Raw genomic sequence first — 121,896 nt, 5'->3', positions numbered from 1 at the left:
GATACGTAGCGCTGCGATAGTTGAAAGTCGAAAACGCGCCAAGTAGTGACCGTGACGCGTTGTCGTTTCAGAATTGCATACAAACTGAATATTATTGAATTTTAAGTGACATTTTATAGTGATGTGTACAAGGAACAGTAACATAACAAAGAGCAGTAACGAAGGATCGAAGAAATCATCATTATGGAAAGTGACAGAAGCGAGGAAGACGAATCTACTCCGAAACGTTAGATGGTCGAATTCACGGTAAAGCGTGGAATCAATGGCGGTGCATGGTAGAATCGATATTGTTCGAAGAAAACTATTCCAACCCTTCAAGACAGTTACGTACTGCGGAAAGTATGGTTCTGAAAACACTTTGAAACGAAAAAGCGATACTTCGAAGAGATGGGGTTACGTTCGATCAACGATTCGTTCTGTAAGTATGGCGGATGAACGAACGAAAATAAGATAAGGGAAGGAACTCGTAGACAGATCATAAGAAGTAGTAAACACGTTGAATAGGAATATATGGGTAGATTCGACAAAAGGTGAACCCACAAAGTGGGTCTGGCCGTGTATAAAGCGGGAGGCAGCCGGCCGACTTCGTAGGTAGAGGAAATATATCGGAGCTCGGATGTATTCGGGCAGACTCGTGCGTTCTCGGTGGCTGGTGGTGGCCGCGCACCTCCGCCAAGAGTTTCACGCTGCGTGGAACGAAACTCGTACGACGTACGCGATCAGCTCGGCCGAGGCAATCCGGCATCCTTACGTATGCTCGTTGCGTTCTAACCGATATGGTGTTTTTTTCCCTTGTAATTGTGTCCCCGATCGAAATATCGAAATATCGTCGTGATCGCGTCGAGAACCGTTTTCGATCCCCTCTCGCTGTTTGTGATCGTGCGAGAGCGAGCATCGGTTGCCGTTCCACTCTCGGAGCCAGTGTACCGTAAAAAGTTCGCGGAAGACGGTGAAAACGCGACTCCGGTTGTTTCGCGTACGGTGTTTCACGCTCGACGGCGACTCATCGTTTCGAAACATCACATAGGAGAGGGAGAATAATCGTGGCGTCGCGTCGAGCCAGCTGGAAGTGACAACCCACTCTCTCTCTCTCTCTCTCTCTCTCTTCCTTGTTGTTCCCGCTCACGCGACTCGTCCTAGGGACAGTCGACGAATGACGAAAGTGGAAAGGGTGCCCGCTAGGGCCAGGTAACGATCCGACCGAAGGAAAATCGGAGTCGTAGGCGGGGCCTAAGGTCGGGGGACACGTGACACGGAAACTGTCACGCCGCCCTTGTGCTCCCCACCTTCACCCCCCTCCACTCGACCGAAAAGCATCGAGCTGGCTATACGAGCGCTGCTTCTACCAACCGACAGCGTGCCGCTCAACGCTTCTGTCCGCTTGCTCGCAATCACTGTTGCCTTCTCCCTCTCTCTTATTTCTTTTTTTACACCATGATGACGCCTATGAAGATGATCATGTAAGGATGCTTACCCTGCAAACGATGCTTCGTATTATAAAGACGAAGAAGAATTGATAATTTTTCAAACACGGATGTTCCTTGTTTATATTTCTCGATGAAATGAAGGAAGGAGAGTGACTTCTTACACCTGTACGATCTTCGGCCCTGAAAAGATTATGACTGTACACGCCTCGAGTTTGTGTACACCGCGCAGACTGTTTACCCAATATCCTCGTTCCTCAGTAAGGACCGATTCGTTCTCGGTGAATGATGCGCACCGGATAGCAGGTCCCTCGTTTTAACCGCGCGATGAGGTTGTCGAAGATACGCGGCGCGTGAATATCGCGAGGATGCAGCAGGCGAGCGTGGGTGGTTGCAAAGGGGACCCTGGACGGGTCAAGTCGCCGAAGAATTTTGCCATGAAGACCGACATCGCGGGCGACCCTGACACTCGCGTCACAGTCAAAGTCGAGGCTCCAGAGTCGACGGAGATGTTTGAGGTAAAGCGAGAGCCCCAGGACGAGTATCAGCACGACTATCGCTACGACAGGAAGTCAATCGCACCCTCGAAACTCGAAGTGAATCATGATATGGCTGGTCAAACGCAGCATCAAGGATACCGTCCTCCTACCAGTGCTTTTCCAAATTCCTATGGGTTCCCGCATTTTTACGGGCCAACGATGTTGCCTCCCGCGTTTCCTGGTCCAGGAGCTCGACAGGATAAAATGGAAGAACAAGAACGGGAACGGGAACGGGAACGGGAACGGGAACGGGAACGGGAACAGGAACGATACAGAGTGTCTAGTGTACCTGGTGACGGTGCTTTTCTTCATCACGAGCCTCATCGTTTCGAGATAAGTGATTATCATAGTAAACACACTGGATATCCTGCGATGCCTTACGCATCCTTTCGACCCTCGATGCAACCACGTTCCTCGTACGCTGGTCATCAGAATAATAGCAACTACAGGAGCACGCAGTATCAAAACAGGAAGCGCAAGTGGAGCGGGGCTGCGCTTCGTGGGATGCATCCGTCGATGTCGGTGAGTTTTTCCTTTTCATTCTTTCATTTTATTAAATAAACGTACAAATGCGTTTCGATATCTAATGTAAAAGTTCCAAAAAGGACGTAAACATTAGATCAAGACGGTATATTTGATTTATTGTGCGAAACCTAAAGGCAGCTTCTCGTTTCCCAGTTAAACTATTTCACTGCGACGTAGTTCCAAGTATAACTCGTTAATATCGACACAGAGGCGAAGAATAGCTTTTGTTCGAGACGCGGAAGCATCAGGCGTCGTGTCGATTTTACTCGCGAATCAGTTTTAATTGTATTCTAAGTTAATGATCCATTGATCATTTCTGCCTCATTGTGTAAACAGAAAAAAGATGGAGGGTTATATGTATTATGTAAGAGGGCTCACCAATAGAATTCACGATATTTTAGCAATATTTCACTTGTCCGTGGTGGCAAGCCCACTGCTTTGGCGCACGTCCAACATTTTCGTGGTTTGGTCAGACAAAGAGAAAAAGAGCATGAAGGCTTTGCGAAAAGTCGTGGTTTAAATCACAATGGTTAACGCGTTAAATCCCTCGATGGTCACCGGTGTAATTCGGGTACTGGAGTATCGTTGTCGGTCACGTCGCGTTATCGTCGCACGACCTGGGAATATTGCCTCGGGTACACTCGCGGCATTAATGAAATCGAATGAAAGTTCACGATCGTTGGAGTAAAAATGACGCCGGTCCGTGACCGAAATTACAGTGATTATGCGTGGCGTGTCGGTTTGGAGCCTGGGGGAAAGACTCCGTGCCTCGACAGAGTTGCACTGGCCCGATTATGAACAAGAAATGATCAACGATCATTCTGATATCGAATCATTAAAACAGCTCTCTGTATTGTCTCTGTGTTGTGCGTTCCTTTTCAAAAATGATTTCTCTGATAATTGCGAACTGTTAATGGGGGTAATAAACGGATATATTCGTAATAAACGCTCGGACGTGTTAGTTCGTTATAGGAAATACGTATGCAGAGTCGCGACAGGATGAAATAATCTGAAAAGGCAGGACGTTCACCAGGAAATAAATCGTCGTCAGGGTTTAATTGGCTACCGTATTTATTGCACGCGGTGCGGCTAGAGCTTCGCTCAGAGGAAGAGAAATTATCCGGTCAGGTTGAAACTGACGATGAGAATGAAACCGCGAAGCTTGGCGTTCGTTCACGCATTTCGCAATCCCTGTATCGTAGATCGCTCCAAAACGGGTCGCAGTCGCATCTCGGGAATAGAAGAAACGTTTCCGCGCCAAAAGTGTCGGTAATAGTTACTCTCATCTGCATACCGTTTCCTCTTTCTCCAAGGACCGTTCATCTTCCGCGGTAGGACGCACGCACCTGTATCGAGATAACACGGCGTAACGTACAACCGCAGCGAATAAGGGCATCGAATCGAAGCCGATCCCTTTACTCGGCTTTTCCCTCCACTCTCCAAACAAGAATCGTAGAAAATGGTCAATGGTTTATGATCCTTCCGACAAGCAATCACGATTTTCAGTGCTTTCTAAAGGTTTCAAAATTGGCTTGTGAAATTGGGCTTTCCAAAATTGGAGCTCGTGTCTTAAGGTGGTATCGTATCGTATCGTATCGTATCGTATCGTATCGTATCGTATCGTATTGTATCGTATGGTAATCGAAGTTCAATACATCATCGTGCAAGTAATTAATGTAAGCGTTAGTTAATTAAAGTAAAATCAATACGAATTAATTTAAATGATCAGGTTAACTTGAAACCTACTAGTCTTTCTACTAGTCTACAGATTTCACGCCTATTAATTTCACTTCTCTCGTTGATTAATCGTACTTTCCTCGGCGATCTTTACACGATGGATAGAAGAGAAAAAATAAAGGGGAGTAGGAAATGTCCCGGTTGCACGCCAGAGGCGTTCAAAAGCGACGAGCTTGAGATGCTAAACGGACTCGTATAAGTATAACCTGCCGACTGGGAGGCGCGTTACTTAACGTAAAACCTCGTCGATTTACAAATAACACCGTCGAAAGGAAGAAACGAGGAAAGAAAGGAACACGTTTGCACGCCTGCGGACGGGCCAGGGCCCGAAGCGATTCCGCTCGCCAGATGCGTTTACAAGCCGGGCCCCGATACGCGTTTTTCTACCTGAAGGGCGTCCAATTGAGCACAACACATGGCGTTGCGCCCTCGAAACACGGCAAGCGATTCGTCTTGTCTCGTCTCGTATCCACGTGAAAACAACTCGGCTCGTACAATGTGTTTTTCGACGGTCAACTCGAGGACCAGCCACTAATTGAGTGGACGCGGGAAGAAAAAGTTCCTGGTGCTTGAGGGGGGTCACGGTGATTCGGGCAGAATAAAGAGCAAATGAGAAAGTAGTTTTTGAACAGCAAAAAAGCTTGGAAATCGGTTACGCTTATGAATAATGTTTGTATAGGATGTTCAGAAATTGGATGCTCAAAATCGAGCTTTATTAGAAAATCGCTTGTAATTTGTAACTTGTAACTTGTAACGGTACTCGTGGCATTTCCATTGAAAAGCGACGAGTTAGCGACAAATAGCGCGTGCTCGGTGTTATTACCGCTAAACGAGAATACATTGACCTATGGATCCCTCTTTACGCTCGTCCACCCTTCGATACGGCGTGTAATCACGTGGCTTTACGTGTCACTTTCCACCGAATGAATAATTAATGGCCAGCGTTTCAGCCCAGTTTTTCATTTTCCTTTTTCACTCAACCACGTGCAATCGCTTTAGGTGTTTCCGCTTTTAAAAGGAAAAGCGCGTGTCACTGATCCTTTGAATTTCGAACTATGTGCATTTGAATTAAATTGAAATTTTTATCACAAGTATCCTATACGATTGGAACGATTGCTAGCTAGCCAGAATTAGCGCAGGACACGCGAAAAAAGGCCCAGCCAGGTAACAGCCCCCACGTTGTTATTAAAGGACAGCCGTCGACAGCCGCACGACAGGGCGCGTGCTCTGAAACCGCATCCCCAAAGCCGCACGCTAATTATTTATTCTTCGTTATGCCTTCCTTTTGACGTAGCGTGACGATTCGCTTTCTTTCTTTCTTTCCTCATCGCGTACGATCTATCCTGCCCTTTTTTTTCGTCGACTCGTCACTTTCTCGTCAATCGTTCCTCCTCGTTTCCTTTCAATTCAGATTACTTTCACCGCTAGCTGATTAGGTTGGTTTTATTAAATTTAAAGGAAGTCTGGAATCGTGACGAAATTTGTAATGGTAATACGTTTTCATACGACGCGACGCGACGCGACGCACGCTATGATATTACAGCAATTCAGGGGAATTTAATTAGCGCATCGAACGCTGTGGGGGTCGCTGATCATCGAGAAATGAGAAAGCTACGCGTTTGAAAAAATAAAAGGAAGAAAAATTTATCCTCTCATCAATTATTTCGCTTCCCTTCTGGTCACGTGAAACGTCTTGTTGCCGGATTACGAGGTAACATGCGTGCATTCCGCGGCAATCGAGCACGCACGCCAGCAAATATTTTCACACAATAATCGAAGCTTCGTGCTTGTCTGTCCATCCGCATGATATTGACGTCGCTAGACGCAATCTTCGACAAACTATGCGTTGTAAGCGATTATATAATCATGCGAACGCGTATTCCCCATTTTAGAGAACCCGTTTAGTTCTCTAAAGGGTTAGAGTCATCATGGGAAATTAAACTCGATACTTAAAGGATTAACTATTTTTGGCTTGACTTTTAAAGTAGGCTGTCGTTTAGAGGTGAACTTATGAGTTTCTATCCGGAACAAGCACTTCTTTTATCGAGGATAATTTAGATTATTAAAGCGTTCTTCTTAGGCAGGATACAGAGAAAACGATATGCTATTGTTAACAAGAGTTTCTTGCGGAACTTATCCTTCACGCAGATAAATGAGAGAAAATTGTACGTTTGCTACCAGGCTTACAGATGTTCAGCTTGTTAAACAGTGAGCACGGTACGTAACGATATCGGATCTTACGATTCATTGTATCGTATCCTCCAGTTTTCTATTCGTGGAAAGTAGCTTGACCCACTAATGAATTAGCATTTATGTCATTGTCATTGGATCTATTAATCCTTTAACTTCTCTTCATCGATGCCACTTTTGCCAAGAAAAGCTTTTACCATAAATGCTCGAACACTCTAATTATCTAGGTTTCGAAATGAAAAAAAAGAAAAGAAAAGTTGAACGGTTTTACGAGGATGCTCGTATCCCGTCTCGTGTTCAGCGGTTGGAAATACTAGTGGAAGGCCTGTATTATCGTCGTTATCGTCGCTAGCAATCGGTACTTTTCATCGGCTCCTTGGCTCTGCGGGCCTTCTTTAATAATAAAGCCTCTTATCCTCTTCCGCAACAGGCTTTTCGACTAGATGCGAAAGGGTTTACGCGTCGAGGCACCGTGGACAATGGCACGATACATTGATTCTTTATGAGGCCACTTAAATAGCGACGACGATGCCTGTAAGCGTGCAAGCAGCGTTATTGTAACGTGGACTAACGTTCCATGCTGTTAGCCGATTACGTTACAAAGACACGGAACGGCCGTTTACCGGCTGCCACTACGCTTTACGATCGCTGACACCTATACCGACCCGCCAGCGTTCCACCATACCCCGCCATTATGATCACGGCCATTAAAGTAATCGATGCTATTTACAGGGGATACGCTTCTGACCCCTACGTGACATCATTTCGATTTAAATCATTTCGCTGGTTAATGAATTATAGGTAGGTACTTACTTACCTATGCTCCGATCGCGTTTTGTCACGAATAGTCTGCAAATATTTTGCGTCTCTGGTTAACCAAGAAAGGCGGTATAGTAGAGTCCAGTATTTGTACAAGTGTAACTAAAGGATTAAGTGATTAATCTTTATCTTATTAAATTGAGAATACTGGATATTTGAGAAGGCACAAGCAGCTGCACCAAGTTCCCGCGAACGCTCACCTTCTCGCTATAACGAGCAGATATGGTGGCTGGTCAAACACGACCCGGTGATTCTTTATGGGGCCATTAAATGCCTGTGGAGTCCTAGTCGTATGGTAAACATTATTATAATCCGAAGAGCGCTGACACCTCGGTCATGCGGATTACGAGCTTGAGATATTAGAATAATTGATGCTACCATAAAACAGGCTGTCGTGCTCGATTTTCAACGCGAATATTTGTGAAAAAATTAGGTAGTTTTGTCGATTAAGTAATTTTCATATTAGCATATTTTGGTATACACTTTGGTATACGGAGTAGGTATAGAAGGACGGTGTCTACGGGTTGAAACGGTTCACGGGCGGCGTCCTTCGCGCTTCTCTGGCAGAATAATAATTTCTCATCGCCGCGCCGCGAGGGATCCGGAACGACTTCATCTGCCCGGGGCCGGTGTTGCACGCGCGCGACATTGTCTACCCTACAGAGGCTGAGGAGGATTTAAAGAGCGGGTGAATCGCGTAGGCGGTCTACCTCGCCGCGGCGGTGTAAACCAAGCTTTACGGTGCTCATCGTCCCGTCGATCCTGAGATCGTATTAGAGGGGCCGGGTTTGCCTTTGGTCGAGGGTGTTCAGGCATTCGAAGAAAACAAAGACAATTCATCGATATTATTATTATTATTATTAGTTTATTAATTCACAGAGAAATATGTATAATCCGAAGGAGAGTGTGTTGAAGAGAAATCAACGCGTTTGATGGTAGATTCGAAGAAATAGGTTGTAATGTAGTATAGAAAGAAAGAGTGGAAGGGCATATGGAAGGAACAGCGTGTAACGATGTATCAAGCTGTTGCGCCCCTGGCGTGTCCCGGCAATGGTGGATCGTCGCTTTGAGCTGGACCGCGCCGTGCCGCTTCGGCTCTGCATCATGCCTTTACACGCTCCCAATGCCCAAACGAGGGACGATAATGCCTCGCTCTCGTCTTGTTCCCGCGCATAGACACTATTAATTTCGTATCCCTTGCCGCAGTGCACGACCCATCTTGCGGGTGAACACACACGGCCGGCATTGCCCTTTCTCTCCATCTCTCTCTTATCGATTGACTCGTTCAACCTCCGCCTTTTTATGTCCTCTCATGATCTTGCTCAGAGATTTTACGCTTCCCTACCGCGTTATTACCGCGAGAGCTCGATCTATCACCACCTGAAATTACGTATGAATTGCGCGGTGACGAAAAATCATAAATGCTCAGTTATTAGTAGACTGTTAATCGGAATGAGTAGTAAATAATTGATTTATCAAGCGGGGAGGATCGATTAGCGATCGAAAGATCAAGTGTTAAAATCAATTTCATATATTCCGGCTCCCTCCGCTGCGCTGACTCGTTAATATTGAATTAATGATAGATTAAGGCTCCATTCGGCAGCCTTTTGCCCGCTAATAAATTCCATTAATAACGTTGCATGATATATGCCAGCTAAAGCTCACCATATCGAGAACACTACATAATTACGCGTGGAAAGATTGCGGTGGTGTTGCGTTTGCGTGTGACGTTGTACCGATAATCTCTCAGCTTGGTCTTGTTCTTGGCCACAGGTGTTAATTAATTTCGTGTCCCTTAGCACGTTCACTTGGCCGTGTTTTACAATCGACTCGTTTATCTTGCATTCCGCTGATTTTGTTGCAATTAGAACCCCTGATGGAAATTAATTCATCGAATACCGCCACATTTAATAATTTAAATCATCTTGTTAACAAGTAACACTCGTTTTGGCTATTACAAGCTGTCATGTATGTTTCTGTCATTTCTAATCGACGACAACTCGATTAAACTCGGGAGGATCTTCTCGTAAACCTTGCCGAAGGTGTACGTCGTCGGGCACATATTTTTCCACCGCAAATGGTAAACGGTAGCTAGATTATTGCGGTGCTTGTGCGAAGCAACGAAGAAGCTCGTACATCAACGTGGCCCATTATTTCCGCAAATGTCAGGACGCGTGGAAGAAAAGTACCGGACGTATAATAGCACGTTGACAGGTGTGTTTGTGCACCGGCACACCATCGCGGGGATAAGACACGCACGTGAACGGTAGACGAATGCACGTTTCGCACGTGCCACGCACACCGCGGCGTTACGGTTGGTAAGCTTCTACCAACGGCCACCTTCGTCGCTCGATCGACCTCCTATACGTTTTGCCCTTGGACGGATCCCTCGTTCAGGATCAACCGGAAGTACGGACGATTGGCTGAACAGAGTCGAACAGCTTTCATGGTGAACGGTTGCAATTTAATCTTCCCTGAATTTGCTCGCCAGTCTTGCGATATTCGCGATCAAGTCGGACCTGTTGGAGTAGAGGTTTTTGGTGGGCGTTTAATGGACGGCTTTTCAGGCGTATAAGTGGTAGTTTTCTTCGTGAAATAAACGGATTTATTGTTTTCAATTGTAACTTAACGCTTTAAAGAATACTTACAGAATCTTTTTTTAATCGTTTCGTCCATAGCTCGCAATTTGTTAAATGCGAAATTTCTCGAATTTCTTCCGTAGTTGGGAATTATCTAGTGGAAACACCATGCGTGTTTTAACGCGTCCCACTGCTGCACGATAAGGTGCTTATCTTTTTTAAACACCCTTTTCGATGTTGGATAGCAACAGTATCGAGATGTTCACTATCGATGGGTCAAAGGGGATAGAATAGCCAGAATTTCTTGGGTAGATAGGCAAGGGTCGTGTATACGTAACACGAAGGGAGAATGCCGAGACTCGGATAGAAAGGCAAGCAACCCTTTTCGAAGAGTAGCGAGGCAGGAGGAAAAGGGTCCAGGAGACAGAGAGGACGGGAAAGGGTATCTGTTGTCATGGTCCCTGATGCTCCATTATTGATTAAAGATGGCTGGCTGGCTCGATGGATGGATGGATGGATGGGTGGTGGAGTCGTGACGCCATTTTAATATGCGCAATTATAATGTGTACCTAGAGCCCCGGGGGATGATACGGGCCCGAGTCAGGAGAGTTGTTGCCAGTGACCCTGCTTCTTGAAACCAGCTCCGCTTCTTTGTTTGCCCCGAAATCAGAGGGGAACCGCGTAATTGAGGAGTTAATTAGGACGCGTTCAGTGCTTTAATTGGCTTTTCTCCTGGACATCCGTTCTCGATCATCCCTCGTGCGTCAATTTTCGCGTTTTCTCAACAGGTTGCACAGCTTCGCGACCGAAATGAAGTTTATTTCGAGGGGAGGGGGGGTGGAATATAACGGTATTAGGGGGCTCGCTCGTGGAGAAGCGTAACGTCGACGACAGCTCGTTAGCGCGACGATGGGGTTGCAATGACGTTGCGACGTTCGATACCCGATCATGACATAGCTACATGCGAGCGATCCAATCCCTGAACGCCTCAGGGGTGAACTTGATTCAACATGATACGAAGTCGTACAATTTAAAGTAAAAACCTTGCAAACGTAACAAATATTTGAGGCATTACGAACAAGATACATACATAGAAAACACCGCTTTGTTTTCTCTAAAAGAGAAAAGTCATAATTATTCTAGTGTTGCGTGCAATATCGTCGATATATTTATTAAAGACATTTCCACTTGGACGGAAGCGTTCAATAGGAAGTAGTCTAGGGGTGATTCGTTGTTATTACCTCAAGGTGGTCATTATACTCGAAGAAGGCAAGTGACTTACATCAGCGACCCATCGGTCGAGGTGCATTTTGCGTTGCGTGGCGTCGCTCCCTAGACACGTTCACGCGTCCGCTTAAATAAAAAATGCGATAATTTCATAGAAGGAAGCGTTGATAGAAAGAAAAATAAGAACGGGGCAAAACCGATTCGATTGTCGACCATACAACCTCATGTTGTACGCGTTGATATTTACCATTTTATTCATTTTCCTTGCCACCAATAGTGAGAATTTTCTCTCTACTTCTTAAAGTGGATTAATATTACATTATACGCGCAGAACAAATGGTCAGACAATAGAAGGCTGTGGTATGAATTAGTGAAACTGTATTCACCCTTGCGTGTGAGACACTTTGATGCGTAAGGAGACTTTTATGGAATATCTAGGAATTAATAAAGATGGAAAATGGCGCGACGATGATGGTTTACTTAAAAGTACCTACATATTGAGTTAAAGCCGGTTAGGTGAAAAATTCCATATTAATATCTTTCTCATATAAACAGTCATTTATATGCTTAGAAGTCGTAATTGCTATAATATATCCGAGTGTTAATTAACCAACAACCGCAAGTTTCTTTTTCTCCTGGTCGAAGTAACAGAAAGTAATCGCAGCACGTACACCAGGTATGACTCAGAAACTAGTCGATTGATTACGTTCGCAGGTGACCAGACTTTTCCCACACGCCTCTGGAGAAAGATCATAATTACGTTTTGCCTACTAGGCTAGCTAGAATTTAACTCGTTGAATTATTGCGTTTTCTTGGAAAGCTTATTTACTCGCTCGTTTTCAATTTTTCACTATTAGGTACATTTATTTTGTTATCGCTCTTTGTTAGATTCTGCCTCGCAAGCTCGATTGTACACGGTTGAATAATTGATTGTTGAGATTTATTTATCAAGTATCTACATGAATCGTGCGAGCGTCACTCTCGTGAAAGAAATCTTTCTCTACCGTTATCGTTCGTTTTATGCAAATTAATTGGCTGTGTCAGGTTACGCGGATGGCCAGGTTGTTTTGTCGCTGGTAATTACGGGACACGAAGTGGGCGGCGCGTAGCGTGTCGCACGCGCGCGCCTGTCGACTCTGAAGCGGATTGCGCGAGCGTGGACACGCGGCGCGGTGCGGCGCAGTCACGAGAGTGTGACGCCTTGCGTTGATGTCACACCGGCTGCTTGAGTGTCTATCAGATAAAGTTAGTTAGCCGGTTGTTTAACCAGACTCCATTGAAAATTCTACCTAGAAACGCACTTTTGTACGCACACTTGCGTATGCTGTCTCTGGAACGTTCAAAAGAGACTTGTTCCTTTTTATTTTCATTAATTCCTTGTCTCTTGAATTTCATGCTCGTTTATCGAGTTTAACCTTCGTTGCATGAACTGAAAGGGTCGTTCGTAAAACTTCACTGGTGCACGCATTTGCAAAAACCATTTGTGGAAATATTTGCCTCTCCTCGAGGTTGTTTCCAAATTTCAACTCTTTTGTTGCGATGAATTTGAGCGGAATGTAACTTTATTTGTAACATTCCGTTTGTTACGAATACTTAACGTTATGCGAAAGTATTTTGAATAGAGAATAGAATAGAATTTGGATTATGGATAGTTAAAATATGCATCAGTTTGTATCGCGACGCCGCGCCGCTGCCGCGCCGCCGCCGCCGCGCCGCCGAGGTGCATCGAAAGTTACGGACGAGTCGGTCGATTGTTTTTCGTGGCAGACAAGATTAACTCTACCCGTCACCGGCAATGTATTAATGACGCCGATGATGGAGAGGCGCAATGATCGTCGATGTACGTTGTACACGTACCTCGCTCGGTTTCCTCTTCGTTGCATGTCGTACACGGCACTCAGACTAATTATCACAGCTGTCGGGATTGTTGCTTCCACATCTCGAAGATATCTCGACGATCAAGCGCAACAACCAACAGTTCAGTTATTTAATACACCACGCGTTTTGTCAAATCTTTAATGTCTTACCCAAAATTCATACGTATTAAGTCGTTAGAAATTCTTTCGTTTGATTACTTTGATTAAGCGTAGAAAGTGATTGCAAGCGTATTCACACTTGGAAATAGTGTGGATGAAGATCCGGGAGACGGGGTCGGTTAATGTGACAGAGTGTTCCTCGGAGCAAATGTTCCTCGGTGGAACGAGGAAATAAAACGAGGCAACGGAATCCAGCCTTTTTGTACGGTGGCACGCGTTTCTTCGTCGTGGTACGCGGAATCAGCTACGATTAGAGTAGAAAATCAGTCGAGACTTCTCATCTGGAGTCGAGCATGTGACGCGTCGTGATTGGTGACGTTTTTGCTCTCGAACAGCACCACGAAGATGTACGTACCGCGATCTTGACGTCCTGTGAAATCGAGCTCAATAAACGAATTCCATTCGTCTACTCGCGTTTTCCTATTTTCAAACGCGGCTAATGGTAAAAATATATGTCAAAATTACGAACAGTAATTTCGTTGGTTTCCACGTTGGTCCCACGAATTAATTTGGTCGATCGCGATCGATAACCGCGGCAATCTCGCAACGTGCAATCTGTCCAGCCGTGTAATTACGTTGAGCCCGTTTAATGATTCTTAAGCGACGACTATTGATTGTCTGAAAAAATTTTATTTTATTAAGTACAAAAGTTGAAGCATTTGAACGTTATAGCGAAAAGCAAAATATACCTAGCACGAGTTATCATTGAAAAACATCAAAGCGTTCGTTAATAAAGAAGAATACGCGTCTGACAGCAATTTAGTAAACGTTAATCGTGTTTCGGGAGAAGAATTACGTCGGTGAACGCTATTTTCAGAAGACTGGTACAACATCGTGCAGGGGGTGGAACATTGAAGCTGCTTCGTAGATCATGATTATAGTCGAGGCGAAGAGTTCTGTCGTAAGAGCGTCGCAGAGGGGTCCAGTGATTAATTATAACGCAAATATTTTTCCACGGCTCGATAAGATCCATGCGAAGCCTCTACTTTGGTTACAGCTGACTGGATCTCGGTGATTCGTGACGATGGAATCTGAACAATTCCGCCCCGCGTTTCCCCTAACTCGTACAAAAATAGGCTGCCGATATTACACGTGGCATGTTCGGATATCGCCGATGCAAGGATCTTTATCTCGATTCATTTAATCCTATAGGTATTAAACTTTGAAATATGTATGTACATATGTATCACTGCGGCATTCTGTTTGGATTTCAGAAAGGAATAATAGATGTTGTTATAATTCCTGTTACGAGCTATTTTTTAATTTGTTCTAATTGTTAAGTTTTACGGAGAAAGCAGGAAAGTGGGACATGGTGTTTCTGTGCAATCGAATCGCGTCAGCAGCGTTCGAGCCACGTTTCTAGCAAGGTCGGCAAAACGATTTCCTCTGTGCGGTATGTCTAAACTGTTCCTGTTCGGTGTACAGAATGGCCGGCGGTGAACAGAAAATAACAGAAGCGTCGAAACGTAGGACGAGGTAGCGTTAACTCACGTAGTTTAGGAGTTTGTTATTTCGGTTTTGCCGTTAACTCCCGCGAGCCAACGACAAGAGACATTCGCCAGACCACCCTGATACTCTTCTTCTCTCTCCAGCTCGCCTTCGCTGTTGATTTTCCACCGTTTTCTTGTCGTGACCAATCGACTCTTCTCTTTATTTTCGATCGCCGCGCCGTGATCGAAAATAACTGAAACATCCGATATTATCCCCCTATAATCTTTGACGTAACATCAGTTGATATTATTTCATCATTTTTCTGAAAAATCAATGGAAGACGAATTAAAATAAATCTTATGAAAGATTAAAAAGAATCGCTTGTTCACTGTAGGTGTAGTTTGTATCGTGCAATAGGGTCCGAGCACCACCAAAGCGAACGTTTTGTCCGGATGCATCAATGGAATAATCGCGAGGAATTCGTGTCGTCTGGTCCAGGTGCCCAGCAATGGCGATCAAAAGGTCTTTACGTACTACGGTGAACGGAACATCGTGGCTTCTTTTCATCCCGTCTACCTCGGGCCCCCTTTATAAGAACAGTTTACAATGGACCACACGCACAGTGACCTCGAAGCGAGTGCGCTTCTTACAGGGTCAGGGGCATGTGTCATCTATCTTAGAGAGCTTCATATTCACTCGGTGACACTAATGCCTGCTCTACGCTCGCGGTACGATCAGCTTTATCTGCGCGTTGGAACGCGGGGAGACTTCGAGACGGGTCCGTTTTTTTTCTTTTTTTCCCCTTTTTTCTTTTTTTCTTTTTTTCGCTTAAGAAATCGCCTCTTGATGACAGGCAAACGATCCAACCCTCTGGAAAAATTGTCTCGATTGTCTGAAAGGGTTCGATAAACCCGATCCTTATTTTCTTCGCGATGTTGTTCGACTTATCTTTGGGAGAAATTGTCTCGTGAAATATCTCGAGGACAGTGGCTTGAATTATGCTCCTTTTTTCTTCAGCGTGAAGAAGTCTGTTTAATAGCGATACGGAAAAAAGGACGGAATGGGCTCGATGATAGTTGACTCTTTAATGTGTAGAACCGTTTTGGTATCGACTTTTTTTTTTTTTTTTTTTTTTTTTTTGTGTTAACCACTTTAGGGATACTGACATATATTTTTTATCCGATTAAATTGATTGGTACTTAATTTCTTGACGTATTAAAGATGAATGATTTAATGTTTCAGTGGCCAACGTGGTTCTATCGACCAGATTTCCCTCTTGGTACACCACTGCCTCCAACAAACCATGTTTCAAACGCCAGCAGTGTTCCTACTTCGTCGCCTCTATCCTCCAGAACTTTGCACTTGGATGCGTCAAAGGGTCCAGAATTTCTCGACAGCAGTAAGATCCATGGGCAAACTCCAACGATATGCACGGTGAGTGAAACCTTTTCAGAGAACATTTATATTTAATAAGCAAGATAAGATTTAACAAGCAACGATGTTAGAGAAAAGTTGTTGCAATCGATATTCAATTTACATCTTTGCGACAATGAAACACTATCGGTTCTCACGATCGATAAGTGGGAAAAGGGTGTCGCGAATGCAGTCATTCGTCAATATCGAAACGATGCTTATCCTGAAACGATAAAATCGCGTGGGCGTGTTGTGGCTCGTTAGAAGGAACGCTCTCGCGGTGCCTCGTTAGCGGTAATCTGCCGTGCAACAAATGATTTAAATATAATACTTAATAATGCCACGCTAACGCACCTATACCGGCCATCGTATTCAATGCACTGACTTTTGTTTCTCGATTATCATTATCCAGCCGCGTAAATCGTGTCCCGCGATATTAATGGCACGTACTCGGGCCGAGCAGTCGCGGCAGCGATCAATCTCGTTGTCACAATTAAATGCGCCGCGCTGGCAAGCCGAAGAATAATTTATATCCAGCTACCCACGTGAAGAACGAAACCGAGGGAACAACTTTGGACGAGCTCGACTCGCTTCTCGTTGCGTTTTTGAAAATGCACCGATACGTTTTGTCAAATTTCCCCTTTAAAGTACAGCTACGCGTAATCTTTGATTATTTCACTTACGTTAGAATTCTACGTAGATCTAGACAAACGATTGTCTATCATAATTTTCTACCGAGATTCCTATTAAAAATCTGGCATTGAAGAGGAAGAACACGGTATCTTCTCTAACTTTGATTAATGTTAAGCTTCAAGACTGATCTCGTAAATAATTGGCTCCCAGATTAATCGTTTTCTGATGAACCACGCTTGTCCAGCTTTTATTTATGTTTATTCTCGAACGTAATTGAAAGTCTAAAGGGCTACTACAAACATTGAACCTTACGATTAGAATCGTGCGCGGATGCAATCGATAGCTCGGGCAATTTATTTTGAGAAGAAAAAAAGAATTGGTAGTCCCGATCGTTTCTAACGTAAGTTGAAACGTTGCAGCTGATCGATCGAAACGTTTCAACGAGGGCACGACACAGTATAGGAGCGTCTAATGGGCACGCATGATTTCTCCATGGGTTTACCATGCACTTGCACAGCCACTTTTAATCGACGCGTTTCTCCTTCGACTCTAATTCGCCATTGATTCATGAGAAATTGCTTCTTCTTCTTCTTCTTCTTCTTCTTCTTCTTCTTCTTCTATACCTCTATACTGTGCTGTTACAGCCACCAATAGGTTTGATGTATTGACTTCATTTGCTTTTCATTCACACGCTTTGTCTTCTGTATTTCATTCTCTTTTCATTCAAACTATTCAACTATCGGATGAAATAGTCAAATTTCACAAAGTATAATTACTCTGTTATAAGTAAAGCTGTTCAAAACTTTGCGATTTCGCACACACAATTAATACCCAATTTTCTAAATTAACAGTTTATATTAACCTGCTAGATGGCCAGCCATTTCTTCTTCGTCACGAATCGCTAAATTCTCTCGACTGGTAATATGTACTTATGTTATTCATTATCGTACGCTTAATCTTATGTAACGTGTAATACGTCGCTGCATCTCACGTTGATTTCCATGGAGATGGAAAATGGCAGTAGCAGTCGATTTGTTTTTTTATCAGGCATTTTATAAACGTCAATTGTATATCGAAAATGAGTCAGACGTTGAGCAATATGAAATTTATGCGATGACACCTTTCGTAATAAGCTGTTCATAGTTTCGTAGCAGCAAGTCGAGCAAACGCGTGGGCGTTACTCGTGAATTGAGAGAAAAGCGTGAAATTGGTCGCGAGCCAATTATTCAATTTCTGTCCAACGATCAACTACCATCAGCTGCGTAGCTTGAATTTTCTTAATTTCGATTTGTCGATTCAACTTTCAGTTTAATTTGCAAAATGAAACGATCGTGTTCGAAATAATTACAATTATAAGGAGACAATGAAAGACGAGAAACAATAGCGACGATGCATGACTGAAATTCAAAAACCTTCTGAACGATATTTATCGTTCGTTACTTTTGACCCGTGTCGCTTAATTGCCGCTTAAATTCGCGTTACACGATGTCAATTACGATTTCATGGGGAGCGGAACTCGACGGCGGTACAGTGTGGCATGCATCGAAAGGAATCCTGCTACCGGTCGCCGAGATGTCGGCTAATAAAGGATGAAAAGAAAAAAAAAAAAAAATCATTAACTAATCATTAAGTGTAACCATTTACCGAGCAACGACAGAGAAAGGGAGGTAAAGAAAGAGAAAAAAGATTCAAAGAGAGACCGACGCGGTGACGAGGCAACGACGACCGGTGACCAACGGCTAATGACGATGACTTTTTTGTTGAATATATTCGTTTTCTTTTTTCTTTTTGTCGACCAACCACTTTTCACCGCTCACGGGAACACCATCGTCCCCCGAACGTAATCTCTAATTACTGTTATTACGAAAATATTCCCTCGGTCGGTCGGTACTTCCGTATTTTTTACGCGTAGATTGCGAACGTCCGCTGTGTCTCGCCGCGGCGCTTTACGTTTCGTTTCATTAACCATGGAAAATTGAATCAAGATCAAGGAATTATTTATTTCATTGAAAGACTCATCCCGAATTCAAAGAGTAGAATTGGCGCATTCTGATTCAAAGAGGAGTAATTTTAATTGGGTTTCTCGTAATGTCTCAGGAAATAGCTAAAATTCCAAATACTATGGTAAATTATCTGATACTTGCATGAAATTCAGTTTGATGAATCAGTCGCGAAGAAGGGTTAAAAACATTCTGGTAGGTTCGTGCAGTGCGGTGAAATCGCACGGGTCCGACAGATCGACGTTAAAATCGCGAAACGATGCGAGGGGACTGCAGTTGGGGGCTTGGTATTCTTCCGCGTTCGAAAACGGCTAAAGTAGGAACGAAGTAATTAGCGTTTCGAAAGTTTCGTCGGACTGTCGTATCGCGGTTGAAGGTAGAAATGTAATTGCACCAACGTTTAATTAGATCGTTTGCACTCGCGTTGCCCTTCGGTATCAAACTTGGCCTGTCCTTACGATACGGATCAGCCTTAATTCACTGGCTGGTCTGCGCTATTAATCTCGTTTCCCTGGCTCCCTGCTAAATTTAGCGTGTCTGTTAATTCAACGTGCGTGGATACACGCATCCGTTCCTATCGATTCTTACTTTCAATCTTCTTTTATTCTTGTATCTACATATATACCTATGTAGATAGGTAGAGTTCCATTGTAATAGTTTCTTTTCATTTTTTTAAATATAAAGAAATAGCGTGTTTAACACTTGTTATACGGACACGGAATGACCCTTCCTTGAGTCGATGTTAAACACCTCGGGATTCCTAGAGTTAACAACTCAATCGATCGTCCATTTAGCAAACGTTCGATGATCGTTCATTCATTCGCAGTTGGCTGAAAGTTTGAATCAACGTCGAGTAGTCGCATCAGTCAATGCAAGTCGCGAACGGTTCAACGTCCTTCTTGAACCGTTCATCAACCGCACAATCAGGCTAGACTCGACGATCAGCGTCATCATCGTTTGAAAGACGCGCGTACGTATGTACGTAAGTACGTACAATCGTTGACTGATAGCCTGCCGATCTTGTTGTCCTCTTTCTCGCCAAGCCTGAAACACGACTAGGCTAATCAGTCATTTCTTAGCTAGCGTTCGATGTCGCCGACTAAACTTATGAACGCGTTCCTTCATCCAACCTACAGAATTACGTTTTATCGCGGTTCGTTAATTATTTCTTGGAAGTTGGAAGCCGATACCCGGAGATGCTTCGCGATACGATTCAACTTTATTTTCTTAGCAAAAATAAGAAAATTGGTCTAATCCCGAGGATGAGAAGCAAATTTATGAGCAGCCGGACATTAAGATGTGGTAGTCAGGAATCGTTAGCCATCTTGTTTTTGCAATTCGTCCTTGTCCGCTTGGTGTTGGTCCTTCCGCGGTTCGTCAGCGCAGAGCGAAGAAACACGCTGATTGCGATGTTTGCCTCTTTTACGAGGCTCGCGGCGCGGCGTGTGGTCGTCCTTAGCTAATTCCTCTTGGAAAAATCGAGATTCTCCACGACCGCCACGATCTCGACAATGCTCCATTCTAGCTGAAAACTCGCCAAGAGATTCTTACGTTTCGTTGCTTGAATAATATAGGATCGTATAAAGAAGAAAGTATAAACTGAAGTTCAAGATCAAAATATGATATCACCAGTGTTCTTAAGATTGGAAAGTATGCGATTCATTTAGCAGTGAAAAAAAAAACGAATCGAACAGTTGAGTTTATGGTAATAGTGAATTTGCAAGTTCAGTAACCTACATTCCTTTGCGACCAGTTTTGTGGCGAAAGTAACACAGTTGCGATAACGTAGTTACGCTGGAAACTTGATCAAAGCGTAACACACTTTGCTATTCTAGCCGTCGACGATCATTCTTAAGCATTCCTGATAAAATCGAGTTACTAATTTGAATAATGGAATCGTTCCAGTTACTGCTATCTACCATTTATGGCATGGTGTAATTGAAAATCGTTCACTACATATACGTATACGGGCATATTCGAACCATTACCGCTAACGTATGCGTTTAAATAAAAAGTTTCTGAAAATGACATTATATTCCATAGTGGGGAGGGGACGCGTTCATCTGATCAGGTGGATGCATCTGCATGTCGGTCACGCGCTGCCATGTTTATGCACCGATAAGGTTTCGAATTAATGCTGGCCGCTTTTAACTAATAACCTTTTCGCGCTTGTCGATCGGGGTCGTGTGGGTAATAACACAGGGATATTGCGTAATTGTGCAGGGAACGATGCCGTTCCATCCATCCCCCGTGGTTTCGGCAGAGAAAGCGGATCGAACGAACGGACGGCGCGGCCGACCGACCGACCGGCTCGTACAGGAAAACGTTCTTAGGCCTAACAGCCGATCCATTAATTCGGGCTTTATTAAATTTGCCGCGACCCCCGTAATTTCCCCGTGGCCCCCAGACCTGCCGCGTATCCTCGTTTCTTATCAGCGGAAAGAATGCTACTCCCGCGGAATCTCGCCATCTACCTGTGCCTTGGGTTACTGTCCATGATGAGACGGTGTGCTCGCACCGGGCATATACGTGACACCATTAATAATACGCCGGGTGCTTGCGAAAAAATCGACCGGCAACCGACCTGCTCGTCCTCCTCTTCGACGCGACGCGACGTGGAAAAGATCGGTAAGCGGCGATACGCAACCTTTCGGATCGACATGGATCATCCACGTAAGGGCTAAATCGTTAATTTCACCGGAAATCGAAGCCAATCGAAGGTGTCTATGTAAAAGATTAGTACGATCGGCAAGGTATAACGATCGAACGCGTTTGAAAGGGTAAAGCCGATTTTGTACTTACTTGTAGTAGGCGTGCATGGTGGAGGAGGATACGTTAGCCGGTGTTCCGGCTTGGAACATCTGCGCCCTTAATTATTTTACAGATTTAGTAGATCGTTATGGCTTGTAAAATTACTGCCAATTTCACGGCCCTAAACTTATTTTATCCGGGCGTTAGCTGCCTATCGGTGCATCGCCGCAGAAAGCTTTCGGAGGATATTGGGCATTCTTCGTGGCTAAATTAATGGCCCCTTGTTTATGACTGCATCGGCACCGGACACGCAACGATTCCGTCGCGAATTCCCGTAAATACCCTCGATAATAATTCTCTCTCCTTTCGCTTCTCTTCTTCTATCGTTATCTACTTTTTACTTTTCAACACGAACCGTTCAACGCGTAAAAGTATCGAAAGCTGGAATCGGCATCGAATCCGTGAATCGATTAAAATTCGGTAGGTGGGAACCGATTCCCTGGAGTTGCGTTTGTAATCGAGCACGATCTCGTAATCGAAATGGAAAAGCGACGAGCAGGACGCGCGCGACTACCGGATGCCCAGAGCCCCGCTACGAATCACTGTAATTTAATAAATTACCAGAGCTGCCGTCCCGGGGCAAATTGTAGCATAATCGTTCATTAGTAGGTCGTGACTTTCGCGTCCGTATGGACCAGACTTCGATGCGCATACTCGGCTATTACCTGCAGCTTCGTTGACTCGCCGAACGCTAACACGATCAACCTGCTACTCTTATTCTATACTATTGTAGAATAGTTTTACAACTTTCAAGTGACTGACGTGAGAGTGTCGAATCTCTGTCGAATACGCGTGGCCAATTCCCAACGATCCACCGTTTTTCGACCCCTCGATTTATTTACTTGAAACTCGCCGATATTTCCGACAGCGGGTAAAATGTTGCCAGCTTTATAGAAATGGATCCGCGCTTGTAACGGTACTTAATACGCGTCAAGGGTGGCCGTACTCGGTTACGCGATTGATTTGCTTTCGAAAATTGAACACGGAAAACAACGGTTCCCAGTGTATTGCAGAAATCGTAGACAATCACGTTCTCGATGGAAAAATATTTTCCTATCGTTCGCTGAAGCTATAAAATGTTTCTCTTTGTTACAAAATAACAGTGTTTCTTTATTTTTTTTTATTTTTTTTTATTTTTTTTATTTTTTTTATTTTTTTTTTTATTTGATCAACGAGTAGATCAATTTGATCTTTTGATTACCTACCGCTATGCATCACAGGTGTTCTAAATGATACCAAGAAATTCTTTCTATTAATGTCCCAACAATGAAACTCTTTCGAATCGTGGTGCAATTTTAGCGTAAATCGTTGATCGCTCAATTTTGTGCCGATCGAGGAGGAAGCTTTTGTACCCGAGAGAAAAACTGGAAGCCTAGGGCAGTATGGTGGCGCGTGAAAAGAGACCCGGGGAACGTCGTCGTTGGAGAAAATTACAGAGTCCATTGTTTCGTGCTGGCCCTCGGGATGAGCCGGGATGAACAACACGGCTTGTTTCATGTTTCCCTTTTTTTAGCTGTTTTGCAAAACTGACGATCCATGCAGATCCATCGATGATACTTCTAGATATCGTTACACCATAGAATTAGAAAAAAAAATTGAGAAAGAAAATATTTGCTCTCGAGCTAATTAACAGGTGATCAACGCAAAGGGAAAACGAAGCATTGATATCGATACTTATTCGAATCGCGAGTTGGAGAAGTTGGTATTCGACTCTTTCGAGAAGGTCTCGATCGACCCTCGATACTACTCGTAACCTCTTTTCCTTCGCCCCTTGAAGGAATTTAAAAGGATTTCCATCGGGTATCGATGATACTCAACGAAACTGGTAGATGGGAGTTTGTAAACTTTTATCGGGCTATCGAAACGTTTGCGCTTTCAGGACATTGCCTGTCGTGTGGAAACTGAAGGGTATCGATGGGGACCGTTTCTTTCTTTACCTTCTTCTTCTTCTTCTTCTTCAAGATTGTTACATTCCAGAAGCAAGTAGAACTTAATCGGAATTCTCGTGGTGTAAAGACATTAACATCTTTTCGATTATACATGTTCAGTTTAGATTTATCATCAGATAGCAGATTTATCTTTCAACACCCCACGTGTATCGAAACAGTTTTTGACCAATCATCAGTACACTCTGATACTTTAAATCGTCCGAATTCTTAAAGTTCTTTGGATGCTTCGTATCTATAGAAAGCTCCAAATTTATTTGAACGAGGGTGAATTTGGTTTACTAACTTGGACACTATTATTAGCAAACTCCCAGTCGTTATCTCAGCAGAGAGGTATAAAGAAATTTTTGTGATATCCCGTAGCTCATCAGAGTCGATCAATTTTCTATTTCTGTTTAACGATAGCACCCGAAAGGTTAACCAGCGTGGTAGAAAGAAAGACACAGGTGTACAAAGAGCGCGGATGCTGGGCGTGGTTCTTCTATTAGTTAGATTTGACGAAGGAGGTTGCACGTACGCAAAAGACGACCTTTATTTAGTTGGATAATCGGCTCGTGGGATCGAAAACATCGTACGTATGTACAATACATTGTAACGCAGATTTCTAATTTCCGCCCGTACGCCCTTAAACGATCCCGCACAATGCCGTCATTGTTCCCTCGTCACTGGTACGGTGAGAATATTACCTTTTCCTTTTCGAGCCGATTCGATTCGTTTGCCTAGTATGTAGTAGATCTTGGAACGATGGAAACTCGAGCGAGCCATCCTACTTCTGAATATTGATTTTACCTTTAAGAAAAGGTTTGTGTGTCGTTGTAATTGTGAAACTTGGACAGGTTTGGAACTAATCTAAAGAGCGGCTATTCTAGCTACTACATAAATGGATCATCCAAAAACTCGAGACTTCTAGTAGCGTGTTAAATCACAGAGTAAAAGAGAGAAAAAGAAAGAAGACGCAGAGTAAAACGTACACGCAAAAAAGCAGCAACTGCTTAAAAATTCCGTCGACCTCGATCCAGCAGGTGATCGAAACGGAGCGAAGAAGAAGGCGAGAATCCTCGTGGGAAACGCAGCCTCGTCGCGTAGAGACGCTCGGCGTCGAAGAAGCACCGAAGGATCCTTTGAAGGCCCCTGGGGCTAGAGATACTGGCGGGATGCTTAACGAGCAACGTCAAATTTTTTTTCCCTACACAGCTCGACGCAATTAGACTCTGTCCCGTTCGACGAAGGGACGCGCGAGAAGAGTAATGGCGCCGTGCTAAATTGCACGTGCTCCGACCTGTCCATCGAGGACGAGTCCAGGATCGTCCAGGATCGTCCAGGATCGTCCTGGACGAGTCGAACCTCGTGTAAACGGCCACTACCGACCAGCCCGTCTCCTGTCCGATCTCCTTTTTTCCTCCCGCTTCGTCTCGTTGACAAATGTCCTTTCCCTTCCTCTACCCACGGTGGTGTATCCTTTATTTCCTCGTTTCTGCCTCGCTAACGACGAGTCGTTACGCATTCATCCTGTAAATACTCTTACGACTTATTTCGCGCCGCTTTAAGAGTAGCCCCGAGCAATTACGTCGACTAACTGTATACATATATCGTGATCTGCTACTGTGTAATTTCGAGAAACAAGGATTTTTTCATCGCTTCTCCGGCAAAATGGTGATCGAATTCCATCTTGAGCAAGATCCGCACGAGCATACTTCAACGCCAGTTTCTCGCGGTTCGTGATTTTTCACTAGTAATTCTTTAATTTAATCGCGCAGCAAGCCCGCGCGTTACGCCAGTCACGGACGGTTTAATAGATCTCCGAGCATTAGCCGTGCCGACTTAACAGCCGGACAGATCGTTCGGCTCTTTCGAAAAGATTAAGGTGCGAAAGGACTGCACGGTAACGACGTTTTGTCGGCCATTCAGAGGGACGAGCGATTATTTCGAGTCGCAGAGACACGCGTCCAAGCCTAAGTATCATCGGCTTAACAACCATAACGTGTTGCCACTGTTGCCGCAAGAATTGCTCTTACGAAATAGGATGCCGAGGAGGATGAGCTGATGGGTAGTGGGTGATCGTTCCTCAGCTCCAATCTTATTGTCAGATGATCTTTAATAGCTGCACCTTGATACCTATAATTTAAGATAAATGACACATTTTTAATCGCTCGATCTAGGATTCGCCTATGATTTCATCCGTTCATTTCGCCGCGCCGCGCAGCGCCGGATCGCGTACACATTGCTATTCGAGAAAGTGAAAAAAGAAAAAAAAAAAAAAACGGTGGCTCGGCTTTGTTTTATTCCTTCGATCGATCAATCAAGCCGAGGACTGACACCTCTCGTGGGAACCATTAACTTAAACACGGTTTAATAGTCGCTGCGCTCGACTCGCGGCCGTCGCGTTGGAATTTCTGCGGGATTTTGATGCGTGGAGCTAATGTTTCCTTCGACCCGATCGACCAGATAAATTTCTGACGGAGGAGGCAAAGCGAGGCGGTGAATAATATTTTAGAATTTATGACGGCCCCCTCTGCTGGGAGTTAACGCTCGTTTCGAAACTCGACGAAGAATTACAGCCACGGCAACGACGGTGTTAATTGCAGAGTAATTAAAACTGCGCGGAAACAAGGTGTTTAGCATCATGCAATGATTTTGTAACGACTTTACTAACTTTTTTTTTCTATTTTTCTCTTTTTCTCATTTTTTGCTCCGTTTCGGGTAAGTTTGAAGCTCGATGAGAACGTTTTCTCGCACGATTCGCGAGTATAATAATTTCGCGATTATATTTTCTGCATGCACACTATCGTTTCAAAGTCTTGGGACATTTGTCATACTTACCTACATTGCTCACGTTGACTGACGCAGTGAAAACGGATGTGTGTGGCACGACACGTTATAATTACAGTTAATAAGAATACCAGCATTTAACGTTTTAATTTGCGGCTACAATTTGATACCCTGCGTTATAAATGAGCCAGTAATGATTTATCTCTTTAGTTTTCTAGAAAACTGTTAATTATATTAGGTAGAACATTTGTTTTTCTCTACTTAAACTAATCCACTTTCTAGATTAGGGCTAATTCACGTTCGAATCGAAACGTTTATCGAAACGCGATCTCTAGTTGTTATGACAGTCTAGTTCTTGAGGATGCATAGAATCGTAGTGGATAAGTTAGCATTGTTTAACATTTTTCTAGTTGGATTGGATAAATTGGCTGCGAAACAAGCCGCCTGATAGGCAAATATGTATTTCTCTAACAGTCAGGGAGAAAGGATGGAAAGTAGCTAGAATCTGATGGTGGAGTAACATAGAGAGAAACGGTACCACCCGGCTTTTAATGAGCACTGTACCGTGCGTTCGACCTTAGGTCATTGTTTGAATCCGTGGGTGGAAATTAATGCGGTCTTACGTTACCCGATTTCCCTCTGTACGAGTATGTATAATAAGATGTTTAAATATGCGGCTTCACACCTGCGCCACCCTGGCCGTATATTAGCATTTTTCACTTTTGCCCGCGAACAATGGGCCTATCGTGACTTACCTTTTTTGCCGTGGACGCGGAAAGAAACGCGTTATTCCTTGTTATCAGAATTTCTGTCTTAACTGTTGCGTTCTCTTGATTTCCTGTTCTCTTTCCATCGTATCCGAAGGGTGAGCCATCGATCCAACAGGCACGTTCAGGGAGCCGCTAAAAAGAAAGACGGAGGTAGGACGCGTCGAGCAATAAGACAAAATACCGTGGTCAGGGAGGCTTGTTAATTGCAGTTTAGTGTTCTTGCTCGTAATTAGGTGCAGTCGAGCAGCTGGTCGAGCCGGCTAAACGAGAGACGAGGACGTGCTTCTCGCACGACTCGACTTCTCTTCTCCGGGGATAATTACCGCATCGGGATCGGTCGTCATACCTTCTTTCGCCAGTTGATTTCTGCTACCTAGGTACACCCCTTTCCACCCCGCTCACCGCTTAGATCGCGTTTAGATGCGTGATTCGCGTGTTCGCTCCTCCTTTTGGAGGTAATCGAGCCGCGATGCGGTGCGGCGTTACACTCGCGAATCAATTTTAGCTACGAGACCGTTGCGACGTGAAATTTCCTGTTTCGTACGTTTCTGATCCGAAGAAAAGGTACACTTTCGTTCGTCTCTTCTAATTAGGTATAGGCCAGGATCTATGTATTTGATTTATCGCATCGTTCGCGTGTTTCCATCGCGCGGAACAGGAGGTTGCAGGGTAACGAGACAAGTTTCTGGAATCGCTTCTAATGAAGGATATTTCGATTTGAATTATCTATCTTGTAGGTACACTGAAACGCTGCTATTTATCTACAGGCGAGAGGTAGATTGGATTTTTAGAAAATAATTAATAATTAGATTATCCTGAGTGGTTCGTACGATCGCTTTTCGATCGAACTTTACCGTAGCGAAAGAGTTAATCATCGTTCAGCTTCGCAACCAAAGCCAGACCGTGTACCTTCTCTTCCTGTCAAAAAACTAACGCAACGACCATCGATTACCCGAGTATCTACAGTAAAAAAGAAAAAAAATGACTGCAACCTCCAGCTACGTATCTCGGTACACCTCTGACTCTCGATCATTTTTCACGTCCGTCCTTCCGTCAGACGCGTCACGCTTGCATAACGCTTAGGCCTAAACACGTACGATCTCGTCGCGTCGTGGTGTCACGCTTTAGAAATCACTCCTTCCACTTCTCCATCTGATATGTTGGCATTTAATTCGATAATTAACCGTTCGGGATCAAAGGTCCGTCAAACATCTAACCAACCCGGTAACGAGGAGTCGGGCATTAATTTAGGCGTCGCGTCGCTTCCACTCGATTACGCGTCCTTTCCAGACCCGTCGCGTCGCGTCGCGTCGATCCGTGAGAAAGTCGGTGCACAGTGCGCACCGATCGTTCGAGCCGATAATGTTTGACGATCGAAATGCATCGGTATGCAAGCGTATTTCCGCGTTAAGGAAACGTCGCGTCGTCCAACGATTCCCGATCGAACGTAGCCGAAATTGCCCGTTTTCAAATTCCTTTGGATTTCAAAGCCGCTTACTTTTATAACGGATTGCTCCGTTATAATTAGCCAGCTTGGATCGCTGAGGTTGCATGAACCTGTAATTAACGTTGAAAAATAATTTGCAACATTCTGCTCTGTCGGCTATAAAGAAGATCTTTCTGAGTAATAATTATGTCAAAAGTAAAATGAAATTTTTCTCCTCTGAGCAGATCGTTTAATTGTTAACATTTATCGCTATTACGCAATAGAAACTAACATAATAACACTTGATCGAGCGTGCGAACCGTGCGAACCGTTTTGAAAATAAAATGATACTTTTCTATATTTTTTCCGCACTTTGCTCTGCTACCTTCTTCTCTGGCGTACTCGAAAGCCCATACCGTTACGCCAGGTAAACTAATAAGTTTATGGCGTTAGCACCGCGAACTGGCAGATCGCGAAAACGTAAGCACAGGAAACGAAAGAAACGATCGAGATTAGAATCGGATCGGTGATCTCGGCCAGTCATAATACTGCAAATAGGCAAACGGTACGATGCTTATATATTACATAGGTGTGTCACGCGAGCGATTACAGCCGGCCATGCCAGCGCGAACGAAGCGTAAGCCGCAACGCGAATTATTTTCTTTTTGGTCCCGTTTTTCCTCTTTCCTTGAACTTCAGCCTGTTGCGTTTTCATTTCCTGGAACTCCTCTTCCTCTTTCTCTTTCTTTTGCACCGATAGTCTCCTGCAATGAGTATTCGATACTCGTGCAGATTCTCTGATACAACTTTGAATTACTTCGTCGATGATTCAAAGTCTTGGAATTCTTGAGAAACTCGATAATTTTAATGAACGATAATTACCCGGTACTTGTGAAAGACCTGAACGATATTGAAATGTTATATCTCATTTTAATAAAATTAACGCTACTGCAATTGCATAAATTTTCAAAGACTTCTTAAAGATAGATCGATATTGATTTTATACCTTGATCGCGATCGTGCAAATGAATTAATTACAGTTATCGCTGACACTATAATCTTCTTTATTAAGATCAAACTCGATAGCAAGAAGACAGGAGGTGTTTAAAAACCTCTAACTAGCTCGAACAACATCAATCTTGAAAAATTCTCTACATACACCATCGAACTTGATTTTTTCTCCGGCAGTACTTTGGATTTTCAAGTGTATTTTTGTTTAGGCTACTTGTTTATCGTTTCCTTGGCTATCGAGAGTACAAAGATGTATTCAGATAGAGTCGGTAATTATGCGAGCAGCATGAATAAAACTCTTTCCCCGTGTTGTTTTAATAAATGCAAAATTCTCTTTGAATATTCATGATAGAGTCTGAGTTTCCTTTTGTCGTTTGAGCACGTTGCTCGGTCCTTAGCATCTGGAAAAATGGAAAACAAGCTAAGGAAAAGCTGCCATGAACTTTCTTAAAGTTTCTTCAAATTCTGACAGATCCAGAGCTCTTTGAATGTTCTTAAGCTTCCTGTTACCTGCTACTTTTATCTATAACTTACACGGATAGTAAAGAAAAAAGTTCGTGACTTACTTTTAAGGCTGAGTGAAAAGTTACTTGGTAGAAGCATAGTGAAAAATTAATTATTTCAGAATTTTAAGCAATTTATTTTATCTTAATAAAAAAAAAAAAAAGGACAATACAAGAATGCTTTTTCTGTAAAAACTATGTCCTCCTTGAGCACTGTTCCTTTGTTTCACAACGATACACACACATAGTCATACAAAATGGGTAGATAATTTCCATTATTATGTAAGTTCTGGGTAAGTGTTCCGTTAAGTAGCGAACAAAGTTCTGAAACGATCGAGTTCGTTAACGTTACTTTCTATCCGTGAACAGTCGCAATCGAGCATCGTGCAGCTTTTATTGATGGTATCGCTACTATTTCTGGCCTGGACGAATGTATGGTTAACCGTTTATCTCTTTCGTTGGTCGGTTACGCGGTCGGTCATTAAGCGGAAGATTAATTAAGTTAAAATCACACGTAACGGGCACGGCGCGGTGGCGCGGCGGCGCGGCGGCGCGGCGGCGCGGCGTGGTGGCGCGGTGTAGCGGAGTGGCGTGTTTGTTGCACAGCTTCGCTTTGTCGAAGCTGCTTTAATTTGACGGAGAAACGAAGCGGAAAGGTAGTTGTGCTCCCCTTCGTGGATTAATGCCTGATTAATGGACGTAATAATTCAGCGGAGCAATCGTTTAATAATAATTAATAAAGCACGCTTTGTCAGTCAAGAGTATAGGGCGTATTCTGACAAAAGGGTTGCAAATCTCTTAAGGTAATCTTGCTTATGGATCTAGATGAGCTTTTGATTTTCATCCTCGGCTGAGAAATGGAAAATTCAGTTCATTTTCGAGAAGCTCCTTCTACTGATCACCAGGAGGATTACCGCAGTTATTTTTATTACCTATTTGCCTTTATTAGAAATCAGAATTGTTCGTTTCCAAACGTTTCGTCGATGGGTTCACGAAACGTATCCATCCCGAGTGTTCATTAAAGGGTGAACGTTAAGAGTTTTCCCTTTTAGGTGGCAGCCAGAAGGTCCGCGGGTTCCCGACTGTTTGGCCAACTGTTTAGCTCGGTTGTCCCCGAATCCCATCGTCGAGAAACGACGGAGCCTTGGCTCGCCGCCACCGCAATTAGCACCTACAGGGTCGTTAACGTGTCTCGAGCTCCCGGGCTTTGCCTTTTTCGGCCGCGTTTCACTCGTCTCCTCTTCTTTCCTCGAACATGACTTTTTACTGAAAAAAGGCCGAAAAACCTTTCGTTGTTGCTCGTCCACCGGCATTGGTTGTTTGATCGAACCGGTAGCTGTCCCGAACACGCTAAACGAATCTCTGTTTACTCAGAAACGTCCTTTTTTCAGGGCTGATTATGCGGCCAACTTTTCCAACCTGCATCCGTGGAACGTCCTTCTTATCTATCATTAATTATCGAGATTTTTAGCCGACGTTTACACGAGTAATCTTCCACGGTAGCTTCTTTGCCTTCAACGTGGCTTCTTTTCTTCACTCACTACGGAGAAAAATTTATTTCAACGCCTCGTTCCGAAATAGCAAAAGAATAAAGCAGCAACGGAACGAAACGAAATTATCTTAATTGTTAAATTGATGGGAATTGGTCGTTTTTAAGCTACACCCACAATTCTCAGGCGAGTTCGCAACACACGGATGCATCTACCCAATACATGGATTTTCCGAAGCCCGCGAATCCCGAACCTCGGACGTTCTTAATTTCTTATTGTGTATTAACATGCCACACGTGTGATCACGCGAGCCAGTATCGCAGTTTCGAGTTTTCCGTGTTTTTGCCCATTGCAAAGAGGACCCGTGTGAGAGACGGCAGCTGTGCATTTCAGATAATGCTGGCTCGCGATGCTCGCATTACGCTTGGTCACGTTATCGATAAGCACGAGCGTGCACCTCCCTCTCTATGGTGCACACACGAGTTTTCGTCATTTCCCCATGCTTTTTCTATCGGCAGATTCATTTGAGGGTAAATGTTCATTTCCAAACACTCCTAGATGACGTTTAATGCAAATCTACGTTCAGGTTGGCGGTCGGTCTCACACTTAAACGAGCTGTCATCGAACGAACGCGTACACAGAAGGGTTCAAACGCAGCCGACCGTACGACTGTCAACGAAACTGACTGTCACGCTGACTGCCGCGCCGCGCCGCGCCGCGCCGCCGCGCCGAGCCTGTGGGGAAATTTGCATTGGTGCAGCCGCTTCTCCTTTCACGCCTTATACGAGGAATGACAGCCTCGTAATCTGCGTCCTCCCACACTACTACGCTCTTATTCTCGGCCCTCAACCCTTCCACCGACGCGACGCCCTTTTTGTTCCTTTTTCCCTGCCGTCATTTATCCTCGCCTGCATCAGCTCCAACGTGCTCTTCCTGGCCCGCGGCTTACCTACTACGATCTCTGCTTAATAAAAAGCCAGTCTAAACAAAACCAGTCTCTCTAAACGGACTTGTACTTACGTTTTTCAAAATTAATTTTACCGATAAAACGAAAAAATAACTTCGACTATAACTTCAAAGAAGAAGATTTAAAAATTCTATTCGGCACGCAATCGCGAATAAAGAGAGAGGAAAAAAGAATTGGAAGAGCGTGGTTTATGAAGGCTCGTATACCTTATAGGGCTACAATGTCGTGTTCGCGTATAAACCGACTCGTGAATGTGACCGAAGCGGCAATAATAATTAATCAAGCTGAATGCCTTGGTGACGCCCTTCGTAATAACAACGCGACGCGAGCTGTGTGGTCCAGCCCTGTTCTTCCTGTCCCCTTATGCAACACTTTGAACACGGAATCGCGCTGTCATCCGGTTGTTGCTCGTCTACGGAACAATCGTACTTGCTGTTCAACTATTAAGAAATAACCTGATTTATCGATAAAAAAAGAAATTCACCCTCCGTGCATTACACGGTATCGCACCCACGCGGATCGTCGATGTGAAAAGCAGGCAAATCAGAGCCGATTGTTGGCAGTCGAGCGTTCGATGGATTCAATTTGCCAAGCGAAAGGTACCGTTCGACGCTGCAGGTGGAAAGGAGGCTGAGGAGGTGGGAGGGAGAACGGGTTACTCGTAAAATTCCTCGGGACTAATTACCTGCACGAGTTGAACGCGGACACGGCGGCGCGTCATCGGTGTTAATCGCGAGGTAATTAATAGACGATCGTCGCTAATTGCGCGCGATCGAATCTCAAGGATCTTAATGGCGCGTGACGATGGTCGATTCGCATTGCCCCGCGGGTTCGTGCGTGAAACCCAAGCATAATTTTCGAGCATAAATTTGTCCGTGTAAGAATCATCGCTGCGAACACGCTGTCGCGCGTTGCGTTTTCTCGCTTTCGCCATGCCGGTCTCGCTTTGTACGCCGCTGGAATTTCGATTGCACACGAGCATCGGTGCATCGGTGCACCAGTGCAACCAGCCGTCAACCTGTAATCGCTATAAGACCATCGGGTTTGCTTAAAACTTGGTATTTTAATTTAGATTTTTCATCCTACGCGTTGAGTTGTGAAGATTATATTATATGTATATTCGAGTTCAACGTCTGTGCTATCTCTAGTGAAACTTGAGGTATTAGAAGCAAGTCTCGTATTACAAACGTCGGTCATCGAGAGAAAGGAGATTCCGACTTTCACGGGTTCCATCGTTAACAAACCCATTCGCACCTGCAGCATCACCGTTCATTGTGCACCTGTCATGTTTCGTACCCTTAAAACAACAATCGTCGTCTGGTCGTTGACGGGACGGGATTCTCGGCCAGTGTCTTCTTCCTGCTCATTGCCATTCGAGAAATCGCCGATTTATTTATTTATTTACATAGGAACGGACCAGCTAAGCCATAGCTGGAAACGCCAGAAAGCCACGAGTCGTTTAGGTGTCTTGTTTATTCTGCCAACCCTAAATAAAGATCATCCGTGTCGTTCGAAGTCGCGTCCTTTTTTAAGCCACAGGGCTAATCGTGAAGGAAACACTTGGAAAAGTATCGCTGTTGAGAGGAATACACTATTATTCTAAAGTCGTTTAGCCAGAATTGTTCGCTGCTGCGTTTACCTGTGGAAAGATTCCGAAAGAATCGAGGGTCCTCGATTTTGACAAGTCCGTGCTTTCGGTTTCAATGGTTGAGGCGTTGGTGCGTAACAAAGGACCGTTGAAAAGTGTCGAGCTCTTATCCAACGTGTACATAATGTAATGATTAAAAGGGTTGAAAAATCAAAACGATACAAGAAGGTGGCGTATAACGAGAAAAAGAAAGAGAGAAGAGAAATAGCCTGTGAGGTTCTAAAGAAGGAGGCGAAGGAGGCGTAGGTTTCGAAGCATCGCATCGCCCGAAGACAGAGGCGCACGCTGGTTCGTACAGGTGCGGCCGCGAGAACACGCAGCTAGCTCGTAAACATGCAAATACTGCGAACCCTGATGGACTCGTCAGCAACTGTCAAAGCTGCGATTGCGAAGAGGGAAGGTCGGGCGCCCGGTGCGGTACGGCGCGGCGCGGCGCGGCGCGGCGCGGCGTGCTTCTCTTCTACCGAAAGAATATTCTGTTGCGGCTGCAAGATAAACAATCGAACCGAACCAGCCCTTCCTTCCACTCCTTCAGAAGGATCCAACCTACTCTCCTCTTCCTTCGTCTTTCTACCCTTTCTACCCTTTCTACCCTTTCCACCTCGACCAACGCCTCGTTCGCATTTTCTGTTTGTTCGACAAATAAACCCTCCTCGAGCAACCTCGCTGTCTTCTCGATTTCCAGCCTCCCATCTTCCTATGGGATTCCTTACGGCAATCACAGGACCATTGTCACGCTATCCGGAGGCTAAACTCGCTAAACTCGACATCGTGGACCGTGGACTGTGGCACTTTGCCTTTAATAGCCACGATCGCATTTGCTTAGGGCCAGAAGGACAAACAATGACCGCGAGGATCACTCTGGCTGCGAAGATGCCTTGTGTGAACAAGACAGCACCCTTCGAATTTCCTCCTAAACGATGAGAAATATCAGAAGGAAATGAGAACAATACGAATTCATATCATATGTGTCATTATCTATATTATTACCATGCTGTAACACACGCGATGCATTGAGAGATGTCAGCGTCGAGAAGAACAGGTGTCACCCATCGTTGGTGATCCGTGGGAAAGGCTCGATGATGAAAATGCATGCTTTTAATATCGAGTCGGTGATGTCACGCAGGAATGAAGTAAAAGACGTTTAATATGTCAAGACATATTCTGCCTTTCCCTTTTGATATTAATCTACTTGCGAAGCGCGTTTTGCTCAACGATTGATTCGTCGTAGTTAATGGTTTTCAGGATTCAACGATAGATAGTAAACGCAGAATTTCTTTCAGTTTATTGATCTTTATATCCATCAACCTGTTTGATGATTTAACTTTCGTAGTCTTAAGTCAACCACCCATGAATCAAACTGTCCATCATTTACAGTCAAATTAATATGTCTTGTTAATCTTAGAATGTGATAGAGAATTCAATTGATTTACTCCTATAGTGGGAGGGTCAATTCTGATAGAGGCAAGTGAAGTATCGTTGACTCGTTTGGAAAATCAGTCGATTCTCGTTGATTGCCGATCAATGATTTGCTGCCATTCAGGATTGACCAGTGCATTAGCCATCCGATTGGCACGATGTCACTGTTCCGGTGTCGAGAGACGGACGAAGAGAGGAACGGAGACACGCAGGGTGTGTAAGGGGGGTAGAGAAGGAGGAGAGAGGTTACCAAGTACCCTCGAGTATCCACTCCAAAGAGCTGGGTGGGCTAATTAGCGCGTTGCCTGGCAACCGGACGACGAGTACGATCTGCACTTTGCTTCGTTCCGTTTCCTCTCTCTCTCTCTGCCTCTCTTCTCCCTCTCTGTCCACCTTTTTCTCTAGTTTGCTAGGAGAACGAGTATTTTCTCTTTATCCTCTCCTTCAGATTTCGTTGTTTCATTTTCTCCTTGTGGGATAACGAGGGGTCGGTTTATGCGACTTACCAGTCAGCCCGAGACCACCTTTTCTTCGTTCCATTTTCAAAATTGAATTTTCATTTTTTTTACCTACCGTTCTGGTAAAGTTTCGTCGATCGAAGTAGATCGACGGACGGTGCCTTTGCTCGTCTTTAGAGCTGGAAATGGGCTTTCCAATTAAACGACGAGAATTCAACACGGCTCTTCTCGCGTATTAATGATCCCTGCGAGCAATCTTTGTTGCGTGTCTCGTTAATGCTCGTTATTCCAGCGCAGACGGTTCGATCTCCGCCTATCGAGGCTCCGATTTAAATGGACACGCTCGCCATCGGCCATTTAAATGCCAGAACACTTAGAAAGCTCGCGCTTGCGGAGAATTATGGTTGATCGTGAAAACGGCTGCTCGATCCGAACCGCACCGCACCGCAACGAAGTTGAATCAGCTTCTAATTATGGTTCTGATACTTGAAATGTCATTATTATTTTTGATTAATTTCAAAATCATCCAACATTACGTTTCGACATACGTGTATCCTTCTCATTGTCAGTCTCCTAGTCAGTCGGGACATTTGGCAGTCAGGACACGAAATCCCGGATCAAGGTTCCACCTTTCGCAACGCGAATTAATCTCGCGAATTCGTCGAATTGCGCAAGGATTCCAATCTGTAGGATTACCTGTTCAAGGATCTCGCGTGTCTGATCGTGAATTCAAAAAATCATCATCGTGTTTCGATTCTCGTGAAACGGAGAAGGATAACTCGGAGTTTTCATCGATTGGCAGGACAAAAAATCAGTTCTGATTAATCGCGTTTCATCAGACGCGCCGTGCCGTGCCGCGCCGCGCCGGTTCCACGTGTAAAGTGGCCGTCCAATCGACACCTCGATTTCGACTGGAACGGTGGCAAAGAATAACGTTTCAGAAGGAATCTCTCTGTCGAGTCTGTGCCTTAGTGGCTTGTAGCTCGGCCGTTTTGTCGGCGCTTCAAGCTGTGAAATTGCTCCGACTTATCATTCGGGCTAACGAGTCCCTAACCGTCTTCACACTTCACACTCCTCTCCTTCTTTTCTATTCTCTGTACCTTTCTCGCAGTGGCGTAGGCTCTCGTCGACTTTCAACGTTTCTACATTCCATCATTTGTAGAAGATTCTGAAAAAAATAGGAAAACACTTGTTACTTTATCGAAAATTTATACACCCTTTCTACAGTTTAATCGTTTCCACTCTAAAACCTTAATCAAATTTTTGCTCCCAATGCGATTATACTCATTCCGAACGATTTTTCAGCTGGCACAAGAGCAAGTTACAATTAATTTTGAAACCAATCAATCAGAACGATATCAGAACTGTAATCATTTTTAGAAAGTTTCAAGTAAATGGTAGAAAATGAATCCATAGGTTCCTACGCCATTGCTTCTGGCCGATCAAGAAAGAATCCTCGAGCTGGCTTGTCACCCTCTGGAACGTCGATTTCGAGGGATGCCAGCAATCGCCTGTAATTTGTGCCTCCACCGACATCGATGGCGTTCATTGTTGTTTCATCCCGTGTGTTTCCGACGCGCACGCATACGCGCTGAAACCAAAAGCGATTTCCGAGCCGCGTTCCACGGTAGAAACAGAACTAGATATTTCCTTTCTTTATTTTCTATTTCATCGGAACGTTGGAACGTTGTCATCGCGGAAATGCCAACTTGTGAAAATCAAAGTCTCGTCTCTATCCATCGAGACACTAGGGAATGGCAGTTTCGAAGGCAGCTGCGCGTCTCGAAATAACGCGCGAGAAGTTAATAAATGCCATCTGCGAAATATCGGCTTGGGAAACGTCAAAGCGGCTTCATAAACGTCGATCCAACCGAGTCTTCCACGTCAAGCCTGTTTTCCTCGAAATCTTGGGCCGCGTCGCGTCTCTGATTAGCGACCAAACTATCGGGGACATGTACGCCCGGTTGCAGGAACGGTTATTAAGCGTCATCCCACAGCTTGATTTTGTCGCGTTTGCAAACGTTCGTAATCATTAATCATCGATTCCTCCGCGTTGTCGACGCTCGCTGCATCCTGGTGACACGTTCGACGCTTTCTTTGATAGATACAGGACGATTCAAGGATAGTCGACCAGTTATATAAGAAATATTTTAACGCAATTATAAGCAGATATTATTTGAATATTAATGCGATCTCACTACAATACATCATTTCCATGAATTTCACCAATAGTTTTACGAATTCGTAATTTTGAACGAGCCTGTAGACGCACGGTCGGGTTTCGAACGTTCGCATAAGAAGATTTCGTCGGAGTCTGTTACATTAAAAGCTCATTCATCGCACGTCGACATTGTCAACCGTTTTCATCGTGACGACCAGTGAAACTTCAAGGGGTTTTAATTGCGCGAAGGTCGCGGCACACCGCGCCGCGCCGTTCAATCGTCCCCGATGACTGTCGACAATCGATGTTAGTTGACGCGTCCTCGTGGAAGCGACAAGGGTGACGTAACGACCGGACAATGAAATCGACGAAGAGGATGCGGTTTTCGATCTCGTGGATTGTGGTTTCGCGCACGTCTCCCAGCTGTCGGCTGCCTCCTTTCGAAACTTACCGATCGCTCAACCATTTCTTATTCTCATTCTTATTATTAGGTGTATGCGAAAGGTAACGACCGTTTTATTATCAGAAATTTTTATTTATTCAACGCTCTTGATACGTCCTTGTTCCATTCAAATAACTTTTAGTCCGTTGGAGTGAAATATTTTAAAATTAGCATCGAAACGGGGGACGCATCTTTGCTAAACTCACAATTTTGCGTAATGGATCGCGCTGATCGGTCCTCCGTCTAGGATGGACCCCGAGGACGACGATTAGGAGCTTGCCGAGCTTGCCGAGCTTGCTGGCGGAGAGGAGGGGCGTTTTAAAGACAGTCACTCGTTTTTTGTTTTTTTTTCTGGAAGCGATTTTCTGGATGAGAGGGAGACAAGATCGAAATAATAATCGTTGGTCGTTTGAAGCCGCTTAGAGAGAATAGTTTAAACTGTTTAACATAATAGCGCGACGGACATCGGGTCCGATTTGGAGACCCAACAATTTTGCCGGACTGTTCTCTAATGTCAACAGATTAGCCGTAATAGTGAAATTACATGGTCGTGTAATATCTCACATATGGAGTCACGTCGTCTTTCGGTAATTCTCCTGATCCTGTCGTCTTTCTTCCTCCTTCCTCGTCGTTGCACTTGTCCTTGTCTCGTTTCATCTCGTCTCTTGTCCCCTCGTTCGAAACCACCTTGAATCGTGGACCAGCAGATTTTGGTAATGCTAGGGTTAGACGTTTATACCCCGAGACGAGAGGTCAAACGGTTTTGCGGAGCAGATTACATGCATTATTTTTGCGCTCGACTCGGCCCTGTTCCTCCAGCAGACCACGAAATGGCCCGTAATTCGAGCGAGACTGCGCTTCTCTCGCCTACCCATCGATAGCGATTCAAGGAGTCGGGGGACATTTTTCGGATACGATATAACATAATAATTTCAGTGTGTTTCAGGGAATAGTTAGCAATGGAATGATAATGTTGCTTGAAGTCTTGAAGAATGATGAAACTTATAAAAATACAAGTCATAGGTAATCGCGATTATGGTGCAAATTGGTCGAGTTACTGAATCCTTTTCATGAAATCATCGTCGCTTTCACTAGAATCAGAATGTAACCGAAAGTATGAATACCTTTGTTCGAGCGTATCAGTGCATTAAGACGCAGCGAGATTAAGTAACTGTTTGGGACAGTGTTCGTGAAATAAGTACGAATGATTTGCTGGTCAGCCGATTAAATTGACGAACTCCCTCGAAAAAGATTTCTAAACGAATTAATAGGAAGTTTGTAATTGAAGCCGTGATCGTCAGACATCCAAAGTGTTTCGTAAAACTCACGTTTCCCTGTCAATCGAAACTGGAACAGCTCTACAGGGTCGATCAAAAGCTCGAAACGGATCGCGAAACGTGACATGCGTTTTCGATCGCGATGAAACGCGAAGAGGAAGGAAGGAAGGAAGGAAGGAAGGAAGGAAGCAGTGTACTCCCTGGATAATAATGATCTCAGGATCGACGGATGACGTACGACGGAGTCCCCGAGGGGGCCAGCAGCGGTTGATCCATTGTTACGCTATCTCTCCTATTCTGTCTGCCGTTTAATGCATAATCTATTACGGGCTTTTAACAATGCGAACCAGCTCCGTCGATGCCCGACCAAGCACTCGCCTTTTCATCCAACGGTCCCTCGACGAATCGATCTTCCGGCTGCCGCACCCTCATATTTCACCAATGTTTTGACGTCTGCTTCGTAAGCATCCGTCCTAAGGGTGAATCGTCGCGAAACCATACTCGTCTTCGCGAACATCCAGCGAAGGGTCGTCCACGAGATGCCCTGTACCTACCAGGAAAATTGTCAACAGGAAAACCGCTATCCTGGAAAAGTAAGTCGTTGATCGAAGAGCCGCGATAGAAAGAGCAGTTTTAGACGCGACCGGGTCATTGAATATGGATATCGAGAAGTGCATTGCTCTTGGATGCCTGCCAATAGATTAATAGCCGCGGAGTGATGCTCGAGATTTCGTTGGTATATATCGCATTACGGGAAATGACGAGCCAAAATCTTCGAATGACTTCGCGAAGGGACGAAAGAACGAGTAGAAAGGATAATAAAGGGAAGAGAAAGAGAGGGAGAGGAGATCGTATAATCACCCTTTCTTTCATCGGTGATTCGCCCCTTTTTACGTCTCTTCTTTTCAACGCCGGCCCATTAAATGGTCCCGAGACAACGATTGCTGCCTCTTTCCAAGGAAATTTCTCGATGAATATGTATCTTCAAAAATAACAATCACACGGATGGTCGAAATTAAGTTGGCCAATTAGTCCAAACGAACGGGTCTACCGCAAAAACCTGCGTTACTTGAAACTAACGAAACCGTATAACACAGTTGGCCGATTTCAATGAACGCAACGATCGAGCTTGAAGACACGAACGATTCGTAAATTCCGAACAATCTTTGCATTCCACTTTCAGTTGATTCGCGCAATCGTGGCTAAAATCGGTTGCGTTTCCGGAATCCTCGACGAAGAACGTGCACTCATTCGAAATCGTTAACAAGCGTGCACGTGGAAAATTAAGGCCGCCGCCGCCGCCGCCGCCGCCGCCGTTTAACAGACCAGGTTTTCAAGCTTATGAATCAAAATTTTAACCGTTCATTCCGTAAGCTCTCTTATAACTCTTTTGGAATCTCTTCTATCCGCTCAACGAGTAGACTTCAATTCAATTTGGAGTTTTAATTAATTTCCCTTTGAAAAGAATCTTTATCTTTGAATAAACAGTAGCTAACTTTATATATAGGTATGGGTGAAATTGTTGAAAATGGAGAATAGGTTTGGTTCCCATCGAGCCGTATCAATCTCTTCCGTGTATCCGTGGAGGGATCGACGCGGCTGGCTGTTGGGATTATCGCGGCTCTTCGTCATTAGAGAAGCGAGGAGGTCACACCTGGCGCCCCCAGCTACGGGGCCTGGGTTAGGTTAATGGCGCGGCAGATGCGGATCACCGTTCGTTCTTCCCGAATCTTCATAAATATCCGATCGATATATAAATATGTCTACGCCCTGCCCCGGGACCAAGAGCAGAGCTACATAAAGCTCTTCTCGTTTTTCGAGATCCTATTGCTGATCGGACTGAGTCGACTGGCCTGCAGCTTTCGATCGATTCTTTCCGATCGGCCAAATAACCGGGGCCACAATTTCGTTCGATGCAACGATTAGAAGCCGCTCGTCTTCGAATCCCCAGACCGAGACAATCGATCGTTTAGTAGAATCATTTTTTTTTTTTTTTTCTTCTCCCCTATGGAATGTTAAGGACACTCACTGGACTGGATCTCGTTTGCGAGATCGACACGAAAAAATCTTTTCTCACAGCGACGTTACGGGTAGGTTCGGCTGGCTAGCATCGAAGAGGAATTTCACCTACAACCTTTCGACGCGGAGGCTGCGCGCCAAGGTTTGGAGAGGACCTTGTTATTAATCACGACGCTGCCATCTCCCAGAGCAGCGTTCGCTCGTTAGCCAGGGGTTTGTCGGGACGGAGGGGTGGCCATCTCTTAATTACTTCCGCGCCAATTAACACCGCCTCGAATAAAGAAGGGGCTACTCGAGCCGCCAATGGGAGCTCGCTTCTGAAAAAGCCAGTTGCCTCGGAAGCACTCGCTTTCGATTTAATATAGTGGCAGCGTACTCGCGCTCGCCTGTGTACGCCTTTCTGTTGTGTGTGGGTGTACACAGGAGTGGCCTGCCACTCTCGCGAAATCGATGATCACCGGTGACGTCGTTTCCTCCTCGACGCGGCTTCTCGCGTCTAATGGTCGATTAAACCACCGACCCGCGCTTGCCCTCTTCGACCAGACCTCTGCTGGATCGAGCGGATCGATCGATGATTTCGCGTTTGACCATTCGAACCGACTACACAGCAACAGCTAAATGCTTTTTTAGAACGCTTCAATGGAACCTTACAAGGTAACCTCTAGTGGTTTGTTTCATTGGCTATTCGTGGATTGTTTTATCGTTAGTTGTAAACCGGTGACGCTGTATATTTTAAGAAAATTTTGACAACACGGTCAATTCAGCGATCTGGAATCGATGACGCAGAAGCTATCGACACGTTTAACGAAACGGAATTTTTGCGGGATCGAAATCGCGAGTCACGAAGAAAGGTCGGTTGATTGACTTCCCATGGGACTTTGCTTTCGGAAGAACTCAGCTGATCCCTTCTGGCTATCCCGTTTTTTTCTCTCCCATTCTCCCTCGATTTCTTTCGAGTCCACCAAACTCCATTCGGACGTGACCGGCTTACTTGGTTCGCTGTGCGAAAAGTACTCGAGTAAATCACGAGGAGACGAGAAAGCTTGTATCTACTAAAGATCCTTACTTCGCTTGTCCACCCTATAAATTCTTTTAATTTAATCGCCAAATTTTACAAAATCAACCCAACGCAACGATTGTGGTTGAAATGGACGCGACGCGAGGGCCAGTTATTAACAAAGGGGTTAAAATCGTAAAACACCATGCTCGGTCAGCAAATCACAAAGAATCAGTAGCTACGCAGAGAATAACAGGATGGGGTGCAGGGAGTATAATAAAGGTTAGCCAGGTCGCATACCAGGATCGTGGAGGATGAAACGAGGCGACGCGACGTGTGCGTTTGCGAGAAGCGAGAAGCGAGAAGCGAGAAGCGAGGGTTGGGCTGAGGATATGGCGATATCACAGAGGATATGGCGATGGTGCGTGGGTTCAAAGGGGACGGGTTCGTTGGAGACCCGACGTGCGGAGCAAGTAGAGGGTGAATTGAGTGGAGAAAGGGTGGGAGATGGCTGTTGGATAAAGGAAGGGGTGGCATAGTGGGGATGAGACGACGGCAGGGGAAGTTGACGGGGATGAGGTTGGCGATTGGCATTTAATTAGCGGTCGGATGACCGCCGCCGCCTCCGGATCAATACACCGCCCCCGGGGGCCAGCGTGCAGGAGGCAGCGATCCCCTTTCCAATCCTCTCCATCTCCTCTTTCTCTTCTAACCTCTTCTCCGCCGTTTATTCCTCTGCTTTACTCTCCACGCACTCTTTCTCTCACTCTTTCCTCGTCCTCCTACTTTCTCTCATCATCCTACCCCTTCCATCTTGTTCCGTGAAACCGACTAGACCGAACAGAAGCGAGCTCGTCGGTCTGCGAACTGAGAACCCCTTTCCAACCCCCGTTTACCATGGACCCGAGCTGAATAAGGAAACGAATTTTCAATTTTCGCGTCACAAAATTAATCTTTACGAGGGATTTTGTTCTTGCGTTTTGAGTTTGTTCGATAAAAAAAAAATTTTTTGGCGGATTTTCCACACCACGTGCAAAGTGAAACGGTTCAATGAATCATCCGGTCGGTGAAGTGTAAATCGATGGCCGCGCTCGTCTTTTCGCTCTCGTTCGAAGGAGTTAATCACGGTAAACAGTCTTCATTGTTCCGTGACGCGGTCTGGGTTAAAAAAGAACGCGGCTTCAAGTCGAACGCTCGTGCCAAATCAGTGTTTATGCTTGAAATTATGGCCGGTCGAGTAACACCCTTTGAAAATATCGTCGCCGTCCACCATCGAGGAGGTTCTCAAATCTCGCGACATTGTTTCTCCATTTATTTTCGATCGCGTGTTGCGTTATTGAACGAAATATTTATTTAAAAAAAGAAGAGAAAGGAACGCCTCGAAACGAGAATAAATTGATTTATCCGTCGGTTATCGACGTAATAATTTACATTGACAGCGCTATCTATATGTAAATGCGCGATCATCCTATGGTGTCTCGGCAATTGATATCTGATCGATCAGAAATTATTTACATTATCTGCCCGAGAAATATGAATATGTTTCAGTAGTTTAACGTCATCTTAAAGCGTGATAATGGACGTTGGAAATCAATCAGGTGGCGCCTTTATCTGGCTTAATTTTATTTAGAAAAACAAATATGATCGTTAATGTGATCGTTAAGGTGGAAAGAGAATACCTATAACGGAGCACCTCTGGTTCGGATGATCCCCTTGTCAGCAGCCGACTGGTTGTTTCTGCAGGAGTGTATAAAATACGGGACTTGTTAACAATGTTCGCACCTACGGGTACGTGTGCGAGGGCCGTTGAGTACGTGTACCTGGTCACCCATAAACGCGTTGCGCCGCGGCAAGGGGCCCTTTCGGCGACGCCGACCTTCGCCCTCGGATCCTACCAAGATATTTTATTCTCGGCGATTTTTACGAGCCGATATATCATTCATCGACCGGGCCCAACGGGGTTGGCGTTACATTGCTTCGATATCTGCTGGTGAAAGAGTAGGGGTGCGACTCGCCTCGATCTTCTGACCTCTGTGTTCCTGGCCCACGGAATCGTGGAAAAGAAAGTTTGGTCTTTTCTCTTATTTTTCTTTTCTGAACTAAACGAATACGTAGATTCGAGAAAAACGCAGTCGCATCTATTACGCATAGACAGTATGTAGACGTGTTTATTATTCGTTTAGCGTGATGCACGCGCAGTCGGCGTGGCGCGGCGCGAAGCTGAGTTCGTGAACGTGCAATACTCGCGCGAGAAACACAAGACCGCGAAGCGTTCATAATTCATCGGAGGGGACGAGGGCGGTCGACGCGGCGAACACGAGCACTGAAACTTATTGGTCGTGTCGCATCCTTAATATCCTTTGAAAATTCCTCGCGCCTCTTACTCTGAATGCGAAAAAGAAAAGCAAAAGTCACAAACTAAAAATTCAATTCCTTCTAATAAAAGACGCCCTTTATTTTAATCTCTGATTCTCGTGCTGTGAGCGAGTGAAAAATGATGTTATTAAATCCTATAATAGAATGAGGGACACGAGAAATCGCGTCATTGTTCTTCTTATCGCATTAAAAAAGAAATCCAGGGCGCGTGGCCGGGCGGAATGCACGCACGATCGTCGTTTCATGGTTAAGCCGGGCTGGATTAAGCTGCCCACCCTGTTCGGTGGTAGCTGCTCCCAAGACCCGCTTATTTTTCGCGTTGCCCACCAGCTGTAATAATGAGATTTAAAAAGCACCCTTACCCGCCTTTCCGCTACCTGTCGACACGGTCGAGTCTGGAACAAAAGAGGAAAAAGAAGAGGGATCGAGTAATTTTCTGGACCCGGCTCTCTGGCTCTCATGATTTTTCCTAAATAATTGAGACTTACGACTAACCACGAGAAAGATTTTCTGAGCAATTGCACCTCTTTCACCTGGCGTTCAAAGGATCGCAAGGAAAAATCCGTTGCAATGTTGGTACATTTCAAGGTAGACGGAGCAAAGCCAGCAATCGGGGTGATATTATTTCATCGGTCGTAAATAGCGAAGGGTGGTCAGACCGAAAGTTAGCATAGGCGTTGACTTAGTGCTCCTCTGGGTGCCGTCTGTCAACCCAGCTCGTAAAGCCTTTCTTATTTCGCGATATTTTGTCCTCGCCACCACGATATTTATCGTCCACGCAGGACCCACGACCCGACTACTTCTTCTGCGTCGCGGAATAATCTTTGCGCCCCCTTTTCTCTCGAAGGGAGTAATCGACCTGCCGCAAATTTTTCATTTTCCTTTCGAACCACCTATCGACCCACTATCGTTGCTTTTCCTTAATTTATGGCCAATTTTTCTTCTCGTACGAAATTTTCGTGATCGCGAAATTGTGTAGAAAAGAAAAAAAAGGTTTTATCGTTCGAGATTTCACAAGGCCCATAGGATTATTTATTCTTGTGGTTTTTGGCAAACGTCCGTTCTGCAACGAAATACGCGTCTCTTCCGCAGCCGTTTGGCCACTTAATTCCGCTACATTTGAACGCGACCCGAGAAAACGGCCAGATATATCACGCAAATTGCCATTGTGGCCGCGACAATATTAGCATTTCATTATTCCGCCACACATAAAACGCACGAGGATGAGGAACGACCCCGTGGATCGTGTGCCTTCTATTTTATTCCGCTGCGTTTACCCGACATAGACACGCGTTCACCAAGATTTCTAATCGAGGGGTGCGGAACATCGGTTATAGATTCTTTGGTTAGATTAAAAGCGTACAATGTATCTAATATTGGAGACTGGAGCTTAGCTGCCAGCGGCATCATCTCTGCCGACGACGCGACGAGAGCGGGAAAAAGCAAATTTAATAGAGCGAGTTTTCGTCTATCGTGTCTATCCATCGGCAATTTCCGATTGAGTCGCCATCCCCGAGGAATCGATCGTCATTTTCTCCAGTCTCGTCGCCGCGCGCCGCGCCGCGCCGTAACGTCGCGTTTCACTCCGCTTTTCATCCTGACGGCCACACCTTGTGCCGTGCCACGATCGAAAATGAAGCATAATAGCGTAATGGTCGATGGATGGCAGCCCCTTCGAGACAAGAATCGTTCGCAAAACGCTGCTGTTACACGCGACACGTGACACTTTAATCCATTTCAACCGATTTCAACCCATCATCTTCCATTGAGAATACCTTTTCTTTTTATCGTATTATACTACGCGCACAATGCAGAGAGATTAACGTTTACTTCACTCGATGATTATACATGATGAATCGCAGCACGGAAGTAATAAATTGATGATGCGACAAGATATAATAATGGGATAATTTTTGTATGGTCAGCAAGCGTTTAGCGAGCCATCGCAATTCGATTTTCATCGATGAAAATGGTGTAATGCGGTAATCCATGCGGATCGTCGAATGTAACCATGGCTTAGATGGCAGGGAATCGGATCAGCGCAGTGGCAGTTTAGCCCGCGAGGAAAAGGGTAGGTGGGAGGATCGTATAGGGCGCGAAAGGGAAACGAATGGATTCGATCAGCGAAACACAGCGGGCCAGCTTAAATCCTCGAACTCATTAATGGGCTTCAGAGTCGAGGCACGAACGTTAGCCAGGCTTTATACTTGAGCTTTAATTCGCGCTCTGGTCAAATTAATTTGCAACGATGAACGAGATAGTTGCTGCTGCACTCTCGTCGGCTGTGTTAGCAACCGGCCAGATTAGCCGCCGTTCATTAAACACGAACCTACACTATACATACATAGATATACATATAGGTACGGTCGGATTTGGCATCGGTGCAAACCTGCATACCGCATCCACGTGATCGTCGTCCTCCGAACACTACTTTCTCCTTCTATCCTGATCTCTGATCTGTCTGTTTCTCTTTGAATCGTGGCCGGTGTTGAAATCAACGAGCAGATCGGCAGCAATTCAACGAACGTTATGTCGAATTTTAGGTAGATCGAGCACGAGGCGCCGCGCCGCGCCGCGCCGCCCCGCCGGAAAATACCGTGTTTGTCGGCTAACGTTGTTATTCAAGTCGGCAAAAGGATTTTATTAAAAAGAGTGCTGGAAGCTGGCTTGGGAAATTGGCTCGTATACCTATAGCAGATACCTGTGCGCGCCGAGTGGCCATCGAGTTTTCGGTTTCGAAATTTAGCTTACGTAGCGTCGAGTAGGTTACTGCTACGTTTCAAGTGCGAAACCTTTCGATACTACCTCTTTTTTATCTTTCGAGCGGAGAAAGCAGGAAATTGCCACGCGATTTCTTCCTAGACGAATTGTTCCACAGAGTTTGCCTTAACTCGATCCACGTTTCGTAGTACAATACCGTTTACCTCGTTAACAAATTACAAACAAAATTCATCCTTCCCATTGATATATTTAACAATACGCTCGCATATCGTGGAGAACTGTGCCACCACACGGATTATAATGATGATGATCATCATTGCTGCCACAATCGTCGGCACTATTGATTGGAAATATACGTTTGCGTGGTTCGTGTAATCCATATCCGCGCAATTAATTATCGTTCTCTGATATGTTGTAATATCCATTGTTGGCTGGCCAAACGCATGCTTGTTGCTCGTTCGGATTACATGCCGGCAACTGTGCACCAGGCATGTTTCATTTCGTTGTCGAGATATTACGATGTGAAATTTAGACGCTTCTACTCTTTATTCGATCGTACATGATGAAAGTCGTTGGGATCGATTTTGCGAACATCGCAATGAATAGTAAATCTATCAAAATTTCAACGAAACATTATTGGCTGTAAGTGATTTTGTTGGTAAACGCATTCTTCCGTGGTGTTTCAAAGAAATTTCAATGTGTACGCGTCCAATTAAGAAGACGCAAGGTGCGAAGATTGTTCGCTTTTCAGCCACGTGGCGTTACACGCAGCTTTCATTGTGTCGCGGGACTGAAAAAACGGTGGAACGGGCGTCGAAATTAGCGGTTGAACATCTTTTTTGTTCGGACACATTAACTGCAGCCGCCAGTTTCGAAACAGCCCTCTCAGCGATCGATTCCGCCTGTCGTTGATCATGATCGATCGACACCCTCGACTCAACGAGGCTCGAAAACTCTATTCTCCTAACGAGTTAGAAAATGGAAATATCAAACGAAAGAATTTCAACAAGACTGGTTGCAAAATTTTTTAGAAGCTCATTAAAGTGCAAAGCAGGTATAAAGCAGAGGGTTAAAGCTCTGCCTTAAGGTTCATTCGTCCGACATCTGAAAAAGCGAGTTTCAAAGCTTAAAATCGCTCAGCTCCGTCTATCAATTCTATTTTTCTTTCCTCGTTACATCCTTCTCTAACGATCATTCGATCGAACGGTAACACGAGCGCAGAAACGCGAACGTGTTTCATTAGTTCGCGAAACGAGTCGATTAATCAGCTGCTTCGAGTATGGCTCGACTTTTATTTTTATTTTAAACAGTAAATTGATGAACTCGTCTTTGCCAGTCTAATCGGAAGATATACAACTGCGAAAAATATACAGAAGCTACTCGTGGCGTCCTTAAACGGGGAGTATTAAGCGAAGAAACAAGATGATAAAACGGCAGAGCGCGGCGGAGAGCCAGCAATAAATGTTTCGTGGCTCGTAAAAACGTTATTGCCTTCCGTACACACCGATAGCTGAAGACAGTGCAGCAGAACCCTGAAGAATATGCAAAGAAACCAGGGACAAATGTGTCCTCGCGGTAGAAAAAGCACCCCTATGCGCTGAAACTGTAGTTTGCAACGAGAAGTTGAAGTGAAATTGTTCAGACCCTAGTTACCATTTTGATCAGAAAACAGAGCGAATTAACTGGAGGGGTTGAATGTAAAAAGCGTGACAGGAATTTTGTTTTATGCGAACGCAGTCTCCCTTCCGCCTTAGCAAGCAACCGCTAATATCGCCATATAATCTGTCGCCGTTCCGAATAAATAACCCGCTGCGAAGCTAATAAAACTCGTCGACTGCGAACATTTTGTCGAGCGTCACGTGTTACCAGCTTCCGTTTACCCACGACAGAAGATTTCCCGCGAACGTGGTTCCATAGTGGCACTGGGATGCTGTCTCTATAAAGACACATGGCCGATGAAGGTGGTTCGCACGTCGCTTCATTTGTCTTTATATTAGCGGCACACGCCGCTATAACGCTATAACACCAACCAGTTTCACCCTTGTTACTCCTCCACCACGACACATCGAGACGCAATAGCGTTTTCTCAGGTGTTGATGCTCTGGAAGGGATGGTGCTATATCGAAAAACTTGGATCCTTCGTTAAAGGGGCGAGTTTTATTTTATCGAGCGGGACAAAATATCTCGGACAGTTTGGTGCGGATTAAAGGATCGATGCCGCAGGCGAGTAAAGGAAAGAAAGAAAAAGGGGGTGTGGTATTTTGAGTGACCGTTTGGCATAACGCCACCCCTGAGGGAGCTCGCAAAAGAGACGAAGCTCGTCGGATTTTAAGGAACCGTGAATATTTTCCGCCCTTCGGCACGAAATTAACCCCTTGGGAGCCACCATCCAATCCTGTGCCCCCGGCTGAAAGGAGGCAACCGCTTGGATCGGGTATTACTTTATGTTCGCGGCAGAAAAGTTTATTTTCCTTCGTGGCAGAGTTAGCTGCAGCCAACGCTTGGCCAGCCGTTGCTTCGTTGCTTCGTTGCTTCGTTGCAACCGAAACAAGAGCGGAGAAAGAAAAAAAGGAAATGAAGAAGAAACCTACCGATTCCTCCTCTTTCATCTTCCGTAAAAGTTTTCCAGTAACCGACACGGATCTGCACTAAGGCAAACTTCCGATCCTTATTAAATGGACGCCCTTTTACCGTCTAACATCATCTTCATCGTGCTCACTTTTTTTTTAATAAATACATGTAACCCTTGCTTATGTACTTACGATAATTGTGGTTTTGGTTTGATTGCAGTCCATACGATGCACTGTCAACGGATGTTCCTGCGACTCGTTCACCCCTGGAAAGCGGCACATCCGGTACTGCGACAGGTGTCATCACGGCTGGGTACTCCACGGTGAGTACCTGAAATTTTCATTATTATTATCCTACTATTTTGAATCCCTTATCAAAGGGACGAAGGCGGCTGATAAAATCGAATAGAGGGTAAAGTAGCCTCGATTTAAGAATCCATGTCGAAGATTTTTACCGTGCACACGGTTAAACGCAAATTTTCCAACTGTCAGCATACTTCATCCGACCGGCCCTCAGGGACGAAATTCAATTTTCCGAGGATGACCAGTGCCGTACCTTCGCTCCACCCTTCTCTGTGGCCGCGCACGCGATCCGCTTGCTGGGCACACGCGCGTCTATGCATACGTATCGGCCATATATACGTGGGCACTTTATGTCCTCGTAAGTTTTCGAATGTATGGAAGAACCGACCTCGTAGCTGCAACGATCTCAAGAAATATACAGGGTGTAGTATTTTTTTAAGTAATCGTTTCCACTATAGGTCGTCGCGTTTCAAATAACGACTATAGTTTGCGCTAATAGGAAAGGGATTAAATGAGAACTCTGCTTAAATTCTTGTAACTAACTTTTATTTCGTTCAACTTAAATTTCACCAAGACACCCCTTATATTACTCGTACAGAATACCCTTCTATCGATGTCTGGAGGGAGATGTCGATGTACGATGGTGTGTATCGTGCTTAAAATTCCGACTGCTTGACCCGCGATAGATTGGACCTGGTACGGCGTGGAATACATATCAATTTCGGGCTTCGACTACGTCCCATGGGAACGCAGTTGCATTTTCCTCTAGATATCTTCTTCTTCTTTTTGTTCTTTTTATGACGTAAGATAGATGGACGATTCTTCTGTGTCGCGTTGAAAAAAATAAAAGAAAATTCTAAACGATTTTTGACGTTAGAACAGTCTGTATATGAGTACTTACATCTGTCTACGATAGAGCAACCCAACAAAGTTGACCCAATTTACAAGACTTGAAACGTAAACACGAGGCTGTTTTAGTTCGTCATTCGCGGACCACACACGTTCCACTTACGATTCAAATGAAAACCATTCGTTTTTAATCCATTCTACTTCGATAATTAAAGGACTATAGTATTCCAAGAACAGCGAAATCGTTGAAATAGGTATCGAAAATGGAGAAGATTGGTCGTTCGAATCGTTCCGTGACCCGATTTCGAAGCAATCCGGCATTTTAGTAAGACGACTCTGCCTGTCGACACGAATCGAGCCGGGCCATTCATCAAAATCGCCCGTACAAAAGACGATCCCTGTAATTGCTGGAAATCGGTCTCGGAAACGGTCTCGGAAACGGTCTCGAAAATGGCAACGGCAACGGAATCGTTTCTCTTTCGCTATGGTAGGACTGGAATTAGAAATCCCCGAACAGTCGACTCGTCGTCGTTGCTCCCTTTTGTTCTTGACACGGACCGGTTCAGTTTGCCCTGGCAAAAAATCGTCGAAGGCCCGTTCTCTTGCTGCTTCACAGATCAGACACGACGATTTGTCGTTCGCCACGAAACAGCCGAGTCACAGCCGAGTCCGAGGTGAGCCTAAGAGGCTCGTTGCTTTGTTGCACCTTGAGCGGTATGTACCGTGACAAATAGATCTCGCGATTTAATCTTCGTCCACCTCGCTTGAAATCGTGATTATCCCTTGGGCGACGTTCTTAATAAAATTATCGTCTCTAGAGAAGTTGCATTCGAGATGGTTTTCTCGTGACTAAAAGATTTCAAGGGCCTTTGAATTTTTCAAGTTCCGATTAACGGTACCGGGATAATCGTTCTAATCGGCATCGTGACAGTATCCGTCTGAAAAGTTGAGAAAGTTTTGTTAGAGAAGTCACTGACGTAAGAGAATGTTTACGTCGAAGCGCACAATTGCTCTCTGTTCGTCGCGGTAAAGAGTACCTACAGTGTTCGTGATCTCCAAGAAAGTGATCTATACCGTGGAAGAATCTTTTAACCTTGCACGTGAAAGACGCGTTGAAAAGGGTAAAATTCATCGAGAACATGGTAGGGTACGTGCATCTAATAAATAGTAGTTGGAGCAGAGGATTAAACCGCGACGGGAGAAATTCTTTCTGCTCTCGTGTAACCTTAGACCGGATACGCATGCTTGAAATTCCTAGTAATATAGAGAGCGAGCAATTCAGCCTAGCCAACCAGGGGAAAATTTGCCCAAGTTCTCTTCCAATACTTTACGTGCCTGGTAAACCGGTCATCTACGTCCTCTATCCACGCCAATTAAACGTTTTTTATCGTACCTTAACCTATTCCTTCGCGATGCATCGCGTGCACTCGGGATGGCCCTCGTCTAGCCAAGCTACAGATTACGCTTCCATCATAATCACCACCGTTCTTTCCTATTGAAATACCTTTTTTGTTTTTCATTTACGTTTCACGAACACCTCCTTCCGAGGGAAAGGCTTGCATCGCTGCGCTGTCTCGAAGGTGACAGACGAGAGCAAGTGGCGAGCTCGTAAAGAAATCACGGTGCAGAGCAGCACTGACAAAAGCCTTTTTAAATTGTAATGAGCTGCCAAAGAGTGAATTATGTGCCGTCCAAGTGCCATCGAGTCCTCCTCGACGAACCCCATCCTATAAAAGTCTCTCTATGTATGTGTATATCTGGCATCCTCGTGCCGCTCAGCCACCCCACGTCATGAATATATTTACATTGATCGTCCGTCTCGGCATTTTTCATTTGACCCGTCGCGTCGCGTCGTTCTGTCAGATTCTCTTTCTCTCTTTCTCTCTTTTTACCCTCGATATGTATACTTTATTTATATCGACGGGACGTGTCTGTCTTTCCGAGGAGATCGCTTCAATACAGTTTTCATCGTGAAACCCGTCGATCGCTAATGATCCTTTCGTCCTTCGACCATATCCTTCCCGGAAGTCCCTCGAGTTTTCGCGCAGTATCGCGATAGAAAACGCCTGTCTTGGCGTGCTTCCAGTTCTTTCGGCTATGCCTTCAAGTTTTACGAGCGACGAAAATTTCCATTTCACCGCGTTCGCTGCATCCATTCGTGCTTTAATTTAGGAAACACCGTGTAAACTAGCGTAGTTCGAAGGAAGGTAGAAAGGCGTGAGCAAAATGGAAGAGATTTATAAGGTCGTGAGCCGCGGATCATAGCCGGTTAGGTGGAGATGGCAACGCGATTCGGGCCACCCATCCGCTCGATCGCGCCGCGATAAACGCATTATTTAATTACCGTGAGTAATTACCGATTATTACACGGCGCTGCTTCTACCTGCACACAGTCCGCCATTAATTATTATACGAACGATCGGACGAAACACTCGTTACGCAGCAGTCTTTAATCGACGTGGACCCGGTGCGGTGGCCCGTCGCGGACTGATCACCACTACTTGTCTGCTTGCTCTTCTTCGCTCCCTTTTTCTTTTTGCCAGTTCTTCAGTGACAGGAACGTTGTTACTTTTCTTCTTGTTCTTGAACAATCACGTTCTATAATCTGCTTATCAACAAATGGCAAGTGTTGGAAAATTGGAGAGGCTTGGATTAATCGAGATTCTTAAGATTTTATTGTAGTAGAGACTGACTGAATCAAGGGAGTAGATATTGTGAATGAAATTGTAGACAGTGTAATTTGTAAGAATCGATAAAATATTGTCGCAGCCGAACCCACGGAACGAACAGCAATTCTCCGGATTAGGATTAAATATTGATAGTCAAGTTGATACAGATTAATGTGCATTCGCTGGCAGCTCAATCTCCTCGTGCGACCCGACAGCGATTTGTCTCTCGTGCTCGCCAAAAGGAGGGACACAACCGCGAATATCGTCTAAAGGAGAAAGAGGGATGCTTTGATTACCACCTTGGACGTTCCACGGATCGTCTCATCCTCTTATCTGCACCATTTCTCTATTTATCTCTCGATTCGCGTTGTCTTCTGGTGCCTTCGATCTCCCTCCCTCGTTGTACGAGCTGTTATGATGAACAATGTCGCTAGGGAGGGCATTTATTCCGAGATGCACCCTCCTAGGGGAATCTATTAGCACGTCGGGATACGGACGGCAGCTTATTTACTTTAGCGATAACGTCGATTCGCTGGGAAGCGGAAATACGTAGGAGTAAGCGAAATATTTCGACTCCAGTCCAGTTCTACCCTTTCACTGATACTGACTATACGTAATAAAAAGGAGATTACACACGTAGTCGTAGTCGCAACATTCGTAACCAACTGGAAATTTAGAATCGGATGATCTTAGGTCGTTCGTGGATAACAGCAGACTCAAGAATTCATTGGTTGGTAAACAGGGTCATTTTTTAGCGAAATCATCGGTCACGGTCGACAATCGTGCACGTTGATCGTGCTCGATGGCTGACAGTTCCAACCGGCTAATATATCTGCGCGATAAATCTTGCTTTCGCGAATCTATCGAGATTCGTTTGCTCGCAATAATTTTATTCGCGACACGATAAACTATGTCCAGTAATTTTCGATCGAGATTCTTCTCGAGCATCAAGTTTTTACAGTTGCAACAGCAATTCTTAACAGTGTCCACCTAAAGAGGCTGTTCGAAACTTTGCAATCAGTTTCATTGTAATCTGGTGGTCAGCTTGATTGCTAAAAAATGGTTGAAATAAGAAAACTGGTTGATTTAACATTTTTCATTCGTTCGAAGATGGAGCATCGATTCGATTCGATTAAAATCAGGAAGATTTGACAAGGCGCAACAAGCTTTCTCCACATGGAACGCGTTCGAAAGGCTTTCGCGGCTGACGGTTTACGGAAGGCGTCGCGGCGCGATGCGTCGCGAGGCTGGGAGAGGGTGGGCACGGTTCGACGCGCGTGTCGTCGCTCGAAGCCGGCAGTGAAAATGGTTTGTGCCAGAAAGTCTCGGATAAGTTAAACACGGCTCGTAGTCCGGAGGCGTCGTAAAGCGCCGCGGCGCCTTGGTGTTTACGCGGAGACGTCGAGGCCCACCAACCGCGTCATCCCTTTCCATCGACACCGTGTTGTTTGTCTCTCTCGCGCGTTCGACAGCCAGCTTCGCTTCAACTCACTCTACTTATTTCGCGTCTATTTTCGACCGCGTGACAAATCTCTATGCTGGCCGGATTTATCGAGGGACATTCTGGCCCGTGCCGTGCCGTGCCGTGCCGTGCCGTGCCGTGCCCATATGGTAGCCACGCGAGCTATTTCAAGCGCGAGGTGCGATCGCTGCCTCACCCTTTGCCAAGTGTATCTACTTCGATCGAAAAACCAACAGGTACAGGATGGAATAATTGCTTTGAAAAATACTCTCAAATCCGATCGAAAATATTTGAAAGAAGAGATAATCGATCGACTGAGATATTTCAAGGAAATTTAAAAGTACGATATCGTAACCAGCAAATCGTACGATGATTGACGAGCGTTCGTTCCGTCACTGGAATTTGTCGGTCCTCCGTCCATGCTTGTCCATCGGTGTTCCTTCGACCTCTCGATATCGATCTTCCTTTATACGAGTATGTAGGTATCTACGAATGAAAATCAAGGGAAGGGAGTGAAAAAAAAAAAAAAAAAAAAAAAAAGAGATTCGAACGGCGTGAAAGCCGCATTGCCTTCGTGCAGAGAAAAACTAAGTCTTAATAAAGCCGAGCCAAAGATAAATTGGTACATTAGCATCTCGCTGGTGATTCATAGTGACGTTGGTTCGTTGCTACGAAGGGAATATGATATATCGTCATTAGCATTGGTTTCATATTAGAACAAATAGGCTCGCGTTTTTCGGTCTTGAAAGGCGCGACGTGTCCCGTCCCTTAATGGGGCGTAATGCACCCCCGCTGGAAAACTTTCAACCAGGAAGGTTGTCGCGGTGACTGGTGCTTTTCTCGGCCATCTGTCCGCGTATTGTTTCGCCATCAACGCGAACAATGGAAGAATCGATGGATTTAACGGGGATGACGTTTCGTTTTCTTCGAAAATGAATATGGTAGACCGACGATATTAACGTTAAAAATTTTTTTAATTTCTCGCTCCACCTGAGAAAAAAAAAATGGTCACGATCTACAGATGTTTCGTTCAGTCTGTATCCGGTCGTTAGAAACAATGCTTCATTTCCATAATTATTTCCCGGGAAGCAATCGTTTCCATCCACAAATCACCGGCTCGCGATTTCTCCAAACAACGATTTCTGTCCACGCTAAAGGGGCCAATTACACAGAAATTTATTCGGCTTTCACGTGTAAACCTACGACACGAAGATTCGACGCTTCGATATCTATGGTTAGGAGGGAGAGAGCGCGCTCGAAAGAGGGAGGGTGAAAGATAGGGGGTGAGCAACCCCTGATCCGGTGTAATTCACGGTTTGCCGGTGCATTTATTAACGGGACGCCGCGGCGTGTCATTCTGGGCGAGGGCTTTTTAATGATTTATCGTGTACGCGCCAAGACGCGTAAATCCATTGTACGGTGTGCCATGGTTTGTTCGACTAGACGTCTTTCGTTGCCCGCGGCCACCCTTTCCTTCCTTCCTTCCTTCCATCTTACAGCTGCCGAATCGGCCACGCAGATGGACACGCAGATGTTGCTCTTTTAACCCTGTCATACTCGTTCACCACCGTTACTTCATTTTTTTTTCACTGTTCTTAGAAGACGGTGATCGTTGCGTCGGAATTTCGGTAATTTTCTTTTAATGGGGTGGACGTGCCAGTGTCGAACACGTTTGAAATTTTCCTCATTTGTCACTTGTAGTACGTATACCCTGTTATTTGGGCAGTCGTAGCTATACGGGTATAGAGTTGTAACCGTAGGCATTATTAGAGCGAAAGATTATTTCGTCTAACATTTTTCAAGGATATTATAGGAGGATATAATTTTGAAGGGTAAGGTCTGGTTTCTGGCTACGTCAAGATGGTAACAGCTTGTTCTTGAGGACGTTGAAGGGATCGTGATAACGCGTCCATCAACGATGCCAAGAAAACGGAGGCAACACCTTCTTCTTGTCTCGAGCAGTCTAGCGAAACGCGAATTAGTCTGTGAGCGATATCGGGGCAAACAAATGGCGCTATTCCTGCTGGAAACGCGCCGCTTAATAACGCGGATAGCCCCGCCGTCCGTTTCTCATTCGTAAACACGTCCGGCTACGCCTCCTCGGGCATTTGTCAGCTCTGGTCAGTTTTCGCAAACGTCGCGTTTCGCCATCGAATATTCCTCTCGCGTGTCTGCGAAGCTTTCCAGAATATTCGGAGAAACGGGGATCGAACTCGGGGTATCTATGAGAAGTGTTCCGTTACTTGAAAGAGAAGGGGGTTTAGTTTCTGCAGACTCGACACTTTTAACGCGTTGACTATTATTAGGAGCAGGTATAGTTGTTTTATCGTTAGTCAAAATAATAATTAACAAAAGTTTTCGTACGAGAAACGCCTAGCTCGTTAAGATGCATCGTGTTTCAAGAAAATAGAAGGAGCAAAAAGGTAAAGGGCCACAAGAGACGAGGTCGTGGGGTCTACATTTGACCACAGAGAAGCAGAGGACGATGTGCGGTCAACGGGCTCTTGCTGAGATTAATGTGTCGCCTCCTATCACCGGTGATTGACAGCCCCGTGACCGCGACAAAGCGCCGACGACTAACATCATTCTTCTTCGTTGGTCTCTTTGCGAGTCCTCTCTGTTTCCACCTCCCGAGTTTGCGTCCGTTTCAAACGCTTCTCCGCCACGTTTCCACGTCTCGACTGATTTTCTTCGCCTGACGAACTGATTTTCTTCGAAAATAGAATACACGGTCACTACCGTATTAACGCGTTCACAAAAGCAGTTGGTCTGCCATCGGGCCAGAAGATAAAATGTCCCTGCTACTTAGCGAGCACTGAAAAAAAAATTAATTACCAGCGAGTTAAAATAAACTTATCAATCGTTCGATAAGGAGACCCGTTTCGATACGCTTCTCACAATAATTCCACTTGATTTGCCTATCGCTGTCACGTTCGAAGATGTTGGATAAACACGCCAAGTGGCATTTATGTTTTCGCGCAGTAAAAATTGAAAAAAAATTTTAAAAAGAAGCGAATCTGATTTTTCGCGATAAACAACGTATAGGTATACGTAAAATAATATAAACCGCATCGAGGTTAAAATTCTTGTAGGAGCAAGAGGAATCACTTTCCGGTCGATCCCGCGGGTACGCCGGCAATCAGTCGAGCTAATTAGATGAAGGTTTAATTGCAGGGAGGTCTGGCGAAGGAGAGAAGCGCGAGCTGTCTCCTAGGTGCAATTCCCCGCATATTTACATCGCCCACGGGACTCGAAGGGGTCCAGAAAGGGTCTACATAAGGCAGGAAGGAGTGCCTTCAACCCTTTTCCATCGCCTAGCCTCTCACCCCGGCGGCCGTCTTAAAAGAAAGGGTTAATTAAAAACAACAAAAGCTATCCGCGCCATTAGCGGCCGTTTGTATGCGCCGCGTTAGCGTTATGTCCGGTGCTTTTCGAGATACAACCCACCACCCTCCTTTTACCCCTTTCTCTAGACGACCTTAACGAGTTCCAGGCTTCGTCACGACCTCCAAGAACTCTTCTTTTAGCTCTTTTCATTTTTTTCCTTCGTTTCTCACCCTTCCGTAGATGAAGGATCAAAGTGGAAATTGTTGGTGATTTCATTTCGCTTCTCTAATGAGTTCAATGTTGGAATAATTGTAATTTCGCGTCGTTTCAAAGGTGTTCTTTATTCGAAGCGTTTCTTAAACGCTTTGATAATCATCGTAGGGGTCAGAAATAGAGCTGATTCTGGCGACGGAAGTCGTCGACGAGACGGATACACGAGAGAACACGAGTTTTCCGCGTGATTTCTAGCTTAACGATCGTGCGAGCTAATAAAATTCTGGAAATGATACGTCGCCTAAATAAACTACTTGGAGGATCATTTATCTTTTATTGCGGACTTCGTTACGCCGTCTCCGTGCGTTACCGTAAACGTAGTCGCTTTCGGAGACGCAAATGAAAATTTTACGATCGTCGCGAAATTATCCGTTTCGCAGCCAGTTATTTCGAAACGCGATGACAATTTTATACATATATTTATGGCCTGGTGATGTTTAAATAAGAGCATCTCTTCGTAATCGACTGTTCGTGTTCGCGTCGATGACCAAATTTGTAACAAAATTTCAAAAGGACTTTCTTAAAACACTTTCTTGAAATTATAACCAATTTCAATTTTCGATAACGCTGCGTCAACTCGGTAATTTAATGGTCTCCGTGTCGTGTTTGCCGAGCAATAAAGTCAGGATCTTTAGGAAACGATCATCCGAGGGGGAAAATAAGAGCGACAGAAAAGGTTCTGATGAACGTAAGGGCGATATCGAAGTCGATTAGCATTTTATCGTTCCCTGAGACAAGCTAATCGGCCCCTGAAATTCCTTAGTCCCCGCAATTTTGCCTCTGAAAATTTTGTTTCTCTTATCAATCCCGAAGACACTGTTGCAATCCTGTGTCGTATCGCTAAACGTCCACCTATAATCACGTTACCCTGCAATTACATCGACTTCCGGCGAACGTGGTCCCTGCGTGTTTGGCTCACCGGTATTTTTCGAAAATTTCACCAAGAAATGGATAATGACATTCTAAGAAACGCAAATTTTTATTTTGTCAGAAAATTGAATCGTTGAACGATGAACATTAAGTGACCGTAGCGCATTTGATTACTCGGGTGTTGTTTGATTTAACAGCTGTCGTTAATGATCGTTGCGTGTCTGCTTTTCAAATGCATCAGGGTAATTGGTTCTCAGCTACTTACCTTTGAATGACAAGCAGTTACTTCTGTAACACCCTATATAGAATTCCTGAAAGAAAGATTCATTTTTTCAAAGGGCACGCGATAAATAAAACGGTATCCATTATTCGCGAAGAAACAGCGAATCTTGGCGGGCATTTACGCGACGGCCACTTCCTCCCGCCGCTATCTTCTATACAGAGTTATCTCCCCCGCAAATATATATTAATGCGAGTGATATATCAGGCTGGCCGCGAGGGACAAAACCTTAAATATTGGATAAGTTGGTCGGTGGTCGGCCCATGGAGACCGAATCTCAGTGATGGATGGCCCGCTGCTGACTGTCATAACAACTTTCGTCCTTTTATTTCTCCATGTGATTGCTCGACGACCGTGTTACCGAGAGAGCGAGGCGAGCGGATTTCGAATCGTCGAATAGTTTCCTCAATTTTTCTCTCACTCTAACCCACTCATCGTGAATCCCCTAATTTCTAATCCCATCGACGACGATTCTGATAACAAACGAAACGAGTAACGCACGAATCGCCCAGGGCGTATGTATGTATGTATGTATGTATGTATCGTATGTACAAAGTCGGATAGGGTACGGTCCGAATCTTAATTCATTGCGGTGCGTATTCCGTTCGCCTCGTTATTGGATTCCTCCTGATAATTCAGCCCTAAATCATCCTCACTGGATCGGAGAGGAGTAAGGGAGGGTCCTCTAATTTCCTACGTCTCCACGGGCTCGTGGATTATGCAGGGACCGGCAAAGGGTTGATTCTCCGGGGACGTTTGCGTCGACGTGACACTACTTGGCCCCGGTTAATAGAATATCGTCTTCCTGTAAACAGATAGTACCGGAAGAACAACCGTGGGGATTGTTCTCCGTTAAATGCACCCTTGCAAACATGTGTGAAGTTTTTACATTGAAAATATTCAGGGTATGAAATTAATAAACGATTAAGAAATTATAATCTCTAATGTCGAAACATATATCACGTTAAACGTCAATTAGAAAGTGACTCTATCGTTGGCATTGCAACGAGTGTGACGCAAATGACGCGATTATGTTATATATGAAAAATGTAATTTGTTAACCGTTATCAATTATGAGACGAAGCCCGTTCGAATAAAGGAGATTTTAGGTCATTTACGTTTCTAGGAATTCCTCTTGTCACGATACAAATACATTTAATCGTTGCAACAATTACTTAACAATCGAATATTTTTATAAAATATCTTCTCTTTCTTGCGTGTACTCGCTTAGACCTCGTCACCCCAGTTATTATTAGCGTCTATTAAACATCTGTGGACAAGAAAACATTGGTAAAACACATGGAGATGTATCTCTGTCGTAGAAAGTCTAGCGAAGAGAAAGAATTCGGTATGCAAGTGGCATTCGTGGAAACGATAACTGAGCTCGCGATGTCACGAGAAGGGGTTATCGCCTAAGACAACCGGCCTATGACATCGATCACTCTTTGTCGCTCGATGAACCTCCTTATCGTTTAACATTAATTATTATTGCCTGCTTGACACTTTTAAACGACTCTTTCGATACATGAAACAGCAAGAAAACGTTCCTGTTCACAGTGATAATCATGATAATCCCGAACTTCGACCGAGAGACATGAAATACTAACGAAGCAAATTTTTACCGAAAAAGTTGCGAGAGTCGAGGGACAAACATCTGTTAGGAATTGTTCCACTTTAGCAGGTGATAACTCTCCGGTGAAGAGTGATAGCCAGAGCGGTTCGAGGAAAGATATGGATCAAATTTACGGCGTTTCACGCTCGCCTGCTAGACTACTGACGCAACTATCGATATCTATATTGCGAGGGTAGCACAATGAACAATCATCGATCCGACCTGATTTTCGCATAAGCCCAGTAGTATAGGTCGAGATGTCTGACAACGAAAGGAAGTTGTACGATTGTTTCCTGAAAATAAACCGCGTTCGGAAAACCAAATAGGAAATTCTTCGGCACGAGTAACCAAATAAACTGGATCAGCGTGAAGATACATAATCTCGAAGGAGAAAGATGCTCGATATGTACTACTCGGTAGCAACAGAACGTCCACCGTACCATACTACGAACAGTTTCGGAAACGTCCTACTTTGCCGCACCTAATATAACACGGCCGTTCGATCGCGGACGACCAGCTTTATGGTGTAAACAGACCGTTGCCATCGCTTTGCGGATAAACTCGTCTTGACAAAGTGCAGGTCCCCCAGGAAATGCCCGCCAACGAGAATCCCGACAGCGGTTCACCAGAGAAAATCCCTTTCCGGGGAAAAATGCGGGGAAAAAAGCGAGATCAGTTTTCCAGTCGAGTCCTCGAGATTTCTGAACTTGAGAAATCAGTCCGGTTCGGCCACTAACTAATCCTACACAAATGGCCCTCTGTCTACTTTGTTTTTGTCACCAATCTGGACACGTTCCACGCACGAGTCCTGTACAACTTGTTAGCTAAGAACACCCCTGAGCTGGTGAAACGGTGCGTAACTAACCTCACACACGCTTCCCGCATTAACGTAGCCACACACTGCTTTCATTCATCAGCTTTCGCGCGAGCATCCTCTGAAAGCGTTCCGCTTCGAAACGTCCCGAACGATACTCGAGGTTTCTCCTGAAAATTGGTCATTGCTTGCCGCAATTGACGATCGGTTAAAATTGAAGCTTAAAAATCAGGCGCGATTGCAAAATGTTGGCCATCGTCTCTTACCGCTTGCGAAGAAGGCTCGCGGTTCCTTTCACGCATTCGTCAACGTATTCAGCGACAAAAAACGGTAGAACGTGCCCGGAGCGATGTATTATGGATGGTCTCGGACAGAGATCCGTTTGTGCTCGCATTATCATCGTTACACTGGCGTAGACGCCTCTCGAAATCAAAGTCACCACCATTTTACATCAATTAGTTAGAGTCTCTTTAGCATCGCTCTATCAACGTTTCCAGTGAAATGTTGTCATCTTTCAAGATTTTCATTTCATGTAGGTAAATGGAGAAGGAGATTATGGAAGCGGAGGAAGGAAGGAACGATTAGATGGGAAGGTTGTACGCTAGTGAGAAGGCGGGTCATTTAACATACGACGGCCATAAAGAGGAACCCGTTGAGTGGTGTAGCGTCGATCGCAGTTAATAACTGTCCGAGGCAACTGTGGTACCGTTTTCTTTCCGTGAATTGCCGAGCTGCCAGCAATTAGCGGCACGTTGCGACACGTCGTTCTCTGTGCCACGCTTAGCACTCGTCGTTATCACTTTCGCGTTTCTATAAATCAATCCAACGCGACGCGAGAGAGAGAGGAGTTGAAAAAAGAGAATTTATGAAATTCTTCGACACGACAAACATGACATGCTACGAAAAACAGGTCATTCCTGGTATTTCTTCTAATCCTGTTTCTTGTGAAACGCATAATCCTTTCCCATAATCGTCCTTTCGCATAATCGTTCTGGTAAAAAGCAGTAAGTGGCAGCGCTTACATCGTAAGGGCATCGTTGGGAGACGAGCCGACAACGGACACGCTGGCGTGTTTTTAACGATAATTTCTCTTATCTCCTGGCAGCACATGCTGTCCAGAGTTGCGTGCCACGGGTCGTACGTATCCGCTGGTAAATCGACCGATCTAAGACACTCCGCAAATTGGATCCAGAACGTTATGGTTGCTTTTCAACGAGCTTCCTTCAAGCGTCGAAAGAGTTTCACTTGGTTCTTGATTATTACAAGAGATTGACATTCACTTAGCCCAGTTTCATAATCGTGACCGAACGAAGGGCAGACAGCATCGATTGAAAGCATTCGTCTCATAGTCAGTCAGTCGTCGTCGCGTCGCGCGTAATCCAGCCGTAATCCGGAATACGCGTGCGCCCACCAAGCCAACGGTGAATTACTTTAGTTGGCAAGTTTCGACCGATAATCACGCGGCTCGAGCCAGACCGTCGTTTTTCTCTCCTTGCACCCCTTGCAACCCCTTCTTCGAGGCTTGGTCGAGCTCACGGCGCATAAAAACGACCGTTCCATAATTGATTTTGTTCTTCGAAAGTTCGCATGCACTCAGCACGGGCCAGCGTGGTGTAACGCGAAACTTGCAGGGTGAAAAGCCGAGGCAGAGCGAACACTCGAGACCCGCCTCTCGAATCCCGTTAAAAGTTTTGTAACGATCCCTCGTGGAAATTCCAGATCGCGCTTGTTCCATCCTCTCCACGATGACCGAGCGAGCTAACGAATTTATGGCAGAATCGGATTTTTCTATTCTCTTTTCCTTTCTTTCTTTCTCTTTCTTTCTCTTTCTTTCTTGTCAAGCTTTTCCTGTTTCCTCATTCTACTCTAACCTTGTGGCTACTTTAGTTGAAACTAATTCAACAGCAGATAGGTAATCAACATTTATTTGATCGAAACAAAAGTAGGTACAATGAAATTCAATTTAATCGATAATCGTTGTAAATGGTTAGGGGAGAAAAAGAAGGTTTAACTCGTTTCCACTGGCATAGAAAGCTTTCGATTCCGATGAAAATCGACAGGGATCCGGGTGGTTGATCGGATTGGAAAATTTCCCGAGCGAAAACAACAGCCATATGCCGCTCGCAGTGTTGTTAATCCTCGAAAGTCCGGGTTAAGCAGCTTGAAAGCTCGCAGAGAGAGTGTAAGAGAGTTTGAACGCGTAAAATTGCACGGGGATTCGACCCGTTGGAGTTATTAATGCTCGCAATATCGTTACCTTGTTATTTAAAGGATCCGCGGTTGGCGAATTAGCGGATACCCGCGAGCCAGATTATGAAAAATGCTGCAAATCTATTTTCCAGATTTCACCGGGTTTATCCTGTTGAAAGAATTTCAATTGCGGCGGGGGATAAAAGTCTGGATGAGTTGGTAATCACCTTACAATCCTGATTGTATACGTTATACGTTGGAAATAAATTTGAATAAGAACGATCGCGTAAACGGGCAGTTTCCCTTGATTTCATAGAAATCAAAATCGACGAGACATGCAAATTTTCACGTCACGTGTAGGTATAGGTAGTTAAGAATCGGCATAAGGGGCGAGAAAAGAGAAGAAGAGAAGTGGAAAGGAAAGATAAAATGGAGGGGTTGAAGAAACATGGCGCGAAAGAGGGTGGCAGGTGGAAGAACGCTATCATTAGAGACGACTGGAAAGAGAGTGGAAATAACAGTATATGGTAATACCAATGACGGTTACGCACGCTTATTGCCGTAATACTCGACGATAATTGCCAGGTCTGCCAACATACATCAAGCGACGTCCGGCTTGGCGTGAACGTCGAAATGAAACGTCCACTTTGTTACACTGTAACTGGAAGCCGATGTGCAAAATTGTTGCGGGCATTTTAACTGATAATTTCGGCTAAATGTCAATATCGAAGAACCAGATGTTTATCGTTTCAGTGGGACGAATGATACATAGGGGAGGATTTGTTTTAAAGAAAAGGAAAGAAGAATTTAGGTTATATTTAGTTATATTTAAGAGACTTAGCAAATCCGATGGGGAGAAAGAGAGAAGGAAAAGGAAGATCAGTGGGAGGCACCCTGAACTAAGACTCCTCGGCCTAAACGACTTGACTCCAGTCGAGTTCCAGTCGACAGTCCACCGCGTATAAATCATTCTAATAACCGTGCGGTTTCACCTGCGGACTCGCCAAAACGCGCATGTACTCGCGTGTAGATTTCGTTCGACCGCGCGAATATCGCATGCATTATTCAAGGACCACGGAGACTGGCTTGCACCACACCGTCAGAGAGAGAAAGCGGCTGGCTTTTGCATAAAAGAAAGAGAAAAACTGCACCCACCAGTGCGTGGCTATTCGTCGATAATCGATCTAGCAACGTGTCATAATCGCCTCTAGCAACTTTCCACGGGACCTTTCGTTTCGCCAGAACAAAGAGGGTGCTTTTGTTGAATCACCTTTTGTGACCGCGAGCAGAACCCAGCCAGAAGCAGCATGGATTATTGTCAGCCGTGTAACAATGCTCATCGGGACGTTGTCTCTTGCTAATCGTGCGTCGCTTCGCTAATTATCGAGCGCTAATTGAGTTGCGCTCGCTCACGACCGCCGACGGCGATCCGCCGTTCTCCTACGTGCCTCGTGAAATCGTTTTGCTTCAAACTTTTCTACCGTTCAGAAAAGACTTGGTTAAAAATTGAAATGTATTAATTTACAAAGCACGACTCACCATCAGGGGAGGGGGTTGTTTCAAAAGATGTATCGCTTTAAGCTACCAAGAGGTAAAAATGTTTGAATCGTTCCTTGACTCGTTAGAAAGTCAATAAAATCAAACAAGTTCACGTCCCGTTATGATCATGGCCCGTCTTCTTAATACCTTTATTATACGAACGATCCTAATATCTTAATATTGCCAGCCCACGGAGGTTATGCGAGTTACACGAGGGTCTAATGGTCGACTCAATTAAGACACCATTAGACCAACAGCATTTACATGTTAACGATAATAGCCGTCATGATACATTCCCTCGGAATAATGTTCCGCGTGTGTACGCGGCCTGCTCACCGTCCGGAAGTGTACGAGTCCCCGATCGACCGGTGTAATTTCTTTTAATGGCCACCCCTAACCCTGCCAGACACCGATACCCGACCGCCAATTTGCTTGCGAATCTTGTCTTTCACCTTCCAAGCGGTTAAATTTTTCATACCAGTCATCAGTGACATGAAATTTTTCTATTCAACAAAGTTACGACCAATAATTGGAGTCGATTCGAACAAAGAAGATCATCGTTTGATTCCCCCTTTCCCTATCCTCGTGTTCACCACTGGCCCCCATCAACACCGAACGCAGATATTTACCATTCACCTGTCACAATGCGCATCCATCGAAGCTAAACCGAGCTTACAATTAGAGGAAACGCTTTTGTCGGTGGCGATCGAGTGGCGGTGCGAGTCGCTTGAAACTCCATCGCACCGACGGACGCAACAAGGGATGGCCCTTGATTCTCGTTTGTCCGCGTAATAATACAGACGGCACGAAGCCGCGGGCTCGAAAAGCGTAAACGCTGAGCGATTCTCGTAATGCCTACGATTATATCGATCAATGAGTCTACGCTTCTATTTACGGCACTACCAGAATCCGGACCCACCTTTCACCCTCTTTGAATCCTACCGTATGATCCAGCAGGATCGCGTGAAATACCAAAAGAATCGAATTTCCCGAGGATAGAAAAAGAGAATAAAGAGGAGGCAAAAAGCAAGAGAGACAAAAAAGGCAGAAAAGCAGAAAGCCGAAGAATGATGGTTCTTTGGACGGAATATCGATGACCACGAGCATCGAGAAGACGATGAAGAGGATGAAGAGGATGAAGAGTATTCCCGGAGAAAAGCTGAAAAGTGAGTCTGGGTAGGGGTGAGGCGGCGTACGACGTCCCGCGGGGGCGGCTGCTTTGACCTGGTAATGGCGTGCCGAGAAGAATGGGAAATGTCACCAGGGGGCGCGGACCTTCTCCAGCTTGAGTCAACCTGCTTTCTTTTTGTTCGAGCCGACGACTGCGCAACACGCTCGAGCCGCATGGGGTTGCATCCTTCTTCGTGGCGTCATTAGTCGTTCCGTCCACGTGAACGCATACTTCGGTCGTTGGAAACTCCCACTACCGAGGAATTAAAAATATCTATCGAAAGCGAATGGAAATTTTGAGAAAATTTTCAACAATTTCAACGTATCACACCTGGTAGATTCGAGACGGGGGTGTCTGGTAACAGCTGGCAAACTCCCATCGTCTTCGATCCGCGTGGCGCCGCGCCGCGCCATTCGAAGCGTTTCTTTTCTTCGACTGCTGGGATTCCGTGTAATCGCGTAGCGGGCGCGTGCTACGAAAAAGATAGGCATCTCCGCGACCATCTCGTTCACCGGCACGGGCCAACCTTCCCACACCTAACCGATCTACCTGACCTACCTACCTACCTACCTTCCTACCTGCTAACTATGCTGACCTTGATAACCCTGGCTAGTCTGAACGCGGTTACGATCACCAGCTTCGCTCCTTTGTCCTGTTCGTCAAACACGTGTACGTTTCAACGAACGACCGGTGTTAAGAAGAAATATAGACCCCTTTCGTTCTTCCTCCTTCAAAGTTGATTCGTTCGAGGATTCGTGACCATGATGGGCGCGTGATGGCGTTCAGGACGATGGTGATTTTATTTCAAATATTAAAGGAATAATTTGAACTGTTTGGTGCGAAGAAGCAACCACCATTTCACAGTGATACGCTGTGACATGTGGCAATGTCGAATGAAATGGACAGAATCAAGAGCAAAAAGGTCGCTGTCCCTCGTTGAGGCGGAAAGCGCTAGCAGATTAAAGCTAAAAGAACCATCGGCTGGAAAGAGAGAGAGAGAGAGAGAGAGAGAGAGAACAATGGGTCGAGGGAGAAGGTGGCCCTCTCTAAAAGCCAATCAAAGGAATGACAGTCTGCTGCCCGCCTCGTAACCTTCAAAAGGGCTGACCAAGGGCTGCCGCCGGATTGGGCACTCGTCTACTCCATATTGATGAGTGACGACCAGTCTACTCTCGCTTCGAAACAATTGCGGTGCCTTCGATGTTCTACCGATCGTTCGCATTTCAATAATTCTCTGTCGACTTGGTTACCCTCCTTAACCCTTTTCCCATTACGGACGGCTATAGATAGGTAGTCGTTTGTCGTGAAATTTGAAAAAATTTTTGATCGATCAGACGACGTAGATAAATGATAAATTTATCAACACCACCAAACCAGTGTCGAAGAACACTGATCTGCCTCAAAACCATTAAGTACATCCTCCGATGCGTATATCGCATGAACAGCAGCTGGACGCGGCGATAAGATAGCATGTCCCCTCGGGATTTCGTCACAAGAATCATGCGACAGTGTGTATCGTCCATTTGCTGTCACGTTCTGTGACTTTCATTCGGTGTCTCGAGTCAAGGACAAGGGTCAGCTAGGGTTCAGCAAACGTCTCGAACGAGACGTTTGAGCGGGAAAACGGAGATTCGAGACACGTGCGTTGACACTACCGTCGTTGTTCGCGGACCGATTCGATTCGAGGATGGCGGAGAGTATCGTTGCGGGTTTATCAACCGGGGTTATCCGAGAAGACACAACTAACGGCGTGTCGTTCTAGCTGCGTCAACTACGTGTCGTCGTTTATCGTTTTAATGGCTCTCTAATTAGCGTCCCCTTGCTTTATTGACTCATTCCGTCCTTCTCCGCTCGCGTTTCGTACCTTATCTCTTCTACACCGATCGTACGCAGACGATACTCGAACTTCAAAGGTCTTTAAAGGAAAAATTCAAATTTTTACTTCAATTTTTCATATATACCTAATTATTAAACAGCTACCACTTTGTTTATAACTACGTGCAGATTGCAAGCACAGTAGGGAATCGTTTTCGTAATTAGACGTGTTGTTTTGTTGCATTTATCGACGACACTCTTCATTCATGCCAATATGCACCGTATCGAGAGGAACTTGACGCAATAATTTTGCTGAATCAAGTTACAGTACCGATGTAGTTAATTTTAAACAATTAATCAACATTAAACTTGTTGTCCGGTGTAACTCTAATGTCATCCGACGTTTCTGAAGATTTTCCACGACATCAAATTGATGAGTTCACACTAGACCGGGCTAATAATAACTCTAGCGTCTCAATGACGACATAGATATTCTTCCGTCGATAACTACGGTTCATTGTACATACAAAGAATTTTCCTTGAAACGCATTAAACGCGGCATCGTATAGAAATTTTCTAGCGGTTGCAAAATTGATATCGTAAAAGAAAGAAATAAAGAAGCCTGATAGCTCTAGAAAGAACAGGTTAGAATGGATAGCAGAAGCGTTCGATCCAGCCTCGAAGTAGGCGTAGCCATTCCAGCCCGCATAACTCTGTCGAGCACAGAGGGCAATCTCTTAGCCCGACAATGCATCGGTGATTGTGGAAGAGGACCCACTCGTCCGAAGGTGCGCTTCGACCAGAAGGTAGGAAGGTAGGAAGGTAGGGAGAAACGACAGTCGAACGAACGAACGAACGTAGGAACGTAGGAAAAAAGAAGAAGGCAGTAGAACTGATGAAGAAAGCAGAAGGAGAAGAAGATGGGAGGCAGGTGAGATGAGAAAGATGACGGATACCTGGTTTCACCCCGTAGAAGTCACAACAATGTTTGTTAGCCGGCGTTAGGCCCGGCACGCAGGCAAGCTTTCCATCACCGGTTTCCTGGTTAGACTAATGGCCGACACGTCGTGAGGTCCTGCGGGATGACTGGCCTCACGGTATATACTGAAAACAGCGCATTTGTTAGCCCGACTTCTCGCGGGATTATTACAGCTGGGACGAGCTGGTGCGAGGTGTATAGACCAGCCACGGGGACGGGGACGGGGACGGGGTTAGGTCGGCGACGAAACAAAAGAACAGGGAAGACCGATGCCCGGGGATAAATCAAGGCTAACCAGCGAAGCAGAGCCGTTAATTCGTGCGCGTGGGACGAGCTTCGGCTGCGATACTTTCGACGATACTTCTGTCAAGAGATATGAACGGTTCGTTGTAGATTGAGAGAGGTATGTAACAGCCACCGGCTGGATGATACCGTTTTTGGCCGAACAGTAATCTTTGAGAAGCACGAAGATTCACGCCTTTTGCTACAGCAATTGTCTACGCAAGAGGCATCGGTGCCTCTTCAGACCCTTGATCCATTGGCTGAATGATATCGTTTTCGATAAGAACCAACCGAATCAATTGATCGAACTCGAAACGAGTATCTCACTTTAATACCTCTTATCTATCGTCCATTTAAGTTCGATATCATTCATACGTCGAAGCTCGAAAGGGGAACGACGTTAAGTAGCAGCGGCGTGCGCCCGGTAGCAATTTATTCATTGCGCCTGCTAACTGGCCGTGCATTGAAAACCCGCCATGGTAATCTGCATTCATTTGAATAAATAACCGATCAATAACCAATAATAACTCGGCCAAACCGTGGTTTGTCATCTTAACCAATTCCGCCCCACTGATAAACTGACCTGGTACACCTGTATCGATGCTTACAACCATTACCCTCTGTATTGTCGCAAATCTACGCGGTCATCGATCTTCGTGTAATGTCATCTATTTATTACCTACATATTTGTAAAGGATAGTCATCTTGTTCTTTCTCCGTTCGAGCTCGCTTCGGTTCGTTGTAGAGCTCGATTACTCGATTCCGCCGGTACCAGGCCCTGGGAGAGATCTCTCGTGGGCTACCTCGACGACAACACCCAATGAACGACCGCAGAAAAACTCAAGCAATTTGAGTCCCTCCGTTGCTTATTACCAATCGCCTCGTCAGTCACAAATTGGCTTGCTATGGGCCCCGCTCTCGGCGCGGCGTATTCGCCTCCTCCTGCTCCATCCCCTTATTTCACTTGATTTTTTTTTCTCCTCCTCTTCTTATTCCTCCTGCTCGTCGCTCGGCCGATACCAAGACGCTACCACACACGCGGCATCAGACCCCAGAGAAGCGCATTTGCAAGTGAGATTGAGTAGGACGTAGTAGTTGACGAGACGTTCGCACGTTCTTTCTCGCCGAAAACCTTCTATCACTCTGACAGAGTATCTGTTATTTGGAAACATTATTCGAAACATTGAAAAATTTCAAGTACTCCAATCCATTTGAATCGTCTCGAGTTCCCATTATAAATCGGTACCTCCTGTTCTCTCTTCGGGCAAGGAGAGTGGGTACCGCCCTCTGTGTTGCGTGTCCCTGCTCTCTGATTGAATATCGGACCCAGAGCTCCTCTACGAATAATAGACGAGAAGAATCCTTTTTCCATTCCTATCAGTCTCGTTGTCTGCGCGAAGCACAGAGATTGATCGGTATTAATACTTTTGGTATCTTCATCGTGTAGAGAGACTGATTTTCTATGAAGAACGTTGGAACCTACATTTATTCTCATTAATATTATTAGAATGTGTTTGAATTTTCTATTAGTAGTTATACCTATGTATACCGAAACATGTTCGATCCTACTACATATATGTAGAGTAAGAAGAAGAGAAGAAAAAAGGAAAAAGAAAAAAATGAAAACTCCTAATCCAATTCGTCATCGAGAGCCGCACGAAAGCACGGTTGCCGGCAGGACGAAAACAAAGGGAGACCGTGAACGAAGGGAAACAGGAGAATCGGGACGATGCGATCCCATTAACCAGGGCCCATATTCTCCATGGTGGAGTACGGCAAAGAGAAGAGAGGAAGGGCACAGGTGCCCGCCCTTCCGTGTGTGTCTCTGCGGCTCGCTTCTGCTCTGCAGCTCGAAAGACGAGGTAGAGAAGGGTAAATCGGGTGGAAAGGGGACAGAGACAAGAGGGAGAGGGCCCTCGGTCCCTATATTTTAAGCAGCCCCGAACGTGTTGCAATCATCTCGAGACAATGGCCCACCGATCGGTCCGCCTCGCAAAAAGACCAGGGCCCCGATAATAGCCGCGACCTATCGTCCACCACGCTTCGGGCCATTTCTCCTCCCTCTCCTTTTTTCTTTCTCTCCCTTCTCCCCTTCTTTCCTTCGATCTTCTTCCTTTTCTTTTTCTTCTCCCGGCGAATTCCTCCCCTTCTCCGTCCCGTTTGCTCCTCGCTTATCGGAGACCACGTCTCTGCGACGAGGGTTGTTGCAGCTTGAGAAAATATTCCGCAAAAGAAGTACCTAGTCGTAAGCCCCAAAACCCAAAATTTCGGCGCCAACGCCGAGCCGTAAAAGAGGAAGGAAGTTCCTGGAAGCTAGGGGGCTAATTGGTCCGCAGGACGAGACAGGACCATAAACTGTCGCCTGCAATCAAGGATACGCGACTCTAGCCCGCGGCTGGATCCTCCTTGGTCTCTCACCCCCGTCGCTCGCTTGTGGCGGGGCCAGAATCGTCCCAAGTTTTATAAGGACCCCCCCGGCCTGCGGGCGTTGAGCCGCGGAGAAACAGAGAGAGAGAGAGAGAGAGAGAGCCTGGGACCGTGTACGAATTTACATTTAGAAAATATAATGAAGCAGCGTGAAGCGACCATTAGTCGTTCGGAGATGACAGACGATTTCGGACCCCCGCAGCTCCTCCCTCTCGACCCTCTCGCGAGCACAACCTGGCCCCCCGACACCAGCCAATGAAACAAAGAGCGCACGGAAAGAGAACCGAGGCCCCTTAATGACACCGGACCCAGTGGTTTTCATTAACCCCTTGCCTTCTAACGTCCAGTCACACTCGTGACGCGATTTACGCTTCAGACATGACAAATCTCGATCTCAATCTCTTTCACTCTGAAACATCCGAAAAATTAGAAAAAATCCTCTTGCTGGCATCAATTAAATCTGTCACGAAATCAAGTTCGAAATCGGTCTAATTCGATCTCCATGCGCTTTCGAGCAGTCATCGTAAATCAGCGTTCAGACAGCAGAGGTGAAATCATACCGAGAGAATAAGGTGACGGATCTTTTTATCCGATGAATCGCCTAAAGGGTTGAATCAACGATCTTTGCCCAGAACGTATACATATACATATGTAGATATATGGCCTCGATTGCTGAACGCAGAAACGAGCAACGATTAGGCGCATTAGTTTTTGCGCAATCCCTGGCCAACTCGTGCCAACTCGGCTGACAGCGGGATACATCTGCGGATCGATTAAAAGAAACGAGGACGAGCAAATAATAATTACGTGTCCCTGTCACTGAGCACAACCGTCCATGGAGCACTATCTGTCTCTATGTAGGTTGGCAAGGGACTGGACGAAGCTGAGAGAGAACCGAGGCAAGGAGGCGTGTCCCCTGATTATTATAATTATTCCGGTGCTGGCGGAGCCTTGGGACCGTAATTAACGCAACCGCGGGGCCCAGGACATTTTGACAGATCCGAATTCTCGGTAATGATAAAAAATCGCTGGGACGAGCCGTTCTCAATTACCTTTCTAGCTCGGTAGGAAAACAATTCGCGTACGGTATTTTTCGGGCCACGGAGCCCAACAGCCCTGAAGAAATCTAGTCCCGGGCTCCACAGGTTCACCGTCTGTCTGGCAATTAACCGGCCCGTCCCGAGACCACCATCCCTCCCTGATGCCGTAAAAAAGGTGTCGCCTAATGATCTAGAAAATAAGTCGAAACGGTGAACGAAGCGAGCAAACGGCGCGGCGCGGCGCGGCGCCCTCACGCGTTTTTACGACGGTTTCGAAACTTGATGAGTTATTGAAAAGCTGATTTTGAAATCGTCGTGATTAGTACGTATAGACATCATTCGGTACTTTCCTTTGTAACAGGCAATACTTGTAACAAAATTTTCAAGCAATTTAATCATCGTAGAATTTCGAAACATTCTGATACTCGTTGAAAGTTCAAAATTCTTGAAGCTCCTGAAAGCTTTGAGAAACCAGGTTAGTTTTAATAAACTTCTTGCAACTGTTGAAAGCTTTAAAATATTATTGATTCTTGAAAGTAAAGGATGCGTTATTAAAATTATTTCCATACGAGCTCTCAACGTCTCGTTCGAAGCAAACAAGGAGATTTTTTCCGTTTGCTCCGCTCGAGAAGAAGCATCGAGCGGAAAGCTTCGATCACCTCCTATCTGTTTACTCGAGTTTCTCAGTGGGTACAAGTAAAAAGAGAAAAAAATAATAAAAAGAAACTTCTCGACCGATAGCAGGCGACACGATTGCGACAATCGATGTGACAGCTCGTTAAATTAAAGAGACACCGTGATAATCGCGTGACACGGATTAATTTCCATATTCCTCCACTCTGGCGTGTGTTGTCCGATAGTATCGTTTATCAAACGGGATGTTTGGGTCGCTTGGGTCGGCACTTTCGGCAAATTAAACAAACATAAAGATGAGATAGAATTGTAGAAAACCTCGTCCACCCCAACCGATGCATCGGTTGAATCGGTTGAATCGGTTGAATCGGTGACCCGTTGACCCCCGCTGGCTGTCGATCGGCGATCGGCGAACGCCAATAGCGGTTCGATAATTAAATCACAGAGTTATTCTCGTCACGCGTCCGCGCAATTATAATTAAGGATTTATTAGTCGTCGAGCGGCCGCCTCTTTCCCTCTCCTCTGGACCCTCGGGCTTCGTCAGAATACCGTAGAAACGCCTCTTCGGCTTCTAACGACTAACAGGTCGAAAAACTGCTTAAAGACCGAGAGCACCAGTTTCTCTTTCTTCTTCTTCTTCTTTCTTATCCTTCATTTCTCTACTTCTCTTCGTGTCTGCCGGCCTCTACCCCGTCCGCTCAAGGGAGAACAAATTAAAAACTGTCCCAGTGGCCGTAAATAAAACGTTCCCCGGCATTCCGTCCCATCTCTGTAGACGGTTTTTAAAGAATGCCTCTAGACACGCACCTAAAAATCCTACGGTAGGTAGTGTACATACACGTCAGAAGAGCAAGAACAATTATGAGATCTGAGAAGGTTAATTGAATGTTCCTTTGGCAATATAATTTTTCTCTTTTAATTTCATACGACAACGCGGTCAACTGTTCCTCAAAATCGAGCAACAGACACGCACCTGATAAATTGTATCGGCACAATTATTGAACCGGACGAAAGAAGGCATTAATTACAGCCAGAGGGAAAGATACGACCGCGATCCGTCGTATTTATGAGCAATAATCATTTTTATGAGAAACAAGTCGACGGTTCGTGATTAATGATACAGATAGTCGAACGATCAGTTTCAGATAATTGCAACGCGTTAATGTCACAGTCACGTTGAACGATTCTTTTTGTTTGGCTGACAAAAGACGAGGAGAGACGTTTCTTCTTTTTTCGTAACCACGTCGCAAGTGTGACGAAATCGTTAATTGATTTCCAAGGTTTAATTTACTCAGGGAACAATGGTTCTTTGTTGAACTCATTAATCAATCTTTGTTCGAATACGTCGAAGGTTCGTTCTTCAATTTTTTTTTTTTTTTTTTTTCTTATTATTTTATCATCGTTCTCGAGTGTTTGTACGTGGTAAGTGTTAAAATTGTTTTGGACACCCGATAGATCGGTCCTTGGTCCACGGCGTATTTTAAGGGAAGGATGAGATACTGGGTCCTGGCGCCGCGCGGTTCAAAATAATGACACGGGGCCCGGGCCACGGTCCCATCGGGGGAACTTTTAATTACAAACTGATGACCAAGCCGAACCTAAAAATATTGTCTTCGGCCGGCTGCTATCCTTGAGAGGGATAGAGGCTCGAATATATTAGCTGAAAGATCGATCGGCGGTGGTGCGTTGCCGTTCGGCCAAATCTACGATCCCCATTATTTATTTAAAAGACCGCTTTTCGCACTAGCAAGTCGTTTTCATATTTATTAGTCGTAGATACGTTGGAAGACACGAGAGACAGACTTTTATCCGTCATTATTTCTAGCAATTTTCTGCTGCGAGCAAGAACAGCGGGTCAGAGTAAAATGTAAAGCAGCAGAGACGAAGAAAAAAGGAAGAAAAGAAACGGTGAAAGCGAAGAAGAAAGATCCGCTTGGATGAAACTAGAGTGGCTCGAACGAGTCTGAGAGATATGACAGATACGTTGTTCGCTTTTAATTATAGGGTTCCATGAGAGAGGAATATCTCACGCGAACCTCTTTCTACCAAGCTCGTCATAATACATTGTATTTAGGTTGTTTCTCCTTTATTTTCTGACCCTTCCAGAGTCGAGAAAAAAATTTCGCCAAATTACCGTGTTTGCCGCTTGTGTCGAAGAAGCCAGGCCACTTACTTGTCTTCTCGGTTCACACGCCGAACGTTATTAACTTTTCGCTGCGCGCGTCTTCTTTTATTTACGCTTCTTTGACTTTAAATGAAATTCAAACAATCCATTTGATTTATCCAGGATAAAATCGTATTTGCAAAGTACGTATGGAATAATTGCACGCAAGGGTGAACATCCCCTCCGTTTACTCGCGGAACGACGATTTCGTGACGAATCGACATCGACCTCACGCAGGTGCGAACGCGTAATCCACGGCGATTTCTCGAGGATTGCATTCGCGAACAAGGGGTGTGAGAACAACAGCAAAGGGTCTCTCTCTCTCTCTCTCTTTCTCTCAATTTCTACCTCAACCAATTCCAACTTTGGTGGAGGTGCTCGCGTATAACGTAACTTCTGGCCGGGGCAATCTGGCTCGAAATCACCGTTGGCTGAATTATCTGCCGGTAACTGCGTGCCGTTCCCGGATTGCAGCAATTACCCTGGCCTGGGTAATTATCGAGGAGAAGGACTCGAGTGTTGTTTAATCTGTGATCTGCTGGCCGGGCTTCTTCGATTACGTCAGAGACCCCCTGAAGGAAGGGAGGTTTGCTAGTCGCGGTTAGAGAGGAAGTATTTTTCCAGTCTTTTTCAAAGTTGTCGTAGTTCTCTATTCTTTGACACATCGGTTGTCGTAAAATTTCATTTGATTGCAACGTCGACTCTCCGATACATCACGATCGTGTAAGCTCGTGATGTTTGAAAGCGCAACTGTCGAAATAACCAGGACCGGTCTCGAATTGGCGCAACTTCGTTCTATTCGTGCATCAGGATTGCCCAAGTTTGAGTTACTGCTCTGCTTCACTTTGTTAAGCAGATCTGCCGAACCTTTAAAGGTTACGCCTTATCCCGCGATATCTGTTGACCCGGACTCATTTTTCTTCGGTTGGCGTTCGCTTTTTTCTAAATTACCATTTCGTCCTGAACGAATCGCCGATTCGTGACTCGATCTGGTATCGGGAAAAAATGGAAGATGCAACTAAGGAAATGTTAATTTCCAAACGTTGCGGTTGAGAAAGACTCCGTCTAAATGTAATATAATATTTGTAACGATGGAAGAGAGTAAAAAAATGGAGTATCATCGAGGCGCGTACGCGTGTAGGTCGCGTACATCCTGCAAGAGGAGGTGTACGTTCTGGAAGCATTAAGGTTCCCGACGTCATTCTCGATCCTAGGCGGACGGTCGAAGACAACAAAGAGAGAAAAACGGTAGTGGAAGGCTGGATACAAGGTGAAAATAAAATAAAAGGAGCCCGGGATAAGGGGGTTGGCGGAGAGGAAGGGAATGGGGCACGAACGCGAAGAGAGAGCACATATAACATCGAGCCCGGCGAAGGAGGTGGTGGTATGTCGACGATGAAGCTGGACGGGGGAGGGTGAAGAAGGGAAAAGAAGAGAAGAGGCCGGGAGCTATGCGTGTTCCGCCCCGCCCACGCTTTCAGAGACCCAGGACTCAACTTGTCCACCTTCTTCTCCACGTACAGCCACCCACAAGAGTGTCTGATCCACCGTGCCACCCTGCTTCCACGTCCGAGCTGTTGCAACACTCTTCAGGGTTCGATACTTCATTTTCTTCTATTTACCTTGGACCAACAGGGTCCAATATGACGCGAATATGTCATCTGAAATTCTCGATCCGTTCTATCGATACAAAATCCCATCTTTTTCTCTGATACTGTCTTCCTGTGATCCATGCTGCTAATCTTGAACCTCTACTCGTAACCTCTACTTCTCGTAACCATCCTCCAAGCAAGCAGTTCGAGCCTGGACAACCGGCAATCAGAAGTGCAATCGTGTCAGGGAACACCCACCCTACGACGACACAAAGCTCCCTGTGCTCGTGGCTGAAGAATTTCCATCATTTCTGTTTCTCAGCTGATTCTCTTTTGGCACAGAGCGTACAAGTAAGGGTCCAAGGGCCTCAGGCGCCATCTTCTGAAACGGTTATCCTGCAGTATCCGTGCAAGCGAGCTCGTGTCCCTCTCGCGTATTAACATAGCTCGCTTCTTCCTCCCCCGGCTGACCATTATTCTAATAATTCTTTCACGGTAGTTTTCGTTTCCCTTTTGTCGGCTATTTAGATTAATCTCACTGCTTTCCACTGCGCTGCCGTTGACGAAGACGGGGCGCCGCACCGCGCCGCGCCGGTCCCGTCACCAAACGTTTCTTCTTCGACTTGCTTACGGCTAGCGAATGTTCAGTTGCGTTTTGTTTTTCTTCTAAAATTACAGAATTAACCAAAGAAAACAAAGAGGGTTAAACTGAAAGGGGTCAGGACAAAAGGGTGGACAAACATAGAAACGTTAAATGTATCCGGGGTCCTGCAACAGTGTTTGGAAACACTGTTAAAACATGAAACGTCGAAACGAGCAGCAGAGCATTGTCCATGGCGGGACAAAACCGGTGCTGCTGCCTTTTCTGCGGTTGAATGGTTCGACGAGGCGGGGAGAAGAACGAAAAGAAGCACGGCGAGAAGCTTTTGTCTTTTAATCGTCGCGCCCCTACCGAAGGGGATGCCTGCTGGACGAGCCAGGGTAGCGCTCCGAGTCGCCTGACAAATGGCTACCGACTCTCTCTTTCTCTCCCTTACCACCCTCTCGTTCGCTCGATTTTCAATGCTCAGTTTTATTCGTTTTGAGAAATCGACCTGCTATCCCTTCAATAATCGAACATTCGAGCGGTCTTTTTGGTCTTAGGATGAATTGTGTTTTGTCTCCGCCACATTTTCCTCCTTTCTTGCCAGGGTGGAACGGAGCCCGTCGAAAATTCGTTCTGGATATTAGATGTGCTTCTCATTGTCTGGAGAAATATTCTCGTCTATATGTATACCGGATCATTTAATAATGGAAATGTTACGAATATTATTACGATTTCTTCGTCATTAATTTCTAAACAATTGCACTGATCTGAAAGGTTTGTTCTCGATCAATTAGACGGTCGCGTCGTTCGTGAACGTCTGTCGCGTCGCAAACCGCGGCGCCGCCCCCGAAAACGATTTATACAGATCGTCACCGCGGGAGGTGCATTGTCTCAAAGCGGAGCAAAGCCACGCCGACCGACCTTGCCTTCTTCCAGCCGCTTTTTCCTTGCTACCTCCCGTATTCGAGAGACGTATGCCGATCAGCTTTTGGAATTCGTGTCCGACGCCACGGGTGGCCATTGCTCGCCCCGCCATCCTAATAATTACCACGCTGCCAACGAGCTCTTTATCGTCGACCAGTCTTCTTCTTTTAACTATCTTTCGTCCTCGGTGATAATATATCGTCAAAAATGATCGTTCAGAAGCCCGGTTACCGGCTGTTTGCGTTATCGTTTCATAGAGGCGTGCAGCCCTTTGAGAAGAGGGACTCTCGACATCTATTTCTGTGTCATCGGTACACAAACTCACGGTCATGGCGAACGATGAGCCGAGCGGGAGGAGCTCGAAAAAACAAATTACAAATGATTCTTGTCGGACGACTCGACTCGATTCGAGACGCTCTCGAAAGTGGATATTTCCGAGAGGCCGAACGAGGGGTCTGATACAACCGCTTCGCTGTGCGCGGCACCTCTCCAACACTCTATTTCCGTGTCATTGATATTACAATGCTGGAGAACCAAGGGACCAAGGGACCGAGAACACGAATTATAATGATACTCGACAGAGCGGCTGGCCTCCCTCGTAGCAAACACCCAAATGCTCGATGCATACGTTTATCGGCAAACTGAATAATTTTATTACGAATAATATTCAGCAGTACATACTGACATACTTTCACTGTCCTCAAGTCTAGGTTATTCGATCCTTGTAGCGCGAGATCTTTCGAGGACTCTCTTCTTCTTCTTCTTCTTCTTCTTCTTCTTCTTCTTCTTCTTCTTCGGCCGGTCCACGAGAATGTTTACATTCGTCTGCGGTGGCAGCGTGCAGGCACTGGTTGCATCGCGAACACAAAGAACGTTTTATAGTCTGGGTCCACGGTAGGATGGAACGTAGAGAAATTCCACCCTCGTCACGGCGTGTCGCGGCCGGCGACAAAACACCACAAAGACGGCCTTGTTAATTACAGCCGGCGTAACCGGCTCCATCTGCATCCGCCGGGACCGTTTTCCGAAACCGGCAAAAAATGCCTCAATTGAACGAGCATCGCGATCCTATCGGTACCTCGTAACAGTCCTTACTGGAATCGAATTGCGGCCAGCATATTCCTACCTTCGTAAATTCTACTCGATGTTTCTTCCACATCAGCGGTTTAATGTTATTTTCGCAACATCGTATTAAAATATTGCTTGTCAACTATCATGCGATCGCAGCGGAAGCGTCAGTCATCGGTGAACCAATTAATTAACCACCGAGGTAAATATTGAACTTTGTCTGGGGAATAGAGAGAATCGGGACGCTTTAACGTGAAATCTCGAGCGACAGTTTGAGCGACACAGACATGGGTGGTCGAGAACGACGAGCGACTTCAAGGAAGTGTCTCTGGACGCTGTCAACTTGGTTACCTATGAGAAAATCGAGCGAGAAAGCGGTTGTCACTAACTGTCAGCTGCGTAATCGCTTGGTCCGGAGCGAAAATAGTCGCTGCGTGACCGGGAGACGCCTAGCAGGTTCACCGCGACAGATGTTTCGCGTCCCAACGACACTCTCTTGTATTTCTGTCCCACCCAGTATAAACAAACCTCGGCGAGGATCACCGTCCCGGAATAAAACGGTCACGGTTCCGCAGCGAAAGTTCGACGATCGATTATTTTATACTCTATACCGTTCTCACCCCATTTCTTCGCATCATTCGGTTAATTAGCGACCCATCGCGACACCTACAAACCCAATTCGATTCACAACAAGGTAAAACTCGTCCTCCCGTGACCAGAATCTTTCTCGTCATCCATCCGCGAACAGGTAGACCTTGAAGTGTACAAAACCAAGCTAATAACAGATCGTGTTCCATCGATACGTCTCCCATCCCAGCTGAGATCAGCGGCGAAAAGTGGAACGAAATAATTTAGTGGCGACGGCTACGTGCTTCTGCATCAGCTAAAGGAGAAAGACACAGGGAGAGGAAAAAACTAAACTCGCGCTAGCTAGTGGACGCGACATGAAAGAGGTAAAAATCGTAGGAACAGCAAGAATCTGGGCTCGGTGTTCTTTTTGCGGTTTCAAAGCTTCGACGAAATTGCTCCGCTCCGGGTGACACAGCGTCGTGTAATGGTCGGTTCACGTTTTCGCATTCTTGCACGCAACTGCCGCTAGGCGACACTTTGCTTAACGACACCTTCCACCACGAACACGACAAATTCCAACGAAGATTCTTCGGATCACGTGACACCGGTCTTTTAATAAATCGAAATCAACTACCCCTGTTGGTCACGTTCGATTGCTGTTGCCTTGGCCAAATATTATGATCGTCGGGGGCCAGCTGCCGTTTCAACGACGCGAACGGGTTTAATTCTGGGTCTCGTTCGCTCGAAAACGAAAGCGGAATTTAATTTCGGGTTTCCTTTTTCCAACGGACAATCCTCGAGGTCTTGCCTTCTTCGCGACGCGACGCGACGCGACGTCTCACCCTCCAGGTATTTGAAAACGACCAGGGAATGTATGTAAATTGAACGATACGCTAATTCAATGTTTCGTTTGAACGATCGAGCAAAACCTGCTTTTCGAATCAATCGGACTAACGATAAGATAAAATGGGATGATAAAGTAAAAAGTCGAAAACGAGCAGATGGTAGATGCCAGCGGAATTTATTTCTCAAGACACCAACTGTTCTTTAGCTGACAATTATCAGTGTGAAAATGGTAAAAATTAAACGTCCAATGAAATTGTGTCAGGGTTGTGGCATTTTCTGTTCTTTGTAACGTCTCCATCCGGGGCTGTCTTCGTTTCCGCTTCGTTTCATTGTCCCATTGTTTTCTTCTTTTCCTTATGAGCCATCGGTTTCTTAATTGACAGGTTGCACGTAAGATCCGTGGAAGGGCCAGGAAAAATTTACTCCTCGATAATAATATGTGCATCTAGCTTTTGCTGTTAGGGAACATCTGTTACTCTGGCTTCGTAGGGGTTGGGAACAAAGGGGCACGAAGAGAGATTTGGCAAAATTTTATCGGCGTGCATTCGGGGTGCCGAAGTATCGGTCGTTGAAGTTTCAGCGAATTCGACTCGGACGAACCGACTTCCTGCGGGAGGGCTCGTCACGCTTCCTCTTTCTCCCGTCAGCGAGTTCGCCACGATGACAACGGGCTTTCCTCGCAAAAACAATACGCGAAGATGACTGTCGGTGTCGGTTGGATGGTAGGAAATCGGTTCTTTTCTTTTGGACCAGGTTGAAAAATGAACGATCCGGAGGAGAGGCGAAGGAGAAGGTGCGGAGGTTCGAAACGAAGGCGAAGGTGTGACCGTGTCCCGCCCTCTGAACCGGCTCGCCACGAAAGGAAATTACGGGCTAAACAGTACTTTCACCGTGGCCGGTTATTTGTATTATTTCTGACACCCTGGGTGCCATTGTTTCCGAGCGTGGCTCGAACGAGCTTCGCGTTGCCACCCTAATGACCCAACACGCCGCCCGCAAATCGGCAAAACGAGCCGATAATTGCGGCTTTCGTTATTTTTCCGGGGGCCTGCTCGAGCTCGTTCCAACACGAAAACGCGCAACGTCATCGCATTCCCAATTTGTATCGATTGGATTCCTCGTTCTTATACTCTTGTCTGCTACGAACTGGTCTGCAGGCTTCCAAGTTTCTTCTTCGTCCTCTTTCGATACTTGTTTCATGGCTAGTAATGGCCACTTGATACCCAAGGTTTGAGAATTTTTCAATTTTGTTGAATACATTGAACAACAACAAAAAAAAAAAAAAAAAAAAAGAAACGAAACAGGGTGTTGGTAATGGGAAAGAGGAAAAAATAGAGAAAAGAGAAAAGTGGAAGAACTTCCTGTTTCCATCAAAGTTACGCATCTTGACGATCAAGGAAATGACTGGAGTTTCTACTACTAGTGCAATCACGCAGAGTGGCAAGTGTCTCTGGATATGTTGTAATCATCGCACCAAGGTCTGGCGAAAGAAACGATTTCCCGTTCGCCTTGATCCTATATCCAGGATCCAGGTAAAGACGCCAAGCTGGGGCACAATGAGCCTCTCAGCGGGCAAGTTATTATTACCGGTTCGCCATTGTCCGGCTGTCAACAATTAGTTTAGATGATGCTTCAACATCCTGTTGAACAATGCCGTCTTGCTTCAACTTTCATGGAAAATGCAATTTCTCTCCTCTCTTCGAGTTTCAAGCTGATTTTCGCGTGCTCGGCTGCAAAAGCTATTTATATTATATTTTGTCGTCGATCTATTGTCCTGTTGTCATCTGTATCCGTATTCCATGATACCTATTACGATGCAGAAATAAAAATATAGCGTGACAAATGGCAAGGGACGAAGCAGGATCGCAGACGAATTACGCGTAACCTGGGCATCTAGTAGCTCCGGAAGGCATCGGGAGACGACAAAAGCGGAACAGTAGACGAGGGTCCTGGTGCGGTTACATCCTGTTCGAAGGAGGACGAGGGCCGGTGGCAGGCAGGCGGTTCGCAAGGATGATACAAAATATTAATATCGCGCGCGTTTCCCTCATAACTCACGGGCCGGTGAGCGCGTTACGCACGCTCCACGTCCTCTATATTCCCGAGGGAGGATGGCACACGGCCGCAGGATAAGCAGGATGTCGACAGGAGCGACAAAGACTCGGGATATCGGGGTGAGAAGGACGCGGCGTGTCTTTGTGCTTTTAAAGGCTCAAGGACCGTTCCGTAGCCGAACCATTGTGGCGTCTCTACGGATTGCAAGTCCGTCCAGGAAGAAGAAGCCGGGCCGCGGCGCAACGTTTATGCCCGGAAAAACCTTCCCCTTTTTTTTGGCAGGGGCCATTATGCGCCGACATAACTCGTCAAAAATATTGTGATTGGTTGGCCCATTGAATATGACGTTACCTGGACCGAATCCACGAGACCGAGAGAACAAGTATCTCGACAATGGGGAGAGACAGGGGATAGAGCTTGTTCGCTAAAACTAGGTCCTTCTAGGCTTCGTTTCTCTCTGAATCACCGTAGAGGAGGTCTATGGGTTAAAGAATATCATATTTTCTCGGTGGATGCGCAACGTGTCCCTGGAATTTCATACGACGTACGGACAAAAGGACGAACAAAATGGATCGGGAAAATCTTGAGGATGATGAAGTTGGACGTGTTACGGGAGCGATTGGGAGGCAGGCAGGCTTTCTAAAGGGGGTGCGCGTTTTAGCGGCAGGTTTGAGTTTGATTTCGAGTGGCCTGGATTTTCCCTGAAAACGTTGCTACTCGTTCCGGTATTACGGGCTAATGGATGCGAATTCTCTAGGTTTTTTTTTTTTTTTTTTATTTTAGAAAGAGGGACTGGGGAATGATGGAAGTTATGGTAGAGTTTGGTGTTTGTTTAGTAGGTATGTTTGAAAATAACGCGGTGTGTGGTAATATTTGACTGTTTAGAGATTCTATCACTGCAGAAGGTTGATGTTGCATGGTCCAGTGATAGCTCGTTTGATCGTCGACAACCCATTTCGTGGAATCACGCGGCAGAAATCTTAAGCCCCGTATCCGAAGACGTTCCTTTGGCAAACCGCGAGTCAAACTGGCGGCGGCTAGCGTGTATCAGGAAAGGGGCCGGAGGTCCGTTCCTCCCTTTAGCCGCTTTTAGGGCTGCCACGATGATGTTGCAAATTTAATCATCTGCATACTTGCCGATTACACGGAACGCCGATCACAGAGGACGCCCCGCGGGGGTTGCTCCGTCCGAACTCCGTTTACGTTTAGGCCACATACTTTGTGCGTCCGTAGACGTGCGCCCTACTACTCTCAAACCACTACCCTCCCCTTTCCCCCTTCTCCCCTTCTCCCGTTCGCCGGAAGCGCATTCGCGATGCTTCCGCGATGCTTTGTGCGGGCCCTTCGATTCTGTTCGCGATCGTCCCCCAGGCTGAACCGTGCAATCACGATTTTCGAGCAGGTGACTGCATTCAGAAACTGTGCTTTCATTTTTACAAACATCAAGACTCGTTTTTGTCGTTTACAAAGTTGGCATATTTTAACGCCGTCGATGAAACGTTAATGGAGAAGCGAATCGAATAGAATTGGCGCGCTTGCAAACACAATATTATTCCGCATTCAGCGGATATTCAGCGGATATTCAGCGGATATTCAGCGGATACTCAGCGGAGGGATCACGACAAGGGTTGGAGACGGAAAGAAAAGCAGGGGTGGTCGGTGTCGCGACAAGGAAGATCGGGACACGAGCGAGCAACAAGTGGTAGAAGCAAAAGAGAGATCGACGGATGTCAAGTCGTGGGGAAATAAAAAAGTCACCCTTATCCCTGAACGGGGGTGGCAAGGCTAATAAAAGCCTGCGACAACAAGCGACAAGAGGGGTTGGTCGTGGCAGAAAGGTGGATGGAATCGAGGGTAAACGAGAAAGAACCAAGAGGCTTAAACGATCCTCAGCGACACAATAGAATTTTATCGGGGTACTTTTACCTTCTTTCTTTTTTTTCTCCTCCTCACACTCTTCTCGCGGAATTTTTCTTCCTCTCTGCGCGTTGTAATCCTGTTAAGAAGGGGATTATTTTTCTCCTTTATCTGTTGAGATACTTTTTTATCCGTACTGTTTGGTTGGAAATTTAATATTGATTGGTTAATTAATCGCTTAAGCTTGAACTTTTAACAATTCTATTGTAGTTCCATAGTTTCGCAATCGACAACAACGTGTGCTATCAACAGTCGTAAGCGTAGAGGAGGGAGGGGGTGGTGAAAAAAGAAAAGAAGCCGCCCTATCGAGGAGTCCGGTATTTAATTAATTCCAGATCGAGGCTTTGATCGGAATATCGCAAGTTCACCCCGACGGAAAACAAATCCACGCGCGATTCCCGGCTGCTTAGCATTACGTAAAAACCAATTACCCGGGAATGCTTCTGTCGATTGGTAACAGAAATGACCCTGCAGGGTACGCGACTGTAATCGGGATCGAAACTGCCCCGGGTCTGTTGTGCCAACGAAATGTATCCGTTGTCAAAAGTGGTTGGGCAGAGGGCAGAGGGTGCTCGTCAAGAGAGGGGCGGAGCGGGGCGGGGGTGGGTCACGGAGACGATGCCAGTGCAGGGTGGACGGGTGGCACGTGTCACTTTGAAGAACGTCCGTGGGGAGGAGAAGCACGTTATAGCAGAGCAAAAATTTTCCGGCAAATCTCGTTAAGTTTTCATTTGCCAAATGCAAATGCCAGAGCCACGGCTCTCTCCGAGAGTGACTGACTCCTGACCATTCGACCGATTGCGATTTGCCTGCGGCAATTTTCAAAAGCCCTTTTTTTCCTCCACAGTACTCGATGTATATTTCCGGTCAAAAGTATGGAACCCGTTAATGAAGTTATTCAACGTGTTATCTGATATTATAAATTTAACTCTCAGACAGTGGACTGGTGAAATAACAACAATTTAATTTTAATCAAATTTAAATAACCGACTGCGAATGCCTGCCTGTCCTGTGGCTGGTAACCATCGTCTGTTACGATCGGAATTTAGTGAATGTTGTAGCAAGCAATGACTCTGGTCCAGGGGATCATCGTGCAGAAATTACATCATTCGGCTGGAAATTTCGCAAGATTGGCCGAAGCGCGATATCTTCCACTCCTCCTTTTCATTCTTCGTACCTTCTTCTACCTTCTTCTGGTTTCACTTGGCTCGAAACGCCAGGACGATGCGGGTCTGAGAGAACCACCGTAATTCATATTGTCGTTATACGTGCTCGTGGATCCCTGGCTTGATTACCAATAACTTTGGAATGGGTACATAGCGTGCCAGGGTCTCTCATGGGAGTGAACGAAATCTGAAAAAAAAAAAAAGAAAAAAAAAGGGGGACGAGATGTTAACCTTTTGCAACGGTTGGTTAATTTTAGATCACTCGGCATTGGATGCTGCCTATTTCAAGTTTAAAAATTAATTGGAAACATAGATAAAAAAAGAATGGACATAGAATATTCTCCAATTATGGTCATGAATAGTTGGTGAAGAAGGTCTCACACGTAAAAACCACAGAATCGGTTATGATTTCGCGGAATCTTCTTTGCGGATTAAGGAATATCCGAAGGAGAACTGGCCAGACCGGCGGGCGATAATCGATTATTTCGGGACGAGGCTTCGAATCAAATTTCCATCCCTAATTGGTTGCTGGCCAGTCGCGGAGGCAACAATTCGTAAAAAGGACACTATGTCACAGTCCCACAGTAATTTAAATCTCATTATATTGGCCCGCGGTTTGCGGTTTTCATACAGCGGTTCTCATCGGAATCTATACTCACATTGTCCACCTCAAGCATCGCTGTGAAATTGAATTCACAGTACCAAAGATATCGGTCGACGCGACGCGACGCGACGCAACGCGACGCGACGTGGTGATTCTCGAAATTCTCTTTTAACGGGGTCGCGAAGGTACTTTTAATCTCAGCGTTATCAGATTATCGCGGCTCGTTGTTCGAAGGGAAAAGGCGGGAGGCGTTTTCCTGATCGAATCTTTTCTTCTTCGAGTCGACGCCTGTTACGAGACGAAAAGCCACGGAACAGATCTCATCTTCGTGACCCCGAAATTTTAAAACCCCCGCTAAAATCTTTGTTCCTCGTCGCGTTATCTGCGAGACTCGATCTGCCGTCAAGGATCGAAGGGCACATATTGATTTCGATAATGATCGCCACCATCGAGCCTGCTCCTTCTCTTCTTTCTTCTTTAGCTTCGTCTTCTTCGAGTTCCTCGTCATCTTAGAAACGTATCCGTGTCGTGACTCAATTTAGATGCAACGATACGTCTATGGTAATGGAAGATTCATCTTTTGTCGGGCTTTATATTGAGAAGACTATAAAGCCATACTATACAAATGTAGAACTATTTAACATTTGCGTTGCCTCTGTTCACCGTTTTCTTATTCGGAATCTCTCATCTTCCCGCTTGAATGGCACTAGAAATGGCAACTAGGAAAAGGAAGCTTTCAGGAAAGTAATTATCTGCTTATCCCTGTTGATGGTGAACCTTTGGGAAGATTGGGAATAGTGTTCGACGAGGCATTGCGTCCGTTCTCCTTTCTTGAAAAGCGCTTTGCTCTTACCTGCATCACGGTTGCATTTCTAATCACGCACAATTGAGTCCAACAAGTAGGTACCTTTTCTGTACTTAACAATTTAGATTTTCAAAACTGCAGCATTTGGGAAAATTAATAAACAAATTTATTTTCACGAAGGGGTATTGCGAATCTCAAACACTTGAACCGTTGATAAATCCACGAGAGGTTCAAAATAGTCTAAAGAATTGAATAGAAACCCCGGTAAAAGCGAAACGGACAATGGGATCTTCGTAATCTTCCCATCTAGACACGAAAGTGTCCGATGGTGGTGACAAAGCGGTCGACTTCCTGGCTACGGAATCCCATCTAGGGGATAATCCTGTTACGCTTTTGCGTGATGTCACCGGCGCGGGCGCGGCACGGCGTGTCAACAATGCTGACAAAGCCACACGAATCTTTTGAAAGCACCCTCGATCCTTCTATAGAGGCCCGTCCCCGCTCGTCCGGAAACTGTCACGAGGTGTCACCTGTTCAGGTACGAGCACTTGTACGCCATCGAGCCAGCCGCGACAAGTGTCCCTCTTTTTCTTGAAAATTGGGGCGACTCGATAGGAGGGTAGGCGTACCTGGCCACGTGTCCTGCCCTGAAAACGACACCGAGGGTTGACAATAATGCTTTTCGTCGAGATTGTCCCGATTTCGAGAAGTGGCCGTGATTTTTCGTTGCAACAAGTGTTTATTATAATTGGTATACGACTTTTAATTTTCACTCTGATCTGTGGCTTGCGAACGCGTAGCTCAGCGGAACACCCACGAGCTGTCTTTTCCTCTGTCAAGAATCTGTCGTTAGAGAGGATGGTGTAAAATTACGCGGAAGATTCAGCCTTAGGTGGTTCTACGGTACCAGAAGTGACCGTGGATTTCATTAACCGCGAGCGCTTCGCGAAGATTAATGTTTCCACGCGCGGCTGGACCGCCGCCCACGCCGCGCCGCGCAACTTCCCTACATCACGGGAGACCACCTCTCTCTAACATTTCTGCCCTTATTTCTGTTTCAGGTAAGCGGAACTAAGAGATTCGCGCCTTCTCGTCCACGTTAAAGAATTCCCTTCGCCGGGGAAATTAGGCCCGTGAAATCTTTTAGTAAATGGGTGCTGTTAGGGACGGTTGAAAATTATTGCCACCTGGGTGAGTAGCGAATTGGATATCAAGTCTCGAATTATTATTAACTCTTTAGCTATTGAAATGATCACTTTGTTTTTTTATATTTCAAACGCGTAGATCTATCGTGTTTTTCAAACTATTATCTTAAGCTTATGTGTCCGCGTTACGTAATTTTCGACGAGAAGAATCGATAGAGCGGATCTGCGAATACTAGGAGAGACAGGGAGGCGTGACCGATCACGGTCGTCCTTGCCACAAGTAATTTATGCGGGATTTGTCATTACGGTCCAAGGAAGATCGAGCAAAGGTAGCAAAGCCGGTCACGCCTATCCTCGAAAATGGAAGATCGGTTAATTAGCGACCTAAATGCATTCTTTTGTCTCCGTTTCTCCGGCTTATCCGATGATACGACAACCGAGTTTAACAACATTTTTATTGTCGCTTTGAACGCAACGACACTTTTCCAATAAGAATTTCAGCATAAATTCCACAGCAGTTATTCAGCTAGGCAAACATCTGAGCGATCGTTCTGACGAACGTTCCGCAGGAGTGGTTCCACGACTGTCGCTAGAGTGGCCCCGTGGGGCGTCTAACGAGTAAAAGTGAGCGTTTGCCTAAGCTGTTACGGCTAACATAATCTCTCTCGTTTGTGAAAAAAGAAAAAAAGAGAAACGTGAACTTTGCGGATCACCGGACATCGTCGACAATGCCACACCCACGCGACGGTCCCGTTTATTTATGCAGCCGCCTGTTATTTTATTTCTCCCATCGACTCGCGATCACGAGAGACGCGCTTTCTAACTTCGTTGCCGACACAGTCAGAGATTTAATCTGCTGGCAATTATAATTATTTATTTGCTAATTAACCTTTCGACTGAAAGGCATTTTCAGCGACGCCTGTGCAAACGTGAAACCATTCTTTCGCGTGTCTCTTGCTTGGAAATCTTTTAGAATTTCACTCGTATCGCGATTTACAGGCCACCCTGTATATGATAACGATGTAATAATGATAACGTAGGAAATGGGTTGTAAGGTTGGAAATCTTACTGAGATATTTTCAAAAAAGAAGACAAAAGATAACTCGCAATGATCACATATAAATAATCTTGATAAGTAACAGTGTTTAAAAGTCGCGATACAAGTTCTACGCTTCCTTATTCGTCCCAAATTAATGTCGATCATCATTACCGAGCGGAAGATCGATCCACGTTACAAAGTTGATCGGAGGGACACGTTAATGGGTCGGTAGTAATTATAACGCGAAGAAAAAGGAAACTTGTCCCAGCTGATGATCAAAGATCGTAGACGTTTCCTTTCGCGTGGAATCGATTACTTTCCTTTTTCTCTTGTCGAGTCGCTTATCGTTGAACGCGGTCGTTCCCGCGATCGGCGAAGGTCGAAACATCGTCGAGGCGACCTATCGTTAGCATCGACTAATTGTCTGCGTTTACGCGGTGCTCGTTATCGAGCCACCAGCATCTTATTCTCGCGTTTGCACGTGCGAATAGGCAATTTATCAAAACTTTCAGTCGACCGAATCGGTTCGAAGCGATCAAGACGCTTTAACGCTTTGACGTTATCATTTTAATTTATTTGGTGGCATCAAATTTTTATGCCTCGAAGTCAATATTTCAGAATAGAAATATTTCACAAATTCCCACGCAATGGTGTAGACTCCATATTTCCAGAGCACCAGTGAGAGTGCATGCGAGAAAGCCGTTCACGTTTTTACTCGATGCAAATTGCATACCGATGCAGAGACATTTATCCCACGATATCGACACGCCATTAATTGCGATCGTGACGTACGTAACTCGATTAGGAGTTAAATTGCCACTGAAGATTCTAAATTATTATTGGAGTTATTGGAGTTTAAAAAATGATGTAACGGTAACGAAGACGTGAATGATGGCGACACAATCGGTGCTGAACGTGAGGCTAGCACGTCGTAGATTGAACTGAACGCTCGCACGGATGCGCCTCGGTGCTTCTGATAATGCATTAACGCCGTTGGATCAGGAATATTAGCATAGCATACGCCCATCGCGTTTGAATTGAGAGGCAGCAGCCCCTATGGAAGCAGAGACGAGTAGAAGGCGTCCCAGCGTCTCTTTGTCATGCTAATACGCGGCCCTCCATCCAACCCCGGCTACAGAGATGACTCTGCATCGTTTACGCTACGCGGACGACGAGCATCTCCCAGAGACAGGACCGAACGGCTTCCGGTCGCCCGGAATTTCCTACGATGAGTTCGCGCCTTTTATCGAACCCACAGACACGCTCTGCTTCTAAAGCAGAGAACCACTCGCCTTTTCTCCTGTTTCCTTATATTTTCTATGGCTCCAGGCCAGCACCTTATGAACAAGGATTAGGTGATTTTTAAGGGGAAAGAAGACGAGGGTGAACGTTGTTGCGGTGAAAAATGGAATATCAAGATATCCTGTAGAAGCTGATTTTCAGAGTATAAGAATATTTCAAGTAAAGTAGTTAAAGTAGTTAAAGTAGTTAAAGTGAAAACTCGAAGAGTATTCAGATTTCAGGAAGAATCTTCCCGAAAATCTGATGTCACCGATTTCCTGTCGTTCACGCTTCGCGTGGTGGGTCTGTCTTCTCGCGATTTGTGTCTCCACGGTCTGCCACCCCTTGGAACAGTCTACAGTTGACAGATGACACCGGTTTGACAGCGGGCCGCGCGTTGCTATTGTGCGAAACCGCGTGAGCGTGCTGCCTTGCCATTGTTGGGGCGTGTTAGTCTTGCCTCTTCCTCTCTTCCTTTCGCTCTTAACTTATGTCTCTGCTATTTTCGACGCAAATTCTTCTGCATTTCCTTTGATGATCGCTAAAGTACCTAAATGTTTCAAAATTCTCAAATCTTCTTCTTTACTCAACATTTGTTTTACATTAATTCACTGTTCTCAATTACGCAGAGCTTTCCCATCTCCGATTCGTTCATCCCCTCGCGAACGCGCTTCCTCTCGTTTTTTTCCACCCCGGTGTTTTTCTCCCACTCTCTGACTGCGACACGGGTAAATGAATAATTTAACGAGAGAAACAGAAGCTCGTGGAATTCGCGTTGGTGTCACGCGTGTTCGAGCGAGTGACGTGCCCCTCGGTTTTTCGCTCTTTTATGCGAAACGCCGCACCACGCCGCGCCGACCGTACGAGGGTGGCTCTATTCTCCATTGTGTGTCTGACGGGGTGCGTTTGCGGTCTGGATGGGTGTCGCGTAAAGAGACACTGCAAATTCCGACGCACGGTGCTTCATTGTCATCCTGACTGCTCGGAATAATCATGTTTCATTTTTGATTTTTCCACCGAGTTTATTTTTCAAATAAATTCCAGCGGATCGCAGCTTTTCCCTTCTACGTTTTATCAGCTTTTAAACGAACCGTTTAGAGAGTCGTATTTTAAATGCTTCGATATACTCGGCGACATCGAAAGAGAAAATTCATAAGGGGGCATTTAGTGCTGTCGTTAAAATTCTGGAAAAGTCGTAAAACCCAAGGTGGAGAGGTCGGTAAGACGGCGGTAGGGTTCCTTGCCACCTGGTGAAGTGGCAGGAAGAACGAGTTTATGGAGGCAAAAACTGTACCGACGACACGGCTGCCTCTTTCTTCCTTTTCTCGATTCTCTTCTGCATCAACGGCCAAGCGATTCCATTTCTTGTCGGATTTATTTCGTTTATCCCTCTACCGCGCTAGACCACACTCGTTCTTTTGATAATGAAGCTGTTTTAGAAAATTATATAATCTATAGGGGTTGAAGGGAAAGAGGTAACAGGGGACAGATTTGGGTCGTTCGGTTTACGATGTAGGTAGGAAGTAGGCGGTTTGCGCCTACACAGATGTAACTAGATTGCGAAGGTAGAGAGAAAGGGCAGAGGGTGGAGGGTTGGTTCGCGTGATGCATATTTTTCATGAACTCGCCACCTTCCGTGACACGGCCGAGTACGGCCCTTCTGCGAACGTATCCGTTCACCCATCTCCGGCTACTCGTAAAGCGACCTTATTTTTTACGACTTCTCAGTCACGATTAGCGGAAAGAAGCGGAATGAAAATCGAAAGACGTTCGAGAACGGAGGCCTGACTCGGTAAACGCCGCCTCTGCACGAACCGCTCACGCTTGCGAAACATCCTTCCACGATCGCTTCTTCGTGTTCTTCTTTCTATATCCTTCTTGTCTCTTCGCGCCGCGCCGATCGAAATTCTTAACACACCAAAACTATCGATACGTTGTTGAAGGTAATTCGAATTAACCAAAATATCCATACGACAGCTGATTTCATCTACTTTACTATTCTTGTAATATTCACGGTTTCTTAATTAATTATTTACAGCGGTAATGCGTTTGATACAATTTTTTACGCGACAGGTGAACCTGTCCAAATGTCTCGTATTCCTTTTAATTTTATCGTCTCTCTTTGCTGCTCGAGGATTCTTAATTAATTATTTATGGTAGTTATATCTTTATTAATACTTCCACCGAGACAGGTGATTCGTTTTTGGTTTTGAATTTCTTTTGGTGTACGACATTCCTCGATAAACCTTGTTTCCAAGATTTTAACATTCGGGTTTTCTCCTTTTATAGTATACGATTTAAAACTTTATTACGAAGAAAATGAATCCTCAGTTTTCATCAGGGTATCCACAAATCATAAAATTATTTATATTGTCTGTTCGATGATACCCTAAGTAAGTCGTAGCCCTCGCTTCCTCCATTAACAGTCTCAGCGAAATATTAAATTTCGCCTCGTTTTTCGCTCGTAATGTTTGGCTGTCGAAGCGACAGCAACCGTGGAACGAGTTGACTGCATAATTGACATAAAAAAAGAAGAGGAGAAGAAAGAAACGGAGAGGAAGAAGACGCAAGGCGTGCGAGCGTTTCATTATGATCGAATGAATTGTACGAGGAAGCGACGTGGCGAAAGATTGATATTCCAGAATTTATTAAAGGCCCGGTTTCACGGGAATTAACATAACCCGTAAATATCAATTTGTACGAAGCAATTTGGCCGGGAGACAACGAAGACCAAGACGGGAGCGGCTAAGAACGTATCGAATATGATCATTAGGGAATATAGGTATGTACAAGGTGATAAAAAAAAAAATTAAAAAATTACGGGCTCAGTGGTGCTGACTGAATTCAGTGCAAAATACTTAACAAATACTTAACATTGAATTAAGAATTCAATGGGTTTAGAATTGTAAAGAAAAATCGCGTGTCGATCGTATGTATCGTCGCTTATTTTATTCATCCTTCGAATACATTTTTGTGTCACCATGTATATCGAGCTTTATCGATACTGTTATCGTGACTTTCCTTCCTTAATCGAGGACATCGTAAGATTTTTATGTAAGCCATTAGGCGAGGTATGTCCCCGATAATTAATGGGTTAAAGGTGCGCCCGGTGGACGTTGAAATTACTGCCCGCAACGGAGAAAAAATTAATAATATTTCATTCCAATCTTCGACGATGACTTTTTTTCGGAAAATTATGATCGCTTGAAACAGTACGTATACAGTTAATAACCTCTTAACTTATTAGTATGATATAATCTGAAAATCAGTTTTTATTTCTCGATTTTCCCTTTCCTTTCAACTCGTTTTTCAATAAAAAGGCGGAAATGATTGCAGCAGCGATATCGTTTCCGGGGCACAGAGCTTACGAATCTCGCGTTGTTGCGTGCACAGTGCACACTGTACACGCACGCGCCGGTAATCATAATTAGCGCGCGGCCCTCCGAGAAAGGTCTTAATTACGAGGCACGGTCCACAATGGGGGCCAGGCTGGTGCAGCCTTTAATAAATTTCGCCTCGGTAACGGGACACCGGCCGAAAATTTCGCCGTGTCTCGCAATTTTCGATCGTTAAATCACAGGGCCGGTGTAACGAGTGGTAAGGGGACAACGAAGAAACATTGTGACGCTCGAAAATTTTCGAGTTACTCAACAAATTTAACCCATAGTGAAATCGCCAGCCTAGTCTCTTTTAGATAGCAGCTACAAAAAGTGGCTTACTCTCGTAAACGACGAGATTCCTTTTCAGCAATAAATACACAATTAAACGGCGTTGATGTCGATACAGGGTCCAGAAAAGGGTTAACGATGCGATAAAATCAGGTGACAAGTGTCACAGAGCGCGGGGACCGGGATTATAGCGAAAGCAACGTCCTCAAGCTCACAATAGGGACAAATCCCTGGCCAGAGGGCCTGTCTCCCGCTCGTAATTTAACTCGAACGATGATTCTTCGAATGGTACTCTATTAAATCCCTAGAAAATATGGGAAATAGAAGGGGACAGGAAAATAGAAAATAATAAAGCGAAGAGTTGTTATGACTGTTGAAGCAATAACTTCACAGACGATCAGTAAATGTTATTCTATATTAAAGAAAAAAAAAAAAGAAAGTATTTTAAAATATTTAAACAATTGTGGCGGCCATTACGATAGATACCATACATTAGAAGGTATATGTTATATTCGAAACGATCAGGCTATTGAAACTCATGACGTGTTCGTGACCGGACGTCGTATGAATTGTAACGGGTGTAAGTTTACGGATAATTGTTTGACTGGGAGGGGATGTTCTCGCGACCGGGGCCGATTAACTTAATCGTTGATCGAATACCGAATTGCTCGCGACCTGACAAGCTTGAAGCATGAGCGTTCATTAGCGTTTCACGGCTGCCTTTTTTGCCCCGTTGTTCATTTTACTCCACCGCGCCGCGCCGCACCGCGCCGTTAAGAACAAATTGTTTGCCGTTTAACGAATGGAGGTATCGAATTAGCGTCGAATCCATTTTCAAGGTATTAGAATTACACCGTCATTTTCTTTCAATTATATCAATATCCATCCTCTTTTCAAGAGAAAATTCAATGATAGAATCGCAACGGAGAGACGGCAGCGTGAAATTTTGCATGTCAAAGTGTCCGGTAACCTCCTTCGCATCGGAGACGTTAAAATGGCCCTTGTAACGCAATATCGTCGATCGCTTTGTCACTGAAAGTGTCTGGCCACGAGAAATGCGATTACGCGGCCGAATTTCGGATTCACCCTCGGCCACGTTTTACCACCGTATTATTCGTATTCGCTTTGTATCCCCGCCGGCGTGCAAAGACACCCCTCTCTCTTCGTCCTCGAGGGCCCAGCCTGAAATGCGCTTTGCGATTTAAATTTTGTCGCGGGACAAATTGCCTGACAAATCGGATTTTCGCCGTGCCACCACGACGACGATCAAAAGCTGACTGCCTCTTTTTCCCTCGACTCTTTTTTTTTTTTCTTTTTTTTTCTTTCATTTTAGGTATTCTTCTCTATCGCTTCGTACCCTCTTCGCGGCCCACAATTCCCTGGAATCCAATCGGTCGACTGTCCGAAATGGTTTTGCTCGAAGCATAGGAAAAACCCTCTGTCAAACCAGAGAAGTTCATTATCTTCCTTCGCGAATATATTGTGTTGCATAAGCTACTTTTAAGATATTTTAATTAACACGTTAATTGATACACAAGAATTGCGAGGTCCACGTGAAATTTCGTGTTTCCTTGGCAACGTAAAGAGGATACGTTGCTTGTTGTTCGCCGAGGTTATTCAAAGGACCGTCTGAATAGTGATCCACTCGTGGTCCTTTCGCGGTAATCACGACAGGATACGGTGCTTTCTTCGCCGCTGAATGCGGTAGAGATTCCTCGGGAACGGAGGACCGGTAGCGAGTGCCACTTTGGCCGATTCTTTCGCCGCTTTAATTAAGTGCCGTCTCCCTTTCCAGTGACCCGAGCTGCTCGCAAATAGCGGACCCGCGGTATGAAAGGCCTTTTTCAGACTTTCAGCTGCCCTTCCAGTCGAAAATCTACTTTCAGTTACTTAAAACATCATCGAATTGCTGTTTTTCCATTTTCGAAATAGAATTCATGAATTAAAATTCTACCGTTACAAACCCTTAATGATATTCAGCTGACCTGAAAAAATCGCGATACAACATCACAGCGGTAATACACCCCCTGCGAGCACTCAATTCGATTGGCCTCGAGCGAAAAGCAGTCATCGAAAATCGAGGCAACCGCGTAACGCGCGTAAACTTTTACGACTCTCGTCGTAACAGCCGGCACAATTTAAAGATTGCCTAAGGAGAGAAACATCCCCCTTCACCCTTCGATTCTAGCACACGGTTCGCATAAATTCCTTCTCCACCCTTCTGGCTTAACTTGTGCTCTGCCAGAAATTCGGTAATGGGGTGAAAAAGGAGGTTCGATTTCGCGAGTGATGCTGGTGTCGCTTCACGATGTTTCCACGGGGGGTTGAAGAGGCCAAGGGCGGTCTTTCGGTGAACACGTGGCCCCGCCGCGCCGCTGTATCAATTCTGTCAATTGTCAATTCGTCGTCGGCGGAGGGTAGAATAAAACGGCGTTTGAAGTGCGGGATCCGCGTAATCCCATTTGCAGCCGGGAGACACGAGCACAACCCCCTCCACCGAGGCCTTGTTGCCTCTTTTGCGAATTAGCTAGCCAAATTCGTCTGTTCCACCACGGATCGGATCGGATCGGATCGGATCGGATCAGATCGATTCTCATCCTGGTAAAGGCTCCTTTATCCAGGCTCGTTTCGTTCGTCTGTTTACTCCATGCTTCGTTTTTCCTTCTTTGCTTCTTCTTTTGCAATCCCCCGTCGCTACCGTCCCTCTTTCCTCTGTGTTTTTCCTCCGAAGGGGGAAACCCAGCAATTGCAACGGAGTGCTCTTTTCGTCTGGCCGAGTCCCCAGCTTCGTTTCTTTTAACGATTCCTCCCTTTATTCGCTGCTTCCTTTCGTTGATTATAATCCTCCTCGTGCTGGCCTCTGTTTTCTTACCCCCTCCCCCTTCTCATTTTTCTTCGTATTCGTATAATAACTCGGTTTAAATTGTTAGAATTTGAAAATTAGAAAACACTCGCCATCGTTCGAGGGTTAATCCGAAATAAAAAGAAAAAGAAGGTACCCCAAAATCAATTAACCCCCGCTGTCTAAACTTTCGCGATAATCAATTAATCCGTTCAAGGACTATCCGCCTACTCGTTTCACCCTCGAATTGTAAAAAGAAAGAAAAACAAGCAGCAAAAACAAGAAAATTGATCGAGGAAGCAGGAAATCTTCCCCGTTCCTCGTCCACCAGAGCCACGCAACGAGTTGAAATTAATCGGCGCCCTTCTTCTTTCAATGGACCACTCGTCACCCCCTCCGACCCCTCGATATCACCGTCGTCGGTCTCTCTGGCCATCGGGATAGGTAGTATTAATCCTGGCATCGTGGGGTCCCGGGATTATTGAAATTATTATACGGCAGCCAAGTGAAATCGGACAGAGCGGTGGTAGGGGGTTGGTCGTTCGCGTATCGAGAGATTCCAGCACACAATCGCGTTTCTCCGTTCCTCTCTGTTTTCCTGCGTGTTTCTCGAAAACGGGACCGGCGCGGCGCGGCGCGGCGCGGCGCGGCACGGCGTGGCAGGGTGGGGGTTGAACAAGAAGGATGAGAACGGCTAGCCGAAAATAATGAGTCACCCGACTGGTCGGCATGCTCGCGGCCACAATACGCACCCCCGAAATATCGCCACCCTTGGCTACCGGAGGATGAGAGGGTGAGGGTCAAATTGGCACGGGAGAGGGCAAAAAGGAGTTTTCTTTTTTTCGTCGGAATATCGACTATCGAAGGTAGACCGTAATCGATGGGTGACGCGTTTATTAACCCCCTCTGCGTGACTCTAAACTTCGCCAGGGTGAAATTGAAGTCGAGACCGACCGTTTGAAGTTTGTAAATAGAAAGCAAGCGGAAGCTAGGGTTTAAAACGATAACGCGGACATCGAAACATGAAACGTATTTTTTCATCGGTATTTTGAATCATGTTTCTTTCTTTTTTCGTTACTTTTTCACTCGATTTTTTCCCTCTGTTTAATTCGTTTTTGCAAAATCAATTTGTATTGGGTTTTTTGAAAGAAACGATTCAAAATTGTGAAAAATATGCGTTTTGAGGCTTTATTCGGTAATTATTTCGTGTAATTAAATAAATTCCCAACGATGACCTACTTTGAGACACCTCCGGGTGGTCTACCTCTTTAAATAGATTCAGTAGATACGTATGTTTTATTCTATCTTTTTATTTTTACTTATTCTTAATTAGCTTCGTTATCTGTAAGATCATTAAACAGTTGAAATAGTTTAACGATCGGGAAAGCAAGAAGCGTAACGAAGAGTAAGAGGAAGGGGAAGGGAAAGATAAATAGCTATGATTAAAATCTAGTCACCGTTATTACGGTTAATAAACAAAATGAGCTCGTACAAACAAAGAAAAGTAATAAATGTTGAATAAGTTCTCGATTACTGGACTATTAAAGAAAGTAAAAAAATGAATTGGAAAAGGATCGATCGATCGATCGATCGATCGAGTATCGTTCGTTTCGCTGGAATTCCAATGGTCGACGCGTTGCACGACACGTACGAGCGAACTTAATCGCCGGTAAACGCGCGTGCAACTTATAATCGACTTACGAAACAATCTCATCAATAACCCCCGTTCGACAAGCGTAATTTACGAGCAGACGTAAATAATTAAGCGAACGTGATCGTCGAAGCACACGGCTGAGCAACGATCAGGTACATACACGGCCGCGTGCGCGATGTTTTTCAATCCATCCCCCTAATGATAGGAAAACATTTCACGTGGACGCTTTTGTTCATTGTGGACAATTTTTAAACGAAACGATTATATTGGGAGAAGCAATTTATCGATAATAATGAAATTCAGATAGGCCAGATCGAAAACATTCCAACGTTCGTTGCCCGCCCCTCGTCAGTGACCGGGCGGGGATCGAGGGAGAATGGGAGCCGTTGATTCTGTGCTAGGGGTGCGGCCAAAGAGGGCGTAGACCTCGGAACCCTAGGTGTACTCGTAGTCACCCCTTTCTCAAGACGGTTTTGAACACACGCGGGAACCGTTATCGACCTTGCCGCGAGTTAAGGAGGCCGCTTTCGAGAAGTTACGAGTTACGAGAGAAGAGACCCCTTTAGTCGTGCCATCGCGTGTCCTCGCAACGCTTTCTCGTTTCCCTTACGTTTATTACATCTGCTAATGCATCGTTTATCGTTTATCGTTTAGCATTAGTTTTCCTTTCCTCGGAATATTAACTCAACTAGGTTTCTTCGTTCTCTCTCCATCTGTACCAAGGAAGAAACTCTCAGGTGAGAGATACCTTATTTTGTTATTTTTCAAGAATTGCTGTCAAGAAAAGTCAACAAAGTTACAATTAAATCGTGTATATTCAGAATTACATGGAGGTTATCGTAGGCGAGATCAGTTTCGTGTCGATTAATCGTCGCAGCCGTTTAAAGCACCCTTGCGGGGGAATGAATTCATCATGCAGCCCCTTGAAACACAACAATCCTTTTCCCTGAGTCTACCCGACTCTCTTACACGTTATCAAAGTTTTCTCGATGCGAACAGCACCGGGACACGATGCGATAATGAACGGTTAGAGAACGGGATTGCGAATGTCCGCCACTCACGTGAGATCGAACGTTTTGCATGGTGCCGCGATCGTTCGACAGGTGTTCCCATGCCGAGGAGGAAGTGATTTTGTACGCCAGTTACCGTGCTAAAGTGTTAATGCGCGAATTAATATAGCGGTCACTTTGAAATGTAAAACAAGCAACGCGGTATCATTCTCTTTCTTTCTTCACGATGGATACCTACAACGATTTTTCTTTGTCTCAGATCGAATCTTTCTAGTCCAACGGACTTCTACTTGTAAGGAGAACCGATTCGTTTCACGCACTGACAAATGATCGTTGAATTTTTATGCTGATTAACATAGAAACGGCGAATAATTTTCTAGCTATACATATTGATTGTTGGAAAATCGTCATTAATTTCAGAGGCCTGCAATAAATTCGTAGGAACACACGGACAGGCTACGCCGCAAATTATTTTCTCCGTTAAATCATGGATAAGCGAGAAACTTTTAAACCTTGCCACGTTGTGTTGTACATACCTTTCTCTCGATTAATTGGCGTGACGACGTCGGAGCGCCGCGGCGCGCCGGCTCCTTTTCCCTAATTAATTCGTATTGCAAATTTGTGCGCGATGTACGGTACAGAGGTGTAAGGGCCAGGGAACCGGTATCGCGATTTTTGGCTTCCTGCGACAAGCAGCAGTTTCTCCAGCCAAGATATCGAGTACCCTTGCGTGTCAGAGACCGCCGAAAATCTACGTTCCAAGTCCGTGAGCGTAATTGCCGGCGCTGCGTGCCCTGCGACTCGTTTAATTGCCCACCTCTTCTTGGACCATGATCATCCTTTCCTTTCACCCTTCTCATTCTCCACCCTTTTTTTTATATATATATATATACATACATACATATATGCTTTCAAGGTGTTTTGTATCGTTACAAGCTTTGTTTATGGTAAATGACACTTAAAATTGATGAACCCAACGTCGAGAAATGAAACGTATTGACGGGGCGTCGTCGTCGAGCGGCGGAAAACGAGCGGAACACGAAAATATGAAAATTAAATGGAGCCGCCGGAAGATTCCAATCGCGATGGTTTCCTGTGCACGTAAATGCCGTCGGCTCTCGACAGAATTCCGATCGAATGCCGACGATTTCGCGGGGTTGCAAAAATGTTGCAACTGCCGTTTCAGGACGCGGTACCGCATTGCCGCGCGGTTAATTACCAAACAGCCAGACCTGTAACGCCGACAAATCGAGCTGGAACGCTGATCGGGCCGACATTTCACGCCGTACTGTCAAGGAATTAATAGCACTTTTTTTTAATTTTTTTTTTATTTCAACTCGATTTCATTCGATGCTGCGTATCCAACTGATGCCGATGCAAAAAGATCCACGCGTGCATGTTGGCGAAGTTAATACGCGATTTTGATGTGTAACTTTTTATGTCAGACTTAATTACCGGAGCTACTGATTTTATAAAATGTACAGCTGTCGAAATTGATTTTTATCTAAATTTTACGCCAGTTGTTTTTGCCTGATGTAACAATTATTTAATACTTGGCGTTCACGCAAACGTATTTTTCTACCAAGCCGCGCAATCGCCACCCTAATATTCATATCGTTGCTTCGTTTCTCAAAGACCGGGAAATTACCAAAGATGAAGGGAAAAAAAAAATGTACATAGAAAGAAACTAAAATTCTACAAACGACGTTAATTTCCTACATCGGGTTCGCGTGTTCTCGTAACTTAGACCGTGCACGTTCTGCACGTGCTAGTCGTTCGAAAATTGCAACGTTACACGCACGGTACCTGAATCGCACACTGGTGGGATGCGTTCTTCGGCTCCTCACCCTTGGGGAAAAACTTGTCAACGATGCCGCCTTTTGACTGTTCGATAAAGGAAACCTCGCGGAGAGACAATAATTCGCAAAGTATGTTTCCTGTCGGCATGGCACACGGTATCGTTCATCGGCATTCGTAAGAAACTGGAATTATGTATACGTAGATACCTTACTACGCTCAGCTGCTGTGGCCGGGACGAACTTCCGGTTATGAAATCGCACGTTCTTCTCTTTCCTTTCGTTCACCTGATCGTCTAAGTGATTATGATTCTGATTTTATAGACATCGTTGAAACGGTATCTTCTTTTTATTTTACTATGCAATTTTACTTATCGAAGCAACGAGAGGGCAGAATATTTTCCCGCCAAAGGAAATAACGATAAGCAGAACGATTTGGTGGACGAGGTCGGATCGAGTTCGCGGTTTCGCGAGCAACCCTCTTCTGGAGACCGGTTAAAATCAGGAAACTTGTGTATACATATATATATAAATACATATAGTACGTATATCCGCTCTTGTAGCCTCGAAAGTTTCGAGATGGAAATTCGATCCGTGCCACCAACGACCCGGACACGAGCTGCAAGGTATATTGTAGGTATACCTGGAAATGAGATAAAGAAAATTGCGAATAATTCAAATCCAAATTGCCCCGGACATATTCCTCGGTGATTCGATCGCGTTCAACAGCGAAACGAAGAGTATGCCAGGCAATGAGAGAAACGGAGAACGGTGTGAACGAGAAGAAAGAAGGGTTAGAGAGGTAAGGGTGAAGGAGAGAGAAAAAGGGAGGAACGAAGCGCGAAACCACTCTACAACTTTTGATATCGATGCATCATCTCGATCCTCGCACCGGCTTCTCTGATCGATTTTCATTCCGCGGGTTGCATGGCGGCTCGCTATCCGGCTCCTATCTTCAACCACCTCGTCTTCCACCATTCCTATCTACACGGTGTCCAAAAAGTAGCAATTTATTCTTTTAAATATATCAGCTCGAGTCGTAGACCAGTCGTTGATTATTATAAAAAGTTGAAAAAACTGTTAACTCGTAAGATTAGATCGCGAGGACTAATCGAGATTGAAACGATGAAAATTGGTTGGTCGTTGCATTCGAGGCTGGTCAGAGAACGTTCGCGTGTGGTCACCGGACTTATTAAGCAAGTCCATTGCTCATCGCCAGGGCTCCGGCTTCTCGCGCTTGAACATTATAAATTTATCAGTGAGAACGGGGCGACCAAAAGAAACGCGTTGATCGAAAGATGGAGCCAGCCGGTTCACCTCTGACCCCGCCAAGTATTTCGATACACGCTCTCGTGCCGCGGAGATATTTATTGGAGATAATTATAAGAGCGGTCGTAAAGTCTTGGACGGGGGGGCCCCGTTTCTTTGCTGATATCTTACACAGCCCCGTCCACTGGATGCCTTTACACGTACCTTCATACGCGGGGTGTTTAACAAGTTCTATATTAAAGGCACTTATTCAAATCTAAAGCTTTTCAAACAGAGAGATAAAAAAATCAAATTGTCCTCGCGTCGCGTCGCGTCGTTTTATCGGCTCGATAAACGAAGAAACTGGAAGAAACGTAATCGTGATGGCGACGAGAGGTTACATAGCGTCGTATTTATTCGAACAGAGAAGTTTCAGGCGTGTAGATTGTGCGCCACAGGTGCGCTCCACAGGTGCTCCGTTCTTCTTTCGGAAAGCAATCCGTGCACAAGATGTTGATCACTGCGCGAGTAATTTCGGCGAAGAAGCGTTTCGTGTCCAGCCTGATTATCACGTTCTCTTTCCGCTTGTCGCAGAAATTATGCCCCTTTTCGTCTGACGTGTTCATTCCAATCATCATCATCATTCTCAAACGTGTACACGATTTTTCTTTGCTACATTATTGCTAATGTACGCGATGAAATCACCCCCGTCCAGCTATAATAGTTAGAATGTAGCGGTTCGCATACCGTGGGTATCTGGGTTAAAAGTCAGCTAGGTGACGTCCATTTGTCTTCGCATCGCTTTCTTACCCGTTAATTAAGCACAGTTACGGCCTTCGGTTAAATGGGCAACGATCGTTTAATAATATCGCGACCAAGCTCGCGTCGATCCTCTCGGAGGAGGGAAAGTGGACGTCTAGAATGCTTTCCTGCCGAGTTACTTCGTCTTACCTCTTCCACACACTGATCATGGAATTCCAAAAACCGGACGACTCCGTGGCCAAGCAAACGCGATCGAAGAATCGAAGGGAGAGGAACGTGCGTTTCAAGGGGATGGGGGTGTGACTTGCTTTTTATTCATCGTGATCTTTAACCCTCTTTTATGGGTATAAAAGTGTTCCTCAACATTATAATACACGCGTTGCACAATAGAATAGTTGTTATTAATAGATGGTTTTCTCGTGTTCCATTGTGACTAGATATGTCCTGCGGCAACCACTTTCCGGAGTAACATTACATTTAAAGCGATCTCATAAATTTATTTCACTATGATTCATGATTATACTAGAGATAGGAGAGGCAGAAATTACCGTAGAATGGTAAATTATGTTAAAAGATGGTCTTTCTGGGTGGCTGTGTCTTATGAAACAATGAACGACTTGGGAAAACGACGGTGACAGAGGGAAGAGAGGAGGGAATAAAGGGAATAGAGAGACGGAAATGGATCGAAGTAAATGTTCTGTGAAGCGGGAACCGGTGTATCTTGATCTCGTTAAGCTGCGAACTGTCGTGCGTAACGTAAAATACAAAGATACGAAGGAAACGCGAAGCGCAAAGTTTCGAGCGGAATAGCCATCGAGCGCGAGGCGGATCTGTGCTCATAAATCATCCAAGTCGCTTTCTTTCGTAGACGATAGTCAAAATTTAACAACCGTATCATTTGGAACGGAGCTCAGTGACGCTGCTGCTTTCCTCTTGCCGAAATTTTTTCGACCGCATTCTGTTCGATGACGACAGCGAAAGAAACATTGCGTCCTAATTTTTTTCTCTTTAAGTGGACTTACCGACAAGTGATACGCGAAGTGAAAACCTTGATGCCTTTTTTCAGTAAATTTCTGGAAACAGTGTGCAACCAATGTAACGTTGAATTTAACGCTGTTTTTTTTTCCCCCTGTCACGTGTAATAAACTGTGAACAAAGGAGAATTAATGGATCCTGTACGCGACATAACGCGATACGTCCCAATTAAATAAAACAATTAAAGACAAAAATCTTTGAGCAAATGTTTCATTTCGAATGAGAAATCACACGAAGCTTTCTTAATTATTAAGCAGTCGAGCAGTTGGTTTAATTAAATATTTCCGTGCAACTGTAAAACGATCCGAATCGACTAAAATGTTATCTGGTTGACGAGAAACATTTTCGGCGAGGGGGGGGGGTTAGATTCACCTAATTATCCTTTGCATTCGTGTATAGGAGGAATCGTGTGACCTGGCTCCGAGCACTGGAACCAACGACCGACTAGGCAGTGCAACGCGTTGCGTCTGCGTCTGTTGCGCGTGCACGCACGTGCGTGAATTTCCCGCGTAACGGGAAAGCGGGGCGAGACTCGGGACCGCGGAAAGATAATTGGACGGGTGATTAAGTAAGGCGAAATTGCGCGATCCTATTACCTACTCGGGAGATCTTTATAATATGAAATAGGAGCGTGTAGAGTGAAAAGTCTCCTGGTGGTTCTTAAAGGCAAAAAGGCAAAAAAGGCAAAAAAGGCAAAAAAGTCCCTGGAATCGAGTCGTCACGGTCGAAAGTATGGTAGAAAGCATGCAGGAGGATCGATCGGGCTGTTGAGCCGGTCTCGTCCTTAATTCAGCGTAAACGGGGAAAAAGGAAAGGAAGAGACATCGACCCGTGGCTGCTCGGGTGACCGCGTCCGCTCGCGTTACGCAAGCGAGTCACAGTAGAGCAGCGCCGATTCCGACGCAGCGGCGTGTGAAAATGACGAAGACGCCTGTGCTTGTGTCTGGCGACCAAGAGGAGGGCCCGGCCCCATGATCGTCGAGGAATCGGACGAGCCGCCTCGCTTTCACGGCACATCCGACTCTTCTGGTCGTTGAGACATCGCGCAAAACGCGACACGCTCCACGAATCCCGCCGGACACGGACGGACGGCCGAAACTTACCTCTACCCCTCTCTACAATGGATTCCTCTTTCTCAGCTGCATCCTCCTTCGTCCTTTATGCTAATCGCCTTCCTATTTTTCGAACGAATCACCTCCTTTCATCTGCGATCAACTATCGTTCCACCGTCCAGACGTTTCGTCCGTATCCTGAACAAATTTCGAACTGACCACGAAACCGGACTATAGTTGGAGAAGTGAACCAAGCCAGTAGATTGTCGTCGTTCAACAAGGAATTCCAACGAAGAGTAGCGGTGACTTTTATTCCCGATAATGACAGAGCGCGGACAAAGTGGCTCCGGCGTGGTACGTGATCAATTTTCGGCGGTCCTGCCTTTCGGTGATATAGCTGCGCGTCTAACTACGATTTCGTCGTAATTATATACGACCGTCTGTCCCGGTCCGTGTCCACGCTCGAGACGTCCCATAAATCGATTCCTTTTCTCTCTCCAGAACGAGACAAGTTCTTCAGACTGATCGATTCCAGTTTGGCGAAACCAAAGTCACCAATCTAGGTACTAATAATATTTGATTAAATCACATAAATTTCCTCGTAAACTTGGCTAGTGAATGAGATCGAAGATGGAACCGCAGAAGGTTAAGGACAAGTCCTGACAAACCGCGGTCACGCTCCGCTCAACGTTCCTCGTTTCGTGATCAAAAATGCCACGAAAGCTACCTACAGTCTGGAAGACTGTACCGGTGAAGGAGGTTGGAAAGTTGTTGAAGGATGAGTGGTCATCGTCGGGTCTCCTGGAGGAGCAGATGGCCACGAGACGAACGTAATTGGCGAGCCATCGAGATTATTGCCCGTAGCTTCTTCTCTCTTTCTTCTTTGTTGGTAAAAGCCATCTTCTTCCTCTTGTCTTTCGAATCCAGCTAGAATTCTGTGTGCCTTCGATACCCAGAATCCGATACTGAGACTGACCGAGTTCTCTATGAATGGCACCGCGACGAGGAAGACCGTCGCGTCGCGTCGCGTCGATCGCCTCGTCGTGCACCTGTTTTCGAGTTATTTCTGAAAATAGAAAAAGAATAGGTGACTGGATGAAGCTGAGAACACTGAAAAATGTAGAACGTTTTGGAAAGGTTAACGTGTTTTAGTATTGGACAGCTGGGAAAATTGTAATTGTTGATTCGAGCAAACGAGTATGACAAATTGTGTTTGCCAGATCGGCCAATTCAGGTTCGATCAGAATTTCTCATGCAAATGCTGTTAACGTACGTACGAGTTCATTTACCGGTGCACGCACTTGCATACGCATTCAAACACCTGTTGGTAATTTAACGTCAGAGGACAGAGAGCAGAGTACAGTTCTATGGATTACGTGATTTGCGAAGTCTTTGATTACCGCAGACTCTCCGTCCGGTTAACTGTGGCCCATTAAGTTTCTAGACACCAGTTTAGACGTCAGAGTCCTGACATGTGCGGTTCTTTATTTTTATCTAATTCCATTTATCATATTACGTACTAATTCCAATGTACCTAAAGGAGTTTTTCGCGTCTCGCATCGCATCCACCCACACAGGATCGTTCACGACAAAGAAACAGCAAGACGTATCGTTTCGATGTCGGTTCACCGTGTCCCCTGCGGGTTCAAAGGTGAATCCGTGTCAAGGAATAGTTATCCTCGAGAGCTGTCTGCTTCTCCCTTGACAGAAGGGCGGTGGCAGCGCGTAAAAGTAACACCGGTGAAGGCAATTTCTTCGAAGCCAGTTCTCGACGTTGAAATACACGTACAGTGATGTTTAAAGTGCTGCCCTTAAAAGCCTAGGAGCGCTTCAGAAACGTCCTACGAACGGCCAACGTGCAACATCAACAGCATAGCAATGGAAGAAGAATAATAGGGTTTCACTTAAGAAAATCAAGGTGGCCGTGGGATGCAACGTTGAGACAGAAAGTGTTGCGAATTGTAATGAAAATCTTTGGAAAATAAGGATAAGAACGCGCCCGTATACACTGCTCACCTGTCCTAACCCGCGGCCGTGTAAAATGACTTTTACGACGAGCAGTCATGCTGTCCCGGTGTCCACAGGAGGTCCATGAAGAGGGCTGACCTCTCGCCGCAACGAGGTGTCTCGTTCGATTCCGGCTGACACCAATCTTCCAAGACGACACGGTAAACGTCGTATAAATTTTATTCGCTGCTTTTATCGCACGCTCGCGACTGTAATTTACAGCAGGTACGCGTTTCGACCACGTGAAAAACCGCCACCGAGTGCCTGCTGATCCGGCTGGAAATTGCCAGTTCCGCGAAACGCATAGAGCATCGTCGGTAAGTTCCTGTAATTTCTAGCTAACGTTGCAGCACGCTCAAATACGAAGGATACGATTTCGATTAGTGGTAGTGCGAACTCGGCGCGAGTGGTAACAAAATGGAAAAGAAAGCGTGCAAGCTAATTACTCGTCGAGTCACTCGATGAAGATGTACGCGCGATGCAGGTACATTAAGCGTATACAACGTCACGACATCTTACGCGTCCTGCTCGACAACTCGCGCCGTTGATTTTACGAGCCTCAAACAGCTTACCGTTTTCTTAGCCTTCGCATTACCAACCACTAATTAAGACTTAATGCATCAAACTCTGAATCTGCCCTGATCGAAAGCTCAGAGAAAGGACCAAGGCTTGATTATAATTTTACAGTATTGTAGATAAGCACGTGCGTGTTTTTAAGGGTGAACATTATACGGAAAGTGAGAGTTTGGAGAGAGTTTTTAGAGAGCATAACGAACGTGTACAGTTACAGAAAGAGTTAACGGAGAAAAAACTGTTGCGTTTGTTTCACTGCCAACGTATTTAAATAGTCTTGAATTTTTAATAAAACGAAGAAGAAGTACGAACGAAAGCGTCACAGTGAGGGGGTAGGGAACACGGTGTCCCCAGGTGTCGTAGCAAGATAATTTCTTCGAGGTGTCCGCGGATCGACAGGACAACGGCATGCTCGACAAGGTGTACGTCGGATTTTACGAGGCGGTTCTCCTGGCTCGCCGCTTTCTTGACAGCGACATTACAAAGCTGGCAGGCAAAGCAAGGAGCCGAGTCGAGTCGAGTCGAGTCAAGCCAAGCCAAGCCAGTTGGTCACAGTGGTTGCTTCTCGCACGCATTTCCATACAATGGCAACTGCGCGCCATTTCCATACGCGTCGAGTCGCGCTCCTGGTTTCACACGCGCCACGCTGCTTTTTTCGCAACATCAGCGTGTATTTCGCCCCCGCAGCTGTCACGCTCCTCTGATCTGGGTCAGCCGGATCGTCATCGCGACGAAAGAGATCTTTGCTCCTGACGTTCTATCATAATCGTAAATGACCTACGCTGAAAGTTCTGAGAATCCTAACAGATTCTAGTTGGCTTGTGTGAAATAAGTTGCAGCCTACCGTAAGAGCCTTGTCAATAGCTCGTACTTTAACACCGTGGAAAGCTGCATCAAGATGGAATATCTTATTGCAGAAATGAAGATGTAACAACGGCTAATGGATCTAGTCCCACGCAGTCGATGGTAATCCTTTGTTTTCAAATTGCACTTAATGAGCTGAAACAAACGAGTGACTTGTAACGTTTGTAGCATTCTTATTACCTTTTTCCTCCTTTAACACCTGTTTTAATTCATATCTCGACGACGCTATTCGTTGATCATTAACAGCAATGAATGATAGTGTCATCGTAGATGAAAATACAACAATTATTCCGTGTTTCGTCGTGATAATCCGCGATGACAGTTTTACGATTGTTAAAAAAAAAGGGAAAGAGAAGATTTCATGCATAATTCATCGCTTACCGTATCTACATTTATGTGTCTCATTAACTACCATTCGTTTCTAAGAAAGTACCAAAACGTGCTAATTAGCTCACACGAGATTCAGCTAATTAACAAGGGAATGCCGTTCGTTAATAAAAGCATTAAAAGCATCCAAGATCAACATCAATCACCGTTGGCTTATTCCGACGAATTCACCTCGACTCCGCTGCGAATCCGTTGCCTTTCTTTTTTCGTGAAGCAGGCAAATTAGTCTCTGACGAATCGCGATCGATGCACACAGCTTGCTCAATTTGTCAGTGAAAAACGGTTTCTCAGAAGATATCGTATCGAGCACATTGTCGATTTTTTATTTCTTCGTACGATCTGAGAATGCAAAAAACTATTTGTTAAATCCGCAAAATTATGTAATCTACCCAGTTGTCAAAATGTAAAAAAGAATTCTATCCGAACAACGTCGGATCCATCCATGTTAACCGCATCAAGAGAATACGGTCCTCTCGTTCGCTCATTTATTATGCATTCAACGGTAGTTGCTTCACGGAATATCCTTCCTCTAGCATTCTATCCCTCGACCAACCGCTAAATTCGACGAGACGAAGGGCGGAAACGATGCGAAGAAGCGGTGTCGTTTACACGTAGAAACGTTAGCGAGTAGGAAAAAAGAAACGAACCGACAGAGGATAATAAAATTCGACTTGCATCGTTCGCGAGCACGGTGGTCCCCTCGATGATGCCGTGTCACCTGTGATACGTTCGAAAACACCGCCCAACTTGTCCCCGTTCTGGCTTTCCTTTACCTGGAAGAAAGTCCCTGGCAGTGATGTTTCACTACGAGTTACGAGCACTTCGTGGCTCGACCCTTGACTGCTTTTTCAAACGTGTGCTAGGTTAATCGACCGACTGAAAGTTTTGAATTTGTGACAAAAGTTTGACGAGTGGATAGAGTAAAAAGCGGGAACAGCATATCAGAAATGTAGAAGGCGGCGCGAACAGGAAGCGGACGGCGGACACGCGTCGTTCAAGCTTGCTCGACAAGCCGGGCGCGAGGCGTTCCGCTCGCGAGTCGGTGACACGTTGACACGTGAAACGTGCCAGACGAAGAAGCTTCCTGGCTCCGCCCCGCCCCGCTTCGTGCATCTTTATTCGGCCGAATAAGGGATCGATCGAGAGGTAAGCTGAAACGATATCGTGACCGTGCCGCTTGTCTTCCGGGAGGAGTCGCGCGATTTCACGGAGACTTCCGTTAATTTTCTTCCTATTAGCGATCACGAATAGACGAAGCAGAGACGAAACTCATTAAACGTCTGTCCGTTTCTCTCGATTCCAACACGCGGATCCTCACCTGTGCGGCCGTCGCGGAAGTTGTAAACGAATTAACGATGTATCATAGATCGCTACGACGTCGCCATATTATTCGCCTCGTGCGGAACAATTATACGCTTTTCTCACGAATGGTAGTAACGATAGGACAGAATACGGCGCGGCGTGGAACAGGATTTTCTTAGGTAAATGCAAAAATTAGGAATAACAGTTTCTTTTTGAGTACCCTTTATTTAACTTGAAAATACAATGATTCTACATAGAAAAACAAGTCGGAAATGTAGAAATCTCGAAGCACATTCTGGTCGATCGTTCGAGAGAAAGAACATTGTTTCTTAGCCGACATATGGCGCGACGCGACGCGACGCCAGGCGATCTGCGGTTTCTGTCATTTATCGATAATCGTTTCGCTGCTCGTCCCAGGATACGCCTGTACTTCCCCTGTTAATACACGCTTCCGGCTTCGAAGTAAGTGCAACCACCGAGGATACGCGTGGTCGAGACCCTAGGTAGCCGTGTCCGTTATGGAAATCGAAAATTATCGAGTTCGTTATTAATTCTATTTTCAATTAAAACTTATCATTCCCAACGATCCAATATATATCAGCAATCTCTCGACAAAAGGGGACAGTACAGGAAGAAAATGACTTTTCAAACAATCAAGGCTCGACAGTAGTAGTCTCTGACGAGATTCTCGACGCGCCGATTCCACCCTGTTCAAATAAAACAGACGTTCCGACCGGTAATTTGGTTTCTTGCAGACGACCGTGAAACGGCTGGAACGTCGCCGGAAAGGTGACACGTGGCTGGAGTAATCGCTACCTAGCTCGATATTACTTCCGCACCCATGTCTGGCCAACTCGGGAACGCTTCACGGCGTTTATCTATTCTCGGCTATCGATCGTCCCGACAGGTGCTCTATAGAGCTCTTTCACGACGCTCCTAGTTTCATCGCAAACATTGTTCGTTGCTTCAGAAATTAGTTCGATGTCTTTATTTATCTTCTCAGGAAGATAAGGTGCTTTTCTTCTTTTTTATCAAACACTCTGTATACGTATTTTCTTACTTTCGTCCAGTGTCGTTTGAAAGCATTTTCGCTTACGATTTGCGTTCAATTCAGCCGAGACGAATTCAGCGTGTCGAGAACAACAAACCGCCTAAATAATTCTCGTCGACTAGTCGTAGTGCTGTCAGTCTGTGGAAAGGACGTGCGGGCCGGGGGCTTTTCATTTCGAGTCTCGACTTAATTCTCGTGTCGCACGCGAAAATGCTGTGGCAAGGAAATTAAGGACTCTCGAGGCCGTCACGGGAGAAGGAAAAAAAAGGAGGAACTCGACCCGACTGGGAACACGCTGTCCTACCCTCGTTTTAGCCCTGAGGAACGATCTCGTGCTGATCCTACGACCACCTCGACACGAATCAACCTTCGACGATTCCAATACAAAATGTAAAACTACACCGACGTGAAACGATTTTTAACCTGAAATTATGAAAAATGACAAAGACACTCGTTCGAGAACGATCAGTTTCCGGGAAGAAACAGTCGTGTCGCGAAATGACGAACAAGGGAACCTGTACCAGAACAATACCATATTTCAGGCAAAGCCGTACGGCGCTGTCGAATGTCGCGGGTCAAAGAAAGGAAAAAAAAGGGACACGGTCCCATAGAGAAGCTGAGAGAAAAAAAAAACATAGAAGACAGGGGCCCGATGAACGGCTATGATGGCCGCTTTCCTGTCGACCGGATAAAAAATTCAGTTTTAAAACGACCGGTCCCGGGACAACCCTTTGTGCGGGACAGAAGGGTGCCCCTTCAGACGAGAGGGCGCTCACAATGCATGGGGCGTGTGTCTCTTAGCGTGCCCTATTTACACAGCGACAGCCTCCGTCGGAGAGACAGCAGACTCTTTCCCTTTCTCTTTCGTACGAGCCCTCATCCCCTTCGAATATTGGCACGGACAAGCCCACCGTGTATTGTGGGACCCCTCGAGCGATCCCAGCCAATCGGGCCACACCGCATCACGATTTTATTATGAAAAAGCGAAACGTTAGGGTGGATTGAACCCCTTTCCGAAAGGGTGAGAAAGAGAGAACGATCTCTCGTTTGCGTGTCTCGAATGTTTATCGTCCCTGCTAAATGTTCGTCCTTGCTGGGAAGGGTGGAGAAACGGATCCTGTCACACGATCGTCTACAAAGATTTTTTACTTTACTATTTTCGGGAGCCATTAATTTATTAGTCGGTTGTTTGGGATTGAAACCCACCCATTTTAACCTGATTCTGCAATTTAACCTCTTCTCTTCCAACGATGCAGCGATAAAAAAAATTCCAGCAAGAACGATCGTCGGGTCTTTAGGAAGGGTGCATCTTTCGCGGTGTTTACGAAGCCCGCGAAAACAATTAGGCGCAGCCTGAAAAATCCCTTGGAAATGAAATCATTCGGTCGGAGGTTGGCTGGGGTAGGCGAGTGTACGTAGTACATACACAAAGCCAATGGCCGGGAACCTGGAGCCAACGTCGGTTAATTATATCCCCGTAACGGCGGAGAAATAATAATCCGGAACACAACAGTGGCGTCCCATTGTTCCCCATCCGTCGCACCGCGTTATTCACCGTAGGGACCGTTCGAAGTCGCCATCTTCTTTCCGACTACCGTCAGATATTAGATACAAGTAATCTCGTCGCTCTACAATTTGTTAAACTTTCAACTTTATGAAACTTTCGGGAACTTTGACAAAGTAAATGGAATTTGTAGCTGCGACGGGAAGGAATGAAAATTTTCAAAGTGATTCGACGTTATTACTCTGCCGTCACTAACTACGACTCTCGACTCGGCGAAAGAGGGTAGTTGGAGGGTGTGCACAGCGGCTGACACATGGGTGGGGGAGAGGGTGGGACACTAAGTACACAGATGCACGCGTGTACGAAGGGCGTCTAGCAAAGGTACTCGCAACCCTGCTCGCACGAGTGATTAGCGATATTTTATTTCGCATGGGAAAGCAGAGAGATGAGAACTAGTTGAGTGGGAGCTCAGCTCTCTCTTTCATTAAGGCACCCTAACCCCTCCCACCCCTTAACAAACCCCCATTTTTCCGTGGCCTGGTGCAACCTTTCGCAACGTTCCCTGCCGCTGTCACGATGGCGTTACGTCCAATATCCTCCGGCTCGGCCGACTGATTCAAAATGGACAGATTTTCAGCCTATGGGGGATGGAGTGCAACCCATGGGATGAGCTGCAGGCAACGATTTAAACGTTACTCCAGATGTACCCATCGGGGACCGATCTCCGTTTCCGTTGGAAAAGAAACCTTCAAAAATCGTACAAATGTCTAATTTCGAATGGCATTCGAATCGGCGAATCGGATCGATAACCGTAATGGAAGAATGGTCTGCTGGATGAGGAATCACTGAGGAACAAGAAAAGGGAGGGGTGAGAAGAAGTCGAGAGTGGTTCGATAAGAAGAAAATGAAACACGGATGAAAGCAGAGACTTTAATATCAAGAATCAGAATCCGCCATTTCTCCATCGGGCGTGGAATCATCGCATAGCCTGTGTGTACATACACAATGCTGGCTGGTTTGCGCGCGCCCCTCTGTAACACAGGGACAAGCTTGGCAAAACTGGTGCTTGTTAGCAGCTGCGTAGCATCCCCCGCCAGTTACACAATACCCACTCTCGATCCCCTGAAAAACGATGGGTGGATTAGTGACGTCACAGGATACAGGGAACGCACCTGGCTTCGAAGGGACAATCCACCAATCGTCGCAACCCTCTTGCTTCTCCGCGCCATCCAACAGCATAAGAAAACTATGGTGACACACACACACACACACACACACCCCCCATTCGCTTTCCTCCAATCGCGTCCTCAGACGCAACACCGGCAACCGTACGATGACGGATCGAAGGACCTGGTGGAAGAAAATTAGGGAGTTAATTGTAAATGAACCGACAAAGGGTTGGCGAGCAAATGAATTGAACAAATGCGGGGTAGAATTGTTCTGTTTCAGGGTAGAAAGGGTGCGTTGCCTTTTTCCTGGCGCGATGGTGTTGTAACGTTTGGACGGACGTTTGAAACCGGTAAAACATTTGAGAAACGGGTAGCAGGCAAAAGAGAAGAAAAAAAATTTCGAAAGTGTCGTAGCAGTGACGTAGCATCTAGGAAGATTCATTCGAGGCCGGGGCGCGATTTTTTCATCTACACAATCTGAGAGCCATTTTATTGTCTTATTGCGACGTCTCGGCTCCCCCATTCAACAACTTCACGACACGTTTATGAATTTATAGCAGGCTTTGTGGCGGTGGCCGGTAATCCAACGGACGGCTACCTACCGTTTATTGGGCCCTTTGTTATTAGCCACCCAGAAGAGAGAAGGGTAAAAAGAGAAAGAGCGAGCAGGGGTTGCGGGGGTGTAAGAACGGTTTCCGCGTTGCACAACCCTGAAACTGAAAAGACGGGGGTGCCGAGCCTTTTCTTGGCGTAATTAAGACGCGAACCTCGTACATCGTAGCCGAGAGAGAATCTTTAGAAACTTTTCAGTCGAAAAGATGGATGCAGGAAAGGGGTAAAGGGTTGTGGCTCGCTGATGATGCATAAATTAGGTACGCTAATGGGGCCAGATCTGAACGAAGAAAAGACCGGGGAAAATATTAATGCTTCGTTGTATGATGGCGTTTAGATGTTTCTTGAAAATCGAATGGAATATCGCGTAATTGCATTTCCTAGCTTACTCGTGACGAGAATTTCCCCTTAATGGTTATACGAGCTTTAAATATAATTCTCGTTTAACTTATAATTAATTGAAAATTAACAATATCGTTCATTTCTCACGCTTCAAGATAATTAACTACATATAGTATGTATGTTACATTATCTATCCCAGCAAATACATGCACGTTTTACTAATTAATTACATTATACAGCATAATTGTGTTAATCAAACACGCGAAAGATTTATTAATTGGCAAGAGAGGAATCGTTTATTACTTCAAACTTTTTGCTATTAAATCGTCCAAATGAAATTGAAATACTTAACAAATTAGCCGCAAGTACTTTTCCGATGCGCAATGGAAAAGAAGAGCGTTAAGAATAGGCTGTGGCATACCGTGTAATCGTTTCATTTGTTAATACGCACTTTAGTTTACGAGGGCGGCGGTTACACAAGCAACCCCATAAAAACGGGGCACCAGGAAAGCCCCTGTGACACTAAAATCCGTAGTTTACACCCGTAACCAACGTTTACGGCCACTTTGACCGTCGCCGCCATTGACATCTCTGTCATTCCAATTAGGACGCAGTAAAGTCTTCCCCTATTTTCCTCTTTTTTGTTGGAATCCTGTTTTTAGGGTTGATTCTCCGAGGCTTCCTGCAAACATCCTCCGGAAGAGACCCGACCGAGGGGAAAAAAAAACGTTCGTTTCCTCCTGGGAAACGAATTTCGGCGACGAAACAAACTTTGCGTAGGGCTAATCGTCCGAGGAAAATCAGTATCGGTTAACTTTTTATCATTTTATTATATCCGTATATTCGGCGTTTGAACGAAACTGGTCGATGGTCTGTTGTACGTAAGTAAGTACGCGCTGCCGCCGGTTGTCGATGATTTTCCAACGAGCGGCAATGGGAACAGGAACACGGGAACGAATCGCGGTTCGCCGCGGGGGATCACACGGAAAACAAGATCTCATCAAGATAGGTGGATGCTCGCACTCTGTTGCGCTGACCTGACGTGCTGGCCCCTGCAACTGCCATCCACCATTAACCGAGATCCGGGCCGGGGGCTTTTATGGAAAAAATGCGGGAAGGAAGAAGAGGGGATGTTGAGATGTGGCTAGTCACGTTGCACGTCCAACCAGATTCTCTCTTTTTGACCACTCGGCTTCCTTTCCTCCCTTGTCCTTTCGATGTACATATCGTAGTTCTATGGGAAAGATGCAGGATCCTCGGGAGCGGGAAACTGCCTTTGATCCAGGATGGACAGGATGGTAATTGGGGATCCAAGAAAATCGAGTATGGATTACCATACCTTGATTACCATAATGGCCAACCTTACCAAAAGGTTTCACGTTAATTTTTTTCTTTCATTCCTTAGATTATAAAAAACTGGCAGCAAACTTTCATTTATCACATGAAATTAGTGATTTGATAAAACAAGCAAGCGTGAAACGTGTTAAGTATGATAAGTGTCGTAAGACTTTTGAGCAGTAGTGTACGTCCTTGTAGACGGTGTGTATGGCCGGTCCTTATATCCGCGTCTCTCTGCCCCGTAATTACCGGGATCGGCCTTCACCGCGGCAATTTGTCAAGGCTGTAATAATCCCGGCGGACCTGTGGCATTGTATACATATCGGCAGATGCCTCCCACCGTACCAGATAACATCAGCAGGCGGCCGTTCCTTCGGTACCATCGACTCAGAACCATCCATTTCCACTCCATCGTACTATCATCGACTCGATTTTGACGCCCGCTTCGAATTAAAGCCAATCGCCACACCGACTAGCCTCCTTTCCATCCAGCCATCCAACCTCTCTAACGATAAGTACAAATACAAGCCGATTTTACCCTTTCTTTTTATTCCCTCTACTTATTACGCTGTGTCTTACTATCGCTCAAAAATTCGACACATATTTCATTAGTATTTACAACCTTTCGATCAGTCTCCTATATATGTATGTACGTATGTATGTATGTAGTTTGATTGTTCTCGACCGGTTATTCGCAGTCAATTACTCTGGATATATTAATAAGTGGAATATAAATACTCGACGCGGGGAGCATGCGTGTATGTATACAGAAACGCGTGATACACGGGTATAAATAGTGCAAGCAGACGGCGCTTGGAATACTAATCAAGCTCAGGTTTGCATCGTACACACCGGTGGCCGTGTAACGTTGCGTTGCATACAATGTGTTGTGATTTCACGAGATCCCGTGGCCGATAATTAACTTCATTAGAATGGCTCGACGAGCGATTATTATGGCCGTGCCTCGGTTTTAATTAATCCGCTAATCAACGGATCGTTGCCGGTAAGCATCGGTAGCCTTTATCACCGCGGAAAACTCGGACCGTTTCTTTTCTTTCTTCTATCGTGGAAGGGAAAACAACGAGGGATTGGGAAATAACAATGGAGTTTGCAAGAAACGGGATCATCGTTCAGACGGAAACGATTGACGAGAGGAGATAGTTCCATTTCCTTTGAGAGTTGTAAGTTTGATAGAGATGAAATACGATGTGAATAGTGCGTTTTGAATTACTGCAACACGTGCTTATTTGCATCAACTACAGTAAACTATTCAAATCCGGTAAAATAAAGAAATATATAAATAATTAATTTCTGGCTGCAATCTTCTTATAACAAACTCGCCCACGGAATTATCGCGAGGATCGTGGTGGTTTTATTTAGTTGGAAAACAAGCTTGTCCTGTGAATATTAAGGAATAGAAAATTTAAGAGATGTTTGACCAAAGAAAGAGCTGTTGGTGGGTTGGTCCGAGCATAAAGAACGATAATCGTGGCGTCGATTAATTAAACGTTAAAAAGGATCGACGCTGAACGAAATCGGTCGACGATTTCGGAGGTGGGTCTGGTTCGTTCGGTTGTACGGTGATCGGTGCGTTTGCTCTTTCTTGTAATTAGAAATTTATGCACTAGTTTGCGGGCGTGTTATTCAAATGTGACACCAAAGTTTGGCCCGGCCAGCGGCGTGTATCGCGGCATAATAATATGCGATTATTTATGCCCGCCTCGACGCCTGCCATTAATTATCGCCCCTTAATGGGACACGGTGGACAACCCGCGTTACACATTCGAAACCTAGCCCTCCGACGTGCTTTCTCCGTCCTCGGTTCAACCGTTTCGGACCACCTTCTTCGACGATACTTATTTTCGTTTTTACATTTTAATTAATTATTATTTTTGTAAAATTGATCGTTCAAAAATTTTGATGGCGCATTGATATAAAAGAAGATAGAGGGGTTAATGAAATCTCAGACGTTAATCGTGGCTTGTAACAAACGCTTAAGAGGCACGCATACGTGTGGCGGGGATCGTTATCTGGTGTTGTTACCTCGGTGTCAAGAAAGTAGTCGCTCGGTCTGGGGTTGTAACAGAGGGGAAGGGGGTTGCTTACGTTCCCTTTGCTTTTTTCTTTTTCCCCGTTTCACGCCCCCCCGTTGTCTTTCGATGCGCCATTAGCGCCATGCAGCTCGAACGAAAGCGACTGACCGCGCTATCTCGAATCGGGCTTTATTAAAAAGACGCGCTGAAAGCCGACCGCTTGCGTGGAACCCTTGATGGCCTTTACGAGCCGGCAGCTGCCACCTCTCCTTTTCCAACATGAGATCGACAGATTTTTTTAACCATTTTTCCTTGCAACATGGCAAAACAAGATGAAAAAGTGTCAATTAAAAGAACGACTGATTTTTTCAAAAACTAATCGTGCTGTGCCATGAAGGTAGGTAGGAAAGGTGCGAAGGATCGTGTGTTTAACGAGGCATGACGTCTCTCTGTTCAGAATCAGATCGGTTTTCTGTGAAAAGGTGGAAGGGGGAAGGAAAAGAATCGTGTTCACTTTCGAGACACACCCGTGGATGGAATAATCTGAAACGGGCGGAGATCCTGGCCAAGGTGCTACGATTTCGCAGTCGAATCGACCTTTCGTATCCTCGATAACGCTCCACCTGTCTATCGATTGTTCTAATAACGTTGCAAGCCTCGATTCCATGTTTCCTCGTCGGTGTTGCCATTTTTTTTTCTTTTTATACTTCCTAGATTGTTCTTCCGTTATCGATCAACGATACGGAGAGAGAGAGAGCGAGAGAGAGAGACCGTGTCTCTCGAGATCCGGTCTCTCCCGACCTTTCTCCGTTCCCACGCGTGAAATCGGGACGAGGAATGGACGATTTCATCGAGCATACCTCGCCGATGCATTGTCCGTCGCTCGTTGTTGCCGCAATATTATTCGCAGAATCGTCGGATTGCCACGCACCGTACGGATTGATCGGTACCCGTAAACCCGTTATCGATCTCTCATGATTGCAACGATGAAAGCAGTTTCTCGATCTTCCCTAAC

At 45.4% G+C, this 121,896-nt stretch overlaps 1 protein-coding gene across 1 annotated transcript; it reads left to right on the top strand.

Moving 5' to 3' along the window:
• Positions 1-508: 508 nt before the first annotated feature.
• On the top strand, positions 509-90,881 carry LOC117610408 (uncharacterized). The gene is made up of 4 exons (XM_076690411.1): positions 509-2,485; positions 15,750-15,941; positions 50,555-50,657; positions 90,229-90,881. The coding sequence occupies exons 1-4, from the start codon at positions 1,793-1,795 to the stop codon at positions 90,240-90,242; spliced, it is 1,002 nt and encodes a 333-aa protein (XP_076546526.1). The 5' UTR covers positions 509-1,792; the 3' UTR covers positions 90,243-90,881.
• The last annotated feature ends 31,015 nt before the right edge of the window (positions 90,882-121,896 follow it).

This window comes from Osmia lignaria, chromosome 10, assembly GCF_051020975.1.
Source record: "Osmia lignaria lignaria isolate PbOS001 chromosome 10, iyOsmLign1, whole genome shotgun sequence".
NCBI lineage: Eukaryota > Metazoa > Arthropoda > Insecta > Hymenoptera > Megachilidae > Osmia > Osmia lignaria.
Note: the sequence above shows the minus strand (reverse complement) of the source record. Positions and strands in the feature narration are given on the sequence as shown.

Excerpts from the sequence above, each read along its gene's own strand:
- LOC117610408 (XM_076690411.1), top strand. The coding sequence starts at position 1,793 with ATGCAGCAGGCGAGCGTGGGTGGTTGCAAAGGGGACCCTGGACGGGTC. Across the intron at positions 2,486-15,749 it reads GGATGCATCCGTCGATGTCG|TGGCCAACGTGGTTCTATCG; the intron begins GTGAGTTTTTCC and ends TTAATGTTTCAG. Across the intron at positions 15,942-50,554 it reads AAACTCCAACGATATGCACG|TCCATACGATGCACTGTCAA; the intron begins GTGAGTGAAACC and ends GTTTGATTGCAG.